We start from the raw sequence: 138,803 nt of genomic DNA on the forward strand, positions 1-138,803 counted from the left end.
CTCTGCCCCTGCTCCTGCTCTCTCTGGCTCACTCTCTCTCAAATAAATAAATAAAATCTTACCAAAGAAATACATATGTGTGTGTGTGTCTCTCTCTATATATAGTCTTTGTCTCTGGTTCCTGGCACAGAGCTCCTAAAACCCTTGGAATTTCCTGAATGCTAAGAGTGTCTATCCTTACCATATGGGGCCTCTTCAGAGCATACCTGAGTTTATGCTAATGAGGTGACTCTGGGTGGGCCCTTACATAGCTTCAAGATGGCGGCTGGTTGCCAGAAGAACCAACCAGGTGATTAGACAATTGGAACTTCAGTCCTACCTCCTCCACCTCCAACAGGGGGAGAGGAGCTGGAGGTTGCATTAATCATAACACCAGTGACTTAATCAGTCATGCCTACACAATAAAATCTTGATAAAAACTCTTGAACAAAGTTCAGGGAGCTTCCAGGTTGGTGAACACATCGATATGCTGCGAGGGTAGCATGCCTAGGTAGGACATGGAAGCTCCAGGTCTTCTGCCCCACCTCACCCTTGTGCATCTCTTCTATTCGGCTGTTCCTGAGTTGGGTCCTTTATAATACAACTGCAATATTAAGTATAGCATTTTCCTGATTCTGTGAGCTGCTCTAGTGAATTATCAAATCTGAGGGAAGGGTTGTAGGAACCCCTGAATTTGTGCTCAGCAAGGCAGAATTGTGGCAACCTTGGGGTTCTGGGATCCCCAGATCTTGTGGCTGGGATCTGAAGTGGGGGCTGAATGGGACTGAGCCTTCAACTTATGGGGTCTGGGCTAACTCTGGGTACTTAGAATCAGAACTGAATCAACTTGTATGACATCCAGTTGACGTTGGAAAATTATTAGTGTTGGAAAATGACACAATTACATTGATTTTTGGATGTTAAACTAATCTTGCATTCCTGAGATAAATCCCACTGGGTCATGGTATATAATCTTTCTTATATGTTTGTTTTATCTGGATTCAGTTTGTTAATATGTTGGCCTCTATGTTCATGAGGAATATTTGACTGTAGTTTTTCTTGCAATGTCTTTGGCTTTGGTATCAGGGACATACTGGCCTCATGGAATGAGTTGGATTCCCCTCCTCCTCTATGGTCTGAAATAATTTGATAATTTAAACATTTGATACAATTCACAAATGAAGCCATCTTTGGCCCAGAGATTTCTTTGTGGGAAGAGTCTTAATTATTAATTTAATTTCTTTATTTGTTATAGGTCTTTTCAGATTTCCTAATTCTTCTTGAATCAGTTACAGTGTCTTTCTAGGAGTTTGTCCATTTCACTTGAGTGGTCAAATTCTCCTTCTCCTTCCGTAGTTAACTTTCATCAATATGCCATGTAGTTCACGTTGGAAGTTGCAACATTTCCTCATTGACTCTTGCTCACCACATTTACACCTACAATTATCACTGCAGAGCTTGACCATGCCCATGTCGAGTAGGAAGATAAGTCCTATTCCCTTCAAGGTCCTTCTAGCTAGACTGAGAATCAAATTGACATAAGACAGATTAACAAGAGAAAACCAAATCTAGTTTGGTACGTATGAGGAATCCGCACCGACATGAGATTCCAAAGACAGCCAGGCAACATGAGGCTTAGATGGGCTAAAGAGAAGGATAGGGTCTGGGGAAACAAAGGGGGGGAATACCACTAGAAATGTTTGGAAAACCAAGATTGCCCTGTTATACATATACGTTTCTTAGGTAAAAAGGAATCTCTGTTAATGGCCCTCTTTCTGGGGCGCCTGGGTGGCTCAGATGGTTAAGCGTCTGCCTTCGGCTCAGGTCGTGATCCCAGGGTCCTGGGATCGAGTCCCGCATCGGGCTCCCTGCTCCTTGGGAGCCTGCTTCTCCCTCTGCTTCTCTCTCTCTCTCCCTCTCTCTCTGTCTCTCATGAATGAATAAATAAAGTCTTTAAAAAAAATGGCCCTCTTTCTGATACAGTCTCCTTTCTGATGTGAATTTAGGCAGTTGAACAGAGGTAAGGAGCTTCTCCTGAATCTGCTGGGTTTTGATTGCTTTTAAAATAATGATTGAGGGGCGCCTGGGTGGCTCAGTCAGTTAAGGCTCTGCCGTTGGCTCAGGTCATGATCCCAGGGTCCTGGGATGGAGTCCCACATCAGGCTCCCTGCTCAGGGGGGCGCCTGTTTCTCCCTCTCCCTCTGCCTGCCACTCCCCCTGCTTGTGGTCTCTCTCTCACTCTCTGTCAAATAAATAAATAGAATCTTTTAAAAAATAAAATAAAATTGCATTTCAAAATAATCTTCATGCCAAAGTGGCCCATCTTGGGGAGACCTGCCCTTGGCCCCTACATCCATCACCCTATCATACACTTGAGTTGGGTATGGTATTAAGAGAGGTACAAATACAGGAAATTCAAGGTATGCATACCTCCTGCACTGGAACATAGAACACACCTCAGGTTACTTCACTGCGGCTGATCAGCTCTGTAGCAATAAGAAAAGTTTATAGGCAGCTATACACTGCATTCATTGTTCTGGCGCCAAGAAACAAATAATGATGTACCACTAATGGGCTTTTCCAAACAGGTTATTATAACTTTCTTTCTTAAAAAAAAAAAAATTGGGGCGCCTGGCTGGTTCAGTCAGTAGAATATAGGAATCTTGCTCTCAGGGTCAGGAGTTCAAGCCCCAAACTGGGAGTAGAGCTTACTTTAAAAAAAATTAATAGTGTGAAAATTAATAAAGGAAAACCTCATTAATATGGATTTGGGTTGTCCATTGTATTTCCAACAGAGAGACCAAAGGTGCAAGGCCTCAGGAAGGTTAGCTATTACTTTACTATGCCAGCAGGAGGAAGGAAGGTTTCCTCCTCACCAAGCAACAACCCAGCCAATGAGAGACAGTCATAGCCCAGCCAATGAGAGAGAGTCACAGCCAGCCAATGACAGACTGTCACAGCTCAGCCAATGAGAAGCCCCCATCCGTCCAACTCCCAGTTTACTCCAGTGGACTTTCTGTTTACAACAGCCTTCCCAGCAGCGCCTTTGCGCCATAAAAGAGCCTGCTCTCCTTTGTTCTGTGGACCTGCCTGTGGCTCTGCCGTATTTTGTGTGTGGTGTAAAGCAACTTTTTGCTCTTCCCAAATACACCCATCTTTTGCTTGTAAAATGACTGGTTTTATTTATTTTTAAGGTTAACAGTAGCAGCAACAACCCATTGTGAGCTGGCCACTACCCACAGATGAATAGCCCAGCCATCCAGAGACCACAGTGCAAAGGAGGAGGCTGCTTAAATAGAAAGGATTACATAGGTGACCATTATCAAGGCAATTCTTCCCTCTCTGTGCCAGAATGAGTGGTCTCTTACTGGACACTCAAAGCATGCTTTTGGACTTTTTACCTCCTTTAAGGACACAGCTCCTGTCTTTTGGCTCCAAGAAAATCCTTTTAGAAACTTGGCAGGAGAAGCCCTGCCTAGCAAGATGGCGCTGCCCGTGTTGTTGCACCCGTTCTCCAAGCTGTTGGCTCCTGCCAAGGCTCCCCAGCAGCTCTTCAGCGCAAAGTTCTACCTTCGGGAGCACCACATAACAGACCTCACTGGCTGAAAGTTGGACTGACCTTGGGCACCTCTGTCTTCTTGTGGATCTCTCTCATCAAGCAACATAATGAAGATGTTTTAGAGTATAAAAGAAGCAATGGGTTGGAATAAACTATTGAAATACTGATATGGTATGCTCCATATAGTGATTATACTAGTTCCTTTGGATTCACCAATCTGTTGAGTCGTAAACGTGAGAGAAAAAGTTATATGTGAATGTATGTCAAATCAGCATTTGTGTTTTGTGTCATTAAATGAAAAAATAAAAATATTTCTGTATTCCTCAGATTAAAAAAAACTTGGCAAGAAAGAAAACAACAAAACTTAAGGCTGCAGGAGTGACTAGAACAGAAAGAAGCCAGTCAAGAGAAATCATGGGCCATGGGGTGTGAAATGATGCATCTGCTCAGATAATAAGGAAAGGGACTGGGGTCCTGCACCCCAACAGATTTAGGTGACTTAGCTTTGGGTGGAGTCAGGGTGGGGATCAGTTTGCACCAAGATTTAGGACACAGAGGTGTGTTTCTGTGCTATATTGGGAATTAAGAAGACTTTTCTGTAACCCTGTGCTAAGTTTTAAATATTCTCTGAGGTTCCTTCCACGTCTACACCTTATGATTCCAGGGCTCCCCTCTGAATCTTCTACGTTTCCGTATTTTCAAAAGCATAATAGAACAATAACTATTCAGTCGCTAACTACTTACCAAGAGTCACCTTATAGCTCAGATCTATAATAGTTGTAATTAAGAAATATATTTGGCCTTTGTCCTCAGTTGTAGCACAGAGCTCCTAAAATCCCTGGGATTTCCTGGCTGATAGGAGTGTCTTTTGTTATTCATATGAGCCCTTTTGAGCACCCCTGAGTTTATGGTAATGAGGATAATTAGGATGGGGGCCCCTAGAGAGCCTCAGAGTGGGGCTGCTATCTGAAAGACCAAGTACTTACAACAGTGTCTGGTATCGTTAAGCACTCGGTATTTAATAGTGAAGTCTATAAACATAGAAAATTAGTCTTGGAAGGTCCAGTTTTGGAGGGCATGATGGTACAGTGAATGTGCTGGGGCTCATCTAGTGTATCAGTATTTAATATGAAAGATGCAAATAATCATGCCCTGCTTTGGGCTATTTGCCTTTCACTATTTACACTTTCACTTGCAATGATTATCCTGATCCAGAAAGGAAGTAAATGATAAAGCTGATCTCTCAGGAAAGGAAACAGACTGTATACCAAACACAGTGCACCTTATTTATTCTGCAAAGCAAGGAGACAGGCCAAAATGGTGCCTAAGTCAGAGGGTTTGCTGGTGCCAAGGTGATGACTGTAACATTGAGGCTTGAGCAATGGAAAGTTGAACAAGGCAAAAGGGCCCACGGCAACCACCAGGCTGAACGCAAACAGGCTCATTAAGCCACAGGCCCTAACTGACCAATGGGTTACTTACAACCAGGCACAGTTCCTAAGGTTACCAAAAAAGGGAAAATTCCATCCGTCCCCATACTCCCTCACTCCACCCTGTAACTATAGCCCCTCATCACCACTTCGTGGCAGACTCTCTCTTTTGAGGTCCTGTCCGCTGCGCCCTTGCCGTGTATTCAATAAACTACTATCTCTTTTGTTCTGCCTTGGGGGGATTCTTTCGACTGCACCACGGGATGCCCCATGATGGCCTTCAGTCTAAAGCAAGTTCTGGATGCAAAGCAAATCATTTTCGCAAAATAGCGCGCACACAGTGTGGATTTGGGTCCAGCCACCTTCAGGAGGAAAGGGAGCCCAGATGCTCCTGCCTGGCTCCCTCTGACAGCCACATCAATTCGACAGACTACTTACCCAACATGCCAGCTGACAACATTTGCTGTACTCCTCTCTTATTTGAATGGTTGTAACAACATAAAAGAAGCAGAGAAAAAACATCTGCTTTTTTCTCAATATGCTCTCACAGTGTCTACAAGATGAGTCATTAAAAGACTTTGCTTTCAGTTCATGTGACAATTATCCCCGAAGATCCCTTTTAAAATGTAAAATAGAGGGGGGAAAAAAAAAAGTCAAACAAGCTTAGAATATAAACAAAGAAGATTGAAGAATTGGGAATATCTGACAACATTTTAAGGAAGAAAAGAAAATAAGAGGACCTACGAATTGAAATGCAGCCGAAAAGAAATACCCAAATGAGTCTCTTTTGGATTTGATGTCTCTAAAATGGCAATCAGTTTTTTCTTTAAATTATCTGTCTCAGTTCTCACAGAATTAGGGCAGAACTACTCCTGATAAAAACATCAAACCTTCCAGATTTAACAGCAGCTCAGAAAACCAAGTCACAACCAAACGTACCCAGTGCTCACAGACTGTTAAGACTATTTGTATACAAAGTTGAAAATAATGTCAAGTTGGAAAGCCACTGTAAAACATCATAGTTTCTTGGCCCACCAAACTAACAAAAAATATACTTCCTAGTATAAAAAAATTTTTTTAAGATTTTATTTATTTATTTGAGAGAGCGAGAGAGAGAGAGAGAGAGAGAGAGCACAAGCAGGGGGAGTGGCTGGCAGAGGGAGAGGGAGAAGCAGGCTTCCCACCGAGCAGGGAGCCCGATGTGGGACTCAGTCCCAGGAGCCCAGAATCATGACCTGAGCCAATGGCAGACGCTCAACTGACTGAGCCACCCACGTGTCCCATAAAATTTAATACATTATGGATCAATAAAAAGAAATCACACTCAAGAGAATAATAAAATAAGCCATAGACAATTGGGAGAAAATATTTGCAAAAGATTAAATGACTGTATTCAACATACGCAAAAAAACAAAGAACCTAACAGACACTTCACCAAAGAAGATAACAGACGGCAAATACAAAGATGAAAAGTGCTCCACACAGTGTCTTCGGGGGCGGAGGGGGGAATGCAAATTAAAGCAACAATGAGATACTGGTACACACCTATCAGAATGGCCAAAACCCACAACACTGATGCCACCAAATCTACTGAGGTTGTGGAGCAACAGGAACTTCCCTGCATTGCTGGTAGAGAATGCAAAATGGTGCAGCCCCGTTGGAAGGCGGTTTGTCAGCTTCTTACCAAACTAACATACTCTTATCATACGATCTAGCCATTGTGCCTGTTGGTATTTACCAAAGGAGTTGAAAACTTAACGTCTACACAAAAAGCTGCACAGAAATGTTTATGGAAGCCTTATTCATAATGTCAAAACCTAAGGTGTATACACCATGCTAAAAGATAAACTGAGGCATATTAAACATGTTAAGAGATTAACAAAAATGGGTTTGAACCCAACAGCATCCAATCTAGCAGATAGAAAGGAGCTCCGAGGAGCTGTACAAAATGAAAGACTTTTATAGGCAGCAGGAAGCAGAAACAAGGGAGCTATACCAGGCAAAAAAAAAGTAGGTTGGTTATTGCAAGGTTATTTTCCTTTAGGGGATGGCATGGGTCCATCAGGCGATTCCTGATCAACTGGTTTAAGATTCCATTTCTGGGAGAGCTGATATGGTAATGGTGAAGGTGACTTGGGACTTAGCATAAAGGAATTTATTTGAAGCCTGGTCTTGTCTTGTTTTTAACAACCCAGACAAGGGAATATTATTCAGTGCTAAGAAGAAATGAGCTATCAAGCCATGAAAAGGCATGGAGGAATCTTAAATGCATAGCACTAAGTGGAAGAAGCCAATAATGAAAAGGCTACAGATTGTGTGTTTCCAACTAACTACATGACATCCTGGAAAAGGCATAACTATGGAGACGGTAAAAAGATCAGAGGTTGCCAGGAGGAAGGACAAATAGGAGGGGCACAGAGGGTCTTTAGGGCAGTGAAACTACTCCATACGACACTATAATGTTGGATACATGCTACGTTTGTCCAAACCCACAGAATGTACACGAGGATGAACCCTAATGTAAACAACGGACTCTGGATGATGGTGATGTATCAGTGGAGGTTCATCAGTAGTAGCCAATGTGCCACTCCAGTGGGAATGTCAATGGTGGGGGACACTATGCATGAATGGGGGCGGGGTGTATGGGAAATTTCTGTACCTTCCTCCCAATTGCACTAGAAATTAAAGTCTATTTTTTAAATCTAAAAATTAATAATAGTCTATTTTTAATTCAATAAAGTAAAAAGATTTTAAAGAAACAAGCAAAAAAGAAATCCCACAAAATTTTAAGAGTCAGAATATTTCCATGGAATGGGTTTCCATATTTCTTTTTTTAAGATTTATTTATTTATTTGACAGAGAGAGCACAAGCAGGGGAAGCAGCAGAGGCAGAGGGAGAAGCAGACTCCCCGCTGAGCAGGGAGCCCAATGCAGGGCTCGATCCCAGGACCCCGGGATCATGACCTGAGCCGAAGGCAGATGCTTAACCAACTGAGCCACCCAGGTGCCTCTGGGTTTCCATATTTCTTAAGAAAATATAGACAGTTCTTGGGCGCCTGCCCACGGGTCCTGCCCCATGGTTTAATAAAATCGCCTTTTTGCACCAAAGATGTCTCAAGAATTATTTCTTGGCCATTGGCTCTGGACCTCACCAACATTCCAAAACTACAATATTACAAAGAATATTTTTTTCAATTACAAAATGAGTGTCTCAAGGGGCATCTGGCTGGCTCGGTTGGTAGAGCATGTGACTCTTGATCTCGGGGTCATGAGTTTGAGCCCCATATTGGGTGTAGAGTTTACTTAAAAAAAAAGGTGTTGGGGCGCCTAAGTGGCTCAGTTGGTTAAGCATCCGACTCAAGTGCTCGCTTCGGCAGCACATACACTAAAGCATCCGACTCAAGTTCAGCTCAGGTCATGATCTCAGGGTCCTGGGATCGAGCTCCAAATCGGACTCTGCGCTCAGTGCGAGTCTGCTTTGGATTTTCTCTCTTCCTCTCCTGCCCCTCTCCCTGCTTGTGTTCTGTCTCTCTAAAATAAATACAATCTTAAAAAATAAAATAAAATTTTAAAAAAGGTGTTAAAAAACCAAAATGAGTGTCTCATTTTGATGGAAAAAGGAAGGATACACATATTCTATTTAAATGATTTAATTTATAATAAAATGATTCAAGAACAGCAGTGCCAGTTTCTAGAATCCCTCAAATCCTTGCTATCCTGTTTTTGACATTTATTCAAATGAGGCATGCCTAGAAATGGGTTTAGGAGAGCATCATTCTGAGGACAGTTCTAAAGTCCCCTGATACAAAGCTCCTGGGAAGTCTCAGATGGGGGAAATTGGAGATTTTTACCTATTAAAGTCAGGTATATAGTTCTCAAGTACAAGCAAGGCAGAGCAATTTTTTTTTATGATTTTATTTATGTATTTGAGAGAGCACAAGTGGCAGAGGGAGAGGAAGAAGCAGACTCCCTGCTGAGCAGGGAGCCCGATGCGGGGCTTGATCCCAGGACCCTGGGAACATGACCTGAGCCGAAGGCAGATGCTTCACCAACTGAGCGACACAGGCACCCCAGGCAGAGCAAGGATTCCAAGGATTGTGGCCCTAAAGGAAATGTCTGACATTAAACTCAGGGCTAGTTTTCAAGACCTTTCCCTCTGTAGGCTTTTCCTTATCATTGGTGATGAGAAAGAACTATCCCAACCTTATCTATAAGACCCTTAACACGGCTTTGGGCTTGCGCACGACAGGATTAACACAGCAGGTCTGAGACCACCATCCTTGGAAGCTGCTTGCAGACCTGGTCTTTGGCTGGCAGGCAGGCTCTCCGAGCATTTCTAGCCAACAGTTAAGTGCTAAGGGTGGCTCACTGAGCCCTGGCTGTTGGGTCAGACGATGTGGTTTATGCTACATAAACACCTGCTTTCTCTCCGGGGGTCTGGCATCCCTGCTTGCGCCAGGCAGAGAGAGCCCAGTGCAAACCTGGGGGGCTGTGTCCCTGGTGGGCTCTCCTGGGCAGGAACGTCACACACGTGTTGCTGCCTTTTCCACACTGGGGGAAGAGGGAGCTCTCTCGGCGATCTTGCAGGGTGGAAGAGGGCGTCAACCCCCTCCATTCTGACCTCAGTCAGTACTTTCTAATTAAGTTCTCCTTTCTAGCTGATCTCCTAACACCCTGCGGGCAAAGCATCCCACAGGGGAACTGGAAATACCGCCTCAAAACAATAAGGACTGTCCTGAGCCCGCAAGACCCCGCCTGATTGACACCAAGACAATGATCAACCTGACCTTCGCTGCCCACCATTGTCCCACACTGTCCTTATATAAACCTAGAAGTGTCTCCAACACTTTGGAGACAGTCTTTGAGACGCTGTCTTCCCACTGCTGCCTCACCCAAATAAATTCCCTTCTCGTTTCCCCACCACTTGTTTCTCTGGCTTTGCACTTTGTCAGCAGCGAGGGGCCGAAATTGGGCTGTTGGGGTCTCCAGGGCCAGGTGCTCATGTGCCCCAGCTACAAGGGGAGGGAGAGCTTAAGGAAGCCTGTGCCTGGATTCCTCCAGACTCTGCCTGGGTCTTCGTCCCCTGTGACCCATCCTTACCCTGTCACCGTAATAAACCTTAGCCGTGGGTACACTTTTAAGCTAATTCCCGTGATTCCTTCCAGTAAATCTTCCAACTTAGGGGTGGCCCTGGGGTCCCTTGAAACACAATCACTTATGCTCCCCCCAGTTTATTATTATTTTTAAAGATTTTATTTATTTATTTGACAGAGAGCGACACAGCGAGAGAGGGAACACAAGCAGGGGGAGTGGGAGAAGGAGAAGCTGAGCAAGGAGCCGGACGTGGGGCTTGATCCCAGGACCTCGGGACCATGACCTGAGCCGAAGGCAGTCGCCTAACGACAGCCACCCAGGCGTCCCTATTATTTTTAATTGTAGTGAAACACGCATAAATGTACCATCTTAACCATTTTGAAGTGTACAGTTAAGCAGCATTAAGCACATTCACGATGCGCAACTGTCACCACTCTCCACCCACAGGACTCTTACCCTCCCCAGAGGACACTTTATATGTGCTGTCAAAAAACAAAATTCGGGCGCCTGGGGGGCTCAGTCAGTGAAGCGTCTGCCTTCGGCTCAGGTCGTGATCTCAGAGTCCTGGGATCGAGTCCTGCGTCGGGGTCCCTGCTCAGTGGAGTCTGCTTCTCCCTCTCCCTCTCCCCCCTGCTTTCAATCTCTCTCTCCCTCCCTCTCTCTGATAAATGATCATCTTCCCTGACGGTAAGGGCAAGGGGTCTTACCACGCAGCTTCCCTCATCTTCCTTTGCAGTTTGGAGAAGGCCCACGTGACAGATTACCTCACCGATGCTGATCAGAAAATTCCTCACTGACCGGTTCAGGCTACACTGCAAGGAGTGTAGGTATTAAGTCCAGATTTGGCTACTTGGTTTAAGTGATGCCATTTTGGGCCTGTGGTTTTCTTTTTAACCCCATTAAACACACTTCCCCATTCCTCCACCCACCCAGGCCCTGGCAACCACTATTCTACTTTCTGTCTCTATGAATTTGACTGTTTTAGGTATTTGACACACATTTTTTTTGTCCTTTTGTGACAGGCATATCTCAGTATAAATATTCTCAAGGTTCATCCGTGTTGTAGGTGTTAGCGCTTTACACCTTTGCCAAACGATCCTCCCCTGCATGAACAGCCCGATCATGTTTATTCATTCATCTGTGATGGAGACTTGGGTTGTCGCCACCTTTTGGCTACTGTAAATAATCCTGCTGTAAACGGGTTATACAAGTATCTCTTCAAGTTCCTGCTTTCAGTGGTGTTGGGTATATACCCAGAAATGGAATTGCTGGATCATATGGTAATTCTAGTTTTAGTTTTTTCTGGAACCACCCTACTGTTATCCATAAAGGCTGCACTATTTTACGTTCCCACCAAAAGTTTTCAAGCCTTTGGGTATGGGAAAACTCTGGGGAGGGGTTGGGGAGCTCTTCATACTAGTGGAGAAGACATCTATGATTCAATCAAGGTTGTTCAAAGTCTCAACCAAATTTCAATATATACCCTCATTAAATTTTCGATAAAAGAGCACTGCACCCATATTTACACACACACCCCCCCCGTGTGAAACCAAGCTAAGACTTACTACGCACAGATGTGAAGATAAAATTATTTGACAAAGTGTATGAGACAAGTATAAAAATTAAACTCTTTATTTCATTGTCACATTTCCTTCTTAACTCAAATATGAAAAAAATGTAAAAGATGAGCTTAATGTTACCAGTCATCTGAAGAGCCCACCAGGATTGACACTATTCATAGACATAAAAAACCGAGTAAAAACAAAACCCCAGAAAACACAATGTGAGTACAGAATTTCAAATGAGTATGATTGCACATATCGGTTGGATGCAGCCCGGAAGTCATGTTCCTGACTATGCACCACACCCTATTTCATTTCCTTCTTGACAGGAGTTACTAGGAATCCTCCTAGTGGACTTGAGATGCTATGGCTTTCTTGGAGGGAAGTATTCTGTGTCATTAACAGAAGCTACTTAACCTCTATCAGCCTCGTTTTGCAGATCCATTATGAGCAAATGGAGTGAGAGCCCAGGAGATGTGATGTGGGAATGCAGGGCCTAGTGTGAGCTTAAATGCAAGGGAGTTTAAGCCTGGTGTTTTAAGCAGCCTCGTAAGATGGTCCAGAGGATCCCTGACTCCTGGTACTCACCCCTTGTGGAATTCCATCCAGAACTACTGACTTGCGTCTAACGAAAAGAATATAGCACAAGTGATGGGATGTCACTTTTGAGATTAAGTAACAAAAGACTGTGAATTCTGTCTTGCTACCATTCTCTGGCTTTTCTTACTTGCTTTCTCTGATGAAGACAGCTCCCACGTTGTGAGCTGCCCTGAGGACAGCTCCACGTAACAAGGAACAGAGAGGGTGGCCTTTGGCCAACAGTCATGAGAAACGAAGATTCTTATCCAGGAGCCTCCGAGGAGCTGACTCCTGCAAGAGTGAGCTGAGCAGTGGGTCCTTCCCCAGTTAAGCCCAACCCAGCCTTGTGACAGACCCTGAGCCAAGGACCCAGCCTAGCCACGCTGATTCCTGACCCACGGAAACTGTAAGACGGTAAGTGTGTGTCATTTTAAGTGGCTAAGTTTTGGGGTAATCTATGATTATACCATGATAGAAAACTAATACACCCGGGTAAGCAGTCACGTGCTTAAAGAGACAATAATAAAATTACTTGTATTAATTCTGCAGTAGCATTTACAAATTATTTATATAGGATCAACAAACAACTGGGCTTATGTTGACTTCAAGAAAGAAAACCAAAACTTTACACAACCTGGGACAAAAGAGTTTAGTGCTCCACACATATGACATTTCTCTAAGGATTCTAGCTAACCACACAGCTTCCCGACTCCCTGCAGGACACGTGCCATCAAGTCTGAAAATCACACTCCACTGAATTTCTTCAAATTTGTAAGCCAGCTATAAAAATCTCCAAACTTCTACACGGTCTTTAAAAAAAAACAATAGAAAACAAGGTATTAACTGTCCTCTTGGCTGAATTTACCTTGCCGTAAAACTCATCCTTCGTACAGTTAAATATCACAGGTAAAAGTGAGCTCTCCCATTCATAAGAAATGTCCAAACAGGCAAATCCATAGAGACAGAAAGCAGACGGGTGTTTGCCAACGCCAGGCCAGACAATGGGGAATGACTGCTAAAAGGCATGGGGTTTCTTTCTGGGATGATGAGAATGTTCTAGAATTAGATCATGGTGCTTATCTGCACAACCTCGTGAATATACTAAAAAAGAAACACTAAATTGTACGCTTTAAAAAATGGTGAATTTCATGTTTCTGAATTATATGTCAATTAGAAAGAATTTTTAATGCAAGCTCTTATGGAGGAAAGTGAATGAGTCCATTTAAATACCCCCCCAGATAGTTATGCTGCATCCCCAGACACACGTGAGGAATGATGTCTGCTCTAGGACAGACGGCAGCCTGCCACTACAGAATGGCTTACACGTTCCTTTTTCTTTCTTTCTTTCCTTTTTTTTTTTTTGCATTGCATCTTCTAAGAAAATGTTAGCAAAAATCCTCCTCTGGTAAATGTGTATTATAGCTGTTGTTGTTTAAATGTATTTTGGGGGGGCGCCTGGGGGGCTCAGTCGGTTAAGCGTCTGCCTTTGGCTCAGGTCATGATCTCTGGGTCCTGGGATCAAGTCCTGCATCGGGCTCCCTGCTCAGCAGGGAGTCTGCTCCCTTTCCCTCTGCCTCTGCTCATGCTCACTCTTGCTCTCTCAAATAAATAAAAATAAAATCTTAAAAAAAAAAATTTGGGGGGGTGCCTGGGTGGCTCAGATGGTTAAGCGTCTGCCTTCAGCTCAGGTCATGATCCCAGGGTCCCGGGATCGAGCCCCGCATTGGGCTCCCTGCTCAGCGGGGAGTCTGCTTCTCTCCCTCCCTCTGCTTCTCCCCCTGCTCATGCTCTCTCTATCTCTGTGTCTCAAATGAATAAATTAAAAAAATATATATTTTTTAATGTGTTTTGTTCATTTACACGTTAGATTCATTTTTAAAACTTCAGCAATTTTTACCTCGTTTTATAATAATTAGCTACTCCTTGCTAAAAATGACAAGGTAGGAAAACTTACCAAAGCAAAACGTTTAAGGAGGAAGAAAGTGCAAATCTTTTCAAAGATTCCACTTCAGCATCTCACAATTTATTTAAATGTCGTTCCCAGACACATATGTGGGGCAGGCATATGCTCCCTATTATTACATAGTAGCACACGCCCCATGCCCAGCAAGAATCTTCACTTGACAGTCGGCCTAGTGTTCTGAATCAGGGCAGCATCTTTCAACGAGAACAGGAGGGCGAAGAAAACATTTACACTCCATAACATGATTATAAGGAACTTGAGACAGAGGAATTGAAAAACATTTCTGAACGATTACAATTGACAGAACAAGTTTCCCTTATTCTGCTTGTTTTAAATAGCTAATGTCTGTAAACTTGAACACCAACCCTGGCAGACTGAGCAGTCTTAATTCTTTGATTTTCCTTCCTGAACATCATCCAATACTCTGCGGAAAGGGAAGGTGGCTTCTTCAGCCAGGCTGCCGTCCCCTGTGCCACCTGCAGCTGTGCCCCACCTGGCAGGCGCCCCGGGTCAAATGCTTCGGTAGTCAGAGCCCCGGGCCACGATGGCGGCGGCAGCCCACTCCACAGAGAAAAATGAAATAGTCCCAAAGAATCCAAATATCACCATGACCAGGAGTTGCCAGTGAAGCAGCAGGTAGTTACTGTAGAAAAATGCCACGGCTGCACAGATGGACTGAGAAGAAACAGACCAGGTCAGAAGATGCTCCCAGACGACCCTACCGACCCCCAGTCACTAGCTCACAAACACGCACTGTAAACTCCCGCTGAGAGCCGGCAACCGTCAGGCAAGTGGCAATCTGTTATTTAAAACAGTATTTTGTGGGGCTCCTGGGTGCCTCAGTCGGTTGAGCATCCCACTTCAGCTCAGGTCATGATCCCAAGGTCCTGGATCGAGCCCCGAGTAGGTCTGCCGGCTCAGTGGGAAGCCTGCTTCTCCCCCTGCCCCCACCACGTGTGTGCCCACTTGCTCTCTCTGTCTCAAATAAAATCTTTAAATAAGTAAATAAAATTTATTTTGAAAAACTGAGTAATTAATAAAATAACGTACACTCCCAGTCAGAAATGGGCTTGTCTATGTGACAAAGGGATTCTGGTATCTAAGGCAAGAAGCCTCTAATCTGAGCACTAAGACCAGAACGGAAAATCTCTTACAGGAGCCAGGGGGAGAAAATCACACCCTTCGCTGCTTCCTAAGTCCAATCAGAAATACTTTAAAGGATGCCCCTGCCTCTCCTTTCAAACCCAACAAGAAAACAATGTTAAAGCACTTAAAAAAAAAAAAAAGGCACCCACCTCAGCCCATCCCGAAGGGGAGCTTACCTGCACAAACTTGAAGACTGCAAAGGCCGGCGCGCTGTCTTCAGAGTACAGAAAGCCTAAGATACTAAGCAGCTGGGTATTGAAGCAGCTGTCCCCAAGACCCAACAGGAAACTGCAGAAGATGGCAACTTCTTTGCTGCATAAAAAGGAAAATGAATTTAGAAAGAGCACTCTTAACAGTATTTGTTGGAGCCCTTCCCAATGTAAAAGCAATTCCCTTACAAGAGCATTTCACTTTCAAGTTATAAACACTATGAAACAAGAAGAAATAAACACTGGATTATAAAGTAAGAATTTATGCTCAAACGCACTCACCTGCACAGTCCAAGCAAACTCTGGTGTATGAACTATCTGGGAGCAAACACTGGGTTTGGGCAGGGCCGCCCTTGGATGGTGGATCTGGACATAAATGTCTACATCTATAATGAATTTGAGTTGAGTGCAAGGAAGTAAGATCCTCAAAACGATATAACCAACTGTAAATGGACCAGATGGCCTACCCTTTCCTCACCGTTCTTCACTACTCAGAAAGCAGACCTATAACATCACATCAGATACTTATATGCTCTTTCATAGATCAAGAAAAACATTTAGTGGGCTGAAAAGTTAAAACTAACAATTATAAAATAACTTGGGATTCTCATGAGCTCCTATTTAAAATAATTCTGGCTCCATTAACGTTTGACAGATGACCTTATAAAGAGAACAGACTTTCAGAAAATGATTAACTGCTCCATTCTGAATATCTAGCCACCCATTACCTCCCACCCTTCCTTAAATTGCTAGAAAAATGGCAGTCACTATACCTGGATTTGATGTAAGCGCTGCTATCAGTCCCTTCAACGGGAGCAATAGGGGCATCCCCAGGCATGTTGAGAAATATCAAATAAAAAGCTATAAAATGCACCAGGATGCCCAACAACACAACTGGATTTCTACCAAAACGATTATTCTTGCTCAGCAGGCCAAAGAGGCTTCCACCTGCAGAACCAGTGAAATAGAGAACAGAAAAACACAAGGCCAGATTAATAAATCAAAATTTTGTTTCTTTGAAAAAAATAAATAAAACAGATAAACCAACAACTAATTTAATCAAGGGAAAGCAAACATATATATTAAAAATAAAAAATAACCATTGAAAACAGAAGAAAATTTAAAAATCAGAATAGACTTCTAGGTCAGTGGGGTAACAAGGAGTAGACTTAGCACCTGCCTAAAAAAAAAAAAAAAGTACAAAAAATATGAAGCAGTAAGTCTGAAGACACGAGATATCAGATGACAAAGGGCAGTGATCTCTGAGACAGGAAGCAAAGGAAGGGAGCCCGCAGCCCCGAGTGGAGGGATACCTAAGCGGCTAGAGTTCCAGAACAGGCTATCAGAAAGGAAAGCTGCACAGAGAGACAATTCCAGAGATCTACAGAGGGTCCCTCTGAGTCTTCCCTAAGTGCTGATCAGCACATACTGTGAGCAAATTAGCAGAGGCCCCCGGAAGCCCATCCAAGGGGGTTAGATATATTAGATGTACTAGCGCCCCACCCTGGGCTGGGTATAGTGCCTCATCCCCTCAGCCAGACAGGAAACCTTACGACTCACAGGCACTGGGTATGCACAGAAGGGTCTTCCCTCAAGAGCGAGGAATAATTAGCCGTCTGAGCACTGCTCTGGTCCTGTCCAACAAACCTTAAAAGCAAGCCCCAAAAGAATCATACTGTTTCCAAGTAAATGAACTGCAGCCATGAAGAAAGCTCAAGAATATTTTTAAGAATACAAAAATATCCAGCAGTTCACAAAGTCTGATATCTCCAGTATGACCAAAGAAGCAGGAAAATAGGACCCATCATGAAGAGAAAAAGCAGTCAAATGTGGAGTTATCATATGACCCAGCAATTCCAGTGCTAGTTATATGCCCAAGGGAAATGAAAACATATATTCACACAACTGTACATACATGTCCACAGCAGCATTAATTATAACGGCCAAAAAGTGGAAACAACCCAAACAGTAAAATGTGACATATCTGTAAAATTAAATATTATCTAGTGATAAGAAAGGATGATGCTAATACTTGCCAGAATGTGGAAAAATGTGGGAAACATTATGCTAAATGAAAGAAGCCAGACCTAAGAGACCATGTATTCTGTGATTCCATTTATATGAAAGTCCAGGATAAGCAAATCTATACAGAAAGTACATTAGCAGTTGCCTGGGGAAGGGCAATAAACATGTTCTAAAATTAGACTGTAGGGATGACTCACAACCCTGTGAATGTACTAAAAAACACTGACCCATACACTTTTAAGTGGATGACATATATGGCACATGGGTTATATTTCAATAAAGTTGTAAAAAAAAAAAAACAACCAAAAAAACCCCCAGAACTGTCATAGATATTAGAATGAGCAAAAACATTAAGACAATTACTCTCACTGTATTCCACATGTTCAAATACATATAAACACCCAGTACGGTTCCAGGTTTGGGCAGTAAAGCAGGGAACAAAAACCACAGAAGTCTGCTCTCCCCATCGTGCTGATCACCGCCGGCCACTCTGAGGGTCCTATGGGTTTTTATTGTCTGTGTTCTTCCCTAAGCCATGAGCTCCATGTGGGTGGGGAGTCTCTTGTTCATACAATGGATGCTCAGTAAGTATCTGATGAACTGGAAAGTTCCTCCGAGAGGACAATATCCAACACAGCGCTCCAGGCATCGAACCAGCTTTGCTGACCGAGGGATACCTGCAGGCGTTGTGCCGAGCAGCGGGAAGGGTACGCAAGTGTTCAATCACTATGTCGTACACCTGAAACTAGTATTACGCTCTATGTTAACTAACTGGAATTTGAATAAAAAACATTTAAAAAAAAGGACTACCTAGTGTGGCACAATAAAAATACACATTGGTCTTTGCCTTGTCTGTCCTCCTCCCCGCTCTCTGGCCCAGAGCTGCTCCTAGAACCCTGGACATGTCCTCAGTGTCAGGCGTGTCTTCTGTTTGTTCTCCCTTTTGACCACATCAGAGTTTATGCAAATGAAGTGATTCCTGAGGGGATTTGGGGTGGTCTAGTTAGCTTCAGGATGGGGGCTGGTTGCAGAAGGACCACTTGCTTAGAGGGTTGGAACCTTCAGCCCCGGCCCCCAGGCTCGGGACCGGGGAGAGGGGATGGAGATGGAGTTCCATTGTCATTGGCCAATGATCTCATCAACCCTGCCTCTGTAATGAAATGTCTGTAAAAAAACCCCTAAACGATAGGTTTGGGAGAGCTACCCTGGTTAGTTGGTGAACGCATCCACGTACTGGGAGGGTAGTATACCCTGACTCCACAGGGACAGAGGTGTCCGTGCTTGGGACCCTCCTGGTCTTTGCCTTATGTGCTTCTTCATCTGCCTGTTCATCTGCATCCTTTATAATAAGCTTTAGTGGTAAGTATAGCATTTTCCCGGGGGCTCATGGGAACCTCCAAACTTGCAGCCATGTCAGACAGAAGGTAGCCTGTGGACCCGGGACTTACAAGGAGCATCTGAAGTGAGGGCGTCTTTGTGGGACTGAGCCCTTGGACCTGTGGAGTCTGACACAAACTCCAGGACTTAAGAGTTAGAAGTGGATTGTCTCGAGGGACATCCAGCTCATGTCAGAGATTCAGAGGACACTTTCCCTAAGTATTTTAAGAGAAAAAGCTGGGAGAGACTACATGTTTTCCTACTTACAGTTTTGACTGGGAATTATATGGCAAACATCTCATAGTTATCTCAGAACGATGATTAAAAAAAAAAAAGACATACCTGTCTGGGTAAAAATAAGCAAGGAAATTAAAATTCAAGGACGGAGAGGTGAAGTACACTTAAAACATCTGTGATAGCTACAATGAACCGATTTCACATAAAAACATTTTTTAAACCAACCTAAGATTTCTCCAATGCCGATGAAAATGCCAGAAAGTCCAATGAGGCTTTTCTCTTCAGTTCCAAATTTATTTACAGCACCAATACACGTTCCATAGACACCAGAGAAGAAAGTCAATTCCAGACCTTTAGGAAAAAAGCAGATTTAATTATACATTCACAATCTCCATTCTGGGGTCTTCTTCACAGCTGGTGGTATTTGAGCTTTATATACACACACAGTAAAATTCATTCAGCCTGACATGGTGCTCCCCTCAAGCAGAGCAGTTTTATGCTACGTAGCTGACGAAATGGAATTAGCCACAAGACGGCAGTTGCCATGTATTTCAGATAAAAATACACAACTCAAAGAAGCAAACCCTTTAACCTTTCTGTTAAAGATCATCCTTTGGGGCATCTGGGTGGCTCAGTCAGTTGAGCATCTGACTCTTGATTTCAGCTCAGGTTCCGTGCTCAGCGGGGAGCCTGCTTGAGATTCTCTCTCTCCCTCTGCCCCTCCCCCTGCTTGTGCACCTGTGCACACGCACACACGCCTTCTCTCACAAATAAATAAATAAATGAAATAAACATTCAAAACAAACAAACAAAATGATCCTCCGTGTGGAGACGGGATGGGCAGAGGGCGGTACACATGTAAGTCTGTAATAGTGATTTTTTAAGTGCTTTTTACCCTTAATAGCTCTCCAAGGTTAACAGGAATGTAGGTTTGGAAAACCAATGTATATTATCCAACTACCTTTGCTTAAAGACAAAATGTTTTCATTAAACTTTTTCCCAGAAAAAGAAGTTTTAAAAATTAGGGCTAAAAAATTAAGGTCAATCAGTAGAAGACCTCATTCCTTATTGCTACAAAACTAAACTGAATTTTATTTTTTTTTAAAGATTTTATTTATTTATTCATGAGAGACAGGGAGAGAGAGAGAGAGAAGCAGAGGGAGAAGCAGGCTCCCCGCTGAGCAGGGAGCCCGATGCGGGACTCAATCCCAGGACCCCGGGATCATGACCTGAGCTGAAGGCAGACGCTTAACCATCTGAGCCACCCAGGCGCCCCAAAAACTAAACTGAATTTTAAAGACGTTTACCATTTACTCTATTCAAAAAAAATGTTTATATCTATAAGGCAAATAAAGGTAAAAGTAATCACTGGCACATTATAACTTTTTTTTTAACACGATAGCACTTTTTTTTTAAAGATTTTTTTATTTATTTGACAGAGAGAGACACAGCGAGAGAGGGAACACAAGCAGGGGGAATGGGAGAGGGAGAAGCAGGCTTCCCGCGGAGCAGGGAGCCCAATGGGGGGGCTCGATCCCAGGACCCTGGGATCATGACCTGAGCCGAAGGCAGACGCTTAACCACTGAGCCACCCAGGCGCCCCAATAGCACTTTTTTTTAAAGATTTTATTAATTTCAGAGTGAGAGAGAGCGCACGCACACAAGTGTGAACGGGGGGGGGGAGGGCAGAGGGAGAAGCAGACCCCCCACTGAGCATGGACCACCCCCCCCCCAACATGGGGCTCGATCCCAGGACCTAAGCCGAAGGCAGACGCTTAACCGTCTGAGCCACCCAGGCGCCTTGACAAATAGCATTTTTTAAAAGGAAACAGATTCTGAAGATCTGAGAGTGCTCCAGTGACTCCGGTAAGCCACAGAGCTCATTCCACTTCATTAGAAAGTATATGAATCCACAGAAAGTTAGAAGGATTTACTCAGGGTTATTTTCTGCAGAGCTCCATTTTGCCCTAAAATCACTGGTTGTAACGAACCATGCCTCCCAGGGTTCAACCCTTGTGTAGAATCCTCCCACACTGAATTTGGGCTGGCCCTGTGATATGCTTTCACCAGTGAAATGCAGTCAAAGTGACACTGGGCTCGTGCCAGGCTTAAGCCTTCAGAAAGTCTGGTTGTTTCTCCTTTTGCTCTTTTTGGAGCCCCTAAGCAATCTGGCCTTCCTCTTGGGTCAGAAGGAAGGGATCACTTGGGAGGGGGTCATGCAGCCAGAGACTATGGTAAACAGACACCCAGCCTTGCATTTGATCCCTTCACACATGCAAAGGAAACTATCACGAAGCTGTGGCCCCAGCTGCCTCTAACAGGACCCAGAAGAGACCTCAGTTAAGACCATCAGAAGAATCATTCAGCTGAGCCCCATCAGTGCACAGAGCTGTGAGAAAGAATTATATGGTGGTTGTTTTCAGTCCTCATTCTCATTATGCAACCACAGAAAACCCAAACCGCCATTAATTCCCTTACCTGTATAAGCAGTTGTAATACTAAGGAGCAGCATCTCCTTGGTGACACATAACTTAAGAGACTTTCCTGTAAGAAGAAAACAATGTAAGACTGCTTAATTAGATTTTAATTACCCCAAAATTCTAAAACATTCACTCAACCCAGACACCCCTTGTCAATAACGCAAGTAGACAAATACAGTGGGACTGAGGTTAAGGATTCAGATGCTGAAGGGATGAACTAAATCTGTTCTGTAAATAAAATGTTTATTCCACATGCTTAGATATATTCTACAGTGGTGTTTTCCCCAACACATTCTCCCCAGCTTGAATCTAAAAAAATAACATGGAACGGGGAATAGAAATAGGATCAAATAAGACTTCAGCGAAAGTTAGGCTAGGGGCGTCAATGGCTGGAAGGGTGCTAACGTCCCAGGGGGAGGAGCGAGTGCAGAGCAGCTTGAAGACTGGACTCCAGATGACAACTGCCACCCAGGGAGCTTGCTGACTGCACCGAGGCTGCCACACCACTTCCTGAGATTCTCAGTTCTCTGGATCTGGGGACCGAAGCTTTAATTCTGCATTATTTGCTTAGGACTACTTTAATGTCTGTTTTTACACTGTTCAATGTGGTGGAAATCTGCAATGAAAAATGCAGGTCTAAAAACTGCATGTTTTAACTGTCTTTTTGAACCTGCTCACATTTCATAGTTTAAGGTCACTGATCTAAACTAGTCCTAAACGAATAGTGGCTCCAGATTTTAGTTCTTACTCAACTGCTGACTACAAAAGTTACACAAGACACAAACGGTCTGTCCTAAATTTCGCCACATGCAGAAGAGGATACTTTTTTCTCTAATCTCACTGAAATGTAGTAAGACTAAATGCAGTAAGACATTTTCACGTATTTCCAGGAAAAAAAAATTATGATTAATACAAGGTTTAAAACAATACTTTTAATTTTAAAAAATAACATTAGCAAAGCATGTTTGTTTTTGAATAATCAGAATATTTAACAAAAAGAAATTTTAAAACATAATCTAGAATGATACTGTAACGGTGATTACATTTGTCCAAACCCATAATATGTACACAGCCAAGGGTACACCCTTGTGAACTGTGGACTCTGGGTGATGATGATGTGTGAAAGTAGCAGGTGCATCAACCATAACAAATGTATCGCTCTGGTGGGGGACACAGATCGTGGGGGAGGCTGTGCATGTGTGAGAGCGGGGGGCTCTCCTCCTTCTCAATTTTGGGAACTCTCCTCCTTCTCAATTTTGTTGTGAACCTAAAACGGCTATAATGGGGTGCGCATGGGTAGCTCAGTCAGTTAAGTGTCTGCCTTCAGCTCGGGTCGTGATCCCAGGGTCCTAGGATCAGGCCCCACACAGGGCTCCCTGCTCAGTGGCGAGTCTGCTTCTCCCTCTTTCTCTGCCCCTCCCCCTGCTCCTTCTCTCTCTCACTTGCTCACTCTCTCAAATAAATTTTAAAAAATCTAAAACAGCTCTAAAATAGTGAAGCCTTATTAAAAACAACACAACATCATCTATTTACAGAAATAGACAAACCAATCCTAAAATTCATATGGAAATTCAAGGGGCCCACCATGGCCAAAATAATCTTGAAAAAGAACAAAGCTGGAGGGCTCACACTTTCCAACTTCAAAGCTTGATAGTCATCAGCAAAGCATGGTACCAGCATAAGGACAGACACATGCATCTAGAAATAAACTCACATTTACAGTCAATTGATTTTCGATAAGGGCGCCAACACAATTCAGTGGGGAAGAAGAACAGTCTTTTCAGCAGGACAACTAGGTGGCCACGTGCAGAGGAATGAAGTTGGACTCCCACCTCACAACATAAATAACAATGAACCCAGAATAGATCCCAGACCTAAATATCAGAACTGAAACTATAAAAGTCTTAGGAGAAAATACAGGAGTAAATCTTTGCGACCTGGGGCTAGGCAAAACCTTAGGACACCAAAAACACATGCAAAAAATAAAACGTATAAATCAGCCTTCATCAAAAATTTAAAACTTTTGTGCTTTAAGAGATACCATCAAGAAAATGAAAAGTCAACCTAAGGAATGGGAGAAAATATTTGCAAATCATATATAAGAGACTTTTATCTAGAACATATAAAGAATTTTTACAACTCGGGTGCCTGGGTGGCTCAGTCGTTAAATGTTTGCCTTTGGCTTGAGTCGTGATCCCAGGGTCCCGGGATCAAGCCCCACATCGGGCTCCTGGCTTTCTCTCTGTCAAATAAATAAATAAAAATCTTTAAAATATATATAAAGAAAAGAAAAGAATTTTTACAACTCAGCAATAAAAAGGCAACCCATAAAAAACGGGCAAAGGACCTGAGTAGACAGTTCTCTAGAGACGCGATGCAAATGACCCACAAGCGTGTGAAAATATGCTCTGCATCCTTAGCCATTAGGGAAATGCTGATCAAAACCACGAGACACCACTTTACACCCACGGGGACAGCTATCATCAGAAAGATAGATAAGAACTCAAGGAAGTGGAGAAACTGGAGAAACTGGAACCTTCAGATACAGCTGGTGGGACCATAAAATGGTGCAGCCACTCTGGAAAACATCTGCTGGTTTCTCAGAAGGTTAAACACAGCGACCACAGGACCCAGCAATCCTCCAACTCCTAGGGACCTACACAGAGATGTGCAGATGTACATCCACACAAAAACTTGTGCACAGATGTTCAGAGCAGCATTATTCATGATGCCTACAAACAACCCATTCTGCAGAACATGCTAGAACATGGATGAGCCTTGAAACCATGACCATAAGTAAAACCAAAACCATAAGTAAGAGAAACATGTCACAGAAGAGCACATATAGTACGATTCTATGTATACAAAATAATATCCAGGATAGGCAAGTCTAGAGACAGAAAGTGGATTAATGGATGCCTACGGTGAGGATGGGGGTGGTGGGGAGGAAATGGGGAGTGAATGCTAATGGGTACAGAAATTCCTTCTGGGGTGAAGAAGAGGTCCTATAATTGACTGTGGTGATGGATGCAGAACCCCGTGAATGTACTAAAGGCCACTGAACTATACACTTTAAATGGGTGATAGTACAGTGTGTGAATTATATTCAATAAACCTATTAAGAGAAAAAATATCATCTAACAGCCTAATGGATCTTCTTCCAGACTTAAAAAAATTTTTTAATAGAAACAAATTTCATTATACATACTATTTTAAAATTTTTCACATAATAGGCAAATATTTTCTTTCCTTTTAAGATTTTTATGTATTTGACAGAGAGGAACATAGCAAGACAGGGAACACAAGCAGGGGGAGTGGGAGAGGGAAAAGCAGGCTTCCCGCTGAGCAGGGAGCCCGACACGGGGCTCGATCCCAGGACCCTGGGATCATGACCTGAGTCGAAGGCAGATGCTTAACGGCTGAGCCACCCAGGCATCCCCTAGAGCAAATATTTTCTAACACTCATCGAGTTCATTTTAATGGCTAGGATAATCTACTGTATAGATGTACCAATGCCTTGCAGTGAAGTATTTCAATTACTTTCAGTTTCTCACTAATATAGACATCTTAGCCATTAAATCTTGACAGAAATTCCTGATTACTTCCTGAGGATAATCCTATTAGTGGAGTTGCTGGGGTAAACGTACAAACATTTCTAAGGCTTCTGATAACTTGCTGACAAATTGCTCTTCAGAAAATAATACAAATATATATTCCTATCAGCAATGTGGTCTTAGGCATATAAATACCTACTCCCCATAACACGGACAATTATTTTTTTATCTTTTGAAATTTGATGGAAAACTTTGAAATTTGCATTTTATACTTAAGCAAATATCTTCCCTGCCATTTTAACTCTATTAGGTTGTTTTGATAGACAAAGTTTTACAGTTTAAGCAACCAAAGGGCATTCTTTTCCCTTATCGTCTGAGTGACCTCCTTGAAAGGCTTTTTCTTTTTTTTTATTTTTAAAGATTTTATTTATTTATTTGACAGAAACACAGCGAGAAAGGGAACACAAGCAGGGGGAGTGGGAGAGGGAGAAGCAGACTCCCTGGTGAGCAGGGAGCCCACGATCCCAGGACCCTGGGATCATGACCTGAGCCGAAGGCAGACACTTAACGACTTTAGCCACCCAGGTGCCCCTTGAAAGGCTTTTCTTTACCCAGTTTCTTTAATTACTTTTCTAGTTTCATTTTTACATTAACTCTATTTTCCTACACACTCCACTCCCTAACTTTGCTTACTGAAGAGTCTCTTTTATTTTATTTATTGTACTGTGGATGTGGGCCCGATTCTAGAATCCAGTTCCACTGTCTTTCTATTCCAAAGTGTTCAAATGAATTCACAATTGACTTTAATATTTATTAGGGAAAGTCCTTCTCCTTTTCAAAAATTCTCTTGGCTATTCTGATTTATTCTTCCAGATGGACTTCAGGATTGTGTCAAGACCAAGAAATAAATTTTAAAAAACTTTCTAGACTCCTATCAAACATATACATTCGGTTGAGGAATGAAGTGCTTTTCAGATAAGCAGGAGCCTTTTCTGTACAACATGCATCACAGCATCAATAGAGGGAATGTGATGATTAAGAATAAAGGAGGGGCGCCTGGGTGGCTCAGTCGTTAAGCGTCTGCCTTCGGCTCAGGTCATGGTCCCAGGGTCCTGGGATCGAGCCCCGAGTCGAGCTCCCTGCTCGGCAGGAAGCCTGCTTCTCCCTCTCCTGCTCCCCCTGCCTGTGTTCCCTCTCTCGCTGTGTCTCTCTCTGTCAAATAAATAAAAAAATCTTAAAAAAAGAAATTTTTAATAAAAAAAAAAGAATGAAACACAGCCTCCCATGCCTCCCCAAGACAGACAGATTACTTAAAGTTTGGACAGTCTTCTTCCTTCCTGTCTTCTCGTCGGCTTCCTTGCTACCTCATTACCTCACGTTGCTCCCCAGGGGCCAGGAACCAGCTCCTAAACCTGCCTGCCATGTAGCACCTTACATGCCTTACCTTTTTGGCTGCTTTCAAACTAGACAGCTCAGCATCCTATTACTCCCGCACCCTCCCGAGCAACCAACTAGTAACGTGATGAAATTGTGCGGCCACCATCGTGTGAGTGCCTCATTTTATAGACAGAGAAGTTGAGGTGAGGTCTGTACATCCAGGAAGGACATCCTGAATCTGGTTACTGTCAGTAGGCAGCCAGGGAGAGCAGGTGTTCAGTAATGGTGCAGGGAGGCTGCATCAAGCCTCACCAAGGCTGGATGGACCATTCCATAAGTCTGGGGGTCATCTATCTCCCTTCTCCTTGACTCCATGGCTCACCAAGCAAGCCAATGTGGCTTTCTAGGCCAAGAAGGGAACAACAAGAAAGGAATATCTACGAAAGGGCTCACTAAAAAATATTAAGTGACATCATAAATGGTTAAAATGAGGGGTGCCTGGGTAGCTTAGTTGGTTAAGCGACAGTCTTCGGCGCAGGTCATGATCCCTGGGTCCTGGGATTGAGCCCCGAACTAGGCTCCCTGCTCAGTGGGGAGCTTGCTTCTCCCTCTGCCTGCCATTCCCCTTGCTTGTTCTCTCTCTCAAATAAATAATGAAACTCTTAAAAAAAAAATGTGTCCCTGAAATGTAAGAAATACATGTAATAAAAGCCTGATTAAACAGCATGAACAATAAGATACTATATATTCAAAACTCAGGCTACCACACCCATAAGCCTTTTCTAAAAAAGGTGACCATGGGCGCCTGGGTGGCTCCGTCGTAAGCGTCTGCTTTCGGCTCATGTCATGATCCCAGGGTCCTGGGATCGAGTCCCGAGTTGGGCTCCCTGCTCAGTGGGGAGCCTGCTTCTCCCTCTCCCACTCTCCCTGCTGTGTTCCCTCTCTCTCTGTCTCTGACAAGTAAATAAAGAAAATCTTAAAAAAATAAAAAATAAAAGAGGCGACCACATGAATTCTTGGCTAGAAGTTGTGTGCTTTGTGTCATCTGACTTAGGCCATGGCTGATTAGATCAAGAATTTGCACCCTAGCCCAAGGCAACCTATAGACTACCCACAAGCACAGAGCGTATGATAAGGCCAAGGGGCCTAACTGAAACAACATGGCCCCTAAAAGGCTGCTCCCCACTAGACAGTGGTCAGAGTCTCTCTCCTTTGGAGACAAAGAGGCTGAGAGAGCTACAGGCAGAAGCAAAGAACTGGCCCACGTCAGGCCGTACGAGAACCAGAAGCCATGTTTGCCAGTTTCTGAAGGAACCACAAGATGGCCATTATGGGAATCACTGGCTTTGCCTGTCACAGTCAGGGCTCGAATCCCAGCTCAGCAGTGTACTAGCTATCTGACCTTGGGTAAATAATTTCTTTAGCTAAGCCTCAATTCTCTCTTATATAAAATGGAGAGAATGGTAGGTGTGTGTTCTAGGATACTCACAGAGCGGTTGGGAGAATAACAAAATAAACACGTAGGGAGGCGTAGCCAGGAAGAACCCTCCGCAGACAAGCCCAACTGTTCTTCCAAACTCGGTTCTGAGGAGATGGTCTGTGTGTCCTCACTGCCTTGTCAAGCACCAGTCCCTGATTTCTCTGCACCTCCCTATGCCTCCCCCAAACGGCACCAGGCCGGGCACTCAGGTTCCCGTCCATCCCGCACACACCCCAGTTAGAGACACTGGCTGAGACGACTACTGGACTGCAGAGCCGCATACCTGGAAGAATGAAAACACTGGAGGATCGTCAATCCAAAGTTACCAGGGAAAGGGGGAAAGGCAAATGTTGTAGCTGTTCCCGAACAGCTCTTGCATTTCCAACACAGAAAATACTTACTGAACGCATCTACTGCTTTTCCCATAGTACTCTGTGCAGACCTGAAAAAATAAAACAAAATATCAAAGTGTTTTCCCCTGAAAACTGAAAAGAGAACTAAAATGCTATCATATTTTCATTGACGTTCGTCAAAGCTCCGTCCTCTACATGGTCCGGCAAACATTTCCATTGCCTACAATGCTCCTCGCTCCAGGGTGTCCCTCTGGGACCCCATCCTTGCCTCAGAGAACAAGGTGAAAGCGCCACCTCCGTGACCCTTTATTAACAGCCAAACACAATTCTCTCATACTAAGCTGAAAGCACACATCCACGCGTGTCCTTCTCAGAAAGGATACTTCAGGCAGGACAGAAATCTCCTCCACCCTGCTATTCCCATACCGTAAAAACACCTTGTAAGAACTCAATTTCCCGGGCGCCTGGGTGGCTCAGTTGGTTAAGCGACTGTCTTTGGCTCAGGTCATGATCCTGGAGTCCCAGGATCGAGTCCCACATCGGGCTCCCTGCTCAGCGGGGAGTCTGCTTCTCCCTCTGACCCTCTTCCCTCTCGTGCTATCTCTCATTCTCTCTCAAATAAATAAATAAAATCTTCAAAAAAAAAAAAAGAACTCAATTTCCCTCCAGTCTGACTCCTTCAAAACTAAGTTGTGCAGTGTGAAAACTCTCCAAAAGCAACACCAGCACCCATGCCCCACAGCTTGGTGCAGGAGAAGGTAGGGGTCAAAAATGTGTGCTTCAGAGTCTGTGCTGTACTTTGCCACTTCTTCGTCATATAGTTTTTAGACAAGTTACTCCATGCCTCCAAGTTTCACTTCCCCGTTTATAAAATAGGGGTGCTACCACTTAACCAAAAGAATTTAATGAGACCATGTAGCTAAAGTATAAGTTGTTTAATGTGATTATGGTAAAGACATTTATAAAAGATTATGTTTCTTACTCTGCCTGCCAATAGGGTAATATCTACTCCTCTGCCATCTTTAAATATTTTTACAAAAAAGAAAAAAAAAGAAACCTCATAGAGATCTATCTGACTTATATAAATGAATTAGCGACACAAAAAAGGTAGTCTGTTCTAAACAACAGGAAAAACCTTTTTTCCCCCACCATAAAAACTCACGTCTTCCCTGGAAGCAAAAACTCTTTAGACTCCAAGTAACTGATAGTACTCTTGTAGTTGGATAGGATCAGGTATAGGATTCTGGTATTTTATATTTCAAGCCCCAAATTAAGTAGGAACCAATTTATATACTCTATAGACTATTAAAATACAATTAAGCCAGCCAGCACTCAGGTGCAAATCATTCCCCATTCAATTCAATGAGATATTAAAGGGAGCCATTTCTAGTAGGATACTAGATAAATAAGGCGATAAAATAAGATGATCCCCAGGTCGTGCAAGGATGGAGGGCGCAAAGTGAGACCACATTCATTCCCTCTCAAACCCTCCAATACCTTCCCATTTCACTTACCGCTCTAAGGTCTTGACTTTGGAGGGTAGCAGAATGTGCCACCCCAAAACATGCTTTAGTATATTGATTATGTTGAGCTGTAGGCACTCAAAAAACAGCAAATATGGGTACAGGCTTTCTTTGAACTCCCCTCATCTGCCTAAAGAAAGATCCTCCAAAAGGAACTCAACTGTTATCAATCACCTCTGGGAGTTTCATCAGACAGGGAAGACTGGCTCTTGTCGTAAGAGAGGAGACCAGACATCAACAGTATGTCACAAACTATCCTATCTCCCATCTATTCTTCTACGGGTCTGGTTCATCTTTCCAAAAAATCATTTACTCTCCTGTAAGAGGCCTACATTCCTCCTCCCCTTTCCCTATTTAGATAGTATATAAAGCTTAAATTCTAAGCCATCCTGGGGAATTACTCATTTTCCCCTAGGTTTCCTTCATGTATACGTGAGGCATACGTGTTAATAAGCTTCTGATTGCTTTTTTTTTCTTATTAATCTTATTATAGGGGGTCTCAACTAAGAACACAGGAGAGTAAAGGGAAAATTACTTTTCATCCCCTACAACTTAAATGTTACCTTCTCAGCCTTCCCCGGCAACTCCATCTATAATTTTACATATACACACATTTATGCATATATATGTGTGTGTTAGATATAAATAAATGTTATAATATTAAATTGCAAGCCAGCACCCCCACCTCCAGCCCATACTTCTATACCCTCCTCTCCTTTACACTTCTGTTTTCTAATATCAGATGTCTAAGAGGTAAGGGTTCTTCTTTTGGGGGGTAATAAAAATATTCTAACATTCGTTGTGGCAATGAACACACACTTCTGTGAATACCCTAAAAGTCACTGAATTATACACTTTTTTTTTGAGAGAGAGAGCATGAGCATGGGGGTGGGAGGGGAGAGGGAGAAAGAGAATCTTAAGCAGGTTATATGCCCAGCACAGAGCCCAATGCAGGGCTCAGTCTCAGAACCCTGAGATCATAACCTGAGACAAAATCAAGAGTCAGACCCTTAACCAACTGAGCCACCCAGGCACCTCTGAACTGTACACTTTATTTTTATTTTTTTTTAATTTTATTTATTTATTTGACAGAAAGAGACACAGCGAGAGAGGGAACACAAGCAGGGGCAGAGGGAGAGGGAGAAGCAGGCTTCCTGCTGAGCAGGGAGCCCGATGCGGGGCTCGATCCCAGAACCCTGGCATCATGACCTGAGCCGAAGGCAGGCGCTTAACGACTGAGCCACCCAGGCACCCCTGAACTGTACACTGTAAATGGGTAAACTGCATGTGAATTATAGCTCAATAAAAACTGTTTTTAGTTTTTATTTTTTTTTAAAGATTTTATTTATTTATTTGACAGAGAGAGACAGCGAGAGAGGGAACACAAGCAGGGGGAGTGGGAGAGGGAGAAGCAGGCTTCCCGCGGAGCAGGGAGCCCAACGCGGGGCTCGATCCCAAGACCCTGAGATCATGACCTGAGCCGAAGGCAGTCGCTTAACCAACTGAGCCACCCAGGCGCCCCTAAAAACTGTTTTTAAAAAGAATTCCTACTTCTCTCTCACCCACTAGGAAGCTCCATGAATGCACGAACATCTCTCTGTTTGTTCAACAAAACACCCTCCAAACAATGCCTGGAATAGATACTCAAATACAGACCGAAGGGAAGGAGGGAAGCAGGGGCCAGAGATGCAACGGCCAAGAAAGAAATTCCTAGAGATCACCCAGCTCACAGGGCCTCATACATGCAAATTACACATACCGGGACCACTCAGGTAGGACACTGAGCTGCCTTTCTGCGTCCTCAAATCATCTTCTTTAAGGCCTTTAGTGGAATCCTTTAAAATCAGATCCTACTTTTTCCTTCAATGGCTTCTTTTTGAGGGTGGTTTGGGGGCAGATGGAGAAAGAGAATCTCAAGCAGAACCCCCTCCTGCCCTGTGCTGAGAGCAGAGCCCGACACTGGGCTTGATCTCAGGCCACTGAGATCATCACCTGAGCCCAAAATCAAGAGTCGGATGCTCAACTAAGCCACCCAGGCACCTCCCTTCAATGGCTTCTAATCACACCAACAGAACCTGCGCTCCTGCAGAGCCTCCCAGAATCGACTCCCTGACTACTGCAGATACTCCTACTTCCACTCCCTCCCTGTGCCGAGTCCCACGGGCCTCCCTGCAGCCCTGGCACCCACCGCACCCCTTCCCACCAGCTGGCCTTGGCAATGGCCATCAGCGGATCGTCCCACCTCACCAGCAAGGCCTCAGGGAGCCACCCAGCCCTCCATCACCTCCCCCTTTCGCTGCCTTCTCGAGCACTTGCTTTGCAGTTTTACACATGTATGATCTACACCCACTCCAAAATTAAGTCACACGAGAACAGGGACTCATCTATCTTGTTCACTGCTGTATCCCTCAGGTTTAGAAGGGGGCTGGCAAAGAGTCTGTGCTATTTACAGAATAAAGACAAGGAAGCTTCAAGTTTGGGATACAATTCAGGGAGAGAAAATGCTAGAAGGACAGAGCAATACTCCTCAGCACTGCACCTTCTCAGTTATACAATCCTCTATCTATCCACAAAGTTCCTTGAAAATGGGTAGGCTGTATTTGTCTGCACAGCACCAACATCTGACATTTGCTCAACAGGTGTTTTAATTTTTGCTGAATCTGTGGTATTCATCTTCATAGAATCCTTCTCCAATATCTGTTAGTTTATGATAAAAAATATATACACACAGTTGATGTTATAAATATGTATCATATAAATACACATAAATACATACACGTTCAAATCAAAGGTAACACCTCTCCTTTTATTTTTACTTATTTACATATTTTTTTAAAGATTTTATTTATTGGGCGCCTGGGTGGCTCAGTTGGTTAAGCGACTGCCTTCGGCTCAGGTCATGATCCTGGAGTCCCGGGATCGAGTCCTGCATCGGGCTCCCTGCTCGGCAGGGAGTCTGCTTCTCCCTCTGACCCTCTTCCCTCTCGTGCTATCTCTCATTCTCTCTCTCAAATAAATAAATAAAATCTTTAAAAAAAAAAAAGATTTTATTTATTCATGAGGACGGGGGGCGGGGGGGGAGAGAGGGAGAGAGAGAGAGAGAGAGAGAGAGAGAGAGAGAGAGAGAGAGAAGCAGACTTCCCGCTGAGCAGAGAGCCTGATGTGGGGCTCGATCCCAGGACCCTGGGATCATGACCTGAGCTAAAGGCAGACACTTAACCGACTGAGCCGAGGCGCCCCTCTCTTTTGCTTTAAACAAACTTAGTGAAATTTTGAATGCTTAATGATCCTCTGACAGGAGGATTTTAGGTCTTCTGGGGATTAACAAGGCAGCACAGAATGCTCAGTGCCAACATTTTAACAACAGATAAAAGGCTATAAGGTAATCTTCACAATTTACTGATTCAGAAACTAAGCAAAACGAGACTGGCAAAGATTTCTCATTTCCCTATCCTCAAACCTGGATAATACCTGCAGAGAAATTGTCTCTGATATTTTAGTTTTACTTATAATTGAAACAGGTTCAAGTAATTTACAGTTTTTAGAAAAACACAGGGCTATAGGCCTGTTTGCCCATTTGGACTACTTTGGGGAAGAGCATGCACGTAGGTTAGGGCCAAAACGCAGCACTGTGCACAGGAGCATGGGTGTAACTCAGGATCATCGAGAACAACTGTTGATGGCCCTGACCCTCACACGCGCCACAGGAATGGGGATATTTTAGGGTTGGGTCAGAGAAACTGTAACAGAGGGCAAAGACTGTCTTCTATTTAACTTTATAAGCCCGCATCTTTGTACATTAAAACACACAGGATGCCAGCTGAACTGAAAGAGGAAATCGAGGCCCAGAGAAATAAGGGGATTATGGCTACATCCAGGGTCATGCAGCTTGTCAGCCACAACCTGGGATGAGACTCAGATCCCCTGTACACTTTCCCCTGCTTCTCCTTTCCTTTCCCTTCCTTCTCCCCACAACTCCCCTTTTGTCTTCTTTCTCTTCTGATTGGCTTTGAAACCTTTCCCTCGGCGCCTGGCCGGCTCAGTCAGTAGAGCCTGCAACTTTAAAAAAAAAAAAAAAAAAAAAGACTTGGGAGAGAGAGAGAGAGAGCAGAAGCAAGCACTTGTGCCTGTGAGGGGGCAGGGAGAGGGAGAGGGAGAGAATCTTCAGCAGACTCCCTGCTCAGGGCGCGCAGAGCCCGAGGTGGGGCTCAACCCCATGACCCTGAGATCATGACCTGAACTGAAATCAAGAGTTGGATGCTTAACCGACTGAGCGACCCAGGTGCCCTGAGCCTGTGACTCTCAATCTCAGGGTTGTGAGTGTGAGGCCCACACTGGGGGGTGGAGCCTACTTAAAATAAATAAATAAATAAAAATAAAACTTCTTCCTCCTGTCTGCCCAATGCTGGATATCAGTTAGGGCTGCAAAAAGATTGGAAATCTCTAAACTACATCGACTCAAAATATATTTTCAAGTAAAAAGGAACGTTGCCAACTTCTTACTCATTGACTTCCAGGTCCTGGTCATCAGAAGATTCATCTTCTCCTAGGACGTTTTCAGAATCTGGCTGCCGAATGAGAAAGAAAAGAACTGTGCCCACAAGGCTAATCACTGTCAGGGCAATAAACACTGTTCTTCGGTCACTCTCTAGAGAAAAAAAGAAGAAAGCTGATAGCACTGGCCATGCAAACAATTCAAGTTAGTGTTATGTTCAGAGGTTGTTTAAAATCATCCAAACATTTCCTTGTTAAATGTTTACTTTATTGCATTAGTGAAAATCTCAAACAAGAAACTCAATGGAATAATACCTCCACCTTTGTCTTTCAGTTAAAGAAATACTAATAAGCCAAAAGAAAAATGGCACAAAAAATTAATCATATTCTTTTAACCAAAGAAGCATACAGACGAAACAAGGGTTCAAAAGTCTAACAAGTGTCTAGTGTGCTCATACACAGCATAACCTTCTCCTGTACCTTGAGCTGCTTAAAGCATAGTCATAAACTAAAATCCTAGCTTAATAATATTAGGAAAAAAGTTACTAAAGACGAAAACCTGAGAGAACTTAAGGCAGCAAGGTTCATTAGAACAATCTGAACAGAGCAATAATGGATATTTTGTGAAACTATTATTATCCTTCGAACATGTGTGAATAAAGCAAAGTGAATAACACAAACCTGATATTTGAGTTTTCCCCTGCCAAGCAAAATATATGTAGAGATTTCCAAAGAACAAGCTGGGGGAACAAAAGGGAGGACAGGATGTTGAGGATTTATTTCCATATTTATAGTTTTTAGAGCAGTTTTTCCATTTGTTAAAAAGTGAAAAAGATTTTTTTTAAGCATATATAATTTTAAAGGTATCTATCTGCCCTAGATCGTTTAAAAGTATTGACTCCACCCTGACTCTTTCTGAAAAACTGACCCAGATGGAATTCAGTCTCCTTCCACGTGACAGTGACCTGATTCCGCCTGAACCGCCCTTCAAAGACTTGACTCTCTTTGAAACATGTGATTTATTGGGACTCTGGAAATGACTACTTGGAAACAAGCTTATGCTACTTCTCAAATTCTGTATTTTAAAGAATCCATGGGGGAAAAAAAATCCATGATTCAGATACCTGCATCTAATCAGATACTTTAGCATACTTTCCCAGAGAAGGAATCATTCGCCTACACTCTGGTTTCTTAATATACACCCCCTTACAACTAAACATCTGCATTTATGAAGACTTATCAACACCACAATTTTAGGTAATATCCACGAAGGTAAATCCTCAGGACAGATTCCATGACAGAATGACCATTCTTGCTTTTTTACTTAGAAAATATAGAACATGTTGTATCATTCAGCCCTGATATAATTAGTCCCACTTTTTTTTTTAAAGTTCACTTATTTTTAAGTAATCTCTACACCCAACGTGTGGCTCGAACCCACGACCTTGAGATCAAGAGTCACATGCTCCCCTGACTGAGCCAGCCAAGTGCCCCTCACTTTTGTATTTTAATATATTCATTAATAGCTATCAGGTGCAACTCAGTGGGAAGGATGTGGTCTTTGGAATGCAGATAAGGATGGTTTAAATCTGATAAGTTACTTCACTTTTAAGCCTCTGTTTTCTCATTTGTAGAACACCGATTATACCTTCTGGTCTTATGAGGTGGTGAGGATTACTGAGATTTAGTAATGAAGCCAACAGTCCCTGCCTGAAATATAGCAGATGCTAAATACAATTATGGTTAACATGATTTTCTCTTTACTAATCACGAGTCCCAATTAGGCAGGTCCATGCATTTCACACAATTTTATAAAACGTTAAATCCGTATCATATGCAGCTAGGAACTCAAGTCATGGAACACAGATGATTGGAATTTTCAACACAAGAAAGATCTAAAAAAATGGTGTGACAAAAGAATTAAAGGAAAGACTAGCTCCAGAAGGATTATTACCTAGATTGTAAGAGTGCCCAGAAAATTCCACTGTTTCTCCCAATAGTATGCTCATCTGAATTTATTGTCAGGCAATTTCCTTGCGCTGTCCAAAGCACTGAAATTCAAACCAAAAGTTTGTCAAGGGAATGAAATCACTTGGCTTCACACATGAAACACATGATACGCTTAAATAAATCCCAGAAGACAGAGAAAATAAACATCGAGATGCTTACCGGCAGCTGCAATTCCAATGAAAACAGAGGCTGTGTAGAAGGACCATGGGAGAGGCTGGATAAAAACGGCAATGTACATGCTAAAATGTAACAGGTCAACGCATTATGGTCAAACAATACCTCATATAGAATGCCAATTATGCTTTCTAGGAATCGGTTCTGAGAATTCTTTTTTAAAAGTCAACCTGTAAAGGACTTCTCCAACACTACCTAAAGTGTTGGGGGAAAAGAGGACAAATGTGACCTACTCATTTCTTAATTTACTATTTTGAATTTGTAAGATCGGACATTGAACGAGGGTTTGCAATTGGCCTTTGCCAATAGCTCAGCACGGGCTGGGACTGTCATTCTACAGCCCAGAAAAAAAAGCTGTTATCTCGGTTGAATTCCTATTAATCAACTTGATATAAGAGTATTTCACGGGAAGTTCTTTTCAACTCTCGTAGAAACAGATTTAGAGATATCTATTTCTACGAATAGTAAGATGAAAAGAAGTATATGCACACATACCACCACATTAAGACAACATGGTAACCCTAGGCATCAAGGAGAGAACCAAATCCCTAAAATACTGCCTGTATTCTATTCAATCCAACTCGGCAATTTTTTTTTAAGTAATCTCTGCACCCAACGTGGGGCTCGAACCTACAACCCAGAGATCGAGTGTCACATGCCTTTCTGACTGAGCCAGCCACGCACCCCCACATCAGCAATTTCTTGTGAAAAGTTTACTATATGCTTGGAAGGTGCTGAGGGTGTTTGGATTAAATGAAAGAAAATCGCACTACTCACCTGTAAAATAAACCACTTGCAAACATAGAAAGCTGAGGTCCTATAATGGCAACCACTGATGGTGTAATTAAATTTGAAGCGGAGAACACTCCATATATAATTGCCATGCTGTACACATAATACATAAAAGGAAAAAACAAAACCCTTGAATCACTGTCTCAAAAGTGCGTTTTTTCAAATCTACTTAGAGTCTATAGGTTTTTTTGCCATAAACATTCATTTCTTTAGTTGGAATTAACAATAATTCTATCATTAAGCTGATTCCTACAATGAGGTTTTCACTTATACAAAATATTGAAGTCTCATCAAATTTCCCTTTGAATCAGCTTGCCTTGGACAATATGCTTTTAATGAACTGGTAAATTATAATAACAGCTAACATGTAACATGTAACATGTAACAGACACCGAGCCAAGCGTTTTATGTATGTTTTCTTTATTAAATCTGACAGCTCTATAAAGATAGTATTATTATTATTATTATCCTCACTCTACAGAAAACTGAAGCACAGAGGGGTTAAGTTACTTGCCAAAAGTGTAGCCAGATAGCTGGTGAATGGTGGAGCCAGAATCCCATCCCTGGTCATCTCACCCCAGAGGCCCTAGTCAACCAGTCTGCTCTACAAACTTAGTTTACAACTCCTGGCAACTGCATGAAATTTCATTATTATAAATGACAAGCACAGAGTTATCGCTCTTTAAACCAGAACTTATTTAACTCAATCTAATGGTCTCTTTTGAACATTATTCAGCTACTATAGACCCAGCCCTAGTACATACATCTTGTAGCAAAGTATGGCTAAAACCATTTTGAGGGTCCTGAGTTCATTTCCTAGACACTATTTACAAACCCAAACTAAATTATTCTTCGGCCTTTATGATCCTCTCAAACAGTAAAGGTTCTCTGGAATTGAAGACAAAGCTCTGCTAAAAACTGTGGTATTGTTAAACACTTAAAAAATGAACATTAGGGCGCCTGGGTGGCTCAGTTGGTTAAGCGACTGCCTTCGGCTCAGGTCATGATCCTGGAGTCCCAGGATCGAGTCCCGCATCGGGCTCCCTGCTCAGCGGGGAGTCTGCTTCTCCCTCTGACCTTCTTCCCTCTCATGCTCTCTCTCTACCATTCTCTCTCTCTCTCAATAAATAAATAAAAATCTTTAATAAAAATAAAAAAAAAATGAACATTAGCACCCCTTTATTCTCAAATATCATACATAAGACCAGGTTTAGGATAGGTAATAAAGAACCAAGTAAGAGTTGTGGGGGAAGGGGGGGATGTTGGTCAGCCTCTAATAGTTAACTGCAGAAAAATTAAGAAACCCGTATGTGTTTATATCCATGTGTGCATTACACTCCCAGCTTCAGTCACAATGTACTAGTGACTCATGAAGGTCTTTTCACTTTATTTTCCCTGTTTGTAAAAGTGGGACTAAACACCTTTAACAAAAATCTAAAAGCTCCTGATGACAGTATGTTAATTATGAAATTACGACAGGACCGAATGTTTCAAGAATCATATAAAACACCCTCTGTTTAGGATTGAGAAGATGTAATTATGACAATACTTGAGTGTTTATTAAACGCCAGGCACTGTGCCAAGAGCTTTACAGGTCAACGCATTATCTGAGCAAGGAAACGGCTCACAGAAGTAACTTGCCTAACATAATGCAGTGTTAAGTCATGAAACCAGGATTTCAAACCCAGTATTTAATTCTGCATGAAACCTAAACTCATCACCTTTATTCTATTATGTTCTCCCAAACAGACCAGTCACGGAGAAAAAGCAACCACTACTAATTCAATCACAGCATTATTGCCAGAGATTCTGGTTAAGATTTAGGTAACTACCGTAATATATCAAGTAAGGCCAATCATACAGTACAATACCTGGTATATCCACTGCCATGAAAATCTGTGCTATTTAAGCTCCTGATGACAGTTTGCTGCGTGGAAGATAAAGCTAATCAATGAAAACAGTTCGCAGTCTCCCCCCCCATCCCCACCAAAGTTTGTCTCCAAGAACTGGGAATGAAGCACCCGGTAAAGTAAAATTCAAGATACTCAGTACTTCATATTGAAAGTCAACTATGAGACAAGAAAAAGGACTAAAAAACAGGAAAAGGCAAACCGGTGACGGGGGGCGGCGGGGGGGGGGGACACCAGCTGTAGCTATGCCTTGGGGTTCTTTTCTCCTCAATTCTCCCATTACTAATGGAGACTTTAGTACAGACAAAAAATAACAGGTCAACATACAAACCCCAAGTCCTATCAGAGGAATAAGCGGTCTTGTTTAACTCCCCATCCCGATACAGTATTAATAAGAAACGTCTGACACACGAAATTAAACCGAGGCATAAAAACCGAGGAAGGGTAGGTGGGAAAATACAAGGTGCAACTTAAGCGCGCTGTTAGGCACAATTACTGTTTATTGTCATTTCTGGAATGCGTTATGAGAGGCGCTTCAAAGGAGGGAGAACAGATCCCGACTCACCGCCACATTTCCACAAGTTTGAAAGGCGGTGAACATAAACATAAAGGCAACTCCTAAAATAATAATGTTGAAAAGCTTTTTAGATTCCGGGGACATTGTGGCTCAACTCTGCCGGAGGTCAGCAGCAGCCCAGGGCGGTCAGCTCTCCTCGGGGGAACCCACTGACAATCCTGGGGGAGGAAATGAGATGGTGAGAAGAGGAGGCAGATCCAGGAGCAAGGCTGCCAAGCTGTCAACTTCCAGTTCTTGGATCAGAATCGCGGGCCGAGAGTGAGGCTCTCCCCACGGGCAGTTAGGACATTCCTAGGATCCGATCCGAGCAGGGAAAGGCCCGACACCCGGAGAGGTGCCAATAACGTCGTGGCTCCAGGTTGAGGGGCCCGCGAGGGGGGTTATGGGCCAAGGCCGAGGTGCAGCGGCCGGCGCACCCCGCCCGCCTGGCCGGCCCTGACTCACCGCGGGTCAGGCGACCAGGTCATCTGACCGCAGCCTCGGCGCCAGCCGCTCGGCCGGCTGGGAAATGTAGTCCTGTGCAGCCCGAAACGCGCAGGCGCGCCGTGTGGAGGGGCGCGGCGCCGAGCCCGCGCGCCCCAGCGAAGCGGGGGGGGGGGCTACAAAGCGGAACCCCGCGGAGAGGTCGGGAACTGCGGGAGGGAGCCTGGAGACATGGCAGCGGGGCCTGAGAAAGCTGGAGATCACGAGGCAAACGAGAGTAGGGGGAGTAATACCCCCTCTGATAGAAGCGGGAACCTTCTGCGGAAGTCCGAGCAGAAAAGCTGCGTCGAGCTCGTATATTGGCATGAAAAGAAGGCGGGGCCTGGAAGGGGAGCGCTTCCTGTTCCTCCTGCGGGAGAGCGCCCGTACGGCCTCGCAGCCGGAAAGAGCGTTTCGCGGGCTTTCCAACTGCCCACAAATTCCGCTCCCCCCTCCCAGCAATAGTGACTCCGCGCTTTTCGGCCCGCCCGCCGGGCTCTGCGCAGGCGCGTCGGACTGGGGCGGGGCGCGTGGCCGCGGCGTTGCGGGGCGGGGAGGGGCGAGCCAATCAGGGGATTCATTTCCGGGTGGCGCGGGCGCCATTTTGTGAGGAGGGATATAAACGGGCGCTAGGGCCGGCTGCCCGCCCAGTCGTTTCTTTGGTGGAGTCGAGTGCTGCGGCCTTTTCGCTCGTGTTTTCACCCCTACCCCGTCCGGCCTCTCCCGGCGTTTCCACGCGGAAGCCAACTGCCGGAGGCGCGGCGCGGCGTCGAGCCGGCCTCGTGTGAGGGAACCGCCGCCTCAGCCGAGCGCGCGGGCCCGCCCAGGGCGTTAGTTTGTAGGCGCGCAGTCGCGGCCCCCGGCCGGCTCTCCAGGGCCATGAGTTACGGTCGCCCGCCTCCCGATGTGGAGGGCATGACCTCCCTCAAGGTGGACAACCTGACCTACCGCACCTCGCCCGACACCTTGAGGCGCGTGTTCGAGAAGTACGGGCGCGTCGGCGACGTGTACATCCCGCGGGACCGCTACACCAAGGAGTCCCGCGGCTTCGCCTTCGTCCGCTTCCACGACAAGCGCGACGCCGAGGACGCCATGGACGCCATGGACGGGGCCGTGCTGGACGGCCGCGAGCTGCGGGTGCAGATGGCGCGCTACGGCCGACCCCCGGACTCGCACCACAGCCGCCGCGGCCCGCCGCCCCGCCGCTATGGCGGCGGCGGCTACGGACGCCGGAGCCGCAGGTAGACGGGCCGGGGGCCCGGGGGGAGCGCGGGGGGCACAAAGGTGCGCGCGGACACGTGGCGGCGGCGGCGGGCGCGGGGCCGCGGCGGGGAAATGGCGCCCGGGCGGCGGGCGGCGCGGTAATGGCGGCGGGGCGGGCGCAGCACGCGGGCGGGGCGCGGCCCGCGGGGCCCGCTGGCCGCCCTGACGCCCGGCCCGTCCGCCCTCAGCCCTCGGCGGCGCCGCCGCAGCCGCTCCCGGAGTCGGAGCCGCTCCCGGTCCCGCAGTCGCTCCCGCTACAGCCGCTCCAAGTCTCGCTCCCGCACTCGCTCGAGGTCGCGGTCCACGTCGAAGTCCAGGTCGGCGCGAAGGTCCAAGTCCAAGTCCTCGTCGGTGTCCAGGTCTCGCTCGCGCTCCCGGTCCCGGTCCCGGTCCCGGAGCCCTCCGCCCGTGTCCAAGAGGGAGTCCAAGTCCAGGTCGCGCTCCAAGAGTCCCCCCAAGTCTCCCGAGGAGGAAGGAGCGGTGTCCTCTTAAGCGAATGGTAATGTCAGTGGGGATCCGAGGCACACGACCCGAACTCAGAGATGGGGTTTGCAGGAGCTTGTTACGATCCGCGTTAATATAGAAGTGGCTCCTGATGTCGGGAGTGCGGCTGTGAGCTAACTCGGCTTTGGGAGTAATACGAGAGGGGTCTGCAGAAAGGATGTGCGTAAAGCTTAGATAATAATGGCTGTTTCGTAAACTGTTTGAGACCTATTAATGAAAATGACTATTTCTTGCTGTTTTTATCCAACGTCTGCATTTTCCCCTTTAAAGCTGCGGTCTCCTGTTTGATAAAAGAATATTGGCCAGTATTGCAGATTTTAACTGATTTGGCTGATCCTCCAGGGACCAGTTTCTGTGGGCGTGTATTGGAGCAGGTTTGTCTTTAAATGTTAAAGATGCACTATCCTCTTAGAGAAAACGATCAGTTCAACTATTGTTGTACTGACTGGGACTTCATATTCTAATGGATGTGGCAAACGAATTGCAAAAAGAAGCAATGAACTTTTGGAACCCCAAAAAAGTTTACAGGTATTGCACTGGGTGGGGAAAGGATAGTGTGTCTTTAACTCTCAAATTGTTTGGTCCTATTTTTTAAAAGGAAAGGGCCCTAAGTAGCTCAGATATTAAAGCTTTATTCTCAATTGCCAAATGTTTCATTTGAGAACTAAAAATTTATCTTAAAATAGACTGATTTTCTGATTTCAAGTTGTTTTTGTTTGGATACCGTCCTTTTTTTTTTTTTTTTTTTTTTTCCCCCCCCCTTTTTCCCTCCCTTGTATCATTTTTCACCTTGGTTATTAGGCCAAGATTGCATAAACACAAATTTGTAAAAGCGGATGGTAGCCTTTGTGAAAATTTCCTAATTGGGCCTTTATAATTAATGGCTGGGTGGAACCTTTCCGTAACCTACTTGTTTCACCAGAGCCTTAGTAAGTACATGCCTGAAACTGAAACCATGTGCACTTTCGGTAACTTCATTGTAATGGAAGATAAACTGAACTTTTTTCTTTTCAAACCTAGATGGGTCAACAAGCAACATAACAGAAGACTTGGGGGAAAAGGACCACACACTCAGTCCATCGAAGAGTCCTTGGAACAAGCAACTGGCTATTGAAAAGGTTATTTTGTAACATTTGTCTAACTTTTTACTTGTTTTAAGCTTTGCCTCAGGTGGCAAACTTCATTTTATGTGCCATTTTGTTGCTGTTATTCAAATTTCTTGTAATTTAGTGAGGTGAACGACTTCAGATTTCATTATTGGCTTGGATATTTGAGGTAAATTTTCCTTTTTGTTTATATAGTGCTGACTTTTTTTGTTTGAAATTAAACAGATTGGTAACCTAATTTGTGGCCTCCTGACTTTTAAGGAAACGTGTGCAGCCATTACACACAGCCTAAAGCTGTCAAGAGATTGACTCAACATTGCCTTCATTCCTTAAAATTAAAAACCTACAAAAGTTGGTGTAAATTTGTTTGTATATGTTATTTACCTTCAGATCTAAGTGGTAATCTGAACCCAAATTTGTATAAAGACTTTTCAGGTGAAAAGACTTGATTTTTTGAAAAGGATTGTTTACCAAACACAATTCTAATCTCTTCTCTTGTGTATTTTTGTGCACTAGGCGCAGTTGTGTAGCAGTTGAGTAATGCTGGTTAGCTGTTAAGGTGGCGTGTTGCAGTGCAGAGTGCTTGGCTGTTTCCTGTTTTCTCCTGATTGCTCCTGTGTAAAGATGCCTTGTCGTGCAGAAACAAATGGCTGTCCAGTTTATTAAAATGCCTGACAACTGCACTTCCAGTCACCCGGGCCTTGCATATAAATAACGGAGCATACAGTGAGCACATCTAGCTGATGATAAATACACCTTTTTCCCCCCCCTTTCCCCAAAATGGTATATCTGATCATCTTCATGTATGAACTTAAAATATGGAAAATGTTAAGGAAGCAAAATGGTTTGTAACTTTGTAAGTACTTATAACATGGTGTATCTTTTTGCTCATGAAAATTCTGTACTATAACCATTGTTTCTGTAGTTTAATTAAAACGTTTTCTTGGTGTTAGCTTTTCTCAGAATATGTCTTGGTCTTTTTTCCCCCCTTTATTTGAAAGACCTGTGCAATTACCTTGTGAATTGTTACTGACTGTACAGTATGAAAGTGAAATGTGTAGTAGTTGACTTTTCCTAAGTTAAAAAGTGGAAATGCCATTTCAGCACCCATAACCCCTAAAATCAATGCTCTAAGGTAGCACTTTCTTGAGGTTGTGGGTACCCCCGTCTCTCAGCTTAATTTATGCTGTTTTTAATTTTTTTTTTTCTAAAGAACAATCCAAGTCCCTTTTTTACAGGTGTAAAAATTTTTGTTTTCATGGCTTTGTAACCCATGAGTGTTGAGGTGACCCACCACCATCTTTAAGGCCAACAGATCAGACCATATTCAGTGCTTGTACTCCCAAGAAGCTGAAGTGGTCTGAGTCTTAGTTGGCATGCCAGGTTGCTAATTAGTATTGACATTGTCCCAGAAGAGCTTGTATGTAGGTGTAATTCAGAGACTGTCCTTTGCAAAGGAGATGACCAGCATTTCAACAGTATGTCTTCCTGGGAGGGTAGATTCTGCTATGTCTTCTTTGTCTGCATCAAAAGACTCCAGAGGAATGTGGACACATTTCATATCCCACTTGTAGAGCAAAGCTTCAAGTGACCAGTCAGCACTGAAAAAAAATAAATAGTTTTTTAAAATCATGCTTTTCCTGTTTTGCTTCAGATACATTTTCATTTTATCCTTAAAGTAGATATATGCATGAGGATTAGGATTTAAGTTTCAATAAAACTGAGAGTAAACCAGGATTATTCAGGCTTACCTTCTTACCTGGTAAGTGGACCACAACTGGACTTTGGGGTTTTTTTGCATCAAAAAGTAGACTGTAGTTAAAATGTCTTCAAAATCTGGGAAGAAAGGACTCCTTAAATGGACTTTTACTTAACATCTCTCCAGCCAGAGTTACTATTGAAAACCAAAAAAGTTTTTACCTTCTGGTTCAAAGAACACATCAGATGCAAGAATAATATCTTGTGGTGGTAGAGCCAGAAGATCCTGAGATACATGGCCCCATGTCAGTCCTATGACACGCACCTGGGGCAGGTTATTCATTTCACAGCTTTTCCGGCAGACTTCTAGACAGTAAGGCAGCTCTGAACTGTCCGACAAGATCACTTCAGCACCGCATTTTGCAGCCATAATTCCTGGAAGGCTCACTCCAGCTCCAATCTAAATTTAAAAGACAGCATTTCAAAGTTCTGCTTACCATTGCAGGGAATTGGGGAACTTTTCCCTAAGTACAGGGTCAATCATGAGCTGCTCCTATCTACAAAATGTGCCACAATTGCAGTGCTTTACTATATGAAGCTTAAGTTTTTCAATTTGTAGAAATTACTTGAGATTCCTCGTAATTGGGTGGGAAGGTTAAGTCCCATACAGGACCCTGTACTTGCAACTCAACTGACTTAATTGCTTAATATGCCCAAGGCAGTCTGGGACACTTGTTCTGTCATTGTCAGTTCTCTTACAGTCTAAGGGAGTTCCTATTTATACAGGACATTGGGTCTCTAGAAGCTTGATGGGTGAGTTGCCTGCACACCTGGCCATTATAATGGCTGTTACTACCAATTTCTACTGCTTTTATGTGGCTATAACCCGACAGGTCTGAAACGTGACTTCCTACGAGGGGGATTTTCCAGTTGGGCCTTCAAAGTGACAAGATCTTAAGCATGCTAAGGACTAACCAAGGAACGCCTTTATAAATACTGGATTTAAAACAAGTTTCCCATTTTCCAGTTCTGAGCAAGAGCTTGGGAGATATCTTTTCTGAATCTCTACAAATTGCCACTGTTCAGGGCCAGAAGTATGCCAAGTATCTTTACACCCCTCATTTACACGGTTTTTGCAAAAGTTAAGAGGTGTAACTAAGTTCTAGATTTGTCCTCGGCCTTCAGATTTAAGCCTTGTACCATTTCTGCAAACTTGACAAGAAGTTTATTTCTCCAAGCATTTAGCAGTCTCACGTCAGGTGGAGTGATGAGGAAGAGTTTGGGATACTCTCAAGATTTCCAAAATATGGAAAGGGCTATTGTATGAGAAACTGCATGTGATACACTGGACCCCGGATGACCCTGTTGGGATACCCTGGAAAGATGATCTTAATGATTGCTTCCATGCCAAGATTCTATAACTAGAATTAGTCAATGGGCTTCACTTAGAATAAGGGTCAGCGTAATGTAAAGGGCCAGGCGGTATTTTAGTCTCAGTGGGACTCCTGTGGTCTCTGGTGCGTGTTCTTTGTTTAAACAAAATGTAAAAAGCATTCTTAGCTCACATGACTTACAAGCTGGCCAAATCACCCGATTTAAAAATATTTAACAAAAATAACAAGCACGTAGGGCGCCTGGGTGGCTCAGTTGGTTGGGCAGCTGCCTTCAGCTCAGGTCATGATCCTGGAGTCCCGGGATCGAGTCCCACTTCGGGCTCCCTGCTCAGCGGGGAGTCTGCTTCTCCCTCCGACCCTCTTCCCTCTCGTGCTATCTCTAATTCTCTCTCTCTCAAATAAAATCTTAAAAAAAAAAAAGTAACAAGCACGTAGACTTAAATCCGAACAGAGTATTTTAGGAAACCTCAAGGGCACTTGTACCTCTAAGACAGCCTTGCCTGGCAGGGATCTTCTGTGAGACCACAGGTACTGAGCCAGGACCACCGCACAGGGCCAAACATACATCCCATACTGGAGATGCAGCACCTGAAAAGAATTTTTTGTATGCCAAAAATTACTCATCTGCTGGCAGTTGGAGTATATATTTTTACAGCAATTAGAGTGCCCAACACTGAACAAAAATGACAGTTCCCTGCTGTCCAGTCCACATCCCGTGGGGTATATAAAACTGCAATACCCTGTCATAAGCACTCTTCATACACTCATTCACTCAACAAGCATTTATCCAGGGACTGAATGGCTTAGTGGGCTAAGGATGTAACTAGGTTATCATGGAATACACATATACACACACATAAATACCCTACTGGGAAAAAGACAAGCCACAAGTAAGCAAATATATTTTTAGTTGGTGATAATGCTAACACAACAGCAGGTGATGTGAGAGAGTGGTGGGGACAGGGAGGGGTGGGGAGACGGTGACCACAAGGTGACTGTCCTAGATAGCGAGAATGATTCAGGAAGGGGTCCTGAAGCAGGAACTAAAAAGCCTCTGGCTGGACCACAGAGGGCACTGACCGCAGGGGCATGGGGGCTGGGAGGCAGGGTTGTAGTGCAGAGGTCAGTGGGAAGGCAGGGACCAGACCTGTGGGGTCTTGTAGGCCACAGGAAGTTTAGCTTTTATTTTAAGTGCAGTTAAGAATGATGTATCAGAGGGTTACAATCACAGGCGTAACTTGGTATGCTTATGGGAAACGGTAAGTCCAGGAAGACATTCCAGAAGTTTGCAGCTCAGTCCTGGAATTAGGAAGGCAGGCAGCTTACAGAGTCTTTGGAAAGATACAGAATTGTGAGAGCACAGTATTCAGGGAGGCAAAATAAGGACTCACACCTTTGGAATGAGCCTGCCTTGAGTTCAAATGCTGGCTGTGTAACTTACTAGCTGTGTGACCTCACCCATTATTTAACCTGTCTGTGCTTCAGTTTCCTCATCTGCAAAAAGCCTATCTCATAGGGCGACTTGGAAGACTCAATGCAAAATACTTCGTCCAGCACCCGGCACAAAATAAGCAAAGCAAGCTGTCATTAAACTGCAAAACTGCAAGTCTTTCTGTTTTCTAGAGCAGAGGGTGCTGCTAGTGGACTGGTTGGATACGGGGCTGGAGTGGTGTAAGTATCAAAGGTGAAGGAACTGAAAGTCTGAACTCATTCAATTCACTCAACAAAAATATTAGTGCCTAGGCACTGGTTCTAAGTGTAGGGAGTGCTGCGTGAATAAAACACCTGCCTAGTAGATTTTACCCAGGATACAATAAAGGATTTCTGACCAGAGCAGTGAGTGAGTTTGCAGATTTGGCTGTAAAGGGGTCTTTGTTCTCACAGGGAGTATCTTCACCTCCTAAACTTGGGAAGAAGTCCCAGTGGGTATTTCAACACGAAGGCATTTAAAAAACTATCAGAATTGGGTCTCACTGGAGACTTAACCTCCTCTTAGGCGGTTTTTCATCTTCAAATTATTTTTGCTAATACCTACCTCACAGACTGCTGTTAAAATCGAAACACTGGAACGTCCAAGTCCTTTGAGAACCCGGACGCATAAGGTATTACTTCTATTATTACTGAGAGTTTGGGGACAGCCGTGGGCTGAAAAGAACAAATGAGTGCCAACCCAAGAAACTTTATTTGAAAAGGGAAGGTGGAATCCTCGGTCCTGGATAAAGCTGAGTTAAGAAGCCCTTCAAAATCAAAGAAAATATTTGGTGTCAAAAATGCCACCTTTCTGGCAGGATACATTCGATGTGGAAGGCCCTTTTCCCGGCAGGGCCCCTTCAGGCCACAAACCTTCCCGCCCTGAGGTCCATCCTAAGGCAGGGTAGCCGCCAAACCCCGCCCCCGCCCCCCCAACACCCCCAGGTCGGCCGGGAACGGCTCCTGCCCGGGGCGCCACCGCAAAGGACCGGAGGCACCTCCCGCCGCACGCACCTGCGGGACGCTGACCTCCAGTACGGCCCCCTCGGCGCCCAGGCCAGGCTCCTCCGAGAACCGAAAGCGCTGGACCCGGACCTCATGCCGTCGGGGGCCCCGCTTGCCTAGGGGGAAATCCGGGGCCCCCAAACGGGCCGGGAATAGCGAGGAGCGCCGGGCTGCCAGGCTGCGCGCGCGGGAAACCCCTGGCCGGCTGGAGCCGCCTCACCGGCGCCACGTGGCCCTTGGCGGCCCTGCCGGGTCGCTGCAACTTGACTGCAAGGGCGGGGAAAGCACCTTTCCGGCGACGATGTGGCCGCGCAGGGAGAAGACACCGGAGACCAGGCAAAAGAGACACGGAAGACAAGCGGCCTCGGGAACTCGCACGCCGGAAACGAGCCGCGCATAAAGCGGCCCACGCCCGGAAGTGACGCGCACACCGGAAGCGGGCGCGGGAGAGGCGGAGCCGTAGTCAGGCGGCTCCTCGATCAGCGCGACCTTCCCAACATGGCGGAGAGCCGGCGAGTGTGAGGGCGGACCCCGGAGGTGCCCGAGCCAATGGCTCACCGCGACAGGCCGGGGGGCGGGGAAGACGGCAGCCGCGTGCCCAACCCGAGGCCCGGGAGGTGGTTGGGGAGTGAATTTTCTGGAAGGCGACTTTAAAGGCGCCGGGCCAGAGCGAAGGGCGTTTGGGTGCCGCCGCCGCCGCCTCCGCCTCCACCGCCGCAGCCGCTGCCCGGGCCGGGGAGGGGGTGCGTTGGAAGCAGGAAGCGAGGCGCGCCGAGGTCGTCGCGGGAGCAGCTGGTGACCCCCGGAGGATGAACCACAAGAGCAAGAAGCGGATCCGCGAGGCCAAGCGGAGTGCGCGGCCGGAGCTCAAGGACTCGCTGGACTGGACCCGTCACAACTACTACGAGAGCTTCTCGCTGAACCCTGCGGCCGTGGCGGTGAGTGGGCCGGGGTCGCGGGCTGGGGCCGGGCATGGGCACCTCCGGGCTCATGCGCACCTCCCCCAGCGCCCAGCGCGGCACCTCTGAGTTCCGATGGGCTCACTCGCACCCCGCGGAGGTCCGGGTTTCGGGGCGGGCCCCCTTCCTCCCGCGCCGCAGCTGCCGCCTGCCCGGCTACCTGGAGGCTGACGCCTTTGGCGATATCCACAAGAAGGACTGTCGCCCCTTGACCCCTTTGGGCTCTGGGGCCCCCGGGGACTTGACTGTGGAGGCCCTTGAGTGGGAGATGCGAAGCCCCCTTCCCCTGGTGGGGCGGCGCAGGGTGCGACGTGTCAGTCCACACGCAGGTCCTTGTCCCTCTACCCACCCCACCCCCCAAAGATAAGCCAGAACGAGAATCTGGCTCCTTAGGTATGTCGTTGCTAATTGGTCCTGGGGGACGCCTTTTGCTGCCGCTGGACTTTTTTTTTTTTTTTTTTTTTAATTAACTGGATAGGTCTTTTCTGATTTTTTCAGGATAACGTGGAAAGGGCAGACGCATTACAGCTGTCTGTGGAAGAATTTGTGGAGCGATATGAAAGACCGTACAAGCCCGTGGTTCTGCTGAATGCCCAAGAGGGTTGGTCTGCGCAGGAGAAATGGACCCTGGAGCGCCTAAAAAGGAAGTACCGGAACCAGAAGTTCAAGTGTGGTGAGGACAACGACGGCTACTCGGTGAAGATGAAGATGAAATACTACATCGAGTACATGGAGAGCACTCGGGACGACAGCCCCCTTTACATCTTTGACAGCAGCTATGGAGAGCACCCCAAAAGAAGGAAACTTTTGGAAGACTACAAGGTGCCCAAGTTTTTCACTGATGATCTCTTCCAGTATGCCGGGGAGAAACGCAGGCCCCCTTACAGGTAAAGTATCTGGCGGTGAAGGCCTTACAGTCTAACGTAGGACAGTATGTGTCACCTGAGCTCAGTCGGCTAACCTTTTTCCATAACAGTGAGTGGTTCTCCTTAATTGTACATGGAATTTACTTAGGGGGTTACTGCTGCCTGCCTAGGTCCTATGGCCACGGACTGGTTTTACTGGTCTGGGTTGCCACCTGGGCATCAGGATTTCTGAAGGCACCCCAGGTGACTCAAACATGCAACCAAAGTTAAGCCACTGATCTTTAAAGGAAGTTTTAATAGTTAATCCCAGTAGTAGTAAGCCACATCAGTGATTTTTTTTCTTCTTTCTGTTACGGAGTATTTCAGGCGTGGCTCATGCAGCGTTTCTGCGTAGCAGGAGTTACGTAGTTTCTGAAATAAAGAACATAACGTATAAGACTAAAAACTCACTATTTGGTGGCGTGTGTATACAGTTAAATTACCTTTCATATCTTGGACTTTTCCATCCTTTAGGTGGTTTGTGATGGGGCCACCACGCTCTGGAACTGGAATTCACATCGACCCTCTGGGAACCAGTGCCTGGAATGCCTTAGTTCAGGGCCACAAGCGCTGGTGCCTTTTTCCTACCAGCACACCCAGGGAACTCATCAAGGTGACCCGTGAAGAAGGAGGGAACCAGCAAGATGAAGCTATTACCTGGTTTAGTATCATTCATCCCCGGACACAGCTTCCCACTTGGCCACCTGAATTCAAACCCCTGGAAATCTTACAAAAACCAGGAGAGACTGTTTTTGTACCAGGTATAGATGAACTAAGAGAAAGTACATTCTTTGATTTCAGTTATTTGTCATTTCGGAGCACAGGTGTATATAGAAGGAATCAAAGAAACCTGTCTGCAGGTCATGCTGACTCTAAACGAACTGACTGCTTCCCACCTTAGACAGTGATGTGCAGCTGTGTGGTCAAGTGCTTAGGGGGCTGTTATCCACATCACTTGTAAGCTAAATACGTAGTGCTTTTTGATAAACTTTCTGTATGTAAAGATTCTCTTCATTTTTATGCCTAGTAGTTATCTGGTGTTTCTGTGGACATACTGTAACTTGTGTATATTCCCGTAAGTTGGGTTTTTAATACAGTGTAGCATTGGCCGGGTTGAGCCAGGATATAGGAACTTGGGGCTGAGAGGAAGGATGTCCCATACCTGATAGGCTAAGTGTTGAGAGTGAGGGCATTTAATATTGAAGATAGGTGTTCTCCTCCTAGGAGCTGAAGAACTTGCTGCCTTTACAGTTTTGATCACAGTTTTGGATTAACAAGGGTCAACATACTTTTTCTGTAAAATGCAAAGAGTAAATATTTCAAACGCTGTGGGCCAGACAGGGTTTGTTCCAACTGCTCAACTCTGCCTATGGAGCAGGAAAACAGCCACAGACTATCCGAAAATGAACGGACATGGCTGTGCTCCAGTAGAACTTTCCACAAATAGGTTGGGATTCCTGGATCAGGAGAAGCATTGACCAGTCTTGATCTCATGTCTCCGAGCCTCTACCTGTGTCATCTGTAGATGGGTAGATAGGAACTCTCTTCGTGAAGCTTACGTTATTTGTGATTGTGCAGAACCAAAGCCTATTTAACTGTTTATTTTTTGGATTTCAGGAGGCTGGTGGCATGTTGTGCTTAATCTTGACACCACCATTGCCATCACCCAGAATTTTGCCAGCAGCACCAACTTCCCTGTTGTATGGCACAAGACGGTAAGAGGGAGACCAAAGTTATCGAGGAAATGGTATAGGTGAGAGACATTTTTTTTCTTATTTTTGTCTTGTTCCGATTCCTACCCCAGAGGTGAAATGGAAAGAGTCCACTGCTGCAGTAACGTGTGCTGATCTTAGGCCTGGGAGAGCTGGGGCTGCAAATCCGCACGGGCAGAGGAGAGTGGGTCCAAGGTCAGGGCTAGTTCTCAGGATGCTTGCCAGCCTCCAGGTGACAGGGTAAGACTCTGCATGTTTGATCAGTCAGTCAAAACATGGTCATAATTGGGATTGATTCTCATTTTCCGTTTGTTTTGTTTTATTTTCTGTTTTTGTTGTTTCCCCCCCCCCAAAGCTAGCACTAGCAAAGGAAGCCATTTTGTTTGGGTTTTATTTTGGTTCTTTCTTTTTCTTACTGAGAAGCATTATTCCCCTTTGAACTTATTACCTTCAGTTCTTGTGAGTGAGGTGACTGCCCTGGAGACTTAGCTCCTCTGTTTATCCACAGAACAGATACAGCACGGGCAGCGGCAGTGCAAGCCACCCCCAGCCACCCCGTGCCACTGTGTCCCAACCCTGACCTGGAGGGACCAGCTCTCGGGGTAAGAGAGGGATCCTGGCTTGGTCAGTGCTCAGCCTCCCTGCTGAGAGGGCCAGCAAGGGTGGTGGCTTTGTTCTCCCCGGACTCACGGGCACCTGAGGCCCACTTACTCCATCCCATAGGCCACTGTGTGCTGTGATTTGGTCATCTTAAAGGCCTTACCACACAGCTGGTCTTTTGTCCCTGGTTAGAGTGGATGCCAGTTCAGGTCCCTAAGGGGAGGGCTGCTGCCTCTGAAAGTCCAGTTCAGTTCTGTCTTCAAGTGAGGGGAACCCTTTCTGTTGCTTGACACTTCTTATTTCTTGCAAACCTAATTGTTGCTACTCGTACAAATAGAATTTAACCAAGCCCAACTGCGGTCACTCAGTGCTGTGTTGTGGAGAGGAAGGGTTTTAAAAAAATCAGCTAGGAATGGTTCAGGAAAAAACACAAGGAAGAGAGACTCTTTCTCCCAGGTGGAAAAAAAAAAAAAAAAGACTAACTCGGGGCAACTTTGCCTCACAGGTCGGCAGTACGGCTGGCTCCTTTGCGAAGGTCATAGTAACTTGCGTGCAGCTAGGTTGCCTTTCAGAAAAGCCTGAGCAGCATGGTAGGGCTTTTGTTCCCAGCCTGTGGATCCGTGTGTCCTCACCACTGTCCACCCATTCTGAGCCAAGGCACCTGACATTCCCAGGTGCTTCTGAGAGAGACAGGCCTCAGCTTTGAGTCCGGGTGATTGTGTGCAGGTGTTGCTGCCGGTCCCAGCGCTGGGAACGATGTTTCTTGTCTCTCAGGATCTTGAAGCAAGAGCACCCCGAGTTGGCGGTCCTGGCTGACTCCGTTGACCTTCAGGAGTCCACAGGGATTGCCTCGGACAGCTCCAGTGACTCCTCCAGCTCCTCCAGCTCCAGCTCATCTGACTCGGACTCGGAGGTGAGGCCTTGCTCCCTCCCCAGGCTCTTGGGGCAGGTCACCCCGGAAACACCAGATGTGACTCTCCCCTCTCCGGTCCGGGAGGGAGAGAGATGAGAACATGGTCCACTTTGTTCCAAGAACTACACCTGCCACCATTCCTGCTGGGTGGTGAATTTTGCCCATGTTACAGCCTTGCACGTGTGTGGGGAGCGTGGGTGCATGCACATGTCGTTGCAGTAACTTCGAGAGGTAAAAGGAGTATTTGGGGATTTTGTTAAGTGAACGGCCGAGGATCACACAGCTCATGATGGGGTTTTAGACTTAGAGCATTGTCACCTCAAATCCCGTGTTGAGAATTGGCCCTGTGGCTGTAAATTGTAAGCCTGGAAACTCGGCAAATTCAGTGGTTTGTTAGAAGCTAACGTCATTTTGGGGAAGAGGAACCTGGGCACTCAACAGATGAAATTTCTGTCTTAGTGCTTTGCATAATCTGGGGATTTGGTGTTTTGCAGGGGGCAAGGGCGGGGGAGTGGCGTGAGTGTTAAGTGCCATACTTCTGTGCTTCCCTTCTCGGGGTCTTTGTGGACGCAGTGAAATGGCATAATGCAATCTTAGAATCTGACCGTAAAATATTCTTAGAGCGTGTGTCCCGATTTCGAACAAATAACCCTCCCGTTGGAGAACACTGTAGGGGCAGCCAGCATGTGAGGGAAGTTGCAGTGTTTGGGAGGCAGAAACAACGGAGGGAGACGGCCATTCAGACTGTGTTGGGGCGCGGCGGCAAATGGCTGCTTCACTTCTGGGAGAGTGTGGATGACATTTGTGCCGTCTCTTGAGGTCGGAAGTTTATTTACAGACAGAATGGGTTGCATCTCGTTGAGTTCCTGTTTTTTTTCCTCCCCTGTCCAGTGTGAGTCTGGGTCTGAAGGTGATGGGACGATGCACCGCCGGAAGAAGCGGAGAACGTGCAGCATGATGGGAAATGGGGACACCACCTCCCAGGACGACTGTGTGAGCAAAGAGCGCAGCTCCTCCAGGTGACCACGCACGGCTGTTGTCTCTGTAGGAGGACATGCCCGCGGCGAGGGGCAGGGCCCTGGGGAGGGCAGCCTTTTGGATCTGCAGACAAGGGGGGGGCCGGAGGAAGCCAGAGAGCGAGGACGCCCTTGGAATAGGAGTCCGTTCACTTAGCGTTTGCTACAGTAGCTTTTTGCTCCGCTACCAGTGCAAAGTAACGTGGCTCATTTTATGCATAAAGGCAAGAATCTGTGTGGATGGTGCCAAGGAAACCCCTAACGTTATTTAATAAAAACTAAATTCATTTTATATCCTTGCAATTTTTATCCTTTGAGAATACCAGAACCTCCCCTTGTTGCTCTTCTTGCGGTGTTGTGGGAAAGCAGTCACCCCACTGCTGTGTGCCCTCAATGGGGAAGAGATGGTTACAGCAGTCGGTGGCAGCCCAAGAGAAGGTCCCCGGTGTCTCCCGAGAGCCTCAAGGCCAGCCTCCTGCTTTTCCCCCCACTTGCCATTGTTGCTTTGAGCACTCACACCAAGTGAGACATCTGTGAAGAACTCCGGTTTTCTATAAGGTCTTCATCACGTCTCCCACATTTGTTTGTTTGTTTGTCTGAACCAGATTGGGTCTAAATAAGTTAAAACTTAAAATCAGAGTCAGTAGGGTAATCTCTTTGCCAGCGTGTGCCCTCGTGGTGGACGCGGAATGGGCTTTCAGTGAGCTTTGGAGCCAGACTCTTCTCACGAGCGAGTCGCGGTGTGTCTGGCGGCAGCAGTAAGTGGGGAGCTTTCGGGGAGCTTTCAGGGAGGGAGGTCAGTACAGAAGCTTGGAGGACTCTAAGCGTCTGAGGGTCTGGCCTGCTGCGGGTGATGTTGCTGTTGTGTTCTTTGTATCTCTGAGTTAGCCGGGTGTTTTCTTAACACACGTTAGGAAAGCGTAGGACCCACAAGCCTTGTTGTCTTTTTTCCTCTTTCTATGCAGTCAGACTGGAATTCCAGGAGAAGTTCAGGTGTCCTAGTGACATGAATTTATGGGACTAGACTATGTGTTTCTCAACCAAGTCATCCTCTTCATAGCCATTGTTAGATTTCTTTTCTTGCTTTTCTAAGGTGTTTCTGTTGCTGGAGACTCCCACCTTCCAGTGATTTGTGACTTTATAATTTGTCAGAAAAAGTTCTAGGGACAGCCCTGCCCTGAATTGCACGTGGGGTCCTGGGGTTCTGCTTAACATTTCCTTCCAGCTTTGTACCAGGTGTGCTGTCTACATGCTGATTACAGGCAGTTGTACTTTCCTTGGCAGGATTAGGGACACTTGTGGAGGCCGGGCTCACCCCTGAGCAAATAAAGACACTCTCCCTGAGGTGGCTCCTGTGTACGCTGTTGGCGGCCACCTGACTCAGTTTTCACGTCTTCTGCTCCCACCTTCTCCTTTGTCTTCTTTGAATTTGGATAACCTTCTCTGGTCCAAGCTTCTGTCTTCGGTCAAATGCTGTTTTTACTGCTTACTAAGAATAGATGGTCAAGAGGTTTCGAAGCTCAGCAAGCTCAGTGACACCCGAAACAACGAATGCTGGCGTGCTGTTGGGTAAGGAGCTCTGTGCTGTCACCTCTAAGCCACGCTGCTCGACCTCGAGGCCGCAGGGCTGGGATCCCTTGCGTGTCTCGCTGCGTCTGATACCTCAGCGACATTGGTGAGGAACCTCTGCTGTCCGAGAGCCAGCTGCGCGCAAGCAGGCCCTGAGGGGTGAGTGGACTCGGATTTGTGTCTGAGCCAATTACACGTAAAACGTGCTGCACACACGCCACCTTCCTTTGTGTCACCGTTTCTCCAAAGCCGCACTCCGTGGTCGTGACCCAGCCAACGCGGGCAGCGCCGCTCACCACTGGTCTTGGACGAGTTACCTTCCCTCCACCATCAGAGAGCCTCTTAAATTCCAGCAGTGTTTTCTTGTGGTGTATTTTGGGGGCGGGATGACATGTCAGGGCTTTTGTTTAGGAACGGAATGAGAAAGGTGTTCAATGTGTTCTTATCGCAGAATTCAAGTTGTGAATAGGGCCCACTTCTAACAGACGTGGCCTCTTCCTACCACGTGATCCATAAGGCAGAAGCTCTCACTCTGTAAGAGACATCATGAGTAGTGTCCCTGTTTGTTTGACCAGCAGACATTAGGTGCGTGGCTTGTGCTGCACGTCTGGAATAAATCCATATATGGTGCTCCTAGTCTTTGGGATCTGTTTAGGCTTCTCAGTAACTCTGGTCTGAATCCTTGGGGATTGACCAGCAGGTTCCATCTTTTGCCCTCTCAGTTCACCTGCTTGCCTTAATTTGTCCCTAAATTCAGCTAAATTTAAATAAAAGTAAGAGGGGCTTGTCAAGGATGTGCCCAGTGAAAAGCACTGAGCAGCGTGCCCCGTTCTGGGCGGGGGTGTAGGTAAGGGCATGAGCAGCCAGAGGGCAGCAGGAGTTCCCGGGGAGCAGACGGCCTGGAATTATATGGTGTTGCCTCCCCAGATCCTCCCTGAACATGGGTATAATCTGGGGAATCCAGGGCTCCTCTGTGCAAAGGTTATATTTTTAATAGACTGATGATCATTTCTTGACACTGGGTCGGTCATGTGGCTTTCCTCTAGGAGGCTGGTCCCCTACTTTGTCTTGGTCAGTTTTCTGCATTCTCAAATGCCGATCCAAAAACGTGGCCGGATTGGATGGAGAACGTCCACCATGTTCCTCGGCGTTGGCGCCTGTCACCTGTCCCTCAGTGCCGCTCCCCTTCCCCACCAGGCCACCTGGGCTCAGGCAGCCCTGCTTCCGTTCCAGAATGTGTCGTCTCTTTGTGTTCACACCTGAATGGGGTTCTTGTCTCCTTTTTAAAATGTTCTTGCCATCTTCCAAAATGCTTTTTTTCTTTACCCCAGTATTGCTGCCGGGCTCACACCTTCCTCTCCATATCAGCTTCCCTCTAAACTTGAGTTTAAAGAAAAAACAAACAAAACCAAAAGGCTGTTTGCCGCCAGGGGGCAGGATAGGGACACTTTTGCAGTGGCTGGGATGACAGGGTAGAAATTTGAATGGGAGAGATTAGCCTTCCCAAGAGGCCAAAGATGATTCCTGTTTGACAAACAATATTCAGAAATAAGGGATCCAGCCCACCTGACAGGCCCACAGTCACCTCACCGGAAAGCATTTGGATCACAGTTTACATGCTGCTGTTTGGCTTTTGCCACCCCATGAGTGAGTGACCATGGGACAGTCTTTTGTTTTAGGCATGCCAGGGATTCAACACCTCCCACCCTGCCCCTGTTACTGTTGCTGCGGGCCAGCCAAGCACACCATTACGGAAATAAAGTAGGGATGAGGTGGGGAAACTGTGAGAAGGGAGTGCAGTGGTGGCTGGGTGCTTGGGACAAGGTAGGAAGTGGGAACCAGGGGCCATCTGTTCTAAAGTTAACCCTTTACCCCATCTGGTCTGAGCTGCTTCTCTGAGTGGTGTCAACAATAGTATGGGCAAGGACATGACATGAAACTTCTCCAACTGAAGACCAACAAGCTGGGTCGTGGAAGAAGGGCTCTTGGACCAGTAACTACTGATAGGGAGGAGCAGGGTGGAGGAAGATAGCGTGGGGCTCTGGGGCTTTGGAGTGAGCACCAAAGACTTTACCATCAGCCTGAAGTGTATCCAGTGCTGCACACAGACAGGTATCTCTGGGGTCAGTAGTGCTGGGATATTGAGGGTGACACCTTTTGAGGGGAGAGCCACCAAACACAGGGATGTTCACATTTGGCTTAGGCTTGCAGGTGCCCATTTATGAACCATCCAAGCGTTCAGCTTGTGTTTGAGTGCCAGGCACTGTTCTAAGTGCTGGAGATGCAGCAGTGACGAGCCCAGGCCCCTCTCCTCGTGGAGCTGAAAGACTGAGCATGCCATGCACGGTTCCCGAGGGTCACTCGTCAGGGTAGGTGGAGTCAAGCATATCCATTTCCATGACCAGAAAAGCAGGGTCACACCTTACTAAATTCAAGTCCATGAGATCTTCATAAAAGAGCATAAATAACATCATAGCTGGGTTTTTAGTATTCAGTTTCTCTCTAAATTAGCTAAAGATATTTAAGGATCGGCAAGAAAGTTGCTGGTATAAATGCTTTATGAACTTTAATTAGAGGTTCAGCCTGGGTATGATTTAGGACTTTAGACAGGAGTGTGGGACAGAACAGGAGTTTTGTGGTAAATGTTGTAAAAAGTGCTTCCTAGGATGTAGGCGTGTACGTGCACAGCTGTAGGTTCCTTGAATTGTGTGTAGCGTTTCCACAAATAAGTTGTTTGTCATGTGTGTGCTGGGTACTGCTGATGGTTCCCTGTGTAGTCTGGTTTCTCCTCACACTCCCCTGCCCCTCCTTGCCTTCTGTCAGTATGTTCCACTGATGTTATAGTATATACAGCAAAACTAGATGACCCTCGTGCCCCGGCCCCCTCGGGTGGGGGCTCTCGACTTCCATCTCATCTTAGTTCAAAAACTTGAGCTGTCTAGCCCCCACTGAATGTCCCATGAAAACTGGCCTGGTCTGCTGTCTCCAAGGTGACTGGACAGGGCAGAAGAACTGGGACCGTGCAGAGTCCTTGTTCCTCCTGCCGCTGACACAGAGACACCCAGCAGCCTGCTCCGTCTGCTCTCGTCTCGCCATGGGCTCCGCCACGGGATGCCTGTGGCTCCGCCGTTTGATGGGTGTTTTTAACTTTCACTTGGATGAAACTTGTTTATCATTTTAAATAAAGCAACTTGATTTAGAGTTGGGTTTTTTGCATTGTTTTATTCTTGTTTCTTCTCGTTATTCATCTGTTACTCATCCGATATTCATCCGGTATCCAGTAGTGGACACAGAATGTAGCTAAGTTGCAGTGGGCCCCCTTAAATGTATACTTTCAAACAAGGAAGGGGACAAAAAAGAAGGCCCACTTTGGCCGAAAGCCCCCCCAGGGGTCAAAAGCCAGTAGCTGAGATAGGAGCCCCATTCCACGTTTTATAGTTAACAGGGCATTCTTCACCAGCCACCACTGAAATTCCTTGTGCTGGTACCCCTTACTATTATGGGGAGTAACAGGACTAAGCCCCCCCTCCTCCTGGAAGCCTGCTGGTCATAACTGGAGCTCAGGAAGAAGCCTGAGCACATATTTGTGTCTTCCATGTAAACAGTACTCCATCTAGCTTCTTGGCTTGCACCAGATACCAGCTCAGGCACTGTAGTATTTCCAAGAAAGCAATGAATGTATCCTAAGCAAAAACTGGCACCCTGTTTTTTCACCTGGTGTCTGACAGATGTTGCCCTGTGTTTATTGGAAGTGGTAAAGACAATTTTTTTTTGGTTACAGCATATCTATCTCAAACAAGCACAACAGAAGGAAGGGTCTGGAGAAACAAAAACAGTGGACTTCCCTTCATTCTACCCTCCCATACACTTGAGAATTACTCCAAGAGGAAAAGTCAGCAGGGGAGCAGAGTTACTCTAAGGCAACTGGAGCTGAATTCCAGAAAGCAGCCTTTGGGGGGCAGCCACGTTACAATAAGGCTTGTGTTGAAGGCTGCTGGGTCTCAGGCCGGAAGGGGTATTCACCGGCCAGGAACTGGAAGTGTTCCCCGAAAATGCTGTGGACGGGTCTGGAAGTGGTCGAGAGTGAGCGGAGTTAACGTTTGCTTTTCATGGTCTTGCAGGTAGTCCGGTGCCACGGTTTAGGTGAGCCTCCCTAGCCTTACAGGGCCTCAGCATTCCCCAACCTGCGGTTCCAAAGTGCTGGACCTTCTGTACAGGGCGGAAATGATGCCGAAAATGACGGTCAATCTAAGGGCGCCAGAGGAAAGAGCTTTTCAGGCTGATTTTCAAAACAAATCGAAGCGCAAAGCGTCAGGCCTGCCCGGTGCAGGGCGGGGCTGGCCCTCCGGAGCGCCGCCGCAAGGGTCCGGGCCCTGGTCCCCCAGCCGCAAAGCCACCCCCGGGGGCCCGAGGGGGCGGGGCGCGGGCAAGGGCTCCGCCCCGGGGCGGGGCGCGGGCGGGGCGCGGCGGGCTCCCTCGGGGTCCCTGCGGGCGGGCACTCGGGCGGCCGCGGCGCGATGGAGGCGCCGGCCGAGCTGCTGGCCGCGCTGCCAGTGCTGGCCACGGCGCTGGCGCTGCTGCTCGCCTGGCTGCTGGTGCGGCGCGGGGCGGCCGCGAGCGCGGAGCCCGTGTCCCCGGCCAAGGTCCCCGGGACTCCCGCACCGCCCGACCCCTGCGCCCCAGAGCCGGCGGCCGCGCCGGAGGGCCCGGGGGAGCTCGAGGGGCCAGGGGAGCGCGAGGCGGCACCGGCAGAGGCGGAGGAGCAGGCCGCCGAGGCCAGGCAGGTAGGGACCCGGCCCTCCCGGGCGCCCCTCCCCACCCCGGGGCCCGCCTCCCCCTCCCCCCAGCTCAAGCAGGACCAGGGACCGGGTCCCCAGCCCCCCACCCCCCGGGAGCGCAGAGCCCGCGAGCAAACTCGCCATCCTGACCCCCAGAAGTGTCGGCGAGCGCCGAGCCTGTTGGAGTTGTGTAGTGTGTTCTGCTCGCGGTCCACTTCCCGGCCCCGGCCCCGGCTCCCTCCGCCCCTGGCTCGGGTCACACCCACCCCTCGCCCCGCACCCCTCCAGCCGACGGATTCCCGGATCCACGTGCATGTGGCTTATTTCAAGGTCTGCAATAATGAGAGTTGTCTGGATAACGAAAAAACAGTCATACTTTAAAAAAAAGCTGATTTTTCTTGTTAAGCCAATGTGAAATCCAGATTCCAGAGCCAGTGAGGTGGGAAGCGCATAGGGCGGGGCCAAAAGAAGAAGCCTTGCACAAATGCAGTCATTTTTATTGTCGTTTTCAAAGTGCACACGTGCTTTGGCACATCTCCCCTGGGCTTGCAGATGAGCCTGGCCTGGATGGAGTGGAGGAGAAGATAAAGCCCTCCTACAGGGCTGCTGAGCACCCCCAAACTGACCCTCCTGCTTCTGCCCCAAGCCCACTCCCTGCGGTCCATCAGCTCTGTCCTGACCACACGCCTTGCTTCAGGACATCCAGAGAGATGTGCAGCCATCCCACCAGCCCCATACGCTTTTTCCAGTGCTTCTCTTTACATTGGAAACTTACTGGCCAGGCATGAGACACATTGCTAGGATTTCAGCACCCTTGACCTCTGCAGGCTACCACCCAGGGCCCCGAGTCAGATCTGAACGCCTTGTTCTTAGTCCCGAGCCCCTTTTCCTGCAGCGGAGAATGGCTGGAGCAGTACAAAGCTTGGGTGCCTTGTCAGTGTATCCGCAGTGCCTTTTTGAATTTTGCTGGACACGGTGGTTTACACGGGAGAGAACCCTTGAGGGGAAAAGGCAGTGAGGCTGGGCCAGGGCCTTTCTCTTTGCTGAGTAAGTGTATGGGGGACCCCTCTGAGCAGGCGCTTTTGTTTGACAAGTGGGTGACTAATTGTGTCATGAGAGCCGATTCTCACCAGCCTGAGGAGGGCTGTTGTAATCCTCCCGGGGAGGACAGACACTCGCTTTAATGGAGGCCCAGCTGCTCTTGCTAACCTCACCCGTGATGATGGCAGGAAGGGTTTTGGACCTGTGCTGATATGTTAGGTTGGCTCCCATATTTGGGATTCTGGCTGCACTCACAGCCTCCTGGGCACAGGAGAGACATCGGGCCATTCTCAGCCTGCCCCTAGCTCTCAGCCAGCCTTGCTCCTATGGGTCACGCAGGGCAGCAAGTTCCAGACTGAAGTTTGCAATGCCTGTTCGTGGCTGTCTGTCATGTCTTGATCCTCTGGGTAACAGCACTTCTGAGAGAGCTTCCTACAAGGCCTGTGGGCCCTCAGCAATTCGAGATCTGGTGGGGTGGGTTCAGTGTTGTTGGACAAGAGCCGCCCGCCAGAGCACGATTTGCCTCTGTCAGGAAAATGCACGTCCTGTGGGGGTGAGTGGGTGCTTTGGAGGACAAAGCACATCACAGGGTTCACATGCGGGGCAGCTGCCAGTTGACTCTGAGAGTTGAGCCTGTGTCTGTCCTCCCTGTGCGACATCTTGTCCTGAGATTATCCCAACGTAAGCGTTCCGTTTAAGTCAATTTCCTCACTTGGGGCTCTTGCCTTGCTCTTGTGGGTTCAGATCCCCAACCCTTGCTGAGTTGCTGAGCCCCCCTCAACTCCAGCTGGCAAACAGTAAATCGTGGCTGTGCCACAGGCCCTGGGGGTCAGATGCTGGGGGGACACATATCACTGTCCCCCACTACTATGCCTTCCCAGTGGTGGGATTAGCCCTGGAAGAGCTGCTAAGAAATTGTCTGGATATGGAATGGCGCATTTCCGAGATCTGATAATCATATTGCCAAGCCCGAGTCCGAACCCAGAGAGCTGGTAGAAGGACCCTGGGGAAAGGGGGGGGGGGGGCGGGGGGGGGGGGGGGTAGGGACAGAGCAGCCACCTTGCCTAACTAATGGCGCTTCTTCTGATCCAATCATCTTTCTGCCCGGCCAGGCCTGGGAGGCCCAGGGCAGCTGCTGCCTCTGATTCACAAAGCTGATTATTGAGAAGGATCCGGAGCCCAGGGAAGCAGCCTTCCACCACAGGAAGCAGCCTTCCACTGCAGCTCTGGGTCACTGGGAAGCAGCCCCACGGGGAGCAAAGTAGTGTGATGGGCTGAGACACTGGGCAGCCACTGAAGAAATGGGGGGTGATCAGCCGGCCAGGGCAGGGAGGCCAAGCAGAGGGCAGAGCTCTATTATTAGAACCTCTTTCTTGTCATGTTTCCTAGGGGTGAGTGTGGGGGTGGGCAGCCGCAGAAGCATGACAGGCATGCCGCACCCTCACAAAGAATCAGGGCCAACAATGTCACAAATAAGAGCTGGTCCCTTTTAAGGCCAGGAAACAGTGCGTTTTGGTGCTGATGTGTAGGCTGCAATTCTGGGATGGCCAAGCTTCTTATTAGATGCAGATATGGATTACAGCAAGGCTCTGTCATAGGATTCCCAAACAGTGGTCAAGGTGAAGGTCAAGGGTTACTCAAATAGTACTAGAGTTACGTCTGTGCCAGAACTCGGACTTCTTGGCACTCAGGTCCTCGCTCTGCTCAGCAACCGAGTAGGGACAATGACACGGAACACAGAACAGGCAGGGAGATTCATCTAGATTAAAGACTAAAGAGACAAGACAGGCAAATGTGATGCCTGATCCTTGATTGGATTCTGGATTAGGGTGGGGGTGGGGAGCTATAAAGAACATCTTGCAGATTAACTGGAGTTGTTTCAAAGGAATGGCTTATTAGATCATTTTTATTGTATGGATGCTCAGTTTCTTGCATGTGATGCTGGCGTTGTGATTATGTAGAAACGTATCCTTGTTATTAGGAAGATGCATGCCCGGGGCACCTGGGTGGCTCAGTCAGTTAAGCGTCTGCCTTTGGCTCAGGTCATGATCCCAGGGTCCTGGGATCGAGCCCCGTGTCGGGCTCCCTGCTCCGCGGGAAGCCTGCTTCTCCCTCTCCCACTCCCCCTGCTTGTGTTCCCTCTCTCGCTGTGTCTCTCTCTGTCAAATAAATAAATAAAATCTTTAAAAAACAAAATAAAAGGGAAGATGCATGCCCATTTAGGGACAACGTGTCACGATTCTAACAGTCACACATATAAGCACACACAAGAGAATGGAATGATGGTAAAATGTTAACAATTGGTGAATCTAGGTGAAGGGTATATGAGTGTTCATTGTTTTATTCTTCCAATTTTTCTGTAGGTTGGAATTTCCCAAAATACAATGTTGGAGAGTACACTTATCTTGATGAGCACTGAGAAATGTATAGAATTGTTGAATCATTATATTGTATACCTGAAACTTTTATAACACTGTATATTAATTATACTTGAAAAAAAAATACAGTGTTGGAAAAAAGAAACCCGGTGGGGAATTTCTCAGGAAAGGGCTTGGTTTTTCAGACACTCCGGTGGTGTTGGTCTGATTGGGCTGCCCAGCCTCCTCTGGCAGCCCTCATTATGCAGCTGGACCCTGGTTCACCTTTTTTTTTTAAGATTTTATTTATTCATTTGTCAGAGAGAGAGCACAAGCAGGGGGAGCAGCAGAGGGAGAGGGAGAAGCAGACGCCCCGCTGAGCAGGGAGCCCGATGCGGGACTCGATCCCAGGACCCCAAGATCATGACCTGAGCCGAAGGCAGACGCTTAACCAACTGAGCCACCCAGGCGCCCCCCTGGTTCCTGCTGTTAGGTCCAAGCTGCGTCCCCTACCCTCACCATCCCTGTCACCACAGGTGTGCCCCGGTGCCCCCCACCCCCTGCAGAGGCCACAGAATCATTTAGGAGCAGGTGAGTCCCCTCCCCCATCATCTGTTCCAACCTTCGTGATGCCAACATGGCCCCACTTTCTATTCTCTTAACAAAAGCACAGAATCCAGCTAGCGGAGGGCCAAATAGATATTTGGCAGTTGTTCATATCACTTTGGAATCTTGTCTCAGTCAGCTTGGGCTGCTATAACAAAATACCACAGACTGGGACTCTTAAAACAGTAGACGTTTATTTCTCACAGCTCTGGAGGTTGGCAAGTCCAGGATCAAGGTGCCAGCCAATTCAGTTCCCAGTAAGAGCTCACTTCCTGGCTCACAGGCAGCCGCCTTCAGGCTGTGTCCACACATGGTGGAGAGAGAGTTCTCTGGTCTCTCTTCCTCTTCTTATAAGGACAATAATCCCATCCTGGGGGCCCCACTCTCAGGACCTCATGGTACCCTAATTACCTCCAAAGGCCCCACCTCCAAATACCATCACACTGGAGCTTAGGGCTTCAACATATGAATTTGGGGAGGATACAGACTTTCCATCTATAGCAGGTCTAGTGATTTGCTGGGAAGGAAACTGGGAATAGCCCAAATGTCCATTAATAAGGACATTGGATTAATTAGCAAGTTGGTAGAAATAAGTGAGGAAAAGTGCAGAACGTAAAACAGTAATTACAGTGATGAACATCCCTGAACAGAGAACGATGCCCAGAGCTGCAAACAAGCGTTCAGTGTTCGGTAGTGCAAGAGGGTGTTTTATGTGAAGTCGTTTAAGCTCATACTTTTTTTTTTTTCCATGTGAGAAAGAAGTCTGGGGACTTTCCTAATGGCTCAACTTTGTTCTTTCTTCCAGAGATAGTCTTGTTTGCACCCAGAAAATGTAGCTGCCAGTTAGAATTTTCTACTCAGTGGGAAGTAGTAAATTTTTAAAGGACATATCCTAAGAAAAAAGCTGTCTAGGTTTGGAGGGTTAGAAAGGAAACGTGGAGCATACGCCCTTTCAGACAGTCTCTGTGTGTAGCCCTGTTCTTTCCCAGACCGTCGGCCTCAGCCACAGTGTGGGAGGGCTGAGACAGCCTGAGACCATTGGTGGATGTGCTTCCTGAGAAATGCCCAATCCCTGGTGGCTCAGGCATTTCTGGAACAACCTGAGTCCGACCACAATCGCTTGGCTGCCGTTAGGGACAGATGAACAACGGAGGACTTTGATGGGGTTCAGAAACCTCCTCCTGTAAGGGGTGCTCTGCACGGACAGAGAGGCTTGCTGCTCAGTCCGAGCCATGAAGGAGGGCCGGGATGCTGCACAGGGTGTCCCTGCCCTCCTGCCCGGGGGGGGGGGGGGGAGAAGGATCAGTCACATCCTCCTGGCCACCGGGGCTGAAGAAGAGCAAATGACATTAACTGGCCCGAAGGAAACCTGGTGTGAGAATTCATGGTACTTGTTCAACTAATATCTTTGCCTCTGAATAGCCATAGGACTTGGGGGAAGTCATATAACCTCTGGGCCTCAGTTTCCCCAAAGGGAAGGGGTTGAACTAAAACCATCTCTGATCTCTCCTAGAGCTTTCCCATTACCAGCTCCTGTTTCGTGGCCTGTGGGGGAGGGGGTTGTGCATGTGTGCACCCGAGTCTAGTATTTGCAAGTAAGAACTCCCTGCACTCATTGTTAACTCTGGCCAACCTCTGCTTGAGACAGCCCCGGGCATGTTCTCAGCAAGAACCTAATTCTGTAACCCTGGTATTACTAGTGTTTCTCCTGGCCAGATGCTGATGTGCTGATGACTCAGATTCTGAGCTCAATCCCAAGACAAGCAAATACCTCCAGCCCAGTGGTGTCCTGTGAAGATCAGTAAACCCTACTCCTGGGGGGGTCAAGCCATTCTTATCTTTATTCTAAATGAAGTCTCACCAGTTCCGGTGCCCGTGGTTGAGGCCTCCTTAGAGACTTTAAACACTAAGCACCTGTCTTCTCTTATGATCCTTAAAGTTGGTCCTGGTCAAAGTCCTTCAGCCTGGCTGGTCCCCAACACGGCGGTGTCATTTCCTCCCACCCTTTCCTCTTTCTGGTCCTGTCAGTCCCTGAGCTCTCCTCCCTGTGCTCAAGCGTCTCTGTTTATCCCCTGCCCCTGCAAAACCTAGACACAAAAATTCCACCTAATCCTTGCTGATAAGGGGAGAATGTGCATTTCTGCCCCTGGGTGGTTTTTTTTTATGAGGCCTTTGATGCCCTCCAAATCCTCTTTGTAGGAACAATGCCCAAAACCGTTAATCTGACGGGATTGGATCTGGCATGCTTGGCCATCTGAGCAAGAGAGTGTGTGTAGGGCTTGTGAATGTGCCCTCGATTGGGATGTGAGGTCAGAGTCCAGGATGGCCCTTTTAGTCTGGCTGGTTGAACTCGGCTCTGCAGCCTGGCTCCTCCCTGCCCTGGGGCCTTGTGTGCTGGGCCTGTGTGCTGGGCCGTGAACTCCTGATCTCAATCTACTCCCCCCTCCCCAGCCCCGCCTCCTGAGTCAGCCTCTTACCCAGTATTCTTCCTTTGTTCTTTGTCCATGCTGGAAGAGCTTATGCCCACATCAAGTGGACGACTCACTTCTAGGCCCGTCTTCCAGAACACACTGACACTGTCAGCATGATCAATAGCTGATGGTGTCCAGCCTCTCCTTGAGTTTGACCTCCGGTGGCCAGCTGCCTCCTCAACACTTGCCCGTGGTTGTCCAGTGAGCCCTGAGGCCACCTGAGACCCCCCCCCCCCCCCCCCCCCCCGTGTCTGTTAAGAGTTCTTGACTTCTGCCCTCGGCCCCTCCCTACCCCCCGCTGTTCTTAGTCATCTGCTTGGAGTTCCTCCATGGCCCCCCCGGAAGCCGCTCAGGCTGAAAGCCCACACGACATCTTCATTTTCTTATTTTCAGGCGCAAAGCCCCTGCATCAGCAAGTCCTGCCACCTGTGTCTGCAGAGTACCTCCTGAATTCAGGCTATCCTCTCTCCTGCCGTCCGTGGCTCACCTGGGCTGTGCCATTCGCTCCTAGCGGCTCCCCCGGCTTCCAGCCCGCCCCCCACATTCCACCACCCAGCAACGGGCACCATCTTTATCACATGGAAACCACATCCCGGACTCTCCTCCAAGCCCTGCGATGGCTCCCGTCACATACATGCAGAGTAAATGCCGAACTCTCGGCACGGCCCCTGTGGCCGGCCCCGCACCCTGTGCCAGCTGTCCTCAGGCCCCTCCGCCGTGTCCCGGCCCCCAGGCACACCAGCTGGAGCCTGGGATTTGCTCTTCGCTCCGCCTGGCAGACCTCTCCTGGCCTAGACTTCCACACAGTTGTTCCTCTTCACCTTTCAAGTGTATGTGTCCCCGAGCACCTCCGCGAACATACAGTCCCCAACCCCTGCTCCGGCACACACGCGCGCGCGCACACACACACACACACACACACACACACACACACCCCCCGCTCGGGCCGTCTTCACAGCACCCATGTGGTCTGAGGTTATCCTTTATGTTCGTGTCCATTGTCTGCCACAGCAGAATGTCGGTTCAGGAGGATGGGCCTGCCACGTTCACGGCCACATCCCCAGCTGCTCTAGCGGGCTCAGCACACAGCAGCGCCCGGTACATGCTTGTTGAATGTGTAGGCTGCAAGAACAACGAAGAGAAGGCATGCTGGTGGCCCCTGCCACGAGGCAGATGATGCCTCCTCGTAGCACTGCCCCGGGCAGCAGGCAGAGGCCATTTCTCTTCATGCCCCAGGCCTCTGGCCCAGGGCCTTGCATCTTGTCTGCATGGTCTAGAGCTGTGTGTTATGCCCCAGAGAGGCAGACTGCTCTGTAAGGTAGTGAGCTCCCCGAGGCTGGAAGTGTTCAAACAGAGACTGGATAACTGGCAATGCATCAGGTTTTAATCAGCTAGGGTTTTGTCTTGGGTCAAAGCCACATTAGATCAGTGGTTTTCCCACATTTTTTAAAGCACTAGATACCTTTTTCCTTCTTCAATCTTAGATGGAAGTCCATTGTATAGAGCAAAAGCAGAACTGCTCTGTGGGAGGGGGGAGGTCTTGGCCCCCCTATTTCCACGTCCTTCCTTACAGCAATCCCTTCAGTACCACCCCCTGCCCCCCATGGAGCTCCAGGGCTCTGCCTGCTGAGCCAGGATAAAAACTGAGCTCAAGGGCGCCTGGGTGGCTCAGTCGGGTTAAGCGACTGCCTTCGGCTCAGGTCATGATCCTGGAGTCCCGGGATCGAGTCCCGCATCGCGCTCCCTGCTCAGCGGGGACTCTGCTTCTCCCTCTGACCCTCTTCCCTCTCGTGCTCTCTATCTCTCATTCTCTCTCTCTCAAATAAATAAATAAAATCTTAAAAAAAAAAAAGAAAAACGGAGCTCAAAACCATTCTCACCAGGTCCTGTGACCTCAGAGGACCCCACGCAGATAGTGGAAGGAGGAGCACCCAGAGGTGAATGGGGAAGGGCAGACCGTGTGCCCAAGGCCTTGGTTCCAAGGGTGACCCCAAGTTCCTGCCCGCCCTCCCATGGCACACCCCCACCCGCGTGGGCAGGAGAGGAGAGCACTTCCCAGTAAGCCTTAGGGACTGACCTCACTGCCTCTGAAGCAGGAGAACCTCAGAGGCCGGGGATTATTTGACTTGAGCACAGCAGTGGTCATTTTAGGGTTTTAGTAGGAAAAAACATCATAAAACTGGCATTTGAAGAGGTTCTCAGAGCAAATGAGTTGGGGGAGAGTAAGGCCAAGGACACGGTGCCTGTCCGTATCTGGCACTGAGTGATTGGCAGGAGCGTGGAGAATGGGGCAGGGGGTGGCAGTCGAGAAGTGGAAGGAAGTGGCCGGCTGGGCTCACCCTTCCCAGGCCGTGACTAAGTGTCAAAGATGCTGTGACCGTACAGAAAAACTGACGAGTTGAGAGGGGCCGGTTTAGGATAAGAAGACGTCAGTTCTTGTCTCAGGGGATGTGCCTTACCCAGCTGCAAATACGGATTTAGAGGGCTGGCCTGAGCGACCTCAGCCTGAGCTGTCACTTAGGCGCGCGGTGGCTGAGCTGTTGAGACGCGCCGGTGGAGAGAGCCGCCGTGACCTCTGCCGGCCTGCCCTCCCCGCCCAGCACGGGCGCTCGGAGCGGGCGCCGGCTCTGGGCCCTCTGCTCGCCCGTAGCTGCGCCCCTCTGAACGCACAGGATGAACAGCCCGATTGCCTAATGGACTCTTTCTGGAAGAGGGGAGAGCCTTGTCAGACCCGCTCTGCCTGCGGTAGGAGCCGGAAGGCAGCTCCTGCACCCAGTCTTGGTGCCCCCCTGGGAAACCTTCCGACGTACTGCGGTGGATGGGGCCTGACCCAGGCTGCGGAGGAGTGCATGGGGAATCGGGCAGGCCCCTTGAGAGCTTCCTGTTCTCTGTGCTGGCTGCTGCAGGGGAGGGAGGGACAGGCATCCCCGTGGAAGTGGACCTGTGGTCCGCTAAAACCATCCTGGATTAACCGGGGGGCTTGTAGTCACAGCCCGAGCCAGCTCTGGTGGCTGGTCACAGGGTCCCAGCAGGTCCTGAGTGCAGGACCCCAGGGCAGAACCATCTCCTCGGGCAGACAGAACAATGTCTGGTTCTCTCTCTCTCTCTCTGCTTCTTCCCCACCCCCTGTCTCAGTGCCCCTCTCTCTGTCTCTCTCCCTCCTCTGCTTCAGCGCGGTGCATCAGGCCTGGATCAGCCAGAGCAGCCATAAATGGCAATGTGCTGCTCGCAGGCTCACACTGGCTCTGAGAAGCCTCCCTCCTTGGCCTCTGGGAGCCCCTGGCCCCGGTGCTTGGCCTCTCCCCACAGCCAGCCCTCCACTGGAGGAAACGGCTGAATTGGAGAAGTGTCCCAGGACAGGTGAAGTTAAAACTTGGGCTCTATCCAGTAGTGGAATGCTGGGACTCCGGTCAGTGAGGTGAGGGGGTTGGGTCCCAGCCCCAGACTGCCTTGGTGACCAGCCAGGATGACAACAGCTGTCGGTCTCAGAGGGCGTCGCCAATTCACAGTTTTCATGAAAGTAAACCTACTTTCATTAGAGCACAGTGTGTCGGTTTGCTAGGGCTGCCGTACAACGTACCACAGACTGGGCGGCTTGAAACACAGACATTCCTTTTCTCCAGAACAGTGAGGTCCTGGCACAGGCAGGGCCGCTCTCTCCCGAGGCCTCTGTCCCTGGCGTGCAGGTGCCGCCTTCTCGCCACGTCCTCACGGGGTCTTTCCATGAGCACACACACCCCTGGTGTCTCTCGAGTGTGTCCTTTCTTACAGATTACCTCTTAAAAGGGCACCAGTCAAATTGGGTTGAGACCCCCCCTCATCGGCCTCATTTTAACTTAATTTCTTCTTCAAAGGCCCTCTCTCCAAATGTAGTCACAGTCTTGAGATACTTGCAGTTTGAACCTCAGCCTATGAATGTGGGGAGGGACACAATTCAGCCCACAACGCAGGGTACCTTGCAACACGCTCAGGACCAAGGGCATTGACCCGAAATCGACAGTGATGGCCTCTTGCTGGCTTGCAGTCAGCACCCTGAGCACCTGTGGGGTTGTGCTGCCCCAGGCGTGGTCCTAGCCCAGCTATGTGGGGAAGCAAGCCCAAGGGTGGGATTCAGACCTCGAGACCCCCAGGGGATTGCCTTCAGCCAGGGGCAGCCAGCCCTTCGCTGATTCATTCAACAAACATTGAGCTGGGGGCCAGAGTCCCTTCACCTCCCAGTTCAGGCCTGACATCCCCCGCCTGCGCTTTGAGCCCCCTTCTAGGAGTTCTTCCTGCCTCCGATCTTGCCCCCACTATGCCATTCCACTTCCCGCTCCAAAAATTCCAGTCTCCCCCCGTTTCTCCCCATTTAAGAGCTGCTGGGGGCCCCTCGTTGCCTTGTCCCCTGTAAGATCTCCCCGGTCTAAGACCTGCCTCCTGACCCCCACCCCGCAATCCCCTGCAACCACACCAAACTCCAGCAAGTCATTGCAAAAGCTGTGATGCTCCCTGCCTGGCGTCCCCTCTGGGGCCTCACCGTGCCCCTCAAGCTCAGCCGAGCTGCCCTCCTCGGGGCCCCTCTACCGTGTTGCTTAGACACACAATGTGTTCCAGAAAACTTACCTTCAAAAACTGCACGTGCCAAAGCAGCACAGGAGGTGGGACATGCCGTAAGAAGGAAGGTAAACAGCCTTACCGACGGCTCTTGCTACAGCATTTTGTGCGTCGTTGCCCCTTACCGCCCTCCTTCGCTGTCACGCACACAGTTCACCGTCTGGAGGGATGCCCAAGGGCCACCAACTCCAAAAGGACTGCCGTCTTTGTCCCAAGGGCACTGTGTACAAGACCCACGCCCATCTTATTACTGGTATCAGCACTTCCGTTTTTCTGTCGTGTACACATTTTTTATAAAATAAGGGCAAAATGCAATAAACAGTGTTTTTTTGGGGGGGGTTAAAGATCTTATTTATTTGAGAGAAAGACAGGGATCACAAGTATGCAGAGCGGCAGGGAGAGGGAGAGGGAGAAGCAGGCTCCCCATGGAGCAGGGAGCCCAATGCGGGGCTCCATCCCAGGACCCTGGGACCATGACCTGAGCTGAAGGCAGACGCTTAACTGACTGAGCCACCAGGCGCCCCAACAGTGTTTTGTTTAATAATGGACTCCTTTCCATCATGGTGATGTCATCTAAAGTAACCCAGAGAAGCCTGCAGGCGTGGGCAGGGGGGGTGGGGGGGGGCACCTCCCTGCAGCACCATTGGAAGCTTCTGTCACTGCCCAGCCCTCAGCCTCTGCACTGCTGGAATTGGACGCGGGTAGCCCTCTCCCACGAGGACTTGACCCGTTCTGGGCTTGCAAAGTAGGGTGTGAGCAGACAGTGACAGGGTGACAGCCACTTGGCTCGGTCAGCTTTCGCAGAACTGGGAGTTGAGTCGCTCACGGATAGGGAAAGTTCAGGTTGGAGTGGCCTCAGGGACAAGCACAGCCAGGGGCTCCCAGCTCAGGGACCAGAGCTCCCTTCTCCCCCAGCAGAGTTGGGCCATGGGTCCCATCTGCATGCTGGTCCCTTGCGAGAGGGGCACTGACTGCCCTGGGGCAGTGCCCACCGGGCCCACGGGCTTCAAGGGGCATCTTCTGAAGGAAGGGGATTTCTGCACAGACAGAAAGCAGTACATGGCCAACTCAGCACTGCTTTCCAAACTTCATGAAGTCTCCAATAAAAAAAAAAAAATCTTTTAAATTGCATCCCCATATATAATAAAGCCACGGAAGCACGCCAGAAATTTTATCAAACGGGGGGCGCCTGGGTGGCTCAGTCGTTAGGCTTCTGCCTTCAGCTCAGGTCATGATCCCAGGGTCCTGGGATCGAGCCCCGTGTCGGGCTCCCTGCTCAGTGGGAAGCCTGCTTCTCCCTCTCCCACTCCCCCTGCTTGTGTTCCCTCTCTCGCTGTGTCTCTCTCTGTCAAATAAATAAAATCTTAAAAAAAAAAAAAGAAAAAAAAATTTTATCAAACGGTATCTCTGTCTACCACACACATAACACTATTTATCTTTCATTTAATTCCGGGATACAGGAGTACCCCCAAAGTCTTAGTGCAGTTTTAAGTTTTAATAACTTGAGAAATGTAAATGCTACAAAGCTACAACACACATCCGTTGAATATTTACTTATTTAAATTCCTCTTATACTTAGCTTTCTGACATTTGAATGCCAAGTTTTTCATTTTAATTCTTTGTGCGTGCCGGAGTCCGGATGGGTAGGCAGGTGGAGGAGCCCTCTCCCATGGGCACCTTGGTGAACTGGTCAACCTCCCATGAAGTCATGTCCAGGCGGTCAGGTGTGCATCAAATCCTCATGTAAGATCAAAAGGCTGGAGTCACAAAGGTGATCCCTCAGTCACTGAACCTTGGGCCATGAATATTTTTTGGAAGTTTGAAAATCAACCAGAGCTGTATCTAGCACTGGACTGTGGTAATTACATGAATTTGAATGAGAAACATCAATATATTTAAAATGTAAATAACCTTTCCAATGTCATTTTTTGGTATGTTTTTAGCATTTATGCTTCTGAAATTATTAAAGCTGAAAACCACACTAAGACTTGGGTTGCACATTTAAAAAAAAAAAATCAGTAGCGACCTCTAAATTGCTTTCCTAACCTGCCAATGGGACCACAACCACAGTTTAAGAAACAGCACACTTCAGAAGTCAAGTGCAAGATTCAAATGTAGACCAGTCTCCCCCCGGGAGAGTGTTGGCAGGTCAGTCTTCACTGTGTCCCTCTGGGATGGTGGGGTCTGCCTCGGCTCTTGATGTTCTCACCTTGAATGGCAATTATTTGTGTAGATGTCTTCCCAACTGGATCATGAGTTCCTTGAGGAAGGAACTGTGCTTATTTCTCTTTTATCTTCGTGTCCCTCACACGTAATGGGAGAATCGACCCCTCCAGTCTCGATACTGGGCTATTTCTGGGGTCCAGCCCTGAATGGGTTAATGGCTGTTTGTCTCCCTTTTTTTCTTTTTCTCTTATTTAAAAAAAAAAGAAAATCAGATTTCACAGTTTAGAGACCCCTGTGTAGCATTCCTTAAATATGTTAGGAGTAATTAATGCATATCCATGTATATTATTAGAAAATCCAAATATACTGAAATATATCAGATGAACAGAGAAGGGCCGCCCCTCCCCCAAGGTAGCCCCGCCCCCAAAGGTAGTCACTGCTAACTACCTTTCGTGTCCTCCCAGAAAACCTTTCCTATGAGCATGGGGGTGCATTTCCATTTTTATATTTACACCAAGAAGATTGCCCCTCTCACATTGTGCTGCTCCTTGCTTTTTCACTCTTGGTGATTTAGCCCAATGCATTTCTCACATCAGTTTGTTTGGTTGCCTCCTTTTTAAAGCACAGTGTTGCATGGCGTATGCACACCGTGCCACGTTTAACCTGTTAATATCGTGGTGAGCACGTTAGCCAAATATATTTAACTGTAAGAGATTTAACTCTAAGGATGAACATTTCCTTGTTTCCAGTTTGGCGTGTTTTCTGCTGCACACAGAGTCCTTGTATAAAAACCTGAACAGGTGGTTTTCCAGTCCAGAGCAGATCCCCAGAAGTGGGTTTGCTGGGTCAAAGGGGTGTCTCCTTTTCCTGCCTCCCCCGAAGAGGCCTGCCCCCCTCCCCATAGCTACAAAGACGCTTTGCTGTGCAAAATCCTGGGGGGCATCACGGCGGCGCTCAGGGCAGCGCGACTCCCATCTCGGTGGTGCTGAGCTTGCTGGACGCTGCTAAGTGGAGAAGTCTGGCTCCTGCCTCCCGCCCCGCCCCTCCCGGCTGCATTTTGTGTGAGTCCCAGGAAACTCAAGGCCTTTTGGGGTTTGCCACTCATCACCGGCCATTGGGCTTGTGCAAACTTGCAGGCCAACTTCACTCGCCCTGTTTTGTGAGGGAGCCTGCTGCAGGCCGCTCCGTGCACCTGCCCTGGGAGCGGAGTCCCAAAGGCCTCGGCGTGCTGCCCTCTCCACCGCGGGTAACTTCCTCCTGGGTGTGCTTCCCTCTCTAAACCGGCAGGTGTGTCCGTATTTGCCCTCTGGCTTCCCCTCACAGTTTCCTGGGCCACGCCTAAAATCCCTTTAGCTGGAGGATCAGCGCATCCTGGTCCCCGCCCCCCCCCAGCATTCCTGCAGGTTGAAGTCACTCCTTCCTCCCAAGAAGGCCATCTTGGGACACTCCTTCCAGCCATCTGTTTATTGAGTCCATTGGTGGGAGAACGCTGGGCCTGAAGCAGGTGGAGCTCCAATTTTGGAAAGATGGACACTGAAACTGTTAGGGGTAGAAATGAGGTGCCAGGAGGCAGAGACAGAGTCTGTGCCCATGAGCGCCGCTCCTCTGTGATGACCCAGCCGGGTCTGGGCTCCAGATGGCCCGCCAGCCCTCCTCTTGTGCCTTTAGTTCTAGTCACTGGAGCAGGGGCGCCTGGGTGGCTCAGTTGGTTAAGCATCTGCCTTCAGCTCAGGTCATGATCCTGGAGTCCCGGGATCAAGCCCCGAGTTGGGCTCCCTGCTCACTGGAGAGCCTGCTTCTCCCTCTCTCTCTCTGCTGCTTCCCCTGTCTGTACTCTCTTTCTGTGTCAAATAAATAAAATCTAGTCACTGGAGCAGGGTCGGGGTGGGGGCGGTCCGCTGTCCTGTTACCAAAATGGCATCCAAAGGCTTTGACAGGCCACCCACCCAGAAAGCATAAAGGGACTGAGGTTCAAAGGTCAAAAGCACAGCTCCTTGGGCCACAGCTTCCCCCTTGTCATCTTGGCCACACAGCGTTTTCGCAGAGCTCATATGGCTTCCACCTGCTGGTTGACCGCCTGCCCCAGGGTCGGGTGGCTTTCGCCAAGGAGTCAGGCACCTGGATGACCGTATCAGAGTGAACCCTCTCGAGCTCCGGCGCCCGGTGCTGACTCTCTCCTTGTCTTGCAGGAAGAGGAGCAGGAGAAGGAGCAGGAGGGCCAGGAGGGCCCACCCCAAGCAGGGCCTGAGGAGGAGGATGGTGAGTGGGACCCAGCCTCCAGGCTGCAGCCCCCTGGCACTGTCACGTTTGCTCTTTCTGTCCCCACTTTCCTGTCTCAAACTTGAGTTGTCTTCGAATACGGAAGGCCCGTCTTGCCAGTAAATCGGGCACCCTGACCTTCCATTTCCTGCCCTGCCTCCTAGCTCCCCTCCGGTCACTGCTTGTGCATTTCAGTTTCTTGCCAAGTGTCTCCCGATCTATCTGATGGGGACGAAAGCCATTCACAGGGCCACTGCCCAGGCGTTCTGCACAATGAAGGCCCCAGGGGAGGAGACACCTGATTTCCAAGCAGCTCAGGCTAACTGGCCAGACCTCCCTGCCATCAGACTCTGGCTGGCCAGGACAAGCAAGCGGGAGTGACCCGGGAGCATTAAGAAAACTGACCAATTGGAACCTGACCGGGTGGAAGGCCGTGGGTTTGCCCTGGGCACCCCGAGGGGCCAGTGCCCTGGACAGACAGAGACAGAACCACACATGGTCTGGGTTTCTGCTGCGTCTGTCGTGTTTTATTTCTTTAAAAAAACAAAAACAAACAAAAGCAACATGTCAACACTTGTGAAATCTATATGGAAAGTACATGGAGGACTTATTACTTGTGCTTTTGTGTATGTTTGAAATATTTCATCATTTTTTTAAAAAGTGGGACTGTTGCCGTGGCTTTCAGCCGACTGCTGGCAGGGGCAGTGGAAAGAGCAGGTTGTAGGAATGCCGTGATCACGGCGGGTGTGGGCGTGTGGGCTGGCAGCAGGGCAGCGCTGGGGGGCCCACAGCTCCCCCCTGAGGCCCCATGGGGCTGGGGCTTCTCAGTACCGCCACAGAGGAGGAGGGAAGGGCGGGCAGCTGCAGAAGCGGGAGGGGGTCACCTGCTCTCTCTGGAGCCCTTGGTTCTCCTCCATCATCTGCAGGTTAGAGACGCACAGGAACTGTGGCTCTGGGGTCTGTCCCTGCCTCGTGGCCCCAGGTGGCTGCAGGGATGCCCGAAGTCAGGATCCTGTTAGTAACTCGGGGTCACAGAAAGGGGGAGCCGAGGCCGCCAGAGGACCCTGGCCAGGATGAGAAGAGGCTCACACCAGCCTCACACCCTGCCTGGTCAGGGGCCCTCCCTCCTTGTCTGACTGCCGCCCCCTGGACATCCCCCACCCCCCAGCCACCTCCTGCCAGCTCTGACAAGGCGAGGGAGGGGAGGTTTGTGGCCGCAGCTGTCCGAGGAAAACAGGAGCGGGCGCCCAGTCCTTCTGCAGTGAACAGCTCAGCTCTCAGGCTAATTGATTAGTGTTGCTCAGACACCCTCCCTGAGCGACCTGGTGACTCACAGAAGGCTGCAGGAGGAAGTCCTGCTCCTGGGAGGCTCTCACATCGAGACCTCCTGGTCTAGCAAAATTGGATGCGACTGTGTGTCCCTCGGTACACCACATACGATGTGATTAAGTGAAAGCCTTTTCTAGTCGTTTGTTCCGCCTGGCCCCAAAAACATCAGACTCATCAGACCTGCCCCATAAATGGAAACCTTGAGTCGTACCCAGCTGGCAGAATTTTTTATGTTTTATTTTTCTAAAACATAGCAACACAATGACCTTGACGTTGAGGTTAATTGGTTTTCTTTGTCCGGTGGGGCCAGCATCGATGAGCGTCGGTTGTGCGCTCATGCTGAGACCGCAATCTCTGTGTGATTCTGCCCCTCTGGCAGGCTTTTCGGGGCTTTCCAGACCACCAAGGACCCAGGCCCCTCAGACAGCAGCTCTGAATCACTCAGCAAAGTGCCCAGATTGCCTGATGCAGGCAGCCCACACCCGGTGCTGTTGGAAGCCCCCGAGTTCTGTGGGCCCACAAGGAATGGAACTCTCCCGCCTTTGCTTGTTGGCCTGAGCAGAGCTCAGCCTGGAGGAAGAGCCGACCAATGGGGGCTGGGGTCCCCAGTGAGGAGTGGTGGGGCTGCACTCCCCTGCCTCTGCACCAAGCCCCATCTCACCCGGAGGAAGAACCAAGCCCTCCTCCCCGCCCATGATGACCTGGCCCCTCTCTCTGCCACCCAGGGCCACCGACCTCCTTGCTTTGCTGAATCTGTCTCCCCAGACACCGCAGGGCTCAACTCACCACACCCCTCAACTACCATCTGCAAAACCCTTCCTGATGCCATCCCCACCCACCCCCAGTGAAGCTTCCAAGCAGCTCCCTCCCTGCCTCCCACACCCCCATCCTTTCTGCAGAGCACGCGTGACCAACTTCAGACTGCATTTGACTTATCTTTGCTTGCTGTATGTTTTATTCACTGCTAAGTCCCCAGCCCCTAGCATAGTGCTCACTAAATATTTGCAGAAAGAATGAAGAGCAAAGAAATCCTTGTACAGATGTAGTAACTTCTTGCTAAGGCAAAGCTTCAGCTCCTGGGCAGTTGGCCGGGGTGAGGGGACCACAGGAGGACTGTGGAGCCCACCAGCCTTCTCCTCCTGAGCGAGGTTTTGGAGAGAACACGGCCCCCATCGCGTAACATTTGGGTTCTGAATTTGCATCCAGAACCTTCTTCCTTCAGCCCAGAGAGAAGCTGAATCCGAGGGGCCAGGGCGTTTTCCTCCTCCCTGGGCCCACACCAGCCTGTCTGATCAGGCAGGACAGCCCCCAGCCGGAGGTGAGGGTGGCCTGGGGCAGGATGTGGAGGTGTTTGAGATTCCTGACGTTGGAGTGTCAAAGAGGTAAACTCTCTAGAACAGAACTGAAAAGGACTACATCTGTGTGGGAGGGTGATTTGCTGGCCTCCGCATTTCCCTTCCTCAACTCTTTAAGCCTTCCTGGGAATTAGACAAGACATTCAGTGTCTGTCCCGCGGGCGGCCGGAGGCCCTCTGCCCTACACCTGCTGGGCTGAAGGAGCACTTCAGGGCATCACTTCCCAAGGGGACTCTCTGCTCCTGGATGCTCAGCCCAGGGTGACGCTCTGGAGGGCTTTCCTCTCCTGCCCTGCAGCCCGCACCTGTGTGCCCAGCACCTGCCCTTGCTCCCTGTGTCACGTTTCTGCTTTCCTCTGCCCAGACCTCTGGTGTGCCCTCCTCAGGTCTTGAGAGGGTTTGTTTGTTTTAAGGCATCTAGGAGTCTGCTCTCAGAGGTTGGCAAATCCTGGTACACCTATTCAGTAATATGTGCCAATTTTGATGCCCAGATTCAAAATGATGTGAAAAATGCCACATCACTCCCATGTCCTACCGTGGGCTGGATGCATTGTTTCAGATTTCTAATCACTGGTGGGCATTCCCAGGCCCCGGAGCTGGAGGACCAAAGCAGGAGGCTCAGGAGTCCCTGTGAGTCAGGGAGCCCAGCACCCTGGCACAGCCTGCTCTGTCTGATGTGATTTGCCCCCCAGTAATGGGGGGGGCTTCAAAGACGAGGGTAGGCCATCCTCACAGACGGCGACTTGGTGGGAGCCTTTGCTAGAGAGGGGCAGCCAGACCGCCGTGTGGACGGCTCAACCCGGTTTTGGAGAGGAACCATCATTTGGTGGGTGGAGCTGTGCTGTTTGAGGAGGGGGACTGGTTTCTCCCCAGCTGTTTTGTTTTTGTCTCCGTATCCCCACCTGGAGTTCCTAAGTCGCCGTGGGACTTCACGGAAAGAGTGTGGGAGGAAGCCCTGTCAGGCGAGAAGAAACGTCGCAAGCACCCTCTCTGAGGCCCGGCAGCACCTGTGTGGGGAACTGGGGTGGAAAGGGTGGACGGGGGACCCCCTCTGGCCCAGACGGCCCTTTTGAAACTAACAAAAGGGGAAGAGGACCCTGAGTCTGGGGGAGGCCCCCAGCACTCAGACCCTCGCGCCGGCTCTGACCCCATCTCCTCTCTGCAGGGGGAGAGGTCTTCTCCTTTAAATACAGCCCCGGGAAGCTGCGGGGAAACCAGTACAAGAAGATGATGACCAAAGAGGAGCTGGAGGAGGAGCAGAGGTAGGCCGTGTACCTTCCTCTTCGGGCCGCAGGGCACCAGCCTCCAAGCCCTTACTGTCCTGCCCCCTGCGCACTCGGGGCGAGCCGCTACCCCCACCCGCTGCCACTCCCCCATTTTTGGTTTAGGGGATCTTTCCCGTCCTGGCTCTCCTCAGCCAGACTCGGTTTCCCCTGGAGACAGTCCCCGCTGGGGAGCTGGGGAGGAGGGCAGGGCGGCTGAGCCCCTCCCCTGCCCGCCTCGTCCCCACTGGAAAGGGAAAAGCGAGAGGCCGGGAAGAGCCTGGAGCAGATCCCTCACACGGGCGAGTTCATGACAAAACCGATCTATCACTGCAGGACAGGGCGCGATCCTCCCTGCTCCTCCATTTGGCAGCTCCCCTCCCTCCCGCCCCTCCTCGCCCAGCGTCTGCGGCCGGTTTGTATCTGTTCTCCCACACAACCGCAGCTGCCTAGCTTCTCAGCTTTACGGCCCGCGCCCCCGCCGGACACCCACTGAACACCCGTGGGCGTCCCTGCATCCCGCCAGGGTGCTAAGGAACACTCCGGAAGCAGCAGGACAGCTGGGGAGAGAACCAGTGGTCAGACCCCCAACCCAGCTGTCTCCTGCACGCCCCCTGGGCCGGCCTGGAGCCTGGCATGCTGTGCTTCAGTTCAAGCAGGAATCTCAACGGGAGCCCAGGCTGGGGTCCTACGATCACAGAGGACAGGAGGGCTTATTCGAATGCATAACTCACACACCCTTCCATTGCCTCTGGCCACGCCACTCAGGGTCCCTCAAGAGTCAGAAGCTGCTTTGCCTGCGAGAATCCCCACTTCCCCTCCCACCTGCGAGAATCCCCACTTCCCCTCCCACAGCTGTCACCTGCCCCTTCCAAAGCTGGCCTGGAAGGCTCTTCCCCTGGGGGCGGAGGGGTGGCAGCGTAGGCCCAGCCTGAGGAAGACCCGGAGCAGGGGAAGGTAGCCTCCAGGGGAGCACCCCCGCCCCGCCGGTGCTGGTGACCCTGCCTCTGAGTGTGACCCGGTTTGCTGCCTTTATATTTCAGGATTGAGCTGACCTCTGACCTCACTTCCCTGTAGCAAGTTCCTTAGGTCCTGAGCCACACATATTCTTGCAAATCCTTTTGGTAAGGAGACTGACTTCTTAGACCAGTGGTGCTTCCCTCCTCCTGTCTGGTAATGTGTCCCCAACATGAGTGTCGCGGTCTAAACCTCCCCTCCTCCGCCGCCTTCATAACCAGTTGATACATTCTGTGCACCGAGCGGTCTCATTCTTTGCTAGCACGGGGGTCGCTGTGTGACCCGGCCCCCCCCTCCCAGGGCTGCAGGGTTCTGGGAGCCCAGTGGTCGTAAGTTCCGGGTGGGCCTCATGGACCAGCTGGTGGGGAGCTAGCGCCCACTTGTGAGGCTGGGGCCGAACTGTCGTCCCCCTCAGGAACCGCTGGGTGTCGCCCTGCCACTTCGTCCTGCCCTAAGAAGCAAGCCTCGTGTGGCAAAAAAAAAAAAAAACCCTTGTGGTGGGACAGGCAGGTTTTCCGGGCCAGAGGAAGGAGTGGCGGACTGCAGCCCTGGTCAGTAAGCTCGGTGTGACTGCAGCACGGCCACTCTTTTTCCTGTGGTCTGTGGTGGCTTCCAGGCCGCTGTGGCCGGGGCAAGTAGTTGCAACAGAGAACACGTGGCCCACAGGGCCCAGTAGAGTCAGTATCGGACCCTTTACAGAAAACATTTGCAGCCCCTGGATTAAGAATAGGGAGGGCGGGATGCACCTGGGGTCCCGCAGAGGTCCCTGTGGACAGAGCTGTGGCCAGGACAGGCCTGATTCCGGGGGCTCGGGCAGGTGCTCCCTGTGGATGTGAGGAGCCACTGGAACAGAAAGGACAGTTAGGGGACAGATGTCAGGCCTCAGGCTGCGGGGTCAGATGGCCACCGTCCCTGGGCTCCGAGCCAGGACCTCGGGAAGAGGGAGGGAAAGTCTCTTCTCTGTTATGATTAGACAGCAGACTCTGCATCGCCCGGGGGGGGGGCGTCTTTCCCCGACAGGGTCTTGGGGGGCCTCTCACGCACCGATTCACGCTTGGCTCTTCCGTGGGGTGGAGACCGTGCCCTAGGACTGCTCTTGGGGTGGAGGAGGAGCTCTCCCCTCCTCACCTGCACGCTGTGCCCCAAGTTGAGAAGGAGGGGCTGGTGGACTTCGCGGCCCTTAAACACGGTCCTCACTCAGTGTGATGCCGTCCTCACGGGGTGGAGCTGGAGTTCATGTTCATTTTCATTCCTGCCCTTCCCCAGCATGCTCCCCGCAGCTGTCGCACGCATCCACCTGTGCCATGTGCTTGCTGTCTCCTGCCCCTGCATGCAGCCAGCCCACAGGGCACGGCGTGGGGCCCCTTGACTCGCACCCCTCTCGCAGCTGCTTCTGTCCCTCTCGTGGTGATGCTTGGGGTTGCAGAGGCTGGCGAGTTTGGCTCCGTCCCTCATCTACAGCACAGTAGTTCCCGTGTGGCCCGGGAGAGCCGGCGGGCGCAAGCTCCTTCTGGTCCCAGCTGAGTCTAGGAAATGGCCCTAGGAATGCCAGGGTGAAAAAGAACATGTATATTGTTGTCAGACCACTGAAACCACAGGCCAGGGAAGTGTGCCCTTTTCTTTGCCTGTCTTTCCCACCAAACTCTGCCTGTTCCTAATCCCTTTCCTGGCACTCTGGGTCCCAGTTCAGTTGCAGGCTAGTAAAGAAATAAATGCTGCAAGTCCCTGACTTTAAATTTATCAACTTAGCCAATAAAGCAGTAGTAGGCAGAGCCCGAATCCTTAGTGGTCACATGATCCAGCCTCCCCTAAAGCCTCACCTTACACATTTTCAGGGCAGAGCACTTAGGAAGCAGGACTAAAATCAAGACCCCAGATCGTTCCTCTGCGTGTTTAAATGAACATTCCCATCCTTGGAATCGCTCGTGGGTCAGCTTCCTTCTGCCCTAGGGGCTGAAAATGGCCGGGTTTGCGAATCCAGAGCGGGTTGCTGCGTAAGGAAGGCCCTGCTCTGTCACGGCCTGCCCCCTCCTCCAAGGCTTCTCCTGGGGGCTCGGGGCTCACGGCATCCTTGGCGTTGCCAGGCCTGGCTGCCAGGGTGTGCGCCCCCACCACAGTCTCCCTGGGAGGTGCCGCGTCTAGCTTCAGAGTGTGGCTGGGACAGCGGGCTTGCAGGCTACTGACGCTCCTCCGGCTCCCGGAGCCAGTGAAGCTGGAGAGCTTGGCAGGAGAAAGAAGCAGCAGCCCTGCCCATTCCTGTCCTCCTTGTGCGCCATCTGTTCTTCCCACCCTCTGGTCCGGAGGAAAGCGTAGACCAGGCTGGCTCTGATAGATGGGAACCTGGGACCCCAGCACCCACTCCTTTCTGAAGGTCCTCAGAATGTCCTGACCTTTCTGGAAGGGGACACGACTCTGGTGGAGGGTGTTTTGTACATCATCACAGGAAAGGGGGAGAGGAGGCCGGGGAACCCAGGCTGTGCGATATTCTGGCGTCTGCAACCTGGTGAGTCCACGAGGGATTTGCCAGTGTCAATGTTTGGAAACACGTGTGTCTCTGATCTCCAGAAGAGGGCGCCGGAGGGACAAAATCGGATCCCCTGCGATTCCTCGTCCTTCGGGGTGTCATTTAGAAAAGGTGGACACGCAGCCTAGGGTGCCAGTGTCCCCAGCGGGGACAAACCCCGCCAGCGGGAATAGGGAATAGAAGCACGTGATAGGATGGCCCCAGTAGCCAAAGATCAGAAGCACCCAGTATCTGCCCTAGAGTCCGCCCTGCGGACCTGCCCAGAGGTAGGGTCTGCCCGACCTAACTGTATGCCTCTTGGACTCCAGACTCAGAATGGGCTGCGGCAGGCTGCTGAGGTCCCTTGCCGGGTCAGGCCAGCTCTGGGGAACAGAGTGTCCTACTGCAGGTGACGAGAAGCAAACTGCCCCGTGTCTGAGAAACCAGTATCCAGCCTGGCGTCTGCAATCCCAAACATCCTCCTTCGCATCCCTGTTTCCCATTTCCTCCCCCACAATACTTGTTAGATGGAAGAAGTAAAATAAATGATCTTTTCTCCCTATTTCTCTTTACAGAACCGAAGAATAATGAAGTTATCCTTAGCCTCCTGCTAAAGGCTTTTCCTTTTGGCATCTAAAAAGCTTGAGAGATAAAATGGAAATCCCCAGAGTGGAGCCATGCAGGCTCCCAGGTGCCTCTGGCCTGCATAAATCCGCTGGGACCCAGACCCTCCATCAGGACCTGTCCCTCAGCGGGGAGGGTGCCGGGAGTGCCTCGGCCCCCGGGGTAGAGGTGTTCCTCCCTGTTGGGGTGGATTGCTTGGTTCAGCAAGGGTTTCGTAGACTTTGGTTTTTATCGCTGAACCCTGCTGTCCACTCAGCCTTCGCACCCGTGATGTCAGCAGTGACAGCCACCTTATCATTTTTAAACCAGTGTAGCTTCACTCCAGTGCCCCCCACCCACCCCCAGCCCACACTGGCCTTTTCCTTCCCTGGAGCCAAACCGAGAAAGACTGAAGCATTCCAGACAGCTGAGGCAGAGCTCCTGTGCTCATCAGCTGCTCAGGGATGGTGGACTGTCCTCCTTTCCTGGGGGCCCACTTCCCTCTTTCTGTCTGGCGGCTCGGCTGTTGGGGGTGAGGGACGCCTATTGATGGCCCCACAGCAGGGAACCAGCGACAACTCTCTAGATCTGTGTCACCCTTAGTCTTCATTTAGAGGAAGCTGGAATCTGGGCCTCTAGTGGCTCAGAGGCCTTTTCGCTCTTACCAGCTCAGCCGAATCTCCACGTTCGCTTTGGCAGAAGCAATAAGAATAGTCTGCTTGAAATAGATTTCTTGACTATGCCGTTTCCTAGAAGGTGTCATAGAGAAGTTAGAATTTCACCAGATAATGAGATCAGTCCCAGATCCATTTCTTGGAATTTTATATTGGACAATATTTATATTATACCAAACTAATCTGCAGTTTTTAGATGTGTTGGTTAAAACATTTTTTTAAAGCAGTAAGTTTATAGAAAAATTTTTTCCATTTAATGGAAGGCTGGGATGCCAACCCCTAGGGCATGTTACATTCCCAGTGACCTTCTTCTCTGGGCCTAAAAGCTTAGGCTCAGGGCCGTGGTGCAGATAAGGCAATGGTGGGCGAGCCACGTGACGAGTAGACGCACGCTTGTTGGCACACCTGTCCATACACAGCAATAACAGCCTTATCCAGGCTGGGATCTTACTGTTAACAGTAAGTAGGTGACGCCCTCCAGGTTAGTTATCGAACTAGTTAGCTGTCTGGAATCTTTCTGCACGTGGCTTGTAGGCACCAAGCCTCACGTACTCCTGATGGCTTGGATCTGTGTATTCAGCCTTTGTTCAGCCCAATAAACTTTGAGTAGATGATCTCGGTTACTGTGTGTTTTTTCAGTTTTGCTTTGTTTTTAAGAAATAATCTCCTTTGAACCCATTAAAATTTGAGCTCTCTCATTTTGATGCCTATTACTCTCTAGCAGAGTACAAGTCATAGGTCCACCCTGTTAAAAATGCCCAGGTGCTACAGCCATCAAAAATATCTGAGAATTTGTGTTCACTCTGGGCGGGAGGGATTGTGATTCCGTCCAAGGAGCTCAATGCACACTTCCTCCTCCAGAGAGGAAAACGGACTGTAGAAATCACACTCCCAGGGTGACAAAGTGAGGCTGGGATTTGGGACTTCAATATTTGAGTCTCTAGATGCTGCTCTAGCCAGAAAACCAACTTCTGGATGGGAGGTATGGGGTTCCTGCAGGAGGAATCTGTTGGGATGCACGTGTAAGACCAGACGTGCGGACCCCACCCCGCCTCAGGCAGTGAGGCCTGCTGGATGGCCAGAGGTCGCGTCAGAGCCCAGCCACGCGGGACCTGCCATTTTTTGGCATTTCTCGCTGCAGGGAGGGGCTGAGAGGGCCGGGGTGCAGGGTGTGGTGGCCTGGAGACACCACAGAAGCCAGAAGCCAGCCGTGCTGACAGCCCCGCACATGGAGCGGAACAAGCAAGCCCCACACCGTCCCTGCTTTCTGCTGCCGTCCTGCCCCGACCTTGCAAAACGTTTGCGCTCCTGGGAGTTGTGCTGTGCCGGTCAGATGGTGTGGCTGAGCCTCACAAAGACAATAGCACGTCAGTCCCAGCTGCCCAGCCCGTGCGGGCCAGTTCTATGGTAGGAGGGGCAGGGCCCCACCGGCCACAAGGTGTCTGTGCTAATCAGGAAAAGGCGCTCCTTCCTCTGAGCAGTGAGACCCCCATGCCAACCCTGCCCCCCAGATCAAGCCCCCGTGTACACCTCCGCGTGTGCCCGCCAAGTCTCGGCTGGTAATGGTTTTTGTCCGCATCCCTCTAAACCGAGGCTGTCGTTAACCTGTTTCTTCATGGGCTCGCTCTCCAGCCTCTTAACAGAACGGGCCTCTCCCCATTACCTCCCGGGACGTGCCAGGTCAACGCTAAAAGGGGGCCTGAGGGGAACCCACAGGGTCACTCGGGTCCTCCCCAGACCCGCAGGGAACACCCAAGACGTAGAGCCGGCTTTTAGAACCTTCCAGCTGAGGTCGTTCGGCCACACGAGCTCGTGGGTTTTGAGTGGGTTTCACTTCGGTTTGATTTTCTTCTTGTCCGGGAGAGCAGACGCGGCAGCAGCCGAGAGAGCAGGGCCCCAGCCCCGGGCGCACGTGGCGACCCCCCCCCCCCCGTCCAGGCTCGGAGCACCCTTTTCCTCTCTGTCCTCTCTTCCCCACAGAGTGCAGAAGGAGCAGCTGGCTGCCATCTTCAAGCTCATGAAGGACAACAAGGAGACGTTTGGGGAGATGTCCGCGGGCGACGTGCAGGAGCAGCTCCGGCTCTATGACATGTAGGCGGCCCCGGCCCTCACGCGCAGACGTCAGCAGGCTCCTTCCCGTCCCCACGCGTAGCTGTAGAGGTGGATGACACACGGATCGCGCAGTTCCCACAGTTAGGCCTCCTTTTACGGGAATCGGGATCCTTGTCGTCAGAGTTAGACTTGTTTGCTAAGAGCATGCTCCCCTCCTGCTTCCTCCCATGCACTTACGGAGGCTTCCAGAAAGCCTTCTGAGGCAGAATGAGGGTGCAGTGTTGTTAGACTGGACACCCAGGCAGCAGGACCTGTTACCCATCTTCCCTACAGCACCCCCGAATCCTTTCCACACCAGGTGTCCGGGGTTGGGGGGGGTGCTGTGCCCAGGGGTTCGAGCTGCTGCCTGCCCCGACTCGAGCGTCCTTTTAGCAAAAACCCTAACTCAACACCCACCTTCCGTGCTGGAACAGATCAGTGTAATCAGAGCTGAGACCCGCGAAGAGCTCCTCCCATTTAAGCATGAGACTTAACTTTCCATGTAAGGAAGGGAGGCTCATTTGAGTGCTCATCACGCACCCGAGACCATGCTCGCTGCTAGGGAGAGACATCAAGGATGCGACGTGGTGCCCACCTGTAGGAGGATGAAGGTCCTCCAGATGCTAGGGAGAGACATCAAGGATGCGACGTGGTGCCCACCTGTAGGGGGACGAAGGTCCTCCAGAGAAGACGGGCATGCGTGCAGGGAAAGAGCATCTCCCCAGACAGCATGCAGGAAAACACCAAAATGACCTGGCGGGACAGTGTCTGGGACACCTCGGGCTCAGTAGGTTTCCAGGAGTTCAGCCAGCGCAGGACGAGGCGAATACAGCAGCTCCTCCATGCCGCACGGGCCCTGTTTCTGCTCACCCCGTTGGCAGGAAAACTCATAGCAAACGGAGTTAGGGAGGGTCTGCTGAGGAGAGAACCTATGAAGTTCTTATAAATATTTTGTATTTGCCGAAATAAAGCTAAATCAACACAGCGAACTCAAAGAAGCAGTGGCCTTTTGCGCACCTGACATTAGTGATGGCGGGGGTGAGTTACTCTCCTTCCTTCCTCTCACTCGCTACTAGAATTCTCCCTGAGCACCTCCCCTGCCTGTGGCTGTGATTCTTTTGCTTCCTTGCTGACACTCTGCCCAGGAGGAGGGTCTGCTCTTCTATCCCAATGTTGGTGGTTCTTTCTTTTATAAAATTTATCTTTTTGTCACTGCTTTTTTTTTTTATTCTGATTTTAGAGTTCTTTGGTCCTTTAGTCACCTCCCAGGGACCCCTTCTCCATCATTGCATCTCCCCACCCACTGGGTGTGCTCGGCGGGCAGGGCCACCACCCCCGGGGGGCCGCCCTGCCCATCACGTTGCCCTGCTGCCAGATGATGGCCCTTCCTCTTCTCCTGCCTGGATCCTTCCTCTCTGATTATACCAAACACGAAGGACTCGTGCGAACTTGAGTCAAAATTCCCACGGCTATGGGAAGTAAACTCAAGGAACTTTCGTATCCTTGGATCTGCTAAGATGTTCCAACAGCAAGGAACAGAAAGCTCCGACTCCGCCGGCTTACACCAGAGAGGAGCTGGGTTACGGAGGAGCCCAAAGGCAGAATGGGCCCACACGGCCGTCCCCGTGGCTCAGAATTCCTCGAGCTGTGGGCTCTGTGGCCCACTAGCTCTCCTCAGGCTTGCAAGGCGGCCGCAGGAGTTCACGTGTCAGGTCCAGATGCAGGAAAACGGCCGTCTCTGACTTGTGTCTCTAGGAGTTAGGAAACTGGTGCACCTGCACCCCCCACCTCCTTTCAGGTCCCAATTGGCCAGAATATGTCATGTGTTCATGCCGCAACCAATCTCCAGCAAGGAGATGGGCCAACCACGGTTAGCTGAGGTACCTGGGGCTGGGGCCGCATCCCCTGAACACAGGGCCATTCACAGGAGCAGAGAGCTGGACCCATCAGGATTCTCTGAGGAAGGGATGGGGGAGGTGGTTGCTGCGTAGACACCAGGACCACTCTGTCACCTGGTGGGGACTCGAGAGCCTCTGAAGTATGCTGCATACAGCACCCTGCACACCTCCCGGGTGGGGGTCCTGTTGCCCAGGTTCCACACTGGGCCTCTGATCGTTCAAGGAAGCACTGCCGACTCACTGGGGCTGTGGGGGTGGCTCTGCCGCCATTTCCAGATGAGTGTCCACCTGTGTTTATACCATTCCTGTCACCTCATCCGCCTCACTGGGGTGCCCTCGAGTCCATCTGTGGCCAAAAGAGTCCTCTCAGAACCCACTTCAAACTCATCCCCATGTGTCCCACCAGATAGCAGGACTGCTCTGGCTCAGGAAACTCAAAAGTGCCTTGGAACAAATGTACCTGCAGATTCAGAACCCAATCTGAGAAGTTTCCTGGAGTTCTAAGAGTCAATGGCAAGGCCATAACTCACAACCACAAGGTGCCATCCCACCCTGCAAGCTGAAAGCAAGAGGAGACCCCCTTGTTTACAGCGTTGGGTGGAAGAAAACCACCTTGATACCATTAGGGCCACTAAAAAGCATAAGGTGCGGGAGAAGGAAGCAGCAGGACCGGAGGGAGAGAGCAAACATGGTGTGAGCCTTCTGTAAGGCAGGCCATGGCAGGATGCCACCAACGTGGCACCACCGACGTGGCACCACCGTGCGGGGCCCAAAGCCACGGGAGCTGACAGAAGCCAGTCTGAAGACTGTCCAGTCTGGGGCTTGAGAGACTTTCAGATGCCCAGAGTCTCCGCCCTCCCCCTGCGCCCCCTCACCACTCCGCCCCGGAGCCCTGTGCACAGGCTGGCCTCCCTACGTGACACAAATAGCCATGGCTTGTCACCCATCACACACGTCACACACCCGCGAGAAACCAAGTCCACAGACAATTCATTTCTATTTACCAAACTCTGCTTGCTAGAAACTTTTCAGGGCCACCTTCCTTCAAAACGTCCGTTGTAGGGGCGCCTGGGTGGCTCCGTCGGTTAAGCAGCTGCCTTCGGCCCAGGTCATGATCTCAGGGTCCTGGGATCGAGCCCCGCATCGGGCCCCCTGCTCAGTGGGGAGTCTGCTTCTCCCTCTCCCTCTGCCCCCACCCCCACTTGTGCGTGCTCTCTGTCTCAAATAAATAAAATCCTAAAAAAAAATGTCCATTGTAACTGCCACCATCCAGACTAAATTAGGTTGTCTCCTCACTTCCTGTACTAAAAATGGCCGTGTTGAAGAAAACGTGCAAACTAAGCAGCTTTAAGGGCAGCCTGAAACCTAAAACCTGGAGCAACTTTGCTGTGAACTCCTTGCGCACACAGCTCTTTTTTCCCCTTTTTGGATGATTTGTACTTGTTCTCAATTTTTTTTTTTTTTAACTACTCTTTACACCCATTGTGGGGTTTGAACTCATACCCCTGAGATCGAGTCACACCCTCTATCGACTGAGCCAGGCAGGCGCCCCTTGTTGTCAATTTTTTAACATTTGAAAATGAAAATAGTTTTCCCAAGAATAGATCACATTGAATTTGTTTTGTTCTTCCCAATTTGATTGTGAGAAAATACATTTGTCCACAGGACCTCCCTGAACTCAGATTAACAGTTTGTCCTCTGGGCCTGGAAGACCTCAAGTGTCAGCACGGCTGGATCCAGGCAGGCCAGGCCACATGCCTTCTGAAGGCCATGGCATCATTTCTATGGAACCAGACCGTGCTGGAGAAGGGCAGTGAGGAGCTCTGTCTCTCTCTGAGCCACATGCGCAAGGTTGCCTGGGCACAGAGAAGCCCACAGTCACCTACTGGGCCCTTCATCCTCATTGTCTGGGATCCACGTCCAGTCTCTACTTCTCACCATGGAGGGGACATATATATTACCTGGAAGCAGGTAAAAGTCATGTTCTTTCTGTCCTCATCTCCTGGAGAAGCCCTAGGGAGGCGTAAGATGCCAGAACTCCTTAGCTCCGTCTACAGTGTGGCCCTATTTAGAGAACTTGAGGCCCACCCAGCCCAGCATGCCTGCTTTCCGGATCTAATGCTGGGTCCCAGAACAGGGGCCAAGCTTGGCAGATTTCTATTGTCACCGATTTTTGTTTTGTTTTTATTTTACTATTATTATTACTATCACTTTATTTATTTATTTATTTTTTGGATTTTATTTGACAGAGAGAGAGCACAAACACGGGGAGCAGCAGAGGAAGAGGGAGAAGCAGGCTCCCCGCTGAGCAGGGAGCCCGATGCGGGGCTCGATCCCAGGACCCTGGGATCATGACCTGAGCCACCCAGGCGTCCCAGGATCACTTTGTGTTTATTCTATTTCCCCGCTAAGGCTCCCACCAGCTGCACCGCCACCACCTCTACCCCGTCCGTGCAACCATTTTTATTCGTGTTGGTTTTGGCCTTGCAGCGTCCTTTTGCTAAAGGTGGCGGTCTGTATACGTCTCTGGAGATCACAGGAAATACCGCTGGCTTCCTTATTCTCTTTAACGCCTTAACGTAGTCTCCTATATAATGCTCCATAGCGCGGACGTCCCTCAGTCACTTCAACCATTCCCCTGCTGATGGCCATCCGTGCAGTTTCCCATCTTTGGCTAATTCAGATAATGGCACTGTGAATAAAACTGTGCATATAGAGGTCCCTGTTTGTGGAGGCATATTTTCAGAGCAGATCCCTAAAAATGGATTGCTGGGCCCAAGGTGAACGAATACATGATATTTCGTTAGATGCCCACCCACCCTCGGGTCTTGGGCCAGTGTGCACTCCACCAGCAACACACGAGAGAGCCGGTTTCTGCACTGTCCTCAAGGCAGTACCTCGTCAAACTCTGAGTTCCTGCCAATCTGACAGGTCAGAGATGTTAGCTCAGGGAAGTTTTAATTCGCATCTTTCCTATTATGAGAAATGCTGAGCATCCATTCAAATTTTTAGGGGCTCCTTGCATTCCCCTCCTCCCCGCAAACTTCCGTTCTCTTTGCTTCCCGTTTTCTACTGAATGTCGTCCACTCAATCTTCGCTTTAACTCACGGAACACGCATGTTTCCGGGGATCTCGGTGATCACTGCGGGCCCAGCGCCCGTTTTCGTCCAGCCCTGATCCTGCACGTGGAAGGGGGTGCTTTATTAAGGGGCCCAGAAAATCTGGGTAATTCCAAGGAAAAGCCTACCAAACTCAGGAGCCTCCGTGAAAGCCTCACGCCTAACTCAAGAAAAGACGACAAACTCGCCGCAGCTTCAACCCATTTATGCGTTAATTAGGCGCCCCTTTTACAGGGACTATGACTATGAGGCTCCCCGCACCTGAAAAACCCAAGAGCTGCCACCAATCACCCAGGCTAGCCGGTAACCCACCGCGACGTCTCAGTGGTTAGAATATCTGCCAATCTCTCGCGCAGGCAAAGAGCTTGACTGCTACTGGGTACCGCATCCGCCCATCTCCCCAGAGCCCGCCTTATCCCGAGAGGGGGGAAGTCCCGGATGTCCATTCGCATTTCCTCAGCGATTGACAAGGGCATTTGTCCAATGAGAAGTGCGAACTGGCCCGTCCCGCCCACACCAGGCTTTGCCCTGGCCACAGGGGCTGCGGGGTCCCCGCTCTGGGGTCCGGCCTCGGCCCCAGGTCCGCGCCGCCGCCCGTCCGCGGCTCAGGTCGGGAGATCGGTCCCCGCGCCCAATACCCCGCCGCGTCGACGTGCGGCCTGGCGAGCTGGACGGCCAGGAGCTGGCTTCCAGGTCCCTCCCGCGACAGGGCCAAGAGCCCCGGACTGCCCCTGAGCAGTGCCCCGTGCTAGGCCCCCGCATAGGGAGATGAAGTCGTGCCGGTCCCTGCATCCAGGAGCCCACCATCGCCACCTTCATCCCCCAGCCCTCCCCAGGCCCGCCCTCCAGTAGCTTCGAGAAAATGGCCCAGGGTTTCAGACCCCGGTCCTGCAGCTGAATACAACACACACACACAGGTCCTGCAGCTGAATCCAACACACACACGCGCACACACACACACACACACATACGTCCTGCAGCTGAATCCAACACACACACATACAGACACACACAGGTCCGGCAGCTGAATCCAACACACACACATACAGACACACACACGTCCTGTAGCTGAATCCAACACACACAAACACACGTCCTGCAGCTGAATCCAACACACACACGCGCACACACACGTCCTGCAGCTGAATCCAACACACACACGCACACACACACGTCCTGCAGCTGAATCCAACACACACACATACAGACACACACAGGTCCTGCAGCTGAATCCAACACACACACACATGTTCTGCAGCTGAATCCAACACACATGTACACACAGGTCCTGCAGCTGAATCCAACACACACACACACACACAGGTCCTGCAGCACTCCCCAGGCCCACCCTCTAGTAGGTTCGAGAAAGAGGCCCAAGGTTTCAGACCCCAGTCCTGCAGCTGAATCCAACACACACACACACACACATCCCTTGTTTTTCATATTCCCGGTTATACCCGGGCCTAAGGTAAAATCCAGCAGAGCCCTCTTATGTGCACAACTGCAAGCAACCATATTCCCACCAGCGTGCCTTTGGTATTGGGCTGACCTTCAGGACGGTGCAAGGTGAAATGAGACGCCTTGCCTCACCTGTGCTTGAGCTTTCACGTTATGGCCCAGGCAGCTCAGCCGGGTTTACTAAAGCACTGCTGACTAAGTGTGCGATGAAGTAGGACTTGGGGGTCTCCCGTCCACCACCCAAATCCGTCCACACCCGAGCAGGGACCCCAACCCCACCCCTCGAACCTTTGGGCCAGCTGGTGGCCTAGTACCCTACAAATGAGAACGAGGGCCATGCCTCAGACCAGGCTGGGTCGTTAGGGGTTACTGAACTGCTAAATAACTGTCAATCTTCAGTCAGCGTTTTTTAGGAAATCTCAATTTTCTCACTGCTGTAATGACTTTAATTACTTTTTGTTGAGCTCTCCAAAAGGGGACAGGTTGTATTGACAGGCTGTCAGCCCCTTAGCTCCTTCAAAGGGTTCTCATATTCACATCAGCCCTGCTGGGTGGTGTCTTTGCTTGTCTTGTAATCAGCTTCAGTGATGCCGCCAGTTGAATTTCAGGACAGGAGGTAGCTGGTAAGGGGAATAAAATTAAGAAAATTGTTCTCAGAAGAAAAGGTTCGCTGAAAGTGACGGGAGCAAGGGGATGAAGCACACAAGATTCCAATTAGAATATTGAGTAGTGTGAATTGGCACATTTATACTTCCAGACGTTTATTGAGCCCGTCTTCGTGCAAAGCACTGCACTGGCTGATGTAATGCTCAATGAGTTTGACTTCGTTTCTACTTTCAAAGCAAGGTGAGATGAAAGTTCACTAACTTTGGAGCGCATGCTAAGTGCAGAGCACTGTGTGAAATCACAACAAATCTGTGAAGGACACAGTAAACATCTTCTTTTATAGAAAAGGGAAACAAGACTCAAAATTTTGAAGACTGGTGTGCCTGGGTGGCTGTCACTTAAGCATCAGACTCTTGGTTTCCGCTCAGATCATGATCTCAGGGTCATGAGATTGAGCCCCACTTGCCCACATACGTGGCACTCCACCCTCAGCGGGGAGTCTCCTTGGATTCTCTTTCTTCATCTCCCTCTGTCCCTCCTCCCACTTGCCCACAAATGTGCTCTCTCTCCAAAACAAATAAATAAACCTTTAAAAATATATACATATATTTTCAAGATAACCCAATTTTAAGATAAGCAAAGAATCATACGGCGCCTGGGTGACTCAGTCGTTAAGCGTCTGCCTTCGGCTCGGGTCATGGTCCCAGGGTCCTAGGATCGAGCCCCGCATCGGGCTCCCTGCTCCGCAGGAAGCCTGCTTCTCCCTCTCCCACTCCCCCTGCTTGTGTTCCCTCTCTCGCTGTCTCTCTCGCTGTCAAATAAATAAATAAAATCTTAAAAAAAAAGATAAGCAAAGGATCTGAGTAGACATTTCTGCAAAGAAGATATACAAATGGCCAATAAGCCCGTGAAAAGATGATCAACATGCAAATCAAATGCAAATCAAAAACATGAGCCACTACTTCGCAGCCATTAGAATGGCCAAGACCCATAAAAAGGAGCGGCTGGTGAAGATGTGGGGAAGTTGGAACCCTCACACTCTCGATGGGACTGTAAAATGGGGCAGCTGCTTTGTGAAACAGTGGCAATTCCTCCAAAAATTAAAGAATTGCCATATGATTCAGCTAATTTTACTCCTAGCTATATACCCAAGTGAAATCAAAAGATATGTCCACACTCACCAAAAAAACCCCCAAGTGGTAATTATGTGACGGAATTGGAGGTGTTAGCTAACACCATGGCAGAAATCATTCTGCTGTGTATGTGCCTTAAATCAATGTGTTATACACCTTAAACTTGCACAATGTTATATGTCCATTATATCTCGATGAAGCTGGGGAAAAAAACAAAAAACTATGTCCACAGAAAAACTTTTTTTAAATATTTATTTATTTGACAGAGAGAGACACAGCGAGAGAGGGAACACAAGCAGGGGGAGCGGGAGAGGGAGAAGCAGGCTCCCCGCCGAGCAGGGAGCCCGATGCGGGGCTCGATCCCAGGACCCCAGGATCATGACCTGAGCCGAAGGCAGACGCTTAACGACTGAGCCAGCGAGGCGCCCCTCCGCAGAAAAACTTTTACACGAAAGTTCATAGCAGCATTATTCATAATAGCTAAAAGGTGAAAACGACCCAAATGTCCATCACCTGGTTAATGGATAAACAAAATGTGGTCTATCCACATAATGGAATATTATTCAACCATAAAAAGGAGCAAAGTAGCTGTAGCATGGATAAACCTTGAAAATACTATGTTAAGTGAAAAACCCAGACACAAGAGGCGCCTGGGTGGCTCAGTCGTTAAGCGTCTGCCTTCAGCTCAGGTCATGATCCCAGGGTCCTGGGATCGAGCCCCGCATCGGGCTCCCTGCTCCGCGGGGAGTCTGCTTCTCCCTCACCCACTCCCCCTGCTTGTGTTCCTGCTGTCGCTATCTCTCTCTGTGTCAAATAAATAAATAAAATCTTTAAGAAAAAAAAAACCCAGACCCAAAAGACCACACATTGTATCATTCCCTTCATATGAGATGTCCTGAAGAGGCAAATTTACAGACACAGAAAGTAGATTGGTGGTTGCCTAGGACTGGGGGCGGGGTGCAAGGAAAGAGCAGTCCCCACTAATGGGCACAGGGTATTTTGGGGAAGTGACAAAAACATTCTAAAATTGACTGTAGTCATGTTTGCAAAACTCTGTGACTATACTAAAAGCCACTAAATTGTCTGCTTTCAAGTGATGAACTGTACGGTATATGAATTAGATCTCAAAAAAGCTGAGAGTTCTTGCTTCTGTGTTCGTTTTTTGGCATCCCCGTCAAAATGGTAACATGAGCACATACTGAGGTTGCCTCTTTTGGTCTTTTGAGAGGATTTTTAAAAATCTCTAATCATAAGAGCAAAAAAAAAAGACATGCCTTGGGTTTGTAATAGCACAGCTAATTCTCTTAGGTGCTTGTGTCTGGCTCTGCGATGAGAATTTTAAGTTGTGTGCACTTTAGTCCTTTTTTTTTTTTTAAAGATTTTATTTATTTATTTGAGAGAGAGAGAGAGAATGAGAGATAGAGAGCACGAGAGGGAAGAGGGTCAGAGGGAGAAGCAGACTCCCCGCTGAGCAGGGAGCCCGATGTGGGACTTGATCCCGGGACTCCAGGATCATGACCTGAGCCGAAGGCAGTCGCTTAACCAACTGAGCCACCCAGGCGCCCGTGTGCACTTTAGTCCTAATGAGAAAGCGGTGTGTGGCAGGCTGGGTCCCCAGGCATCTCTAACGTGGAGATCCCTGTACCAGAGGCTCAGGATCAACACCTACCAGAGGAAGAGAGGGGCCGCCGTGGACCCCGGAGGAAGTTCTGAAGCCAGGATGGCCATTCAGAGTAGACCCCGAGGAGTGTGATGACCATGCCCTAACACTGCCTTGTCCATCACTCTTTGGATGCTGGCTGCAATGAAAGGGGCCTGCTGTCTCCAGCGAAGTGCTCCCGCACAGGGAAAATCCTCCCTTCCTGCTGGGGTAATCTGGGAGGCACATCAGTGCGTCCCCCCATGATTATTATTTGCATTTTACAGACAAGAAAATTGAGGCATAGAGAGGCTGAGTCACTAGCCCAACGGTGTGGGTGAAGAAGCCACCGGAGACATTCAAATCTCCTCCCACTGGCTGCAGAGCTGGGGGTCTGCAGCTGACCTGCCTTTGCCATGAGAAGCCCTGAGAGGCTGGGATGAAGAAGGAACCACACAGCCCAGGGTACTGCAGAGAACGGCTCCCTCCAGCGGTGCTGCACAACCCAGAGTGGCCCCTGGAGCGCAGGCTCCTCTGGGACCAACCCAGTGACCCGTTGGAGAACCTCCTCCATGCCCCACACCCTTTTGGACCGGCCCAGAAGCACCAAGCTCCCCTCCCCCAAGAAGATACACAGAAGAGCCACCTAGTGATTCTGATCCCAGCCCCCATGCCCCAAGCAACCCTGCAGCCCTTAATGTAAACACAGACAGGGGATCTCACAGGGGAGGTGAGCACACGAATAATACAGATAATATAGATATCAGACACCAAAGATGGGGTCAAACAGAGGAAATCGTTTCTACAAATGCCGGAATTACTCTTTCTCACTGACACACTGTATGGGTCAGAGTTCATGCTAGTCCTAGAAACCAGCTCTGGCAGACTTAAGAGGAAGTGGGGGGGACATGCTGCAAGGAAGTGGGGAGATCAAGTCACCATGAGGGCTAGAGAACCAGAAGTGGGCCTGAGGGGACAGTGATACTTCCAGCCCCCAAACTTTGCCGTTGGCCTGACAAGCTCAAGGACCCCCTGGCTGGCTGCCCCAGGAACTGTGCTGTGTTCAGACACCTCCTCAAGCACCTTCCATGTTCTCTCTTTTCTCTTTGGACTCAGCCTTTAGGGCAACTTGGAAGCATAAGGGCAAAACACGCGCTCTTTTTCCCTAGGACTGTCTTTTTTCTCCCCTTATCAAAGATTTCCCCTCAGGAAGCGGGGTGGGCAGAAAAGATGAAGAGAAGAAGAAGAAAAACCCACCCTGGTACAGGCAGATACGAAAAATCAATTCTGTGGCCAAGAGATGATCAAAACTGAAGAATCAATGTTCATTGTGCAAATATTAGAATTTAAATTTTTCCACTCACGTCCAAACTATTACTAGAGACTTGAGTATTGCAAAGTTTCTGTCTGGGCAGCGTGTGAGTTTTGACATGTTCTTTCTTTCTTTCTTTCTTTCTTTCTTTCTTTCTTTCTTTCTTTCTTTTTAAGATTTTTTTATTTATTTTTTAACAGAGAGAGAGACAGTGAGAGAGGGAACACAAGCAGGGAGCGTGGGAGAGGGAGAAGCAGGCTTCCCGCTGAGCGGGGAGCCAGACGTGGGACTCGATCCCAGGACCCTGGGATCACGACCTGAGCCGAAGGCAGATGCTTAACCGACTGAGCCACCCAGGCGCCCATTGACATGTTCTTTCTTTGTATCATACTTGTTAGCAAGAAGTTAATCTGCTTCTCCCATAGTTCAGATTTCTTCTGCTTTTCTGTGTGTTTCACCTTGGTTTCTGCAGTAGTGGATAGCCAAAGATTATATAGCCCAGGGAGAAGTGAACGGTGGAGCTTAAGAGAAGAATGTCCTTGAGAGTCTACTTCTGAGAACAACTTATGAAATTCAGTCACAACTTTTATTTATTTATTTTTTTAAATGTTTTATTTATTTATTCATGAGAGTCAGAGAGAGAGAGAGAGAGAGAGAGAAAGAGAGAGGCAGAGGCAGAGGGAGAAGCAGGCTCCCTGCCTAGCAGGGAGCCCGATGCAGGACTCGATCCCAGGACCCTGGGATCATGACCTGAGCCGAAGGCAGACGCTTAATTATCTGAGCCACCCAAGCGCCCCTTCAGTCACAACTTTTCATTGGGACTTTACCATTTTCATCTTTCCAGAGTTTTCATTAGTGAATTACTTTCAGATAAGAATGCCACGGACATGTCAACCTCACTACTGAATAGGGGTACACGTGGCAAAGTCAAGTCTGCATATTATACAGTAAAGATGATATAATTTTCTGTAAACACTTGACTTTCTGCATTCTACGTTTGTGGAACTCATTTCTTTGTCGAAAATTCAGGTATGTGATCAAGTGAGACCAGGGACATTAATTGAAGGAGAGACAGGTAAATGACATCATGAGTTGGATGGTTTCATTTTAATTTCATATGACTGCAATCTGGGTTTGAAGTCCAGTCAAATTAGATTTCTTTCCAATCAGCAGGAAAGTGCAGGCGGCCCACTCACCAGCAGGATTAAAATAGACACCAGACCACCAGGCAAGGACCAGAGAGAGACTCTGAACCACATTTCCTGAAGCCTTGACTGGTGGGAGAAAAGGAATAGTCATCTGAAATAATGGAATCTAAATTGCAGTCATTGGGCATAATTGATTTAAAGATTTTTATATGGAAAATTTCAAACATACACAAATGTAGAGGAAATCAGGTAATGAAACCCTACATCCTCGTCACTCAGCTTCAACGATTACCCATGCCTTGCCAATCTTATTTCATCTAAACCTCTCACCCCTTGCCAGCCTGCTAAAGACAAGCCCATTGTGTCATTTCTCCCATAAATACATTAATATGCATTTTTTTAAAGATTTTATTTATTTGACAGAGAGAGACACAGCGAGAGAGGGAACACAAGCAGGGGGAGTGGGAGAGGGAGAAGCAGGCTTCCTGCCGAGCAGGGAGCCTGATGCGGGGCTCGATCCCAGGACCCCGGGATCGTGACCTGAGCCGAAGGCGGACGCTTAACGACTGAGCCACCCAGGCGCCCCTGCATCTTTAACTAATAAAAACATTTGGAAAAAACCATAGTCACATGCCACTGTCACCCTTAATAAAATTAATAATTCCTTAATATTACCTAATCTCTGATTGTCTAAATTAGCTGGTTTGTTTAAAGCAGAATGCAAACAACAGCCACACACTGCAATTAGTCATTATGTCTCAAGTCTCTTATTAGCTAACAGTCTATCTACCCTCCTTTTTTTTTTTTTTTTTTTAATGGCATTGATGTGATAGAGAAACCAGGTAACTCATGCGTCTTATAGAATAGTCCACCGTCTGGATTTGGCTGATGGTGTCCTTAAGGTACAGTTTCCCTATTCTTCTATACCCCGCATTTCCTGCAAACTGGTGGTTAGCTGTAAAGGTTCAGTTATTCAAGTGCACTGTTTTGGGCCAGAATTCTTCACGGGTGGCCTCACAAATTCCACAGTTAGCAGTGCTAGGATCTGCCAATGGAGGCAGGTGGTGTCAGCCACCCGCCCTGCCCACCTTCACTCCCACCTCAGGGTATTAGCGTTCACGGATGATTACAGCTGCTAAAATGCTGGGTTTCCAGTTCTCATATTCTTCCTGCATTTACTAACTTGAAGTCTATAAAGAACTTCCCCTTATCAGTTTTGTGGTTTCCTTAAAACACAGTTTGTATAGGAAACGAAACCTTTTACGTTGACTCCCGTGACCTTGTTTTTTTGTTTTAATAATGTTAGATTTACACGATAATTAAAAGAATGGTGCAAAGAGCCCTCACAGACCCTTCCTCCAGGTTCCCCAACTGTTAGCACTTGATTGCATTTGTTTAACCATTTTCTCTTTCATATGTATAACATTTTAACCATGTGAGGGTGAATTGCACTCCTAGTCCAAACAGGAGAGTGTCTGTTTCCTAAGAACAAGGACATACTCTCACATAGTCATGAACAATGATCAGTATCGGTTTAGCAGGTATACTTCCATTATTTCATCTATGATGTATTCATACTTTGCCGGCTGTCCCAACAAAGTGTCTTATTTAAAAAAAACAAAAAAAAACAACGTATTCCAGGATCCAATCAGGGATTAAGCATTGCATTTGGTTCTCTTGTCTCCCTTAATCTAGAATGGCTCCTCAGTCTCTTTGTCCTTTGTAACCTTGACATTTTTGAAGAGTACAGGCCAGTTCTTTAGGAGATTCTGTGAACTTCTAACGTGATTCATCTTTGATAGCTTCCTCGCTTTCTGGCATAACAAGATGTCCCAAGTCCATGTGTACATTTCCTGCTCTGGAGTCTAATTGGCTACTTCTCCAGAGCTCCCTGGTTTCTTTCCATGGAAAATGGGATTTAGAGACCAGGACTGAATCCTGGTGACAGCTGGTGGTGGAGACCAGATACGAGGGGGGGTTGGGGGGGGCGCGCAGCACCCAGGGCTGACTCCCCAACCACACCAGGGCCCCCACATCTGGGGGAATAGCGCTTCCAGGCTGGCTTAGGTGGACCCGGCTCTTCTGAGCAGGAAAATCAGGAGGACATGTGGCTGTTTGTCCACCAGAGTGTCTTTGGGTGTAATCCCTGACTCATTTGCCTCCTCCTTTTTTAAATGGCAGACTTTATCTTATCTTCTGGCTTGGAAGGTGGACTTGTTTTTAATTCTCTAACGTTATTGATTTACTGTAGTCTTTGGAAAGGCAAACACAGAAACCGGGCCATCAGGAGGCCATTAAGGAAGTGTCAGAATACCGGATGAACATAAGGTAGCAGAGCAAAACTGAACTCTGGTTATACTTAAACAATAAATACACAGTACCACTGAGGACCTGCTTTGTCCCAGGCCACGCAGCCCACCTGCCTTTCCCCGGAGGCTGTTGTTCTTGGCACAGTCCTTCCGTTTGTGGTCAGAAGGCTTCTTAACTTTCCGAGACAGCTGCTTTCCTATTGGCAATCCTCCCACTAATTCCTGTGAGTTCCCTAAAAGAACAAACTTCTTACGATGATATGTATGCAATCCTTTGTCCTGGATTCCTCGGAAGACTCTGTCCCCAGGGTCACAACAACCACGAAGTCTAGAGTAAAAGGCCTCCCCTTGGGGTGCTACGGGACCTGCACACGTGGTGTCTCAGTTTTCCAGATGGCAGGGTGGCAGAAAGTGCTCCAGGCTGGGAAAAGGGCCTCGAGTTATCAGAGGCAAGGGCATCAAAAGACAGGGAAACTCTGGTCCAGACAACAATCTAAGTGCAGTTTCATTGAGCTTCAACTGACCCTGGGGAAGCAACAAGGAAACAATTTTCTAATTTCTCCCTCCAGCTCAGCCTTTCCGTGCCAGCTCCCTCCTGGTCCCTCCCCTCGGCAGGCGGACAGGGCAGGCGGACAGGCTCAGCCACTGGCTGCTGGGAGAATGGGGAGACGGGCAGGGTTGGGGGGCACGGAGGCTCCTTCTTTTGGCAAGGCTTGGCTTTCAAGCTCCCCTGGTGTGGGGAGGGAGGGAGAGGGATCTTTCCGTTGAACTGGCTGTGTGCCCCAGGGTCAGGCTTGGCTTAGTTCTATCTACTACTCCTGGTCGCCGACATAGAGTGGTCTCCGCATAGATGGCGGGTTTCCCCCAGTCTCCTCCATCACCGAGGCCCCCTGGGAAAGGACAGCCTTATCTTCCCTGACCCCACAGCAGTCCACTTCCCCATGTCTAGAGCCCATTGTTTGGCCTGGAGGCCACCTGGACAGCCCGTGGGTCCCACCCTTCCTCTCACCTCCATGCTTCTTCTTATAGAAACTCAGGAAATGCAGAGGCTTTTCTGCACCTCCCAAGGGCCATGGGAGACTGGCATGGGGGCACCCCGTTCTCATTCCCAGACTCACACAGTGTTCTCAGACTCCACTGGCAAAGGCCACTCACTCTAGTGGGTATCCTGCCTTCAGAAATCCCTAGGCTGGAAATAACAGTCACTCTATTGTAAATACTCTGTATGTTCACATGTATGCACCCCCAAGCCCCAGGGAACATATGTCAATTGTTCTCAAAAGTTCCTACCCCAAAAAGATGCATGCTGGTGGCAGTGCCAAGGTCCTATAGCTCAGTAAGCAGGAGACACCAGGCTCCCCTTCCCACGGGGGTCCCGTCTTCATTGCTGCCCCCACCCACAGCCACTTGGCATCTCTGGTCTTCAGCTTTGAGTCTTAGCCATATTTCTGGAATGACATGGAGAATACCACTCAATACCTTGGCATATATGACAGAGAAGTTGGATTCTGACCACTCCCCGAAGCTACTGCCCCTTCTCAACCACCATCACTCATTGGTTTGGGCAGTAAGGTATTTCCTACTTAGATCCTTTGGAGGAAATCCAGCTTTTCCATTTTCAAGATACAATTCTGATTGAGGGATTCATTTTCGAAATTTGAACCTTGGGAAGAAGGTTAGTAAAAATTCAAATATTAGCAAAAATATGCTGATATTTTGAGTCTAGAAAAATGACATTTTCTTCTTATTAGGCATGGCTCAAAAGGGGTGCCCAGAGGAGCCCCTTCTCCTCTTTCATGGACATCCTCCTAGGTTTCTATCCTTGGCACAAGTATGTCAGACAGAAGACCCTTACCCACCCTGCCTCTTACTTGTTAAGGGCCTGTGGACAGGAAAGTTTGGTGTCACACAGAAAGTATCCTAGGGAACATCGGATGCATGGAATGGCCATATTACTGAAGGTTAATTGTCACGGAGCAAGAATTCCCTGTCCCTTTCAAGGTCCTTCTGGCTGGGCTAAGAGTCAACCAGACATGAGACAGATTAAAGAGAAGATCTAACTTTGTACATCTGGGGAATCCACACAGACACAGAAATTCCTAAGACAGTCAGGTGCAATGAGGTACATAGGTGAACCTGAACTAAGGAGGGGGGGGTAGGGGTCTGGGACTTCAAGCGGAAGGAATGCACTTCGCAGGAAGATGAAAACCCGGAAACGTTTGCAGCGCCACTCAGAAACAAAGGGACAGAGAGGACTTTGATCGACCAGGCTTTGCTAGCTTCCTCCCTGCCTAGCCTCCCTGTTCCCATCCTAACGAGGTTATCCATGGTGACAGCTCTGTTCCTGGAGCAGGTCCTCTGCCCGAGTTCCTTTTAGGCCGATGGCGGAGAGGAGGGAGTAAAGAACTTTCCCTGAATCTGCTGGGTTTTGATTGTTTTTTATCTCAAGATAGTCTTCATGCCAAAATGGCCCATCTTGGAGCAGCCTGCGCTGGCCCCTACGTAACTAATTTGAAATTTCCATTTTGCAGGCATTTTGGACGTGCAACATAATAGCAGGCCCAGAGAGCTTTAGTTCTATCTCTTCCCAAGCCCTTTTCCTGGACTAGCCTGGGTGCTTCTTTGACCACACCTAATCCTGGGCTGGAAAACAAGTGTCTTCTATTGCTTTGTGGCAGTCCCAGCCTGGGTGAGCCTCCCTCACACATCCCCCTCTCCTCCAAACCAGCGTTACAAGTGGACGGGCCCTGGTGGTTCTTACTACGATGCCAAGGTGCCCTTCAGCAAGAACCATCAGGAAATTTTGAAAGATAGAGGTTGATGACTTAACAGAACCTGGAAATTACACCACACAGCTGGGGCCACAGAGCGAGGTCACAGGTAGAGAGAGAGAGAGAGAGAGGAGTGCAGGCCTGGGGTTCTGCTTATATTGGGGTGGAGGGTGGGGACCTGGGGTTTTGGAAGGCTTAGGCCTTATTAGTGAATTTAAAACACAACAGCAGGAATTTAAAAAAATGGGAAGAAAACAGGCAGGGCGGCCCAAATGGTCAGTTATTGAAGCCAACCAAGATCCTCAGTGCAGGGGAAACAGCCAGCCTTTTATCTAGTGGGGTCGCTGGAAATGTGTTTATTTGAGATAGTGGTCTTCGAAGTGGGTACCTCTGAGAAGTGGATGCCTTGGCAAGTACAGCTTAAATAAAACACTTGGATCACAAAAAAGAGAGAGGGAGAAATGCCTGCCGGGGCTTATGCTACATATGTTATCATCTATTTGTTTTGTTTTGATTCAGCTGATTTGCCACACATTCACTAAATGCCAACTACACAATAGTGATTGGGCCAGGGGAAAGACATACAAGTGAGTTGGTCCCTGGCTCAAAAAAAAAAAGAAAAAAGAAAAAAACAAACACTGTACTGTTAAGGGAGAAACCAAGAAGACGTGTAACAAGCATCATTGATCTAATCTTGGTAGGGTACAAGTTAGTGTGAAGGACAGAGAAGCCAATTCCAGTTGGGGTGTAGAAGGGCTTAACTTACTTTAGTTTTATTAAACAGCCCCAAAACCAGTTGTTTCCAGAAACTTTTGAGACTATCTGCCACAAGAATTTCATCTAGTATATGAATGATGACATAGCGCAAGACACTGAGGGTCAGACATGCAGAGCTCCATGAAGACTGGTCCATGAAGATGAGCCCTATTTGGTTCCTCCCGCCTGCAGTGGTTTCTGAACTTGTCTGCTGGGGTAAGTTCTGGGGAAGGAACAGAGCCAATATAGAACATTCCTCTTCAGCACTCAAACTAGTGAGCCGCTGACCAACACGGACTCATGAGGGCTCTTTGGAAGCTTCAGGAACATCTGGTCAACTAGCTCATGGTACAGATGACCACGCTAAGGTTTAACAAAGCCCTGGGCCACACAGCATCGTGGTGCAGGTGCCCAAATCCTGGCTGTGCTGCTTCCCAGCTGAGGGGCCTCGGGCAAGGTACTGTGTGCTTCACTTTATCGATAAAATGGGGATTTTTAAAAAAGATTTTATTTATTTATTTGACGAGAGAGAGACAGCGAGAGAGGGAACACAAGCAGGGGGAGTGGGAGAGGGAGAAGCAGGCCTCCTGCTGAGAAGGGAGCCCGATGCGGGGCTCGATCCCAGGATTCTGGGATCATGATCTGAGCCGAAGGCAGACGCTTAATGACTGAGCCACCCAGGCGCCCTAAAATGGGGATTTTAACTGCCAATCATTGGGTTGTTATGAGGAATAAGACAGTATGTGTAATGGATTAGAACAGAGTCTGTGCCCCTGTGAACTGTTATTATAACCATTAATGTGTGATTTGCTCAAGATGGTACGGCTAACGAGTGGCTGGGTGTACTGAGCGAGACAGGGAAGGGATGAAATGCATTCAATGTTGCTGCCAAGAGGGACCTGCTCACTGTGAAACCCACTGATGCCCAGTTACAGCACAGAGCTGCAGAAAAACAGCCTTCTCGCCCCGGAGAAGGGAGAGGACGGCCCAAGGACGATAGGGCTTTCACTCCCAAAGTTACCCGAAGGCCCTTATGACTTGGGGAACTGTTGCCTTTATCGGCGGCAGTTGTGCAATTAGGTGACTAAGGTCTCCACGGTAAAACATCCATGTCCCATGTGAGATTAAAGGTGCGTTTTCTGAGAGCCAAGACCTTGCAAAAGTATAAAAACAAAATGAATCTTCCTGCAGATGGAGAGAAAAGATCCAATTAACTTCTTATTTCCGAACAGCCAGCGGTCCAGAAATAGGGTGAGTGCTCCAAAACAAAGAAACAAACCAGCAACAACAACAAATAGCCAAAGAGCAAATAAGAGCAACCACAAACCCAAGAATTCAGGTGAGCAGGTAAGAATGAGCTCCCAGCCTGCAAGGCAGAGAGACTTTCAGAGGCTGTTGTGTGTAATTCTATTTATGATTTTATGCCACAAGCAGAAAAGAAACTATGTAATCAGTTTGCTTCTTTTCAGAGACCTGTTTGTTTAGATGGAATATTCTACTGACAAACGGTTACATAAAGCACGATTGAGGGCACAAAGGATCCAGGTGGAAAACCTGAAAAAAAACCCTGGTTTGGGTCTGATTCCAGTAATGCCGTCTCTCTTTGCTGGCTTTTCAGGAGCTGGCCACATTCACAGCCTTGCCCTACGGCTGCACACAGTACTGTCTACCTTACTTGACTTCGCTGTGCCCTGCCTTCATTAGCATTTCTTTACTCTTCTCATAAATAGCTCTTGGGAATTTGTTTCCCAAAGCTCTACCTTACTTCCACCTTTTAGGGAGAAGTTTGAAACATTTGAGAGACACTGTCCTAGAGAAAAGGCCAGAAAAGTGGAAGAATGATGGGTATATTCCATAACGACCAGATGACACTCATTATACAGAAATTCGGGGCTTCAACAGAACAAGGCAAAGAAACAGCCCTGCTAAGTGCCATAAGTGCTGGAGTTAGCAGACCCGCTTGGCTCCTAGGCACAAGCCATCAAAGGAAATCAGCGCCATTCTCAACCTTCTGGAGGCTCCAAAGTCCCCCTCCTCACTACAGGCATCAGGCCAAGCCCGGTGGCCAAGTGTCCGCTCAGCACCCAGACTGAGCCCTTAGAACACTGTCCAGCTCATACCTCCCCAGCCTTCCCATCAAGCTCAGAATAAACCCAAACTCTTCACTGAGACTTGTGAGGCCTACATGCTCTGCTTTTCTAGGTTAAGAGCAGATACAAGTAAAAAAAAAAAATGATAATAATAATAAGATGCGTAATTCCTCCTTTGAGAATAAGGATAGAGATTTCGCTCCCCCTCCCTTTTCTTAGAGTGTTCACTTCAGAAAACTTGTAAGTTCTTCCTCTGTCCATTTGAAATGTATGTGAGTCTTTTTAAAGCCGAAGAATCCTCTTGCCAGACCCAGGAATGTCTTTCTCAAAGACGCCTGGAAGCATCTCTTGTAAATGTGATCGAGGAAGATGGCACCCCCTTCACCCTGTTTCTGTGGGAGGGCAGGAACCTCATTAATTTGGTTCAAAGCCAGTTAGCTAACACAGATGGTCCCACCAATAGGATGGACTCTGTGTGACAAATGTGCTGTCCAGCCCTCTTACTTGAGGACTGGTCATTGTTTTTTTGTTTTGTTTTATATATTTTTTTATTTTTTATTTTTTTATTATTACGTTATGTTAATCACCATACATTACATCATTAATTTTTGATGTAGTATTCCACGATTCATTGTTTGCATATAACACCCAGTGCTCCATGCAGAACATGCCCTCTTTGTTTTTTTTTTTTTTAAAGATTTTACTTATTTGAGAAAGAGAGAATGAGAGACAGAGAGCACGAGAGGGGGGAGGGTCAGAGGGAGAAGCGGACTCCCTGCTGAGCAGGGAGCCCGATGCGGGACTCGATCCCGGGACTCCAGGATCATGACCTGAGCCGAAGGCCGTCGCTTAACCAACTGAGCCACCCAGGCACCCAGAACATGCCCTCTTTAATACCCATCACCAGGCTAACCCATCCTCCCACCCCCCTATATATATATTTTAACCAACTGAGCCACCCAGGCACCCCCTATATATATATTTTAAAGATTTTATTTATTTATTTGACAGAGAGAGAGAACACAAGCAGGGGGAGCAACAGGTGTTTGCCCATGTCTGTCTCGTGGCTCGCCTCCTTCCTTCACCTGCTCACTCCCCAGATAGGCTGTCCCTGAGCACAGCTCTCAAGCCCCTCATTTCCCTTCCCAGAACCAATCACTGTCCGTTTGACTGATTCTCAGCCATTTCTGCCCTGGCAGGTAGTGTCCGTGAGGTTAGGACTCCATCTGTGTGGCTGCAGCACCTACAGGGCCCGGGGTTGGGGAAGTATCATCAAAAATCAATCTCCTGGGCGCCTGGGTGGCTCAGTTGGTTAAGCCACTGCCTTCGGCTCAGGTCATGATCCTGGAGTCCCGGGATCGAGTCCCGCATCGGGCTCCCTGCTCGGCAGGGAGTCTGCTTCTCCCTCTGATCTTCTCCCCTCTCATGTATGCTCTTTCTCTCAAATAAATAAAATCTTTAAAAAAAAAAAAACAAAAAAAACAAAAATCAATCTCCTGCCAACCCAGAAAACCTCTCCACAAAGTTGCCTTCTACACAGCAATTATTAACGCCGCAGGTGGCCTGCAGTACAATTTGGCCATTCACTCTCAGCCTTTCCTCTCTAGGTACTGATAGCACTCGGGGCCAGATGTGGTCAGGGTGGAGTTTTCCTGCTTCAAGCACGTCCTCAGCCTTCTTGGTGCTGCCTTTTATGCATCCATGTCCCACGTTATCCTGTGGGCCTCACTGGTCATGTTGGGAGCACTGCCCAGGGAACCTTTGTGTACTCATGCACCCCTCAGGTCAGCAACCCCTAGCCCCGGGCCTCCAGTAACCCTGCTTGTCTTCCATCATGGAGTCACCCAGAAGCCCAGCACACAGGAGTCTCTCAATAAGTGTGAAATGAACAAATTCACCAGGAAAAACTTTGATCTCATGACATATTCTTTTTTTTTTTTAAGATTTTATTATTTATTTGACAGAGAGAGAGACACAGCGAGAGAGGGAACACAAGCAGGGGGAGTGGGAGAGGGAGAAGCAGGCTTCCCGCCGAGCAGGGAGCCCGATGCGGGGCTCGATCCCAGGGCCCTGGGATCATGACCTGAGCCGAAGGCAGACACTTAACAACTGAGCCACCCAGGCGTCTCACGTGCCATATTTCTTTTCGATAACACTTTCACCCTGACACTGGGCTGTGGCGGTACATTCACCTTTCCCTCGGATGAACTTCTCCACGAGGAGAGGACGTGGGAAGGGCAGATGCTTTCCTGTGCGCTAAGGAAGGAGAAGCTATGATCTTAGGAAATGAAGTAGGATTCTGCTTTGTTATTAGAGTCTTAAGAGAATTGGAATACTGTCATTGCATCTGGAGATTGAAGAAATGTCGTCAAGGAGGTCCACCGGGGTCTGCCTGGCCTTTCTAGCCGCCTCCACAAACACCGCAGTAGCCCAGAGGGCTTTGACAGGACGCCCCATCCAGATTCAGTGTTCCAAGACAAGCACACCTCTGACCATGACCACCGGGAGGCAGGACATTCTGTATGGAAGAGAGGCTGTCTAGTAATAGTGAACGCTTGCCTACGGCACCCTTAATCATCGACGCCCTCATCAGACAACAAAGACTTATGAATTAAAATTCCTTTTTTTTTTTAACCAATTGGCATTGTGTTTGCCTTTCTGTTTCTGTGAGAAACTTCTAAGAAATGAATATGCCAGTTGAGCCTGTTATAAAGACAAATATTGTAAAATACTGTAGCTTTGTGAACCAGGGCATTCCAGCTAAGGAAGGAAGGAAGGGAGGAAGGAAGGGAGGAGAAAGAAAGAAAGAAAGAAAGAAAGAAAGAAAGAAAGAGAGAGAGAGAGAGAGAGAGAGAGAGAGAGAGAGGGAGGGAGGGAGGAAGGAAGGAAAAGAAAGAAAAAAGAGGAGCCCCGGGCTGGACGCCACACTTCAGAAGGCCCCATGTCACAGATGTACAAACACAGACTTATCAAAGACCAGGGTACACCTATGTCACTTGAAGCTGGTGCTCAGCATATGCTTTTATGACTAACACTGCTCGGGCCCCAGAGAAAGGCTTCTTCACATCCTTTGCCTTATATCTTCAAAGTCAAAGGCAACAGTGTCTCGGTGCTATGAAGGTTTGTAGGTTCTTCAGAGATAAACACATTTTGGGCAAACCATTAAAAGGTATGGTAGCCCAATGATCCTAGTGGAGACAAGCAAAATAGCAGACCACCCAGAAGTTTAACAGAGAGAACCAGAGAAAGAGACAGCCAAGAAGAATCCTCACAGGACTCTTCATTCCTGGGGGTCCAGAAAGCATGCGTACCCATGCCGAAACAGTCAGAGCGGGACGTGGAGCAGAGCTGAGAGAATTTTCCACACCACAAAGACTCATCAGCAAAGGGCAGGAGCCTTACTGGACTCAAGGGACTGAAACATGTCTGACCAAACACATCTGACCAGAAAGCTACTCAGACCCAAGAATTCAGACTTAAAAATAAGATCACACTGGCTGTGAGAGCGATCAGGCTGTGGTACCCGTCACACCATCACCTCCAGGTGATGGAGGTGGCTGATCTGGCTGGCTAGGTGGCGTCCCCACCCTCCCTCACCACTCCACGTGCGTCCCTCCCGAAGCTGTGTACTCGGTGAAATGGGATGTCCTTCCCCGACAGAGGACGACCATGATTTGGTCAGGAGCATACAAATATCTGCCCTCTCCTGCTAGAATGGCTAAAGGAGCTCTCAAGGTCCATTTGTAGGAAAACATAAGCGTAGTCAAGCTTCCAAGACTCCAGACACATCCAAATGAGGGACTGCACATGGCAGTCTGCCTTACTTTAAAGGAAAAAATAAGTACATGAAATAAAATAAAATCACACTGATTCTTGGCGGCCTGGAACACTGTGTAAATGCCCAGGGCTGCTCCCCCTCAGAAGGAGGAACTTTTGGGGTGCCTGGCTGACTCAGTTGGTAGAGCATGTGACTCTTGATCTCAGGATCATGAGTTCAAGCCCACAATGGGAGTGGACCCTACTTAAAAAAAAAAAAAAAAAGAAACGAAAATAGTTAGAAGGGGGAACTTTTAGGCTGCGAGTGCCTGGATGAATAGGTTGCATCATTCTGTAAATAGACTCAAATCCATCGAATTGTACACTTAAGTGTGCGAACTAGATAGTATATAAATTATATCTCAATCAGGCTGTTTAAAAAAAGTTAGGGGGCGCCTGCGTGGCTCAGATGGTTAAGCGTCTGCCTTCAGCTCAGGTCGTGATCCCAGGGTCCTGGGATCGAGTCCCGCATCGGGCTTCCTGCTCAGCGGGGAGCCTGCTTCTCCCTCTGCTTCTCTCTCTCTCTCTCTCTCTCTCCCTCCCTCTGTCTCTCATGAATGAATAAATAAAATCTTTAAAAAAAAAAAGTTAGGGGTGGGCCTGGTACAGAAAATAGAGAAGGCAGGACATATAAAGGGGCATTGAATGCCGCTACTCACTGTCCCTAACAAGCTGACCTCTTTCCATTTATTTTTTTTTTAAAGATTTTATTTATTTATTTGACAGAGACAGACACAGCGAGAGAGGGAACACAAGCAGGGGGAGTGGGAGAGGGAGAAGCAGGCTTCCCGCGGAGCAGGGAGCCCGATGTGGGGCTCGATCCCAGGACCCTGGGACCATGACCTGAGCCGAAGGCAGACGCTTAACGACTGAGCCACCCAGGCGCCCCTGACCTCTTTCCATTTAATCCAGCATTCCCCTAAGGCACCAAAAGTCTCTTCCAGCAGAGGGGACGTTTCCAACAACTCCAGTCCTGGAGTGGTTCCGAGGTACACTCACTCTAGAAACACTGCTGCTGTATGTCTCTGGAAAAGTCTGCATCGTCTAGGAGACGTCCCTCCAGCTGAGCCGATTCTAGCCCAACATGGTCTTTGAACTATTTGACAATTCTGTCAATTGTAGGAAGTTGACAGCCACGCAGATTCTGTCCTGCTGCCCAACCTGTGGAAAAACCTGTTTTGCCCCCGTTTGCAATTCCCGGTTAGCAATCCTTACTCTATATTAATCTGTGCCTCTGCACCTTCTCTTTTGAATAAATTCTTACATCTGCCCGGTCCTCTCATGAGTAGTAAAAAATCCTTAACACATTTTCAGGTTTCCTATCCATATGAGAGTCACGATCTTACCTTTTACCGAAAATGATCTCTTATTTTTTCAAAGATTTCATTTATTTATTTGACAGAGAGAGAGCACACAAGCAAGGGGAGTGGCAGGCAGAGGGAGAGGGAGAAGCAGGCTCCCCGAGGAGCAGGGAGCCGACTCGGGACTCGATTCCAGGACCCTGGGATCATGACCTGAGCCAAAGGCAGATGCCTCACCGACTGAGCCACCCAGGCGCCCTGAAAATAATCTTTTAACAATTTTATCTGCATGTAAGGTCTCATGCATCCTGTTGGCAGGTATATAAAGACTAAAGTCAAAAGCCTTAAAAAGGAGAGGAAACGACCTTACTGAATGTGAAACAGTGGTGAAGGTTGGAAACCCATTTGGAGAGTCTGTTTCCACTAGAACCCGTTTCTCTGGATCTCACATGGCACACAAGCACACGCTGCAGCAGCATTGGCTGGCCCCTGAGAACCAGGAAGCTAGAATTCTGGATTATCCGGCCCCCTCTCCACACCCACCCCACCCCCCGCCCCCTCTGCAGGCTTTCCATAGCTCCAAGTTCAACCCACCCCTGAGGTGGTGAGCGGCACAGACTGTTCCGTAGCTCAGCTTGCACCCAGGAGCCCACCTAGATCTCCACGCTCCGGAAGTCAGAGAGAACACTGACCCCGAGAGCCTTCTCCAGAGCAGGGGGGTGAGACGAAACAGACACTCCTTGCTGGTGAACCAGGGCTGAGGGTAAGAAAATGCCTCCCCCCCCCCCCCCCGTACACTTCATTTGCCTGGCATTGCAAGCAGGCACCAGGATGTAGGGTAATTGCTCATGGCAAGTGCACAGGGGAATTCGGGTCAGTTAAGGGTCAATTAAGGCAGAGCTATGATTTGACCCCGGTCTATTCAGAAAATGTTTATAGAGTCATTGTATGAGCACTTACAGGTTAGGTGTATTCAGAGAGAGAGAGAGATTCAATTAGTACTGAGAGGGACTTTTCTCCTTGCTCCCAGCCCATCCCCTGGAATAGTGCACCGAGTTCCGGTGCATGGTATGGAGCAAAGGAAGCCCATCGTGCGTCTGTATTACTCCCAGCCACTCAGAAGCATGTCTTACCTTTTTCATCCTGCCTGGGGAAGGCAGTTTAAGCATTTATTGGTGCGTGTCCTGGGTGAAGGCCAAGGACGTTGGGTACAGAACGGGAAGTTGTGCATTCCCTTGAATATACCCTGTCATGTGTGTTCACACATGGTCCTGTGACTTTCGGGGCTTATTATTCCAAGCTGCATCTTTCCCATTTCAACTGCTGGGAAACACCTGTGTGGTTCAGTGTCCTGAGAGCAATATTTAAAAAATTAATAACCCGCAGTTCTTTATGGGGGGCTGCTTCTCTGAATTTTCTCAGTTTTCTACAACCAAACTCGGTATTATTCCTCTGAGTTGCACATTTCCTCTAAGCATTATGTCTTTTATTCTTCATATCAAAGCAGAGTTAATGATTTCTCAGAGGTGCTACTATGTAATCTCCAGGTCACTTGGATGGGTCTCCAAGCTGATGGCTCATTTGGATCTAGGGCAAGGTGCTTGCTCACAAAGGCAATTTCCCCAACGGTAAAATGGGGTTGACAACAATGCCCAGCGCCTCAAGTAGCTTCGAGAGCATTACTGCACATGGACAGCCCCCAGGGGCCTGGCTCAGCCCTCTCATCTGCACTCATGCTGCTCAGGGCTGTCAAGGCCATGACTGCAGAAGAGAAGCAGGCAAGGTTGAGCCAAATGACTGTAAATCAGTCCTCCACTTGTCCACACATTGGAATCACCAGGGGAACTAAAAAAAAAAAAAAAAAAATACCCCCGCTGGAAAAATAGCCAGCCCCAGAGAGTCTGGCTTCGTCATTTTCAATGCAATCTGGGCACTGGGGTGTAGCACAGCTCCCCAAGTGATTCTGATGTGCACCAGGATTGAGAGCTATGTGTGACTCTGGAACACTTTGGAAGTGAGACTGTCCTTGTAGCTCTAGTCTCTGGTGACACAATGTCCTTTGAGGGAAGATTGCTAGAGGGATCTCCGAGCTAAACAGATTCCCTGTACTCTTCTTGTAAAGGTCACGTTGTGCATGGAAGCCACGCAAGGATCTTCCAGCCCATGCAGCTGCCCGGGGTCCGCAAGGGTTTGGAATCTGGTAAAAGTGAGGTTCCCTATAACGTGTGCGTGTTTGTCATAAAGCTCTATGTGCAGAAATTGGCTTCCGAGACAATGAAAAGGAAAGTAAACTTGTTTGAACAAAAGGAATTTCTCTTCCTTCAAGCCACGCCAGCCTATAAGCCTTCACAAAGCAGGGAGGGCAGCTCCTGATAGACTGAGTGGCTCATTGTTAAGACAAGAGGTGTGCACTCCCTGGCCAGGAGACCTCAGCACTCAAACTGTTTATCTGCGGTCTATATCGAAGCTCCGGGATATGCAGAACCTTGCAGCGCCTGACCCACCACCATGAGGACCTGGCTGCCTCGACTCAGTCTTCTGGACCATGCCACCCAATGGCTCTTGCTTTTGGCCATGTTGGTCTTCTTCATCTTCATGCTGCCCTCCTTTATGAAGGAGCCCAATACAAAACCTTCCAGGTAAGGTTCTGACCCTTTCCAAATTCCTCATAATTTACTGGAGGCATATTAAAAGACTAGCCCAGGGAAGCCCGGGGAGCTCTGAGACACTACCGTGTCCACACGGGGTGTCAGGAATCAGGAATGTTGTAAACAACCACTGGCAAGGAAGATCCAAGGGGGCACCTAGGGGACACACAGGGGGCATGAGTGGGAAAACCAAGGTGTCCGGGTGCCTGGCAGCATGTCCAGGGGAAATGCGGGCAGGAGTTGGCAAACTATGGGTCTGGGTCTCCGGAAGGCACAGACAGGAGACAACTTCCCCTCCGGGACTGTGAGTAATAATGGCGACTTTGGGGATAGTTCCCTCATGCCATTCGCTGTGTCCTAAAGCAAAAGATTTATCCCATGGATGCCATTCACTTTCAAATAATACTCTCCCTGGGGAGTTGTCAGAAAATGGGAGACCTCTCACTTAGCTTAAATCTGGGCTTTAAGTTCATCCTTCAAAAGGACCTTAGAGACCAGTTTTCTTATAAAATCAACACATCTCCAGCTGTGGAAGACCCTTTTCTTTCCGGACTCAAGTTTTTTTGGAATGACTTTATTTCACTGTTCTTTTTTTTTTTTTTTTTTTTTTAATTTGTGAGAGAGAAAGGGCACAATCAGGGGAAGCTGCAGGCAGAGTAGGCAGAGGGAGAAGCAAGATCCTCGCGGAGCAGGGAGACCGATGTGGGGCTCGATCCCAGGACCCTGGGATAAAGACCTGAGCCGCCGGCAGACGCTTAACCGACTGAGCCACCCGGGCGTCCCTATTTCACTGTTCCTAAATTTTTTTGAAAGTAATACATGCTCTCATAATGTTTAGAAAAATCCAAGCAAGAAGTGAAGGTCTCTCCATCACACCCCCATGCCTACCCACTCTTAAGGGGTGACCATACTTGATTCTTTGGTGTACGTATAATTATTACATAATTGTAGGCAACACTGCTATTCTAAAATGCCTTATGTACATTAACTAATTCTGATGGTTATGAATATACAGAGACACAGAGAACTGACTTGAACCGCCCAAGGTCACCCCGCTAGGAAGTCACAGGGCCAGGATTCAAACCCTGATATTTTGCTTCCATAGCCTGTGCTTTTTACCTTATGCTACACAAGCCCTTACAACGGATGGATAAGTGGATGGGCACATAGGCAGATAGAAAGCTATCACCCCATACACACTGTTCCATGGGCTGGCTTTTTAAATCGACACTATGCCTTGGACATTCTTCCTTGTTGACACATAGAAATCTACTCCCATCTTACTCATGATGCATGGCACGGATATAAGTTTACTTAACCAATCTTTAGCAGTTGACCCTTGGGTTGACCTTATTGGGTTGCCACTGGCTCTTCACACACTTACGTAGGTATTTGAGTAGGCAGATTTCTAGAAGTGGAATTGCCAAGGCAATGGATACATTCACAGCAAATGTCAACAGATGCCGTCAGATCACCCTCTGAGATGGCTACAGCAACAGGTGTGCATGTTCACAGAAGGGCTAGCCTTCAAAAGGAAGGGGAGGTCTTCTCTGTGGCTGACCCCGATTCTTGCCCCCCCCTCCCTCCATCTTCCTCCACCTCTGCCCACCCCTCCTGCCCCACCCGCCAAGCCCTGGGTCTTTGCTCTGACCTGGTGGGGGAAAGAGCTCTGAACCAAGAGGACACCTGGAGCTCTAAAATGGATGAGACTGAATTGGGGGGTTTAGGTGTTTTTTTTTTTTCTTTTAGTCTTTTCTGTAATTTTTTTTAGACTGGAGTTTTAATCATGAAAGATGACTGTAAAGTTATTGAACTGCCCAAGGCATTAGAGATGAGGGAGAAGGGCACACACTGGGACTTCTCAGTAAACTATCTCCGTAACTAAGCTGCAAACTGAGTGACAGAGAGGGAGCCCCCTGAGAGCAGAGGCCCCTGGAGGGAAGGATGTGTGTTCGTTGAAAGCTTCGGTGAGAAGAGCAGTCTCAGGTCTCCGGGGCAGGTAGGGCTCTGATAAGGCGCGTGGGGAGAATAGTTCAAACAGGGAGGCCGACCCACTTAGGTGTCCTCTTGGCTGAGCCTCGGACGAACACACCTTGCAGAAATGAGGGGCTCACTCTAGGGAGCAGAGGAAGGGTATCTCAGGAGGGTGGGGCCAAGGGTGGACGCCAAGAGGGCTTTTAGGCAGGGAGGCGACCTCACGAAAGTGGCATGGTGCAATGGTCAGTCTGTGCGAAGGGAACAGGATAGATTGGAAGGAGGAGTGAGTCACCACTTCGGCCTGACATGGTGGCAACCAAGGGACAGACATCACAAGCAGATTATCCTTCCGAGAAGGGAGGGGCTGAGGCTGACAAGGGCCCTCATGGGTGGTTTTAGCCTTTGAAACGTAAGGTGCAGAGGACCTGGGGTGGGAGGGTAGGAAGAATAATGGATAAGTGGATGGGCACATAGGCAGATAGATAGCTATCACCCCATACACACTGTTCCACGGGCTGGCTTTTTAAATCGACACTATGCCTTGGACATTCTTTCTTGTTGACACATGGAAATCTACTCCCATCTTACTCATGATGCATGGCACGGATATAAGTTTACTTAACCAATCTTTAGCAGTTGACCCTTGGGTTGACCTTACTGGGTTGCCAGTAGAGGCTCCTGCAATGGTTTAGGGTGGGAGCCCCGGGTGGGGAGGCTCTGGCGGAAGGACGTTAGGGAAGCGGAAAATCGGGAGACACTTTGATGAAGGAGAGGGGTGGGAGGGAGAGACAAGTCACCTTGTTGATGACGAGTGTGCAGTTAGAGACGAGAGGCAGGGGGCGGGTGGGGGCCACAGCACCTCTCCCCACAGGGCTGCCCAGGAAAAGTAAAATCAGATAAAAGGGAGTTGTAAAATGCCAACCCAAATGTAGTTATCAGTGGTTTCTGAAGGTCACTGTTACCGAGGTGTTTGCATGTTTATGACACATGATTATCATTTCAGAGCTGGAGATTTCCCAAAACCCTAACCTCTGTTCAGGAGCTTTCTGTGGGTTCTTTCTGATCTTCACAATTGTCGCCCAAGGTTAGCATTTTTATTCTTTTACAAAAATGAAGGATATGAGGCTCAAAATGTTAAGCCTAGGGGCGCCTGGCTGGCTTCGGGGTTGGTGGAGCATGCGACTCTTGATCTCGGGGTTGATCTCCACACACGCTGGGTGTGGAGATGACTTAAAAAAATACAATCTTAAAAAAATTTTTCCAAAAAGTTAAGCCTAATTCCACCCAGCCAGAAAGTGGCAAACCGGAGATTTGAACACAGGGGATTTGGGCTCCAAAATCCATGCTTCTCCACTCCCTCAGATGTGTTGACTCTCAAGAGACTCAAAAGTCTAATGGAGCAGAAAGACATAGACCAGAGAGGGTGCGTGATATTAGTTGTCGTGATAAATCACCACAGTTAAGTCACATGTGTCAAGTGCCATGGGAGCAAACTGAAAAGTCATTTCAACCCCGGGGGGCAGGGTGAGAACATCCTGGAGATGGTGGTGTTTGCAGAGTGCCTGAAGGCAGTGTGACATTTCAGCACACAGGAACATTGCACAATAAGAAAGCAGGGGGAGCAATGGTGTAGACGTGGGGTGGCTGATGACTAAGGTAACTCATGCTGACTGGGGGCTTGACAGGCCAGGCACTGGTCTCCAAAACCCCTGATTAGCGACCACATATCAAGGCTTTGGGGTAAATACTATTATTAACAACACCCTCTTTGGCAGATAAGAGAGGTTAGGCAAATTATCCAAGGTCACCTTGGTCACTTAAGTTCAGACCCCAGCCAGCTAGCTCCAGAGTCCACGCTCCCAATCACAGCCCCGGGCTGGCTGGCGTCACTCCCCCAGACCCCAGCCACTCCCTCACCCCCCACTCCCCGTGCCTGGCTTCCTCTATCACACCCGTCAGAACACATTGTCATGAACCCAAAGTTTGTTTCCTGCCAGACAATGAATTTCCTGGGGGTAGGGATGGCCTTATTTGTCTCTTTCCTCAGTAATTCGAACAGGTCCTGGACTCGGGGCAGGCCTAATTCGGTGTTTTTTGAATGGTTGTTGATGAAAGAGTGCGCGGCCCTCAGGAATGTACCAACAGTTTAAACTTTATTCTATGGCTACGGAAACCTTTAGCCGTAAGGGAGGAACTTGATGACATTTGTGCGTTGTGCAGACTCCTCTGTTACCAGATCATAGGGTAGGCAGTGGGGGGAAGGTGGTCTCAGGGGGGCTGGGTTAGAGGCTCCTGCAATGGTTTAGGGTGGGAGCCCTGGGTGGGGAGGCTCTGGCGGAAGGACGTTGGGGAGAAAGGACTGAGAATTGGTCAGACCAGCTGGATTTGGCAATAGGATAGGGTAGTATGATACCAAACCGAGGGTATTGGACTACCTCTCATATCTTCTGAATTTGGTCCCAGTCTCCAAGGTGCTCCCGAATATGCCGATACAACTAAGACCATGTCTCCACCTACTTAGGTTTCCTGGTCTGGAATGAATTTGCCTTCGAAGACTCTATGCCTTGTGTTGGCTTTAGAGCTGATGGGTAAGAGTGAGCTGTAAAATCAGGGCTATGGATTTTCTTTTTCTTTTATTTTCTTTTGGTCTAAGAAATATAACTTCATTTGCTATAACTGCCCGATTTCCAATCCTGGACCCCCATTCACCGAGCCTCAGGGAAACCTAATCTCAGCCGTTCTTGCTCCTCTGTCCGCCTTCCCAGGATGGCGTCGACGGCTTCTGGATACCTGGTGCGGTGCCAGGACCTGGGTGGGGGCAGCTGATTCTTAGCTGTCGTGTTGCCCTTGAGACCTCCATCACCTCCGCCTCTTGGCTCTTTCATGTCCACCTGCTCAGATGTGAGAATTTTCGGACGCTGTCTTCCTGAGATCAGCATGGTGTCGTTTCCTCTCGGGGTCTTATTAGACCCTAGGAACACTACAAGGAAGTAGGGTGCAGGAGCCCTCCGACCCTGGGACCCATGGGTCCCTCCCTTCTCTCCCTTGTCCTCTCCCTCAGGAACCTTTCTGGGGAGGAAACAGAGAAACCCTTCTCCGAGACATTCATCTATTCCACCAAATCTTCTCCCCACTTTAGGGCTTAGGTATGGGGGGAAGCCAGAGGTCCTGTAGGACGTCCTTTACTTTCCAGCTCTTATTGGCCACATGTGTCCATGGAGGCAATGAACATGGGGCTCCTAACAGCTGCCGGTGGGTGAGAAGTGGGCACCGGTGAGAAAAGGAGAAAATACAAGGAGGAAAACAATTAAATAGCATTCCAACATAGTAAACGACTACATTTGTAAGCCTAATAGGCGTAGGAAGGGGGATCTGGATGTGCACGCCCTAAGGTGCCACCAGCAGATTCTTTGAGAGGTTACAATCACAGGCTGATACCCTTCTCTGCTTAAATTCCTTTTCTGATTTTTCGGTAATGAGCACACATTGCCTTTATAAAAGGAAGAATAATTCAGCAAGGTTCGTTTTTTAAGAAAGATTCGGGAACAAAGACCCATTTAGGTACCACCTCCATAGTGAAGTGCCCGTCTTCCCCAGCAGAACCTTGTCCCTAGGTGGTATCTACACTCTCTCCCACACATTTGACTAATAGCATCGGACCGCTAACTCTTTAGAGATAGCAGCTATTTATGTTCATCTCTGCTCCCCTCTTAGGTCTGGGGCTGCTGCTTCTTTTTTTTTTTTTTTTTAAGATTTTTTATTTATTTGACAGAGAGAGCACAAGCAGAGGGAGAGAGAGGGAGAAGCAGGCTCCCTGCTGAGCAAGGAGCCCGATGTGGGGCTCGATCCCAGGACCCTGGGATCATGACCTGGGCCGAAGGTAGCTGTTTAACCAACTGAGCCACCCAGGTGGCCCAGGTCTGGGGCTTCTTAAGATCAGTGACCATTGCTCTCTCATCTTTAATCCTTAACAGATAGTCCTAAATGCCTGGCATCTAATCACCACTCAATAAATATCTGTGGACTAAATGTTGCCTTGCGTTTTCAAATTTTCAAAGAATTTTCGATAAGATGTCTCATTTAGTTTTCATGTTTCTCCCTTTATTTATTTTTTTATTATTAAGCTGACGTGCACATGTTCCAAATAGTATTGCAAATTTTACACCAACATTGAGTGGTTCCCATGCCTTCTCCCTAGTCCAGAATCCTGATTCCCAAGGTACCTACTTCAATTCTTTCTGCTCTTTCTTTTGGTATTTACCATCCTATTTCTAAGTCACATGCCTACCTGCCACTTCTTGACTTCTCAATTAAGTGGTTTAGGGCTGTAAATGAAATATCACTTACCCATGGCCTTGACGCCTGTCGCCCTTTCAGGCTTTCACGTCTGGACACGTGAACCCAAACGGGAGCGGATGGGGACTCTGACGGTCACTGTGTGTCATCCACGTTAGCACCTGACCCACTTGAATAACATGGTATTTTTCCAAGAGCCTTTTATACACCGTGAAGTCCTCACAACAGTATTGTGAGACTGGTATTAAGATTCCCATCTAGGGGCGCCTGGGTGGCTCAGTCGGTGAAGCGTCTGCCTTCGGCTCAGGTCATGGTCCCAGGGTCCTGGCATCGAGCCCTGCGTTGGCCTCCTTGCTCAACAGGGAGCCTGCTTCTCCCTCTCCTTCTGCCACTCCCCCTGCTCGTGTTCTCTCTCTCTCTGTCAAATAAATAAATAAAATCTTAAAAAAAAAAAAAAGGATTCCCATCTAATGGATGAGAAAACAGGGGCTCTAAGAGTTCCGTGACTTGCCCAAGGTCACACAGCTGGCTGGTTAGTGGCCGGGCTGGAACTCAAGCAGGCTCCTTCCCGCACCAGTGTGCACCACCGCCCATTTGCCAAGCGCCAAGAACTTAGTTTTCTGTCAGACTTTCAAGTTCAATACATGAGGACAGCCAGAGGCTAAGTCTTGGCACGGCAGGCAGCTCCCCTCAGCCACCTCGCAGGAGACGGGCAGCCTGCTCTGAGCCGTCAGGAAACCTGATCCTGAAGTTCTTAAATGCCACCACGCTTGTGGGGTTTGGCAGCTTCTCCGGGAGCTCTTCCGGCCCCAACGGAGGGCAGGGGTAGCTGCCCACTGGACTCCCTTGTTCTTCTCCTTCCTCCCTTGGGCAGAGGGATGGCAAAGGGGAGGAATGCTATTTTCCCCCAAGGTCATTATCTCGAACATGCCAGGCTAAAAATGTCACCGGGACTCGGGCTAACCCCTGAAACAAAGTTTACTCGCAGGTGTCATTAGCCCCAAAAGAGCTAAGCGAGGTACCAGAACCAGGCGATGAAAACTGACTTTGCTTTAAACAATCTTGGTTCGAGAGGAGAGTTTCCCAGCCACAGGACCACGTGATCTCATCTTGTATCTGTGATTCTGGACCTTTATGTACCTGCCATTGTTTTGTTTAAAACATTTTCTTCCCCAGTTACCTCCATCCCACCCACCACCACCCCTGTTCAAGGTCTTCCCTACTCTCCTTAACTCTCAAGACTCACCCCTGTGGTGAGAGCTATGTGTTTGTGTCTGTGTTTATGTATCGTAGGGAGGGAGCACGTCCAAATTTTAAACCAGCTTCCCATCTCCCGGGCCATGGTTAGATGAAAGGGATTTCAGAGAATGCTCTGGGCCCCTCTGCTGGGGGAGAGCTTTGGAAATTGGATCCAGCTACTAAAGCACTAGGAACAGTGGCTTAGATGTGTTTTTCCTCTTCTGTTCCCATTTTTATATTGTCCCCCATTAGGATTTAACTGGCCAGAAACTAAACAAATAAGACAATTGGCTTTGATTTGAAAAAAGAACATTTGAAATAACAACAGAATACAGATTTCTGTATTTTTTTTTCCCCAGCCTACAAAGAGAATTAAGGCTAATTAAGGCAAAGTACAGGTTTTGGTGATCGAAGCAACTTGTGGACACATCTAAAGTGTCAAAGTAAAGTTCTAAAATGTAAACCATGCAAAAAGATTCAGGACTTCCGGAGGAAAATACACTGCAAAGTTTGGGGGTGGGGGGAAACAGAATGGCTGGTTTCCATTTCAGATAAGACCAGAGCCCCTAAAGAGCTATGCGGACACCAAGGGAGTTTTGGCAGCTCCGGACTGGGCTAACAACAGCGTGCGGTACTGGAGGTGAGAGCTGCCCATCAAGGAGGTTGCTCAGCTGGGGGTGAGGGAAGGCAGTGCTGTGGGGGGAGGGGGTCCGTGTCATGAGGACGCCAGTGGAGGCGTGTGTGGGACCGGCCACTCCCCACAGGGCAGGGACACCTAGCCTGGAGTCTCTTCCAGTGTCTGTTCCACCGAATGGCAGAGCCCAGAATTATTAGGAAATCAAAGGGGTTTTGGTTTTTTGGGTTTCATTGAAGAATAACTGGTATACGATAGTGTATATCAGTTTCAGGTGTACAACATAATGGTTGGATATTTATGTACATTATGAAATGCTCACCATCGGGCTAGTTTCCATTTGTCACCATACGAAGTCGTTACAGTATTATTGACTATATTCACCAGGCTTGTACTTCACATCCCCGTGTCTTATTTATTTTATTACGGGGAGATTGTCTTTCCCATCCCCCACCACCCCCCTCCCATCCCCCACCACCATCCCCCACCACCATCCCCCACCACCATCCCCCACCACCATCACCACCACCATCACCACCACCATCCCCCACCACCACAGTGGCAACCACCACTCTACTCTTTGTATCTGTGAGTCTGTTTCTGTTTTGTTTTGTTTGTTATTTGTTTTTTTTATTTTTTATTTTTTATTTAAGATTAATTTATTTATTTGAGAGAGCGAGAATGAGAGAGAGAGAGTACATGAGAGGAGGGAGGGTCAGAGGGAGAAGCAAGCTCCTTGCTGAGCAGGGAGCCTGATGTGGGACTTGATCCCGGGACCCCAGGATCATGACCTGAGCCGAAGGCAGTCGCTTAACCAACTGAGCCACCCAGGCGCCCCCAGATAATTATTCTTTTGTATCCATTTCATTTATTGCATAGAGCCATGTGAGCCCTGTTAATGATAAATTTATTTTTTGAAGTGCAACATTTTTTATTTTTATCTCCCAAATAGATCAGATTTTATATTGAGTTGTTTTTTGCTTGCATGTGACCCCTGCATGACTTGCTTGTCCCTCTGAACCCTTAATAGAAAACAGGTTCCCCCCTCACCCTACCCTGGCCTTGCTCGTAGTGTTTAAATCCAGGATCACCCAGGGTCTGGACAAGACGAATGCAGGGCACTCACCATATGGACGGAAGGAATTTGAGCATTCAGTAAATACCATGCATGAGCATAAGGAAATGCCTACGTAAACACCCACATTCCTAGCAATCACAGTTGTGCTTAATTATAGGGAATTGAAATGAAACTTAATTACATAATTTTGTCAGTAGCTGGGTCATCGTTATGACTCCCTGTAAAACATAAAGGAGTCATCAGTAACCCTCCAGGGACCTTGTTCCTCCTGCCTCTGGGAAGGACTGCAGAGACGAGCTCGGGGTGCTCCGTCCCCGGGGCTGGCGTGGCCACAAGGCCGAGGGCCAGCTGTCCCGGCAGTATGTCTGAAAAGTCTAGTGGAGAAGACACCCTGCTGCACCATCTCCCTGATCACAGCCACGCGAAGGTGCTTGCACTTTGGAAGGAAAACTTCTAGAGGCCTCTTGTGGTTTGGGGGTGGGAAACGCAGGGGGAGGTGAATCCGAGGTTCCCGGCTGAGTAACAAGACTGTTTGCTATCGGAGTAAACACGTAGGCCTTTGCTGTGCCTCCGGGCTTGGAGCTTCAGCTCAGTTGTGCCACTGCAGGGGAGAAGAGTGAGTCTCACCGTACTCAAACTTCACAGCACCAAAACAAAGGTGGCCCAAATCCCTCAAGAATATGTTCTGGATGGGGGCGCCTGGGTGGCTCAGTCGGTTAATCATCTGCCTTCGGCTCAGGTCATGATCCCGGGGTCCTGGGACGGAGCCCCACATCGGGCTCTCTGCTCCGCGGTGAGCCTGCTTCTCCCTCTCCCTCTGCCCCTCTCTGAGAGCTTGCTCTCTCTCTCAAATAAATTAAAAAAAAAAACAGACTATGTTCAGGACTAACTCAGGTTTTCCACTCTGCATGCATGGTATCCTTTCAGAATGGACACTTTAGGGATGTCTACCCAGTTCATGAGCCAACAACCCTCCTTTTGAGACTATCCTCCTCTTGTGCACAGGGTGGACCCCAGGACCTGTGTCACTTGCCATGTGGCCAGGGACAGGAAGGGACACAAGTGGGCCAGAACCATAAAAATTAAAAACTGGGAGCAGAGAGTCTTCAGTCCCGGAAGCAGGTGTTATGGGGCGGCCACCCTCCAGAACCATGAGGGCTGAGGAGCAGAGAGCAGAAAGCAGTCTAAGAGGTTCCAGACCATTCTAGAGGCTCAACCACATCTTGCTGTTGGGCTCCTCAAGACATTGTCTAGCCTTATGATAAATCCAAACCCCCATTTTTTTTTTCTTAGTTAAAAATGGAAAACAGGGCGCCTGGGTGGCTCAGATGGTTAAGCGTCTGCCTTCGGCTCAGGTCATGATCCCAGGGTCCTGGGATCGAGTCCCGCATCGGGCTCCCTGCTCCTTGGGAGCCTGTTTCTCCCTCTGCTTCTCTCTCTCTCTCTCTCTGTCTGTCATGAATAAATAAGTAAAATCTTAAAAAAAAAATAAAAAAAATAAAAATGGAAAACAAAAAAAGGAATAAGGGCTTAAAAGTCTTGAAGGCTGTTAGCTTTTCCAGGCTGCTTCATGTCACAGTCCAGCCTTCTCTCCTTTCTGGTCTGGGATATCTCTCCTCCAAGTTACTTCTTTGAGCAAAGAGGCATTTGCCCCGTGAGGCCAGTTAAAAATGTGTATGCTGCAAGGAGGAAGGCCCCACTGTTAGCCTTTTCCCTAACAACCTCCAGAGAAGTTAGATCCTCTGTCAGTTTTCAAGGTCAGGACGGAGAGTGCCCTTCTTGGAAGACCTGAATAAATGTGCTTCCCTGCGGCCCAGGAAGCAGGAAATACGGTATCCACCAGAGGGCTGGCCGCAATGCAGGAGGGAGGCCCTAAATGAGGAGGGATTAACAGAGGTAATCTGCCCAGTGCCCATACCACCACCCGGGCCAGCCCTGTATTTTTCTAGTGATGAGACTCCTCTGTCTTCCACCTTTAATAACAGTGACTACAGTGTACTCTGCGGGTGAAGGTCTGTGCCTTATTCAAATCTGTATTCCCAGGACCCACACAGCACGTTGCACTAGACATTTACTGAACGTCTGTTGAATGAGATGTTCCTCATGTTACATATTTCAGCGTCTATTCAGTTTGTTTAAATCCATTTCCTGGTGGGCTCAGAAAGCTTTTCGGAAGCACCGATGTGATGATGTGGCATCGTGGTGGGCTTCGTAGTAAGGACTGCTTAGAGTGATCTCTGCCTCCTCCAAGTTTGCGATTTAGGGAGGAGCTTGACATTGCCCTTGAACGAATACAATCCCCAAACATGCCCAATTCGACGACACGTAGGGTTCTAGCCTTCACGTTGTCACAGGAAACGGAGCTTGGGTCAGGCCACCTCCCATGGCTTCTTCATGCTCGCCCATTCCCCAGCACATCTGCGGGTTCTAACTTGACGTCTATCTGTGTGACGATCTGTTGTCCCTTTATATCCTGGGCTCCGTGGGGGGAGGAAGGTGTCTGGTTGCGCTCATCACCCAGGCCCCAGGAACTAGCACAGCGTTCATAGGGGGTGCTCAATAAATATTTGCTGCCTAAAAGAATTAGTGGCCACAGAGTTGGGAGGCAAGGAGTCAAAGCTGCAACCAGAGAAGGAGGAGACCAGACTCAGGAGACCCCCACCTTGCGCAGGACAAATCAAGGGTCACTGGGAACAGGGCACCACGGCAGGGCTGAGGAGCCGGGAACTTGTTATCTGAGTGGGTATTTTGTGCCAGAGGCTAAATACATGTTGTCAGTTAATGCTCACAGCAGACTTCTTGCAGAAGCAAAAGGCAGCGGCCGGTTTTACAGATAAGAAAACCCAGGGTCAGGTGGATGAAGATTTCTCCCAGTCACACCAGCTAATAAATGGAAGTGCTGAGGACTCTCACTCAGGTCTCTCTGGCTGCACATTTCATGTTCTCCTCCTCTCTCTGGGGCCTCAGGAAGTCTGTGATCATATGGCTTGGAAGAAGAATGGTAGAAACAGACGAAAGAGAGCTGCTTGGGACAAGGGTGATCAAGGTGACCCTGGGAGGCCTAGGATGTCAGGGAAAGGAGCGGGAGTTAAGGACACCTGGAAATCCATGAGGGTGAAGGCTATGGGTCCCCAGAGAGGATGATTCTTTTTGCCAAGACTCCCAGGAGCTCCCCCAAAACCTGTGTAGCACAGAGAACCCACCTCGAAGTCCAGTTAGAGAAACCTGCACATCGGAGGACCCACGCTTTCCCCAGCAGAACACCTGATGCTAATTTGCATAAATTAAGGGATACTTTTGGCAGCCTCCCCCAAAAGGGGGAAATAAAAAGAAAGGAAATCTAATCCTCAGAGCCAAAAACCTGGAGTGCCAGAAGCCAGACCAGGCACCCTGCGTCCATCTTCCCCTGACGCTAGAAAAAAGCATGGCCAGGCTGGAGTTCAGCTACTGTGCCCCACCCTCTCGCTCCAGCCCCCCCATCTCCCACCCGAAATTCTTCAGTAGCTCCCCCTGGACAAGAAGATGACTGATAGTCGTTAGGCGTCTGCCTTCGGCTCGGGTCGTGATCCCGGGGTCCTGGGATCGAGCCCCGCATCGGGCTCCCTGCTCCGCGGGAAGCCTGCCTCTCCCTCTCCCGCTCCCCCTGCTTGTGTTCCCTCTCTCGCCGTGTCTCTCTCTGTCAAATAAATAAATAAAATCTTTAAAAAAAAAAAAAAGAAGAAGAAGAAGAAGACGAATGATAAAGTCCAAACTCCTCAGTCTGACCTACAAGGCAGATACTGATCGGGTTCTGCCTACCTGTTTGGGACCATCCCCTGCCCGGACAGAGCCCCTTCTCTTGCGCCCACCGAGCTCACACGCTCCCAAGGGCGAGCCCACCACGGTCTCTTTATGGGCCAGAGAGGTAAGTTTCCAGACCCATCGCCAACAGGGGCAGCTTAATTATGGGTATGGACGGTGACACCCCTTGCCTTCATGTCGTATGGAAACTGGTGTGAAGTCTCCCCAAGGCACCAGAAAAATTACTAATTATGCGTCCACCCTGTGGATACGATCCTCGGCCTTAATCCAGATTTACATCTGTCCCTAGGGATCAGCACATGCTCGGCAAGGAGAGGAGTCCAGAGTCACTCCACAAGGCTGCATGGCAGGCTGCCACCACGGGAGGAAGGACAGTGGCCCCAGGGGGGGCGTCAGCGCAGGAGAACAGCACGCAGGCCCCCCCGGCCCAGGCCACAGCCCGCCCCACCCACAACGACACCAGAGCAGAGGCCAGCGTGGCCACCTCAGCTGAGCCGGCCCCACCGAGGGGTCAGGACAGGAAGGACACCGTGCTGGACACGCCGCCTCCGAGGGCCCAGGACGGGACGGCGGCCTCTGACGGGGCAGAGACACTGTCGCTGAGGAGTCAGGATGCCAGGACCATCAAAGGCAGGCAGGACCACAACAAGGAGCCCACAGCCACTAGGCCGGAGCCCCCGAACCCTCAGGGCAAAGTGCAGACCACAGCAAGGACACCCGTGCCGAAAAGTCAGGCCAAGGTGCTGACGAGGCCAGGAGCAGGGTCAACGGAGAGGACAATGAAAGGAGTGACCACAGCGGTTGTCGCCCACCGGGAGACAGCCCGGGCCACGCCACCCTCCACCCCTTTCCAGAGCCGCAGCACACAGAGGAGTCCAAGTCTGCGGGCCACCAACTTCAAGTCTGAGCCCCGGTGGGACTTTGAGGAACAATATAGCTTTGACACGGGAGCCCTAAGATCGGTGAGTCTGGCCACGACCTCTCTGCTCCAAAGGCCCTGCAGACAGCCCCCCCAGTCCCCGCCCCCCGCCTCCCTGACCTCCCGGGCTCTGTCCCCAGGCTCTGCCTTGTTCACGCCACCACCACCCCACCCCCTCCCCGCTGCCGTGCTCTCCCCTACAGCGTGGGAAGGGGTGAGGGAAAGGAGCCCTGCCCTGGAGCCCCCCAGAAGGCCTGGAAGGTCCCTGAGCAGGGTGAGAGGTGCTACTTGCTCTGGGGCCGTCCTCTGGGACCCTCAGGGCTACAGCACCCAGGACAATGGCGAGAGAGGATCAGCAGGCCCTCCAAACAGGGTGGAAGAGGCAGCAGAGGTGGTGCCTTCCAAACGCTGAGGCCCACTTTCTGCCCCTGCCCCCAGCCCGGCCCCTGGCCCTGGCCTTCCTGGGCCTCTCCCTGCCTGACCCACCCTCCTGCATGTAGACCTGCCCCGACTCAGTGAAGGTCAAGGCCTCCAAGTCACCCTGGCTCCAGAAACTCTTTCTGGCCAACCTCACCCTCTTCCTGGACTCCAGCCGCTTCAACCAGAGAGAGTGGGAGCGCCTGGAGCACTTCCCACCGCCCTTCGGCTTCATGGAGCTCAACTACTCCTGTGAGTCTTCCCGGGGCGGAGCCTGGGCAGCTGAGCCTCTGGCTCTGGTCTGCCTCTTCCCTGGGGGCCCCCCAGCGTGGGGAAGGAGGCTGGGCTGGCCCTCCCTGACCCTTCCAGCGCTCTGAGCGGAGCCCCCCTTGTTCCAGTGGTGCAGAAGGTGGTGACTCGCTTCCCTCCGGTGCCCCAGCAGCAGCTGCTCCTGGCTAGCCTCCCCGCTGGGAGCTCCCACTGCATCACCTGTGCCGTGGTGGGCAACGGGGGCATCCTGAACAACTCCCACATGGGCCAGGAGATCGACAACCATGATTACGTGTTCCGGTAAGCGGCCTGCCCCAAGCGCCGCATCCAGACTGAGAGGTCTGGTAGGGCGTTCCCCGAGGCCGAAGGCCCGGGCTCTCCCGAGAATGTCCCTTTATACCTGCTGCCTCCCCATCTCTCTTTTCCTTCCCCGCCCGCCGCCACGCCTTTCCCTCGGGCACTCACGAGTCCTTTCCTGTGCGGTCCTGTCTCACTGCCTAGACTGAGCGGAGCCATCACTAAGGGCTACGAACAGGATGTGGGTACCCGGACGTCCTTCTACGGCTTCACTGCCTTCTCCATAACGCAGTCTCTGCTTGTCTTGGGCCGGCGGGGTTTCCCGCACGTGCCCCTGGGGAAGGTGAGCACAGGGGAACCGGCCCGGCCACACACAGAATCTGAATGGGGAGCACGAGCTGGGAAAGGGAGCCTGGTGTCCCGTGTCTGGAGTCTGGCTGGCGCGGGCTCTGTTCATCCGAGGGGCAAGAGCTGGGAGGACGGCCAGACAGGCCTGCGAGGAGCAAGTGGGCAGCCTGGCGTCGGAGTCAAACCCCGCCCCCCAGCCCCCAGCCCTGGGCCTGAAGGCAGGACTCCTGGAGCGCTCACTGTCCTTGGTCCTCAGGATGTCCGCTACCTGCACTTCCTGGAGGGCACCCGAGACTATGAGTGGCTGGAAGCGCTGCTTCTGAATCAGACCCTCGTGAAAAGTAGGCTTTCCTGGTTCAGGTACCCACTGCCCCCTCCCCCACCCCAGGCCGAGCTGCGTATTGAGCGGCTGTGAAGGGCTGGACAGGTGGGGACAGCCTTGGCCATCGCCTGGACATGGGCCCCCTGTCCTGGCCCTGGCCCGGACTTGGCCCACATCGGGGGAGGTGAACGACCCATTGCCGTCCACAGGCGCAGGCCCCAGGAGGCTTTCCGGGAAAGCTTGCAGCTGGACAGGTACCTGTTGCTGCACCCAGACGTAATCCGTTACATGAAGAACAGGTGAGAGCAGAACGACAGGGCGCGTGTGGAAGGCATCGGGTCCCTCTCATCCCTTGCAGCCTCCTGACCGCTGGGGGCTGGGCTGTTTCCCAGGTTTCTGAGGTCGAAGACCCTGAACTCTCGCCACTGGAGGATCTACCGTCCCACCACGGGGGCCCTCCTGCTGCTCACGGCCCTTCAGCTCTGTGACCAGGTAAGGCTGTGCTGGAGGAGCAGAAGCCCTATCCCGGGACCTGCCCAGCAGGGGACGACGGCCGGGGTTGGGGGAGGAGTGTGAGTGCGCGTGCACACACGTAGGCCGGTGTCCATCAGGGAGCCCGCCCCGGGCCCCTAGGGAGGGAACCATGACGAAGGGTCCCCCCAGTAACACACAGCCCATGAGAACAAGCCTGGGAGGGAGCACCCTCAGGCCTCATTTCTCCTCCAACTTTCACGTAGGTGAGCGCCTACGGCTTCATCACCGAGGGCCACGAGCACTTTTCTGATCACTACTATGATAAGTCCTGGAAACGAACGGTCTTTTACATCAACCATGACTTCCCGTTAGAGAGAACACTCTGGAAGCGGCTGCATGATGAAGGTGTAATCCAGCTGTACCAGCGTCCCATAATTTCCAAACCAAAGATGTGACTGGAGCCTGGGCGGCAGCAGTCTCTGTCCGTTTCAAGGCACAGGGCACGGTGGGAGTCTTGAGATTCTACCACCATTTTCCCAGGGCTCAGGCCAGGCTCCCGGCCCCTCCAGACTCCCCAGGGAACACTGGCATCGAGGGGGAGACACTTTCAAGACGGCAAATGACTGACTGAGGCTTTGGAGACCTTGGAATGTTGCTTCGGGCTCTGTTCAAAGGAGGGAAGACTCCAGTCTTGAGACCAAGAAATTTGAACTAAACGGGGTGATGACCGTTCAATACCGCAGATCTCGGCTGAATATCACCCTTCACTGTCCAAAAGCTACCTGACACTGGCGGGGAAAAGTCTGAACCTATAGAGACATGTCTCTATTTGGTTTCGAATTCCAAATCTTGTACTTAGCAGCTGAGAAATCTTGAAGGCCTTACTTAATTTCATAGAGATTGTCTAGAGGAACCTTCCTTCGGGGCTTACCTGATTCTAGAAGGATCTGCACCTTTGTCTTTGAGCTCTTTGACAACTCTCTGGGTTGCAGAAAACTGATAGTAATAAAAATAATTCTTGCCCATGGAGATGCAAATAAATCTTGTACAGTGAAGATGCAAGTGACGATTCCCCTGGGGGCAGTGACCTGTTTTGTACATACAAGCAAATTCATGTTAGCGGTTCCGATTGCCTGTATGTGCGTCTGTACTCAGGGTTCTCCTTTGAACCAGTTTTTACATCTTACTGGTTCCTTCATTCATTAATACACTAAATAAAATCCTTGACATGCGTTCATTTTATATTTGTATGAAAGTCACCATTTCATCCTTGAAAAAACATCTATCATGTTCTGAGGCCACAGTTTTATAATCTGTAGCAGGACTTTTAGGGTATCCATTCTGCAAGGATGTTAAAAATTACTGTCTGTAAAAAGCCTGATGCAACAAGGACCCAGTGTCCTCCCCTTTCATTCTCTATCCTTCCGCCAGCCTGCATTTCCTCAAACCTCACGTTGAGAATCTGGACCAAGCCAAAGGCTTTTCAGCTCATTTTACCCCCTTGAGCTCTAGCTACGGGATTTGGAATCTGAAGCCCAGAAGAACTCTAAAGATCCTAAACCGAATAAAGGTCCCCGATAAAGGAGATGGAGGGCGTGGAAGGCAAAAAAAAAAAAAGTAAGCTGTCTTTTAGACTTTATACTCAGAGTTCAAAAGCTAATTTAATACAAATAGGACCGGATTTGCTTTGCTCAGAAGGGCTGCAGTAACAACTCTGAGCAGCAGGTGGCAGCATCTTGCGCACCCCCCCACCCCCACCTGTTTCTGGAATGCTCAGCTTGTCTTTTTCAGGTTTTCCCAGCTCTTCTTACATGTTTATTCCTCCGTGTGAATTTTAGTATCCGTTTAGGATCTAGAAAAAAATGCATTGGTATTTTAATTGGAATTGCATTAGATTTATACATTTACTTGGGAAGAATGGACCGATGTATTACATTGAGTCCTCTTTTCCAAGAGCAAGAGACGGTTCTCCACTTGTCCAAATTTACTTTTGTGTCTTTCAGTATTTCAATATTTGCTCATACAGATTTTGAACGTTCCTTGTTGAATGCACTGCTCAGTATTTTATCTTTTATGCTGTTGTAAGTGGATTTTCTCTACATTATATCCTCTCCCTCGTAATTGTGAAGGGTGTGATATACTATCATATCATCTGCACATAGATTATTTTCTTTTTTTTTAAGATTTTATTTATTTATTTGACAGAGAGATACATAGTGGGAGAAGGAACACAAGCAGAGGGAGAGGGAGAAGGAGAAGCAGGCTTCCCACTGAGCAGGGAGCCCCATGCGGGGATCAATCCCAGGACCCTGGGATCACGACCCGAGCCGAAGGCAGACGCTTAACGACTGAGCCACCCAGGCGCCCCATGCACATAGATTATTTTCTAATTCTTTATGCCTCTGATTATCTCTTTTCTAAATCTTTTGACTGGTATGCCCAGAGTGAGCTAACACAACAGTTTACTCCACTTTGGATCCAGATAAATGAGGCTCAGCCTTTAAGTTTGGGTAGCCTGAATTTAAATTTGAGAAGGTAGATTTGGAGGTCCTCTGCTGATAGTGTATGATAGAATATGCTATATGGTGTTGATAGAGTTAGGTAGCAGTGATGTGGGAAACAAAGGCAAAAGAAAAATTAAGTTTCCTTACTACTTACAGTCCTTTGACAAGTCCTTAAAACAGACAGAGTGACATTCCTCTAGGAACTCCGCTGCCTCAATGTTAATACTTTGCTAAGGGCAAAGGCAATCTTAGCCCAACCCCCAGGATCCTGTAAGTCTACTTTAATATATAAAAATAACTTTGGAAACTTCCTTTATCTCTACCCCACAAGATACATGTTGGCGATCATCCCCAAGCACGTGAACCACCAACAAACATCTCAAGAGTCTCATGACTGAGTTTTTACTAAACAGTAATAAATGACCTTTTCCTTAAAGTAGCTAGACCCCTCAGGATCCTGGAAACCTTGTTGTCAAAATACCTGGGAGGGTTATGCTGCGCCTAACCCCCTCCCAACTTGAGAGCATATAACGGGCCACTCCTCATGACCCCAGGGCAGCTCTTTCTGCCCACGGGTCCTGTCCCCTGTGCTTTAATAAAACCACCTTTTTGCACAGAGACGTCTCGAGAATTCTTTATTGGCCATTGGCTTCGAACGCCAGTGTCTTTCCTACATCGCAGGATATAAAATTAACACAGAAATCAACAGCCTCTTGACCAAAAAATCCCCTCTCTAGGAATTTACCCTGAAGATATATCTCCCAACAATACAAAAATAAATATGCACAAGGTTGTTCCCCGCAGCACTGTTCAAAATTGCAAAATACTGGGAACGGCTGAGGTACTGAAACATAAGAGATACAAACATGAAGACTGGTACAGCCACACAATGTGATGTACTGAACATCAACTGAACAGCTGAAATAAAGTGAGGAAGATCTCTGTGAACTGACATGGTGTGGTTTCTAGGGTATATTGTTAATTTTTTTCAAAAACTAAAGACAAGGGGCGCCTGGGTGGTTCAGTCAGTTAAGCATCTGACTCTTGGTTTTGGCTCAGGTTGTGACCTCAGGGTCATGAGATGAGCCCATGTGGGACTCTGCGCTCAAAGTGGCCTCGGCTTGTCCGTCTCCCTCTGCTCCTCCCTCTGCTCACTCTCTCAAAAAATAAATAAATAAAATCTTTTTTAAAAAGAGAAAAGAGGATAGCATTTATGCCTTTTACATAGGAAAGAAGAAATCAAATATACACATACCTGCTTACTTTTGCAAATACCAAAAACCAGTGAGATTGTTTACCTAAGCTGGGTGTTGGGTAGGAAAAATTTTCCTTTACCCGTCAACAGTTCTTCTGGCTGCTCTAAGAATGAAATTGACATGACACAGATTAATAGGATAAAATCTAATTTAATTTCATATGTACAGGAACCCCACATACATGAGAGGTTCAAAGACAGAAAGGTAAAATGAGGTATGTAGGCCCTTGATGTCATTTTGGAGTGGTGTTGGGGTCAGAGCCGACAGCCAAGAAAGAATTCTTGGGACTTCTTTGGTGCAAAAAGGGGGATTTTATTAAAGTGCAGGAACAGGACCCATGGGCAGAAAGAGATGCTGCACTGGGTTGTGAGGAATGGCTGATTATATACTTGGGAATTGGGGAAGGTAAAGAAAAAGGGGTGCTTCCAAAAAGACTTTCATATGTTAAAGAAGACTTGCTATTGTCAAGCTAAGGTTGTTTTTCCTCTAGCAAAGCATCAACTTTAAGGCAGTTGGGAGTTTTCTAGAGGAATGTTAATATATACTCTGCCTGCCTCAAGTATTTGTCAATGGGCTGCAGGTTATAAGGAAAGGAAATTTAATTTTTTCCTTTGCCTTTGTTTCCCACATCACCATCCTGAGCAAAGGAACGGAGTGGAAGCTCAGGCTTCAAAGGGAGGGAAGGCAATTCATGGAGCAATGAGAAAAGCAGGTCTTTCATAACTCGATGTTTGCCCTGCCATACAGATGCGCCACTCAAATAAAATTTATCTCTGGAAGTAACTCTTATTCTGGGAAAGAACTGCAATGTAGATTCTTCTAGGTAGTTAAAGGAAGGTCAAAGCTTTCTCTTGAGCCCACAGGTCTCGATTGACTTCAGTTCTAAGTAGTCCACAACCAAAGGGGCACATTTTGGAAAGGCTTGTTCTGAGCCCCTTCAGGGCTGAATAGGAACAGCACAGAAAGGATGAAAGTGTAGAACAGGGTGTGGGGAGGGAGAGACACTTCTCCAACTGTACCTTTTGGCATGGCTTTGCCTTTGTACTGTTAAAAAAAAAAAAATCCAACCGAGTACATTTGAAGATCTAACTGGCTTTATTTAACAACCACGAATTGGGAAGCATCTCATCTAACAAACAGAAAGGAGCTCCCAGGAGCTATACAAAATAAAAGGCTTTCATAGGCGGAAGATGGCTGGGGGAGGGACAGTTTCTAACAAGAGTGGACTGTTTCAGGAAAATCACCTTCCTTTGTGGGGAAGGATGGGGATCTATCATGCAGATCGCCTCATGAGTGCTGATCAGGTAATTCCAGATTGATTGGTTAAAGGTCACCATCCGGGAAAGGCTAAAACTGCAATTACATTAGATAGTAAGTCTTGGTTTGCTGACATGTGCCGTAGCACAAGGGACTGCATTTTGAGCCTGTTGTCTCTTTTTTCCTTAAACAGAAACATAATCCTCAAAAGATATTAAAGTCAGCAAGGATTGGGGGGAAATCCCAACATGGAATACAAAGATAAGCAATTGAAAAAAAATGGACAAAGTGATAAACTCTTAAAAAAAAAGAAAAGAAAATGGAACCTAATTGTATTAAAATGTTATTTATAACCACGCAGATGCTGTGGGGGGCGCAGGACTATATTTCAACTACATGTCCTCAGACTAAAGACAAAAAGAATTGCAAATAAATATTGAATTCTGACTGGCAGGTTTGTTTTACACGGTGCTGAAACCACTTTCAGTGTATTATAGGATTAAGCAAATAAGCAAATATATTAAGGATAATGGAAACCAATTTTCTCATTATCAGAAAAGAAAGTTATATCCAAAATGAAATGCAACAGCACTTTACTTATTTCAGTGCTACAGGTCAGTCTCTGTCACCCACAGCAGACCTCTTCTAGTTTTCTGGGAAGATTACCTGACAGTTTTTTGGGTTTTTTTTAAGATTTTGTTTATTTATTTGACAGAGAGACACAGTGAAGAGAGGGAACACAAGCAGGAGGAGTAGGAGAGGGAGAAGCAGGCTTCCCGTCGAGCAGGGAGCCCGACGTGGGGCTCGATCCCAGGACCCTGGGATCATGACCTGAGCCGAAGGCAGACGCTTAATGACTGAGCCACCCAGGTGCCCTGATTACCTAACAGTTTTAAAGGATTCTAATATCTTGGGGTGCCTGAGTGGCTCAGTCAGTTAAGCGTCCAACTCTTTATTTTGGCTCAGGTCATGATCACAGGTTCCTGAGATGGAGCCCCACGTTGGGCTCTGCACTGGGCATGGAGCCTGCCTGGGAGTCTCTCTCTCTCTCTCCCCACTCCCCACTCACGTGCTCATGTGCTCTCTCTCTCTTTCTCTCTAAGGAAGTAAGGGAGAAAGAGAGGAAAGAAAGGAAAGAAAGGAAAGAGAGAAAGAGAGAAAGAGAGAAAGAAGGAAGGAAGGAAGGAAGGAAAGAAAGAAAGAAAGAAAAAGAAAGAAAGAAAGAAAGAAAGAAAGAAAGAAAGAAAGAAAGAAAAAGAAAGAAAAAGAAAAGAAAGAAGGAAGGAATTCTTGAGATGTCTTTGGTGCAAAAAAAGGTGTTTTTTTTGTTTTGTTTTGTTTTTTAAACTCTTTTTTTTAAAGATTTTTTAATTTATTTGATAAGAGAGAGACACAGCGAGAGAAGGAACACAAGCAGGGGGAGTGGGAGAGGGAGAAGCAGGCTTCCCACAGAGCAGGGAGCCTGACGTCGGGCGTGATCCCAGGACCCTGGGATCATGACCTGAGCCAAAGGCAGACATTTAACGACTGAGCCACCCAGGCGCCTCCCAAAAATGTGTTTTTATTAAAGCATTGGGACAGGACCTATGGGCAGAGAGACCTGCACTGGGGTTGTGAGGAATGACTGATTATATACTTTTTAGTTAGTGGGGATTAGGGATAGCGTAAGTCTTTAAGGAATTTAGAGCAAGGCTTCCAGGACCTTGAGGGGCTAGCTGCTGTTAAGTTAGGGAGACCCTTCAGCTGTGTATCAGTGGGCCATATGTTTGGAGGATGATTGCTAACATATATCTTGGGGGGGGAGTAGAGATAAAGGAAGTTTCAAAGGGATTTTTATTGTTTTGTTTTGTTTTCTAAGTAGGCTCCACACCCAGCATGGGCCTCAAATTCATGATCCTGAGATCAAGAGTCACATGCTCTAATGACTGAGCCAGCCACATGCCCCTCAAAGGGATTTTTAAAAAGAAGATTTACGGGATCCGGGAGGTCACGCTAATGTTACACAGAGGTTGCCCTTTGCCTCCAGCATAGTATTAACATGAAGGCAGTTGAGCTCCTGGAGGAAGGTCACTCTGCCCACCTCAAGCATTTGTCAATGGGCTGCAAACTGTAAGGAGATTTAACTTTTCTACATTTCTTTTGCCTT

General features: G+C 48.9%; 6 protein-coding genes, 1 long non-coding RNA gene and 1 pseudogene across 22 annotated transcripts; 5 read left to right on the forward strand and 3 right to left on the reverse strand.

The window, feature by feature from the left end:
• Nucleotides 1-1,204: 1,204 nt before the first annotated feature.
• On the reverse strand, nucleotides 1,205-2,840 carry LOC112814407 (uncharacterized). Its single transcript, XR_003205758.2, has 2 exons — nucleotides 2,410-2,840; nucleotides 1,205-1,500 (listed from the first exon to the last, which is right to left on the reverse strand). It is a non-coding gene; the product is annotated as an uncharacterized lncRNA (long non-coding RNA).
• Nucleotides 2,841-3,040: 200 nt separating this feature from the next.
• On the forward strand, nucleotides 3,041-3,705 carry LOC112814406 (NADH dehydrogenase [ubiquinone] 1 subunit C1, mitochondrial pseudogene; annotated as a pseudogene).
• Nucleotides 3,706-11,678: 7,973 nt separating this feature from the next.
• MFSD11 (major facilitator superfamily domain containing 11) lies at nucleotides 11,679-40,886 on the reverse strand. 2 transcript variants are annotated; one of them, XM_025859633.2, is made up of 14 exons: nucleotides 40,329-40,886; nucleotides 39,873-40,042; nucleotides 39,269-39,324; nucleotides 37,383-37,490; nucleotides 36,591-36,670; nucleotides 36,376-36,472; nucleotides 35,103-35,161; nucleotides 34,431-34,575; nucleotides 28,453-28,493; nucleotides 21,639-21,704; nucleotides 19,386-19,511; nucleotides 16,295-16,469; nucleotides 15,489-15,624; nucleotides 11,679-14,841 (listed from the first exon to the last, which is right to left on the reverse strand). In XM_025859633.2, the coding sequence occupies exons 2-14, from the start codon at nucleotides 39,966-39,968 to the stop codon at nucleotides 14,677-14,679; spliced, it is 1,350 nt and encodes a 449-aa protein (XP_025715418.1). In that variant the 5' UTR covers nucleotides 39,969-40,042; nucleotides 40,329-40,886; the 3' UTR covers nucleotides 11,679-14,676. The 2 variants fall into 2 exon arrangements, with proteins under 2 accessions (XP_025715418.1, XP_025715419.1); XM_025859634.2 differs by lacking the exon at nucleotides 40,329-40,886 and having other exon boundaries at nucleotides 39,873-40,320.
• A 91-nt stretch (nucleotides 40,887-40,977) lies between these two features.
• SRSF2 (serine and arginine rich splicing factor 2) lies at nucleotides 40,978-44,184 on the forward strand. 8 transcript variants are annotated; one of them, XR_003205723.2, is made up of 4 exons: nucleotides 40,978-41,587; nucleotides 41,798-42,108; nucleotides 42,384-42,487; nucleotides 43,134-44,184. XR_003205723.2 is itself a non-coding variant. In XM_025859636.2 (3 exons), exons 1-2 carry the CDS (start codon nucleotides 41,226-41,228, stop codon nucleotides 42,099-42,101), a joined length of 666 nt encoding a protein of 221 aa, XP_025715421.1. In that variant the 5' UTR covers nucleotides 40,978-41,225; the 3' UTR covers nucleotides 42,102-42,108; nucleotides 42,384-44,184. The 8 variants fall into 8 exon arrangements, 3 of the variants coding, with proteins under 3 accessions (XP_025715421.1, XP_025715420.1, XP_025715422.1); XR_003205724.2 differs by having other exon boundaries at nucleotides 40,979-41,587; nucleotides 41,798-42,487; nucleotides 43,134-43,231; nucleotides 43,736-44,184; XR_003205725.2 differs by lacking the exon at nucleotides 42,384-42,487 and having other exon boundaries at nucleotides 40,982-41,587; nucleotides 43,134-43,231; nucleotides 43,736-44,184.
• Nucleotides 44,185-44,395: 211 nt separating this feature from the next.
• METTL23 (methyltransferase 23, arginine) lies at nucleotides 44,396-49,191 on the reverse strand. 3 transcript variants are annotated; one of them, XM_025859638.2, is made up of 5 exons: nucleotides 48,796-49,191; nucleotides 46,795-46,899; nucleotides 45,140-45,377; nucleotides 44,971-45,055; nucleotides 44,396-44,820 (listed from the first exon to the last, which is right to left on the reverse strand). In XM_025859638.2, exons 2-5 carry the CDS (start codon nucleotides 46,876-46,878, stop codon nucleotides 44,655-44,657), a joined length of 573 nt encoding a protein of 190 aa, XP_025715423.1. In that variant the 5' UTR covers nucleotides 46,879-46,899; nucleotides 48,796-49,191; the 3' UTR covers nucleotides 44,396-44,654. The 3 variants fall into 3 exon arrangements, with proteins under 3 accessions (XP_025715423.1, XP_025715424.1, XP_025715425.1); XM_025859639.2 differs by lacking the exon at nucleotides 46,795-46,899 and having other exon boundaries at nucleotides 48,796-48,877; XM_025859640.2 differs by lacking the exon at nucleotides 48,796-49,191 and having other exon boundaries at nucleotides 46,812-46,883.
• Nucleotides 49,192-49,441: 250 nt separating this feature from the next.
• On the forward strand, nucleotides 49,442-59,661 carry JMJD6 (jumonji domain containing 6, arginine demethylase and lysine hydroxylase). Of its 3 annotated transcripts, none has more exons than XR_003205733.2 (7): nucleotides 49,442-49,724; nucleotides 50,244-50,632; nucleotides 51,125-51,411; nucleotides 52,268-52,403; nucleotides 52,871-52,964; nucleotides 53,737-53,875; nucleotides 54,767-54,894. XR_003205733.2 is itself a non-coding variant. In XM_025859757.2 (7 exons), exons 1-7 carry the CDS (start codon nucleotides 49,596-49,598, stop codon nucleotides 56,210-56,212), a joined length of 1,245 nt encoding a protein of 414 aa, XP_025715542.1. In that variant the 5' UTR covers nucleotides 49,442-49,595; the 3' UTR covers nucleotides 56,213-59,661. The 3 variants fall into 3 exon arrangements, 2 of the variants coding, with proteins under 2 accessions (XP_025715542.1, XP_073742122.1); XM_025859757.2 differs by lacking the exon at nucleotides 52,871-52,964 and adding an exon at nucleotides 56,176-59,661; XM_073886021.1 differs by lacking the exon at nucleotides 54,767-54,894 and having other exon boundaries at nucleotides 52,876-52,964; nucleotides 53,737-53,873.
• A 1,293-nt stretch (nucleotides 59,662-60,954) lies between these two features.
• MXRA7 (matrix remodeling associated 7) lies at nucleotides 60,955-88,720 on the forward strand. 3 transcript variants are annotated; one of them, XM_025859759.2, is made up of 5 exons: nucleotides 60,955-61,244; nucleotides 76,662-76,731; nucleotides 80,580-80,676; nucleotides 81,720-81,800; nucleotides 84,772-86,096. In XM_025859759.2, the coding sequence occupies exons 1-4, from the start codon at nucleotides 60,978-60,980 to the stop codon at nucleotides 81,751-81,753; spliced, it is 468 nt and encodes a 155-aa protein (XP_025715544.1). In that variant the 5' UTR covers nucleotides 60,955-60,977; the 3' UTR covers nucleotides 81,754-81,800; nucleotides 84,772-86,096. The 3 variants fall into 3 exon arrangements, with proteins under 3 accessions (XP_025715544.1, XP_025715543.1, XP_025715545.1); XM_025859758.2 differs by lacking the exons at nucleotides 81,720-81,800; nucleotides 84,772-86,096 and adding an exon at nucleotides 87,454-88,720; XM_025859760.2 differs by lacking the exon at nucleotides 81,720-81,800.
• A 24,797-nt stretch (nucleotides 88,721-113,517) lies between these two features.
• ST6GALNAC1 (ST6 N-acetylgalactosaminide alpha-2,6-sialyltransferase 1) lies at nucleotides 113,518-132,882 on the forward strand. 2 transcript variants are annotated; one of them, XM_073885934.1, is made up of 10 exons: nucleotides 113,518-113,683; nucleotides 115,388-115,559; nucleotides 128,883-129,555; nucleotides 130,013-130,181; nucleotides 130,328-130,499; nucleotides 130,701-130,839; nucleotides 131,101-131,204; nucleotides 131,376-131,465; nucleotides 131,559-131,658; nucleotides 131,904-132,882. In XM_073885934.1, exons 2-10 carry the CDS (start codon nucleotides 115,429-115,431, stop codon nucleotides 132,093-132,095), a joined length of 1,770 nt encoding a protein of 589 aa, XP_073742035.1. In that variant the 5' UTR covers nucleotides 113,518-113,683; nucleotides 115,388-115,428; the 3' UTR covers nucleotides 132,096-132,882. The 2 variants fall into 2 exon arrangements, with proteins under 2 accessions (XP_073742035.1, XP_073742036.1); XM_073885935.1 differs by lacking the exons at nucleotides 113,518-113,683; nucleotides 115,388-115,559 and adding an exon at nucleotides 118,543-118,629.
• Nucleotides 132,883-138,803: the final 5,921 nt, after the last annotated feature.

The sequence above is a fragment of the Callorhinus ursinus genome, unplaced genomic scaffold (genome assembly GCF_003265705.2).
Source record: "Callorhinus ursinus isolate GAN/ISIS: 27379988/994484 unplaced genomic scaffold, GSC_fseal_2.0 scaffold68, whole genome shotgun sequence".
In the NCBI taxonomy this organism is placed as follows: domain Eukaryota; kingdom Metazoa; phylum Chordata; class Mammalia; order Carnivora; family Otariidae; genus Callorhinus; species Callorhinus ursinus.

Bases quoted from the DNA above. Each gene is read 5' to 3' on its own strand.
- MFSD11 (XM_025859633.2), bottom strand. From the start codon at position 39,968: ATGTCCCCGGAATCTAAAAAGCTTTTCAACATTATTATTTTAGGAGTT. The intron at 39,325-39,872 runs GTGAGTCGGGAT...TCTTCCACGCAG, and splicing joins AAACTTGTGGAAATGTGGCG to CAAACTGTCATCAGGAGCTT. The intron at 36,473-36,590 runs GTAAGCATCTCG...TTTGAATTTCAG, and splicing joins CATTGGAATTGCAGCTGCCG to TGCTTTGGACAGCGCAAGGA.
- SRSF2 (XM_025859636.2), top strand. From the start codon at position 41,226: ATGAGTTACGGTCGCCCGCCTCCCGATGTGGAGGGCATGACCTCCCTC. The intron at 41,588-41,797 runs GTAGACGGGCCG...GTCCGCCCTCAG, and splicing joins TACGGACGCCGGAGCCGCAG to CCCTCGGCGGCGCCGCCGCA.
- METTL23 (XM_025859638.2), bottom strand. From the start codon at position 46,878: ATGTATGTTTGGCCCTGTGCGGTGGTCCTGGCTCAGTACCTGTGGTCT. The intron at 45,056-45,139 runs GTAAAAACTTTT...CTTTCTTCCCAG, and splicing joins TGTGTTCTTTGAACCAGAAG to ATTTTGAAGACATTTTAACT. The intron at 44,821-44,970 runs GTAAGCCTGAAT...ATTTTTTTTCAG, and splicing joins TCCACTTACCAGGTAAGAAG to TGCTGACTGGTCACTTGAAG.
- JMJD6 (XM_025859757.2), top strand. From the start codon at position 49,596: ATGAACCACAAGAGCAAGAAGCGGATCCGCGAGGCCAAGCGGAGTGCG. The intron at 52,404-53,736 runs GTGAGAGACATT...CTTGTCTCTCAG, and splicing joins TTATCGAGGAAATGGTATAG to GATCTTGAAGCAAGAGCACC. The intron at 54,895-56,175 runs GTGACCACGCAC...TTTCCTTGGCAG, and splicing joins AAAGAGCGCAGCTCCTCCAG to GATTAGGGACACTTGTGGAG.
- MXRA7 (XM_025859758.2), top strand. From the start codon at position 60,978: ATGGAGGCGCCGGCCGAGCTGCTGGCCGCGCTGCCAGTGCTGGCCACG. The intron at 61,245-76,661 runs GTAGGGACCCGG...CTTGTCTTGCAG, and splicing joins AGGCCGCCGAGGCCAGGCAG to GAAGAGGAGCAGGAGAAGGA. The intron at 76,732-80,579 runs GTGAGTGGGACC...TCCTCTCTGCAG, and splicing joins AGGGCCTGAGGAGGAGGATG to GGGGAGAGGTCTTCTCCTTT.
- ST6GALNAC1 (XM_073885934.1), top strand. From the start codon at position 115,429: ATGAGGACCTGGCTGCCTCGACTCAGTCTTCTGGACCATGCCACCCAA. The intron at 130,500-130,700 runs GTAAGCGGCCTG...CTCACTGCCTAG, and splicing joins AACCATGATTACGTGTTCCG to ACTGAGCGGAGCCATCACTA. The intron at 131,205-131,375 runs GTACCCACTGCC...TGCCGTCCACAG, and splicing joins AGTAGGCTTTCCTGGTTCAG to GCGCAGGCCCCAGGAGGCTT.